The sequence below is a fragment of the Gavia stellata genome, chromosome Z (genome assembly GCF_030936135.1).
Source record: "Gavia stellata isolate bGavSte3 chromosome Z, bGavSte3.hap2, whole genome shotgun sequence".
NCBI classification, from domain to species: domain Eukaryota; kingdom Metazoa; phylum Chordata; class Aves; order Gaviiformes; family Gaviidae; genus Gavia; species Gavia stellata.
The window spans coordinates 7,589,896-7,734,074 of record NC_082637.1 but is presented as its reverse complement, the minus strand read 5'-3'; positions in this window follow the sequence as shown (position 1 = coordinate 7,734,074).

Genomic DNA, 144,179 nt, shown 5'->3' with positions numbered 1-144,179 from the left:
GTCAACGGGATACTTGAGTGGGTTTTTTAAATTTAAATGTTGCCCTTATGCAATGTCTCAAGCAGGGTTTGAGGTCTTTGTTTTCCCACATTTCATTTTTTAATACCATTGAAAAGTTCTCTTCTCTTCTCTTCTCTTCTCTTCTCTTCTCTTCTCTTCTCTTCTCTTCTCTTCTCTTCTCTTCTCTCCTACTATCCTCTTTTTTCTTCTACTTTATCTCTCTTTAAAAATTTCTGCCCTTGTTTAAAATACAGCAAACCACAAATGATAGCTAGAATTAGTCAAGTGTGCTTTAAGACCATGAGGCACTATCAGTAAATGCAATCTGTCCTCTATAGACCTAATATCCGTGGAGATGAAACAAAATGTTGTTTACTGAATCAACACTAACCACAGCATGGCCTGCATGGGGGAACGAGGCACACATTATTGCAGAGGCTAAAGAGCGTAAAACCACTGATCCTGCAGTTACAGGGTCATAAAATCCTACTTTCTATGTGAAAAGCATTTAATAGTGGACATTTTTAATACCTCCTCTCTGGGAGACACAAAATACAAGGGACCTTGAATAATTACTCAGTATAAAATATTGGGAGTAAACTTCTGTCAACAAACCAGATGGTCCTCCCCCTCCCTCCAACACCCCCTGAATCCTCCAGCCTTGAACATATAAAGTGTGTTCTGACAATTTGACAGTTGATAAGGAAAAGACATTTACCATTAACTCTAAATAGAAACAAGTAGCACAAAATGAGAATACGGCCCTTTGATGAACATAAGTGTGAGTTCCAGTCAGCTGATCTCGGTTGTGCTTTGTGAAACGGGACTGTTTTGGCTGTCCCTGTGTGTGCTATTTTTGATGGTAATAAATAGAGCTTAACTGAATAATATTTCAAATGGGTTGCAAGCTGCAGATTTATTTGAGGTTGTGCTTGCTTTTAGTCCTGAGCAAAGGGATAGGCTCTGTGCAATCTTCACATCTATTTGTTGAGTTTGTACAGCACTTTCTGTATTTGTGTGTGGTACAGAAGAGGGTTATCATCTGCCTTTATTGTAATGAAGTACTTGTGGTTGGAGATCGTGCATACATGGGTAGGATTCTTTTCTCAGCAGTTACAAACAGCGTAATTCATTTAGTTTAACAGAAGGCAGGTTGGATTTATGACGGTGGGTGTGAGAGGGGTGAAACCCACAGTGACCCTACTGGCTCAGCATTTTTAGTGTTTATAACATTGTTCCTCTGTGTTTATTAAAACAATTTTAAATGTAAAAAGAACATTCCCACACTTGCTAGACAAGGCTACACCAGTGCAAATGCAAGCAACAAGTGGATATCAGGTTTTCATATTCATCTCAGCCCATGAGAGATATGAGACAGTTATAATCATCTACAATATTAAGCTTATATTCCAGAGTTGGGTGGAAAATGCTTCCCCTAAGTAAGTAAAATCCTCTTTTAAGAATACATTCCTACTCACCTGCCCCAATTCTGCTATCAGATGAAACTGCCCTTCAAAAATATAGTGAATAATCATAAGAAATAAAAATCCACTCCTTTCTTTGCCCCTATCAGCTAGTGCCATGTTTCTTTTTCTTCATAGCATGGATTTATTCCATCTATGTAGATTCCAGCGTTAGGATCCTGCTGTGTCAGTGATAACGGTTACGTTTCTGAAGGCTGGCTGAGTCACTGTTCAGCTCAACCTATGGAGGTGCATGGTTTTAGAGCGGGGCATCACTAGCTCCATGTTTCTATGTTAATGCAAGATGATTCCCACCTTTGTTGGTTCCAGTGAGTTCAGTACGCACTAGACAATCATCTTTGAGTCAAAAGGCCTGTAGATGTTAAGAGGGTGTGTCCTAATTTTTTAGTAGATCTGTATTAATATGAAGCCCTACATTTTAGATGTCTATTTACGTTTCAGTCAGGAGTAATGGGAAACCTCTGTTTGGTCCTGTTTTATAAGAACGTTGCATGAAACTGAAAGGGCAGTTCTGACTTCCTAGGAGTTTTGAATCTTTTGGGTTCTGACTCAGATTTTAGATCCTGTATCTGTGGTTTGAGACTTTCTGCAGAACTTGAAAAAAGAGAAAGATATTATCTCTCTAATGGTATTCAAATGCTGAGTCAGAAAAAACAATGTGAACCCAAGATTAGTCTTTGATTTCTGAAGAATTACTCAAGTGTTGCAGGATGTAATGGAGACACAGATTTCATCCTTTGTATACAACAGCACAATAATGGAGCAGAAATAAGGCCAGGACCTCAACTCCACTAACTGTAATGTTGCTATACCAATGCACAAAAGCTGGGACTCTTCCCTGTTGACTGCAGTGTATGTGCAATGATTTTAAGATTAACCATTTTTAATAATCTGCATACATACAAAAGCACAGTATTAAAGGGATAGTATTTTGTAATTATGCTCTGCATAATATAGCAATCCTGCCTGAATAATGTCAGATTGCAAATAGATGTAATCCTGTATGAAGAGTTTCTTCAGTTGTGAATTATGTTACATTATATTGCAGAGGCTCTTGAAACAGAGGGCTCAGTCTTTGAATAAGGGGGTCTTTGTGTGTTATTAACAGGTGCAACTGATTGGCAATGTGCCTATTTTAACAGATATCTACTTACTACATGTTGTGAGAGAAGAACTGTGACACTGCTATGGAAAGATGATGCATACAAACACACCAGTGGCAGTATCACTTGACTTAAATGTAGTGTAGCTGTGGCTTGAATAATGGTCTGTTCTTTTCTACTCAGGAAAATCAAGAGCAGCACTATGAAGTCAGTGGAGTTACAGTTACAGAAGCAGCACAAAGATTATGTCCATTAGCGACAGCTCTGTTTTTCACTATTCAGAGGAGCAGTGAGGAAGTTTTTCAGAGCACAAAAGAAATGATAAAAGGATGACAAAAAAAGGAAGAAAATAGGAAAAAGATCTTTAATTTGAAATACAAAGGCATTTTGCCATTAACTGCAATTATACCAGCACCTCACCCATAGTTTCAAGACGTAGCTGGGATGAGATCATAACTTCACCTTCTGTTAACTATCTATAAGCTGTATATAAACACAAGAAATTCAGAAGTATTTAACTGTTTAAATCCCAAAGGTCTAGAAATCCAGAAAAAAAAAAAAAGAAAACAAAATAGAGCTCAAAGCGGATGGAAGGAAAGGCACAAGGGAAGGGAAATGATGATTTCAAACACACATGCACAAAAGAAAAATTTAAAAGCCATTGCCAGGAGAAATTAATTTAGCACACAAGAATACAGAGATGCTGAAGAGGAGCACTGTTACCCTGAGAGGTAGCAACTAAACACCCAGTTCTGTCTCCTGTTTAATCAAACAGAAGCCACTTGTCATTTTGATCGCATACCCCAAGGGTCACAGGGCGAGAATCTGCAGTGATATCTGCATATGAATTCTTACACCGATAGCAGGTGGTGGCCTTGTGATTCATTTACAGTCCATGAAGACATTCAGCCTAGAAGCTTGATTCTTAGCAACCTTGAATTGGCTGGGAGGCACTTTTGGCCAGAATATAACTTGGGGATAACAGGCGCCTAGAGCCTCTTGAGGACACTAACACTAAAATATCCATGATTAGATCACCCCTCTTTCTTCCTGAGATTTCTGTGACTCTAAAGGAGGAAGCAAAGGACTATGATTTCTCAGCTATGTCAACCTTACCCTACCAAGTGATCCCCTTCTCCTATGAAGTCCCTACCTTATCCGTCCACCTCATTCTCACGATGTTCTGCATCTCCTGACCAGAATAAAGCTGCACTAGGGTCCTGCCTGTTGCTGTATATAAGTTCTCTTATTTCTTCCTAATGAAAAGTTTGATATAAAACGAGACATCAGGCAAGCAAATAAGATGAATTGTAAAAATTGCAGCAGTGCCTAAGATGGCAGTGGTTTCCACATGCACGTTTCTGTGGTTGCAGACTGATAACAAAATGACTAAAATCCACCAAGTGCCTCTATAAATCTCTTTACCGAAACAGTGGTACAGGAGTCTCCCAGGAACTGTAACACTACAGATGCAGAAGCTTAATCTCTTCCCGTCCTAGCCTGCAGCTAGACCACCACTGTAGGTGGTGCTGTGGGAAGAGTCTGTTGGCAGTCGGGTCTCTACAGGGGGAATAAGTAACAGAAAATTACAGTGCTTCACTCCCCTGCCCCCACCACCTCTCAAAAGTAGTTTTTAGAGCTGCTGAATTGTTCAAAATAAAAAAAAAATCTTATTTCTACCTTCCAGCTTCTCCCAAGAAGGAAATCCATAATGGAATTCTTTAGGTCCCAGTACAGATTTCAAGTTTTCACTGTGAAAGCACTAAAAGAAAAACAAGGAGGATTAAAAAAAAAAGAAAAAAAAAGAAAAAAAAAAGAGAGGAAAAAAGAGAAAAAGCTTAAGGGAAAAAAGAAAAAAAAAACAAAAACCATGGACATATTTTAAAGAAAGAGACAAGCATTGTAGCTGAAAGATTGCAACTAGCTACAAAATGTAGAGAAAAGAAACGTACACAAGCAAGGGAAGATAGACTAATTATTCTAGATCTTCAAGGAGAGATAAAGATGCAATGATTGGATGTAATGGATTTAAGCTACAGCAGGGAAAACAGGGTTAATACAGGTTATGAAGGAATTAGATACATTAGAATACTTTCTTTTGAGAAAGAATTGGGTTCTATGCAGAACAGGAAATCACTGAAAATATCAGGTGGGGTTTTTTTTGTGGAAAGCTGTGAATAACTTTTTTTTATCTACTGTAACCTACTAGTTTTTTTTTTTTTTTTAATTAATATACATATTTCTTCCCACAGGAATAAATCTTATTTGAACTATAGTAACATATGGATAAATCCTAACCACATTTCCACATGGACACCAATTGGTTTCTGACTGGCTTCTGCAAGGGCTGTTTCTAGAGACAGAATTAGCTTCTGTCCCCCTCAGAAAGAGTTCTGGCATCAGAATAGTCTGGAAAAGAATGGACCAGAATCATCTTGAATGAAGAAATTCCTTGCTGTGAAATCCACTCCCTGATGAAAAGGATTACCTACCAGCATAAACTAGATTTCTCTGTAATGATGTTTTGATTCCATATAGTACTCTTTATCAGGTATCCTAAGAGCTGCCTAGAGAAATCAGAGTGCTCAAAACCAAGAACAAGTATATGTAAAACCAAGAACAAGTATATGTACAAGTAATTAATAGCATCTTCTTGTTTTCATTGTCTTTCTTTTGTCTCATTGTCTTTTATTTTACATTAAATATGTAACATATTTTATATTAAATAATTACATTCTTATTGTCTTTTATATTTTACATTAATTGATCTTATACAGAGTATAAACCCTTCATCACTGTGTACCCATTATCGTCCATTAATTGCTTTCCCATCTGATCTCTCGTATTTTGTTTCCTTCAGTGATGATTATTTGTGTCATGCCACACCCTTATGAGGAGCTCCACAAGAGTGAATGATTTGAACCTTGATTGAACCTCATTGATTTCAATCATATTCTGTCCAGAAATCATTCATATAAAAACATGAAAATTTACAGTGTCTGCATTCTGAGGTAGGCTCTTTATATCTGATAGTGATCCTTGGTGCTGTGAAATCAGTTTGTCAATCATTGACATAATAAATAAATTGCAATGGCAAGGGAACTGCAAAGAAATTTGAAAGTCACACCATTTTGCATCCTTCTCTCTTCACCAACACTGTCCAAAGAGTCAAGAATCAGATATGGAGTGTTTTTCTTACGTATTTTGCAGAGGTATTTTTGAAAAGCTTATGAAGAAACTCAGAGCCAGACAAGCTGGTTGACAATCTGAAGAATGCTTTCCTGTCTTCACTTGATGTGTGCTTGCTGTCTCCACAGGAGTACATTTGTTTATGGAGACTAAAATTCTTCTGAGGAAATTCTAAAAGAAGTGAAAAGAAGTAATAAAATCAAGTCTTTGACTATATCCTCTAATTGCAGATATGAGACTATTTACAAGGTACAAATTTGCCTTTGGTTGTGTTTGAGGTCTCTGGATATTATTGTCTATGAAACCATGAAAAGCCAGGCAGACATGGCCATGAGGAAAGCTCTCCATTGTGTGAAATATAATATACCATGCAGTACTAGATTGTGGAAATGTCCTACGGATCCTACTTCAAGTAGTAACAGAAGGAAAGTAATCCAAATTCATGGATTAATACATTCTAGCACAATTGCATTTGGGAAGGATTAGACAATAGGATTGGTACCAAAAGTACTGATGCAAACAACCAGATGTTGTTGTTCTCAGGCATTAAGCTTGGAGAATTTAGAAAGACCTGATATCTCTTAGCTCCTAGCCAGTAGTATGCATCTTAATAACAGAGGCTGCCACAGTCTCACGTAACCTGTTTTCTGATGCATAAGTAGAACACTGTGTCATATACAAAATGTCAGCCCTTATCTTGAATATCCTATACCCAAGGATATCTAAGCTTCCAGAATGAAAATCTGTAATTAAAATGCTGAACAATTTGGTTTATTTTGTTCATTCCCCAACTCTGTGTCACACACTAGTAGACCAAAATTTTTAATGCACTCAGGTTTCTCTTTCAGAAGATGATAAGAGAAAAAACAAACAAACAAAAAACAGAGTATCTGCTCATGACAAAGAATAGCAACTATTAGTAACAAAATTTAGTAACAACTCTTTTCTCACCTCCAGATGTGGGTAAGACACATTTTGGCTGCAATTATTTTCTTTACTTTATCATAATACAAACAAATAAAAGGCACACTCAAACTTGAGATAAATGGTGCAACTCCGTTGTCTTCAGTGAGGTTTATCATGATTTGGAAAATAGTCAGAATCACAGTAGGTTAGCAGATTGGATAACTCAGTATTCAAATAATCTCTGTTATTAAATTATACCCTTAGAGCCCTTAAAACAACCCCTAAAATAGCCCCAAAACCTATGATTGTATTTTAGAGTGGTTGATGCTGGGACAAACAGATCTAGGGACATTTTCTAAACAATTTGATGTCTATGTTAATTAATATATTTTATGAAGAGCATAGGCCAAATTCAGCAGAGTGTTTATGATCTCATCTGCCCAGTGTGGTGCTAGCACATACCCTGACCTTCTACAACTTGGGTTCTCTAATCAGATCCCAATGCTGCTGTAAATGCTAAAATGAAGCACATGACCACCACTGTGAAATTTGTTGCTGTCCTGGTTTTAAGGTAGATATTTTTCACAATGACGGGACATCAGGGAGGACATGGAGACAGTCTCGGTAGACCTTTTACAGCAAGTTCTCTGAACTGAGCATGTTTACTGTACATATCAGTCATAAAGACATGTTGTCCTAGAGTGTCTCAGACATCCTGGCCAGAGAGTGTTGAACAAAGAATGTGTATATAAAATCGGAAGAGGCATATATAAAAAAGAAAGAGACAGTAATAATGCAGAATTCATCACCAAGAGGGCAGTAAGATGTACAGTAATAGGAGCAGTGATGATCAAATGACTCTCCCCCCCATTTACAAGTTTGATGGGACCCCTACTAACTCTTGTTCCATAGACTTTCCCCTTTCACCTGTCCCTGGAAAAATAAAGAATTGATTTTGCAAGCTGAATTTCAAGGACGTACTTTTCAAAATTACTTTCATGGTCTTTTAACTGTTTATAACGATCACTTTATGCACATGGGGATAGATTTCCCTGCTTTGGTTTTTTGTTTGCTTGCTTTTGTTCTGGTATGGACAAGCTGACATATCTTTCCCTGGTTCTTCCTTTGCTTATTTGTATAAACCTTTTTTCTGTAGCACTTTTGGCTTGTTGTTGCTAAATAATGAGAACCAAAATGTGCAGATAGCTGGTCTGTTCTGAAAGGGCTCCCCTTAACTCTGTTTGTATCACTTCAAATGAAAGATATCTATGATTTTCTTGGATGGCTTCATAAGTTGATGGCACTTGGGATATTTTTCCCGTTACTCTCAAGATGGAAAGCACAATATGGTGATTTGCTGTGTCGTAGAGGAACATCATTGTGCTTTCTTGCTGCTATTGGGGAACTGTAGTAGTGACATAATTGGCTGACCTTTCGACTGAAGTAAAAAGTGACTCATGCAGATGATACAGTGACAGCATTACAGCATATATCACATACCTAGCGCATGCCGACCTAATTGATAGGAAGGCACAGATCTGGAATGCAAAGAATGGGCTTCCAAGAAAGTGAAGATCAGGTGCCAAGAGCTCCAAAGCTTCTCATTTATTATTTAAAAAACAAGGTCTGGGCATGCATTATCTAAGGCTAGTGCAATGTCATATGATTTTGAAGTATATGCCTAAGTAGTTCCCTGAAAATCTTTGAAGAAAATCTTTGAAGATCTAAATCTTCAAAAGAAATGAAACGAGGTTTGGGCATTACAGTGGTGGCTACATTCTGTGACACAAGAAGGACTGTGACAGTTGTTAAATTTAGATATGTCTTTTAGGCCAAAATCCTCTATGGGCAGAATTGTGCTCCAAGATACAAAATTAAACATAAATAATCAAGAAATAAGCTCAGATGCCTCACACAGGGTCAGATGAATGACCCTTCAGTGTTGCCTGTTTTGTCTTTGACACAAAAGTCAGACTAGGACAGGCTTAAAGAGTGCTTAAACAGCTAATCTGAAACAGTCTAGAGAAATCTAATATAAATGGTTCAGAACTTATAGAAAATCCCCCAAATATTTACATTGTGATTCATCATCTTTACTTTTAGATATCTACACTGGACATCTACCTCTGAGCCATTCATGTAGGCTACATTATAGTCTAGGGAGATTAATAGTAATTTATCTGATATATTCTGAACGTTGTCTTAAGGACAAGATAAATCATGACCTTGTTTCCCTCATCGGCTGGGGTGACAAGATAAAAAATACGTGGCTACCTCACTGATGTCTACATTTAGTCAGATGAATCCCAGTCTTAATGACCTAGTGGAGGCTAACACTCTCTCTAATAGCTATTTGGAAGTGTCCACGTTATCTGAATTGTCTTGATGAAATAAAAGTAGGCTAGTGCCTAGATTTCCAAACCCTTAACCAAGTGACAGCTGGCTCCCTCAGGAAGGATGCTAAAATTTGACTGAAGATGGAGAATGAAAACCATCATTTTTCAGTAGGAGGCCTCTCTAGGTCATTTGTAAGGCAAGCTAAATTTATTTTCTTGAACACAGATTGCAGAATAAGGTTCCAGTCTTCAAAGTTCATATTTTTTTTGTCAAAAATATACATTTTTATGGTGAGTAACCATTGCTGAGTGACAGGAGGAAATTCATATTGAAATATGTAAAACATGTTTTGTATTGATTGATTTTTCAAGACCACTGAGTAGATTGCACAATTAGATTGACGTTAACAGATTTATTCCATTTCCATGATTCTGTCCAAGCTTTTCAAGCTGTGTTACATAAAACACAAAAAAACCCCTCCAAACTAATTGAAATAACATTAGGCATAACACTAATGAAATGAAACATTAAGCATGGATTTAAGCAAATATTAATAAAATAAAAAATAAAACCCATTATGAAGTAACATTCTATCTAATCTTTCTACCCATCTAATCCATCTATCTAATTTATACATAACGCATGGAAGCAGATTTTCATTCAGTGTGTTCTCACCAAAATCTGATACTCTTTGGAAGACATGTATGCATATTAATTGTAATATGTGTTACAGACAGAAAAAGCTCACTCTTTCCAAAAAGTCATAAGCTTTTACATCTGTTTAGTTATCACCAAGGTTATCAAATAGCTGAAATGTTCTTTGCACAACAGTTACATTTTCAGATCACATGTTCTCTATAAATATGGGGAAACATGGGAAAACATATTGCTTTGGCCTATTATTCAAGAATCTTTATTCAAAAGTGCCCTGTCTGTCCTTGCTGTAAAGGGGCAGATTAGGGATCACAAGCTTAGCCAAATATTTAAACCTTCTAGTAATTTTTCATCTCATATGACAAGTTGCCAGAGGAAGAAGAGTGGAAGTAAGCAATCATTTTAACTTAAGATTTAAAGTTCTCAAATCATACACAGTGTCCACACACACAGCTTGTACAATTAATATTCCCTAAGAAAGTATTAGTAAAGGAGCAGTAGGTGTTCACTGCTGAGTGTTCTTAAAGCTTTTCTTTGCAAGGAAGAAATACAAATCCATGTGAGAAAAAAGAATGTTTTAAAAAAAAAAAGCAGAAAATAGATTTCTTTGAAAGGAAAGCAGGTGGGAAAATTGAAGATAAAATGAAAAGAAGAGGAAAAAGGAATTACAAAAAGAAAAGGAAGATGTGAAGTGGACAAGACAGAGAAGAAGAGGAGGTAAAGCCAATACACCAAACTACAGGAAGTAGGACCACCTCATTGCAGGTGTTCATACAACTATTTATTTGCAACTATGCTATAATGTTGTTGCATTTGGCAGCTACATTTCTCCAGATTTATTGTGTAAATGATAAGCTTCCACATCCTCATTTCAGCTTCTATTCCACAGGGCATGATTTTCATATATTTTAGATACTCAAGACATCTGACAGTGCCAACTGAAACTGCAGATGTTCATCCTCTCTGAAAGTTTTATCAACACAGATGCCCACGTGCAGGAAGACAGCCAGGACTTCTGCCTCACTTTCACATCCTTTGTGGAAAAAAAATTTGGAGAAGTTAGAGATTATTTTTCCATCCACTGTTACACTGTTTTTTACATGGAAAAGTTCCCTTCAAAAGGAAGTGAACTTAATTGTGTAGCAAGTGGAATTTAAAACCACAGAAAGTGATCCAGTTCCCCTCTGGTATCTCAACCCGCCCCCACCCCAAACCTCAAAACAAAAGAAAAAAGAAATAACTGTTTATTCTCCCTTCACTAAAGCCATTCCGATTTATGTCAGAGTGACTGTACAATAAGTAAGAAGGGAATTCCGCTCCAAAAATTTTTAGCAGCTTCCTTCATAAGAGAAGAGTCATTAATAGTATCCAGGTGAATATTTCTGTGTGTATATCAATATTTTTAAAAATTGTTCTTGTATGACTTCTAAATGTTTAAAACTCTTTTTTTTTATTGGAACATGTACAATGAAAAATGGGTTACCACAGGACATTATTGAATTTCATCTACATTCATTTATGGTTCTTATTAAATACTAGAACATAGCAAAACCAAATCACACCAAACCGATGACATGGGTTGTCCAATATAACCCTTTCATAGAAGGAACTAACAGCATAATTTTACTGCCTTTTACGGTATTCAAACTTGGGTAATTTCAATGGCATTGCTTTTCTCCCCTCTTGTAAATAATTTGAAGACAAAGTTCTCATGCAAGCCATGAGGCCCCAGGATATGTAAAGCAACAGCCAAACAGAAAAGTATTTTGATGCAAATTGAGTTTTCCGTGAAAATTAATGAATCTGAGACAGATATACCGCACGCAGCAAGTTTCCCCCAAACTGAAAATAGAACAGCAATAAAAATGCCAAGAAGTGATAAGGCAGCAATAACACATGAGAGATTTTATGTATCACTTGGAAAAAAACAGTTACTGTAAATGAGTGGGTGTTCTTCTCGTGCTGTATTTTCCCTCCTTCTTTCCTTTTTTGTTTGTTTGTTTCATTTTCCTTGATTGCTGAACAGAAACGTGTCTGCAAAATGATGGATTAATTAGAAGAAACATAGAGCTCTCGTTCCCACCACTACTCTCTCTTTTAAAAAGGAAATAACTTCATCTCTATAAGATCCCTTCCAAAGCCCTCATTATTACAGTGTGGTGGGCTTTGAAAGTCATTTACATAATAGCTAACAAAAATGTACTCGGCAATACACCGGGCCCACTAAACACGGGAGATAATTACACTGGGAGAATGATATTCCACTGCCAGCTCCATTTTCAAGATACATTTATTTGCCCTGTACACAGCCCTGAACAACCAAACACGCATTAACATATCGCGTAGGTGTGCGCTATTGCAATCTACATGATGGGGGAAGGGAAGAAATACAACACACTATTCTTAGCATATATGTACTACCTGAATGGTATTTTTCATTATCTCCTGCACTGGGAACATTGTATTATTCCACTGGGAAGTCATAGTGAAGAGGATATAATTATCAGCAAAGTAATGGGGATCCTCTTGCTAATGGCCAGCTATTCAAATATCTCAATATAATCGCCTTGCCCAATCTCTCCCCATTGCCTACTCTTCTGGAGAAACTCATCATTTTTTCCACTTACTCCAGCATAATGAATTCATTTTGCATTTTCTTTGTGAGAAATTAAGAGGAATAGCAATGTAATGTGTTGACATTTGAAATGCAGCATAGAAAAGTTTAGACTGGCAATTTAGTTTAATCGCCCACTAGCAGGGAGAGGCTGCTTATTAAATTAGTTCTTGGTGTACAGGACATGTATTTCTCAGTTGATCTCTCTTGTCTTTTTTTTTTCTTTCATCCATGACTCAGTTCACTAGAAAGAAAGCAGAAAAAAACCACCCTCACCTCAAGTATTTTAATCTATGTATTTCCCTTTGTGATCATTGATGTTGACGAAGAGGATGAGTGATGGGTGAAAATACTTACATATACACAAGAAAACACACCTTCTGCAAAACAGTAGTAGTTACTATAAAAAGCCCCTTTCAGATAAGTCCACATAGAATAGTACTGATCATTCATTGTTATAAAAGCTCTCATGGTACTTCTCCAAACAGCCTGAGTTCATCCCTTGTTTCCTGATGAAATTTGAACATAGGCATTAACACTCTACTCCTGCTTATATTTACTTTGAAGTTTTAACAGGATACAGAATTATTCCCTCCCAAGATCACTTACTTAAAAGCTGCTTTGAATGGTAGAAGAACAGCTTCACATACTACATTTTTGAAGTGGATACACTAGAGAGGCAGCTGGACAAATCTTGGTGGTATTATTTTTTTTTATTTGTTGGTTTTACACGGATGCAAAATATAAATGTAGGATATAAAACTGTGATCATCTGTGTTTGGGCTGTCAGCACAGCCTATAATTTGTAGAAAACACTGGTGATGGGCAGGTCATCCAGAAGGAGGACAGGACAGTGAAAAAGCAATTTCTTTTACCACCACCACATAAAAACTTTTGGGTAACACGTATTAATTGCCATAATTATTTCCTGATATTTTCACAGTCTGGAAGACTTTCAGATGCCTCACAACAGTAAGATTACACTGGTATTTCCCTCAAGTGGGCAAAAGTACGCTTAATGTGATCCATATTGAAAAATTTGACAAGTTAAACATAATTTATTTTTATTTTAACATGGCTTTAGCTCAGTGAAAACAATTTGCATAATTTAAAAAATGCATTTAGCCCTACTAATGAGATAACAAAGTCTACACCAAGAGGTATTATCTGTGGCTAAAAATGGCATAATTTCAAAACAAAAATACAAAATAATCCTCTCAGATAACATGGATTGATTCTGGAGTAAGGAATGGAATGGAGGAAAATAAAATGGAATAGATTGTGTTTTGAATCCTTTCATCAAGGGTCTTGATAGTAGAAAAATACTAAAGCAGAGAAGCCATTTTTTTCTTACCATTTACCTCAAGGAAATATCAGCAGAGGATTCTAGAGAAAATTAGAAGAACCTGGGTATGGCCAAGGATTTTCATTACTTCATGTGACACACTGTCTTAAGGACAGTCACTACTTCAGAAACTTTTAAGATGACAACCGTAATGGTTGCCTGCATATCTGAAGTGTATGTTCCTGAGCAGATGACTGACCAGGACTATTCTTTCTTTACTTGAAAGAAATAGGGCAAATTCTTCTCACATCCCCTTGTTTTACTCTGGCAGAATATTCCACTGGCTTTATCTGAATTACTCCTGATTTACATGGATGGAAGAAAAGATTCAACTTCCATGATTTTATGAATTTCTTCCTCTGGTAGTTTTGCTTCTTAAGTAACTAAAGTTGTGTGCTGTGACTTACTGGCTTAAAAATCCCCGCGATTTCCCGCAAACATTACTCAGAGCTCAACACACACTATACTGGAGTAGGATGCCAACAGCAGGTCCTTAACAAAGCTGTTGATTTCTCAGAGTAAAATAGAGTTTTCTGCTTGAAAAGTCCTGCAATATCGTCTTAGTGCCAACAAGCCTGCTTTCCCCTTCTCCCTCCTTACATATGCTCTGATATTTTCCTCCTCTTTCTTGCAGTTTCCAAGTCTCTGAAATATGGGTAATTTTTTTTCATTTTTTTTTTCCTTGCTGAGGAGCTTTATGAGTATGTAGGCTGCTCACTGCTACTCCAACCTCCTGTACTTAGCCTCTGCAAAGGAGACACACTAATTTTCACATCAGAGCCTACCAGTTTGTAAACTTGTCTTACGCCATTAATTTCAGGAACCTTCCAATGTCTTTCAATGGGAAATTAGCAGTCAAATGTGTTTAGTTTGCGGAAACAGCAGCCGTACCAATGACAAGAGCGACAACTCATACAACTGTAAGTCGTTAAGAATAGAATTTCTTCAATTATGAATGCATACATTGTCAATGGTGAGTGAAAGGAAGAGGCAAAAGGGAGAGGTGGAGGGGGAGAAAGTAAAAGAGACAGAAAGTGCCACAATAGGCTCCAAAACTTTCCACGTTAGTCAAAACCTGTCAGCATTCAGCCCATATTTCCGAATGACTATTGTTGAAAAAGTGTTAAAAAAGCAGACTGGTTCTATTGTTCATCTCCTGGGGAAAAAAAAAAAAAAAGACCTGAAATTTTAAAGGCTATTTTTGAAGGATCCTATTTAAAGTTTTGGCAGACTAGGGAACCTAATTACTATATGTCATTTTTCTAAATGTAAATGAGAAAGCAGTTAAAGAAAGAAAGAGAAAAAGAATCCACGGTCTTTTTGGGTTTGAAAAGCCCCCCTGCTGCTGACTGCATTGCTTTTTTATCCCTCCTTCCTCAGCGCGATCATGTCCCAAACTACAGAAGGCGCAATTTCCCCACTGAGAGCACACGGAGCCACTGTGAGCATGATGGGGTGCCCTGGTGAACTGAAAACGAGGAGGCAGCAGGTCCCACGAAGATGACACTTGTGTTGAGACTTCTGCTGATCACTGCTGCCTGTGCCTGGGAATTAAAAAGAGTAATGAGGGAGACACAAACCCAGATCCCATCAGCTGCTTGAGGCAGGTTCTGCTGTATTCTTTAAAAAACACTAAATACCTCAGGATTCTGAGTCAGGAGTATGGTGCCCAGGGATTACTGCAATACAAAATTTTGGTATTAGTGAGAGATGACTAGTAAAGGTGACCTAAAGTCACCTATGGATCTAATGGATTCATGGAGTGGGAAATTAAGTGACAGTGATAGCGGCCCCCAGAGCAGTGACGGAGGATGAGCACCCAACTCTCATGGACCCCTTTGAAAGTCTCCACACTGTTCGCTACTTCTTTTCTCAGGCTTTCCGTTTCACAGCCAAGAGGTATTTCACATTTTCCTCATCTCCTCTTCACACTTAAGGGCCCTCTGGTCCATCATCACCCTCCTCTTCATCTTCATCCTGCCTACAGCTTTTTAAGACTTAGTTGTGGCCTGTCCCAAACTGAAAAAAAACCCCTATATTCTCATGCTCATGCCCTTCAAAAGAGACCCAAGTGGAAAAAATTAACTGCAAACTGCTCATCTCTTAGATTTGCACAGTGGCTCTCAACGCTGGTGTTGTGCAGCATTTCCCTCTCAGTCTTAGCTGGATATTTCTTACCTCAGGATATGTAAGGAGGTACCCTAAGGCATCCCCCCCAGGTCAGGATGTAGAGTTGCAGATATAAGGATAATGAGGAGCCATGGGCTACGGTGTTTTTCAGCATGCTCTTGTCAACTGGCTCTCTACATCTCTATTTCAGCAGGCTGCTGAGTGCCACATCCCCTTTCTGTCAGGCTGGTTTGCTGGATCAGGCCTCAGCCCTGACACAGAAGGATTGGTGCTGATGGAAGGGGGAATCAATCAAAAGATATGAGGAGTCTTCTGGTTTTTTTGAGGGGGGCAGGGAGGGCAGGAGGTGTCTGCTATTTTTATTTGTGGTTTGCCGTCTGGATTATGACTGTGTCGTGCCTGCCAGTTATTACAAAATTAGCCTGCAGGAGAACCCACTGGGTGACTTGATTTTTTTTATTTTTTATTTTTAGTAGGTTTACCTAACGCCACGCCTTATAATATCTATTCTTTAAATCAGTCTGCGTCTCACACTAGCTATGTTTTAATTCAGAGACTGAATCCGCTGGCACCGCGTGGCTTTGGTGAGCCCTCTGTGGCACACATCAAGCCCTTCTCATCTTACCAAAGTGCCATTTGTCACAACTGGTCTCTCGTTCAAGAGCTGGGAATAGAAGAGGTGTTACCAGTTATGAGTGACATGTGCTGGCACACATGAAAATGAATCTTCCTTCTGCCTGTCTTGTATATACATTTAAACATGATTTGGTGCATTAATCTCTACACACCTCTTTTTCTTCTAAATAGGTTTGTCAACCTGCTACACCATATATATGTTTTCCAGCTTAAGTAAATAAATATAGTAGAGTTTTTACTGGCTTTTAAGTGACTTAGTCACAGAAGTTTTTGATGGCTATGTTTATAGCTATAAATTAAATAAATCCCTTGGACTATTCAGTCACAGAGGTGAAAAAGCACAAAATGACTCACATTCAAGATGTTAATCCACACAGCCCTAAGAAGAGGATGGCCACCTTCCAACTACTTGTTGGGTCTTTAACCCATGCTAATGATCAGTGATGAATAGGAATATTTGGGAGTGTACCAGTTGTTTCAGACAACAACAGTGTAGACAATCACATTCAGTGCACAGAAATGTAGTATTTAATTTACTGATATAGATACAGCCCAAGTGACCATTCACTAAGATGTTCTGACATCTACTTTTGGCTGGAGGTGAGAGGAAAGGTTAGGTGGATAAATAGATATATAATTGTCTTAATGCACTGTTTGCTCTTTTCTAGGACACTATTTGGTCATTTTCTTAGACTAATAAAGCTGGGGATAAATATAGTTTATTTATTTCTAATTGGTCTTAACAAAAAGCAACTACTTCTCATCATCTTTTCTGAAACAGCAAAGCCAGTTTATTCACTTGTTACTTTTAACGGGTTTATTACATCAGAACAACCATAAGTTTTTGTCCCACCGAGATCCTAAGGGAGTACAGCAAGACTGATCTTGTCCAACGCTGAATATTCAAAGTGCTAAATAAAATTACTTTAGGAAAAGCCCCTTCCCTAATTACTTCTATTCGTGGAGGAATTTTCCATTACAGGTCTGAAGCTGATGCAATTTTTATGCATTATAAGGCCACACTCTATCAATCTATTGCCCCTCAAATGAGTGCATTAATATTGATGGCAGCTAAACACATTGCAAACATGTTCTGCCCATTAATGCCCTGGAACAGAGTCATTATCCCATTTTATCCCCACTGCAATGGTGGGACTGATGGGTGTAAGGAAGGATCTGAAATAAAAACTGAGAACCAAGTATCTTCAGAGATCAGGGCTCATATCCATTAGCAGCAGTTCAAATCTGCTAAAGGTTCACAGTCCATTACTTGTCCATTACACCTTGAGACTCGTAGCCATAACGAATAGCCACCCAAAATAAGTTTGAGGACTGCATTTATGGGTATACACACTTCCTGACCTCGATGGACATATGCCATGGATGGACATATACCCATTATTCAAATATCCAGGGAAGAAACAAAAGGATATTTAAACGTGATTTCCCAATACTCCAGTTTTCCTGCTGAGCTCTGCAAATGCTTGCTTGGTGCCCACTAGCCTGAGAGGAAGTGGTTATATCCTGATCCTCTTCAGAACAGCTGCCTATGAAGTGTCACACTTGCTGGGCTTCCATTTGGAGGAGAAAGAACAGGAGGCAATTTCTGGAAACATGAGAGGAAAATCCGCCCCCCCTTTATTCCATCTCAGTGCCTCAGGTTAATAAAAGACTATAGTCCTGAATGCTATATGGAGATGAAGGACTCTAATACCGGTGATTGCGTGCAGTTTCCAAACACTGAAATATTTCATTTTGGAACTAAACACTGCCACAGGAAAGCATGCCTCTTCCCCCATCTTCCCCTTGCCTGAAAACTTCAGAAGTTATGTATATGTACATATGTCTATATTAAAATTATGTATGAGCACACGATGTATACATTAAATATATTTAATACACATATATTGTATATAACTATGGACATATACATATAACTATGCACTGGCAAAATCACAACTATATTAACAAAGTCTCTTGGTCTTGCATCCTACAATTTATCAAAGTTAGGTGCCCTCCATATGCCACAGGAGATTAAACATGTGGAAAATTCAAGAATAAAAATTTGTTGGCCTCAAGTTTTTTGAGCCACTGAACACCACCTAAATGCAAAAAGAAAAAAGAAAATATAAAAAAAAAGGTTCAAGGGTTTTTTGGTCACATTTTTGTTTGGAATCTCACTTAGAGCATTTTATTCTGGGGCTTCCTGGGGGGGCATTTTAAGTAGAAGAAACTAAAAATAAAACCGGCAGGTTAAGTACATGAAATAAAAAGCTGGGGGAAAAATGATAATAAAAAAAAGACAGAGCTTGAAGGTTTAGAGACTGTCTGCAACTACTTCTGGAAGAATGACTTACATTGGGGTCATAAGAATGCCTCTGACCACCTGGTCATGTCAGGAAAATAGCTACCTCTTTTTCTCTTGCCTTTTCTTATTTTTATTGCCTCAAGGTTGGACTGCAGCTATGCGCTGTACCTGGAGAGATGCCTTTGATCTGAGAAGGAGTAAGCACTGCTGTGGAGTGCAGTGGGCAATGGCAGGGGATGCACCCTACTGTAGAGTCCCAAAACAACAACCATAGGTAGCTTACATCTGATTTGCAGAACCCAGACCATTATGAAAGCCCAAATGAAAATAATTTTATTTCCAAAGTCAGCTCCTTATAGTCTTGGAGTCCTGCACATTTGCAGTCTCTGTCTCGGTCAAATAAAAGTTGCTGGTTTTACTCAATCAAATCCTGAATGCATTATGACCCGATTATTTGAGAGAACTTTCTTCTATGTGTGAACACTTGTGGTCAAGTGACCCCCTCATATATATAAACATCTTGGTTAATCAGGAATAGGACCACCAAAGTTTCTCAATAAGATCCTCAAGTCATTCCTGCGGGACCTGAATTTCACCTCCTTCACGGTGCACCACAATGCTCATCTGAACTCTCAGGGTGACAGTAAGAAGGGTAATGATGGAGGCTGTTACAACTGATAACTTGTTGCTGTGGGAGGTGGGGACTTGGTCTGTAAAATTTGTAAGTTAGGGGAAGTATTTTATGCTTAATTAAGGCAGGGGGGATTTTTATACTAGAAGATGCCTTGAGTTTAACATAGGCAATTACCAGATTGAAGTAGGAGAAATAAAAAGAATAAACTTTTCTCAGCTGCACTGTGAAGGCAAGAAGAGAATTTGACCCATTAGCATTGTTGCACTGTGCCCATTAACTATTATTTTAATGTTGTCTCTCTCGCTTATCAGTAGTGCTAATTATGAAGTATTCTTTGTGGAGTGCCATCAGTGCGCTCAGTGTTATAATCAAGCAATCAAGCCTGAACTGGGGAAGGATGTTCTCAAGTTGGAAAAATTAGCTGAAAAACAGAATGGGAATTTGGAGCCACCTATTCTCCTGTCCTAAAGCTTCAGGCGGAACTTCCACAAGAGACCAACAAGGAACCGTTGCAGGGGGCCTCATTAAGATTCCAAGTCAGTAAAGCAGTTAAGCATGTGATAGAGTCAAAAGGATTTAACAACTCAGTTGAAGTTAAATGCCGAGTCAGGGTCTAAATCAGGAAGAAAATACTTTATGGTCTATTTCTTTGGAATATTGTCTTTTCTAAAGTGAAGGAAGGGAAGAGTTCATGTTTTCTCTAAAGCCAGTTGTACTAAGCATATTATCCCAAGTCCTACCTTCCAGTAAATCTACCGATAACAATAACTGAGATGATTTGTTAAGCTACCAGAACTGTGTGTAAATGACTTGTTTTCCTTTTCCTGTCAAAATACAAATATTCCTTAAAAAAAAGATGATTTTCCCATTATTTAAAAATATGTTGCAGCCCATTGCACAAAGTGATATTTTTACACTATTCATTTTCTTTTTCTCAGCATAGTTTAAACTTCACTTTTTTGCCAACTCATACTTTACAGTTGCTCCTAGTTACATCTTCCCTCCCTGTGCCTCAGTTTCCCCACCATTTAAATGGAGGAGGATGATGTCAGTGTTCCTTGCAATACAGTTTGAAATACAGAGTTCAACATAGCTGCGTGTTATGGAATAAACAATATGCCTGAACTAAAATAAATAAATAAGAATAAAGATAAATAAATAAATAAAACAGAAAAGCAATTCAGGCTAAATTGATTAGGGGAAAGAAAGCCCCTTAATTTAAATCTTAGTAAACCAGGTGTAATTTATATTTTTTTACTTAGGCAATTTAATCACTTCTCAATAACAAAACTGATTATTTAGCCACAGACAGTTCTGCTCAGAGTAGTCACTTTTATTAATAAGATCCAGTCTGATCTGATTAGAAAACAAACTTCAGGAACATCTCCTATTAGCTTCCATTCATCTCAGCAGCAATTTAAAGTGCAGCTGATGCCTCATAAAAAAAAACCCAAATACCAACAACAAAACCCCACAGTGGAACATTTTGCAAGAACTCCCACTAATATATTAGCTATTTAGTTTTGCCTTTTTTTTCCCCTTACTCCCAGTTACTCGAAAGGTAAACATTTGTCGGTGACAAGGCTGTCAATATTGCATCTTTCGTTCAAAGCAAAAGTAAACAAAGAGATGAGCAGCTGCCTGGGAAGGATGAGGAATTTGCATTACGAAGGAGACATGTAAATCTTGTATCAAGCTTTAAATGAAAATGTTGTATAAGCTAGGTTTATCATGGAGGTACTGACCAATACAGTCTCAAAGCAAGTACCTTCTTTCTTTCCTCGCAAAAAGTACTGTTCCAAAATCAAGCAATCTACCAGGGAAACAAAAGCGAGGGTCTGTAGCACTTGGAGGACCAAAACCACAGTCCCAGTTCTTCTTGCTGCTGCCTTACTGCTGACAGCATTGCTTTCACCCCTGAGCATGAGCAGTTTGGAGTTACACCTTCAGTCTCTGGCCTGTAACCTTTATTTTCTCTCTTTTCTCCTGATTTCAAACTCAGGGGACTGCTGAGCATGGTAGAGTTGCGTTAGCAGGTGGGCATTTTGTATACTGACAGCAAGGAGTAAGGGGGAAGCAGATTTCATGCTCTCTACAACTACCTGAAAGGGGGTTGCAGAGAGGTGGGTGTTGGCCTCTTCTCCCAAGTGATGAGTGACAGGACAAGAGGAAATGGCCTCAAGTTGTGCCAGGGGAGGTTCAGGCTGGATATTAGGAAAAAGTTCTTTACTGAGAGAGTAGTGAAACATTGGAACAGGCTGCCCAGGGAGGTGATGGAGTCACCATCCCTGGAGGTGTTCAAGGAACTTGTGGACGTGGCATTGCAGGACATGGTTTAGTGGGCATGGTGGGGTTGGGTTGACGGTTGGACTTGATGATCTTACAGGTCTTTTCCAACCTTAGTGATTCTGTGATTCTGTGAAGTTAACAATGTAAAATAAAAGGGGGAAAGTGGGGAACAGGATAGAGAAATAAAGGCATCACAACTTGCTTAAGACTTCAGAAGAAAGGAAGATGCAGAATCCGCATCCTCTCACTGAAGGATTTTGTCTCTGCATCTGTGCTCTTAAGAAAACGTAACTCACTGAGCCACATCCTCACCCGTTAATTAAATGTCTAAGTTTTCTCTCGGATTCAGCAGTTTGCATGAAAAGCACAGAGGAGCACTGCCAGCAAAAGGCTGCTCCTCCTGCAAACGACACTGGCAGCACAGGATCCAGCAGTAAACCAGCCAGGAGTACAGCCTGCCGCTCCTCCCGCTCACGATGCTCAGCCCTCGCAGCTCTTTGGGGTGCAATGTTGCCTCTTGACCGACTGCTTGTAACTGCTTTCATCCTCACTCTGGTACCCAATTAGTACCTTGTTAGCCACACACCTGCAATGCCTTCACCCTGAGGTCACTAAACCTCGTGGGCCTGATTCTCCAGTCACTGCTCCAGCCCCAATCAGAAATCGCTCCATTAAATCAACAGCTTTAGAGGAGCCTAAATAAAAGGGGAACGAGGTGATCTGCAACATTAACCCTTTTCCTCTCTGTTTTTCCAGTACATGCACCCTTCGGCCATCTGTCACTGCTGTGAAAGCAATTAGCTAGCAGGAACATTTCTTCTAATCAGGGCTGGGCAACAGCAAAAGCAAGAAGAAATGCAACTCTCAGGCTATTGTAGTGTTTCTCCAAATCCTTCTGGAGCGGCTGCATCTCAGGAAGAGTAGTCAGAAAACTTGACTGATGTAGTAACCGCATCAGCAGTATGCTAAAAGTTGTGCATCTAAATAAGTCATTCATGATGACTGCTTTGTGTTTTGGCCTCATCAAAATTCAGGCCTACTACAGCATGGGGAGAAAAGCTCGGGGAAGTGAAATGAGAGCAGGGAGAGACAAATGTAAATAGAAAATGTGTTTCTGAATTGTGCTACAGGGACTAGTCTGAATATAAGCTACTGGTAAATGATGGTCTTTCACTCAAAGAAGGATATTGTCCAGTGGTGCTAATATAAAGAAATAAAGTTTCAAAGAATTATCACAGCATAATACTGACTCAAAAGCACTGTCTTGAAGACTTAAGCTAAAAGAAATCTCCTCAAGAGAGGTGTATATGTAGCTATGAAAAGATAACATTACCACCTACATTTCGGGACCAATATTACGCTAACTTTTCATCTCAGTAAATTCAGTGTTTGATGCAGTAAAGTCCCATACTTGGCTGAGAGGGACAGGGAGCAATATAATACATTTTAAAATTTCTGTGAATCTGGCACAGAGGGTGGCTTGAATTTGAGAAGAATAGATAGTACAAATAACGCATATGTTAGGCAGGACTGAACTAATGAGCAAAAACTAGAAAACACTGACTTTTTAACATGCAGGAGGTTGGTGTAACCCTTAGATAAACATTATTTTCATGCTTATGAGCAAAAGATGATACTGAAAAATATGGTGGAAAAGAGCATTTACGAACTATACTGGCCTTTAGGGAAAGAGAGAATACTCAAACCCTCACAAAGCAGGCCATTCTCATAGTGTTTATATCTTAGCATACAGACCCAAAAAGTTTACAGCATTTGGATGAGGAATGCTACTCCATAACTTTCCACATGAGCCTTCTGAGAGACCCTTCTGACAAACACAGGCTTTGGTGATCTGTCAAGAATGCTGTTGCTTAATGATCAAAGCTTTGGATTTAACACTTTTAGGCTCAAATCTTGGCCACGTCTGCTTTTCTAAGGTCACTTAGTGAATGCCACACCATACTTTGTACAGACCTTGAAAAAGTCCCTGAGGCTTCTTATGTCTACAGTTGTGTGGAGTCGTGAATTTCCTTATTTTCAGGCAGGGAAAAGAGAAACTAAGGTAGGATTATTTGACAGCAGTTCAGTTCGGGGTTGGCTGTTTTACTGTCAAGATTATGATTGAAACAGGATCAGTAGAACTGGTATTAGTACCTATACACGTCGCTGTAATCTCTATTAATTAGAAAGGAATCAATTGAGTGATGCGTTCTGCTTAACTCTGATGACCACGTGAGGAAGTAACAGCTGTCTATAAAAGCATCAACAGTGTAAATATTTTGAAAGCAGGAGGATTTCTGAGGCAGGCAAGACTCACAAAAACGTAGGACTAAAAGGAGAAAGAAACAAGGGTAGGCCAGGCTGAGAAGTTATTTCCGTAACTTTGTAGTTCGCTAGTTTGAATTGCTGGTAATAGCACACTCCTTAGACTGTTATAGTAATACGGCTGCTTTTATGGATAAAGTGGATGACTGCAGTCAGCAGATATCCTTGTGTCTGTTCTCCGCTTCACTACTATACTTGTTTAATGGTCATAAACAAGTCAACCTATACTGGATCCAGTCTTAAAGCTGGGAACCTGTACAATGTCATGCCATTTTCACTAGAGGATTGGTGAAACGGAAACGCAGTTTCTAACAGGTCTATTCAACCACTGCTTTTTTAAATTATTTTCCTTTCTTCTTTTTTTTTTTCTGTTTAGGTTTACTGCAAAATAGAAAGCTGAGGCAGGAATTACGATAAGACAGCCTGTCCCACAGATTGCTGCTGCCAGTATTCTTGTGTCTGATGCTAGTTTTTCTCATTATATTCAGCGTATCTGAAACTAAACTCCACTACAGGTAACTAGCCTATGGCAGTGAGCAGCAGAAATAGCATTTTCAGTAAGCTAGAGAAAATTCATGTGAAAATGTAAGCTGCTGTTATTAAGTTGGTTGTTGATGCAGTAGAAGTACTGAAACTTGCTTGTTTAGACAGTTGGCTGTGGTCAAATTAAGCATGCCTGAAATCTGAATAGAACCACAACTTAAATAAAAGATGACAAACAATTATATCCCACGTTTACTTTTGTGCTAAGGAGAACTGTGACATTTCATTCTGAGTAGCTTCTTAGGCAATGTAAGGATGTGAAAAATTCTATTCCTCTTTTGCTTGAAGTTAAGGCTGTGTGAAGTTGAGGCTTTCTCTCAGAAGCTTCCTGTGATGTGGTAATGCAAGGAAAAGTCTTTGCTACTGTGACCAACTCACCCATCTGTTATGTTGTTGTTTGCTGGATGCGCAGAGATTTTCAAACACTGTAGTTAATACTTCCCCGAGGGGTAGACTAATGCCAAAGTTCTCCTGTACCACGTGTCCAGGCAAACTGCATGTCCTTAATTTTTTTAAAAAAAAAAAAAAGAGAAAGAGAGGGAGGGAAAAGAAAAAAAAAAGGCAGCATAAAACAAAAGCTCAATTTTATGTACTTTTATTTGATGGGGAAAAAAAATCTTATTATTTTCAGAAAAAGTGTACCCCAGCTTTCATCCAGGCACAGGCAGTCAGTGATTCCATGCCTCGTTAATTCAGAAATTCCCTCATTTTAACATATTTTCCTTTTGGGTGTTGGAGGTACTTTTCTAATCAGTTCCATAGCCATCATTACTAGCCAACACTAATTCAATATCTGAGAAAACTCCCGGTGTTTTAACTGCTGGCTTCTCAACTTAGTTTTGCCTTACAGATAGCTCTAAAATAGCTAATGGGCTTCTCTGTTTATATATTTATTGATCTGAATGATACTGTTGATCATTCCACATCACATCATCTCACTTTATGATATGCTACGGTATGATGAATATAACAAATTTGTCCCTTGTGGTTTTTGTTTGGTTGGTTTTGGGGTGAGGATGAGGATTTTTTTAGTATAAATTCTTAATAGAAAAATTAAAGCCTGGCTGTATCCCATCATATAAAAGTACAATTTTATATCAGAAAATGCAACGAAAGGTATGGCTCAGAAGTCATATGTGGTTTACTATATAGGCACCTGTTCAACTGACAATGAAAGCTGACATCACTATAATGGAAATGCCCAATGTATATTTATGGAACATTAATTCAGCCTATAATATCGCAGCTGTCAAAATCTACTGATGTAGATTCTATTTCATACGTTTTCCTTTTCTTCCTTGTAATTCACTTTGAGTTTTTTGTGTCAGAGCTTTAAAAGGAGATTAGTTAAATGTCCCATTTGAACTATTTTCTTTGTCTTCACATTCTTTGTCTTAATGAGTCAGGGTGAGCATCTCAGTCTTTTCAGAAGAACAGACTCAATGAAAATACGACCTGTTTAATGCAATAGGCTTCTTCTGTCTAGCAAGAGGAATAGGGCTGAGATAATACCATATAAACTGACAAAAGAAGATTCCCATAAGTGGAGGATGCTCACAGACTTTCCTGGTCCCCTAGGGAGAGATTTGAATAATGCAAGGTTAAGGGGCTTAGCATATTACCTCAGGACAGCTGTTCTAGTCCTGCAGAACAACATGCAAAAAACAGAGGCAGATCGGGATGGGAGGTGTTATCATACAAATAACGCTTGCCTCACTGCTATAACAATGAACACAAGGTGCAATGCTGGGACAGATGGATAGTGAGAAATCAGGAGGGAAAAGCAAAGATCATAAACAGGAATTGAGGAAAACCTAGACAAAAAGAAAGGTACAGGTCACTCATGACGCTGGACATCCTCATCTTGAGTTCCACTGTGGGACTGTTTATCCTCTTGACCAAAATTTTGATGAAGTAAGACCATTCAGGGATAGAGGGAGGTGGGAGGAAAACTTTGGTCACTTAAGGAATGAACCGGCTCTCGAGGGACCCAGTTGTGCCATGCTTCAGAAGTACAGACAAAAGTTTGAACGCGGTGAATAGAAGCAAAGTCTTATGGTGGGGGCAAGGAATGAAGACGTGAGAAAAGGAGCAATCGTGTTAGCCAGGTGGGCTGTCATTACTGCCATAAAGGTTATGGTAGTCATTATAAATTGTCAGCCTCACCCAGTAAGATGCAGATACTTCCAATAATGCAGGAGTGCTTGTTTATAATGTATTGACGTATGACTTTTTATTCAGGTAAATGACAAGTCCCTAAGTATGCTTTGCTGGGGAGAGGGGTTTCTATGGCTCAGTTGCCTTTTGGACCTTATTTTCTTTTCCATCCTTAATCCTGCCTTATAACAGCTTATCCCTACCCACCATCTCTCTCTTTCACTGGTTTTATGTAAGTCTTCCTGAGTCATTACATGTCATCTCTGCATCATTTACTATTTTCTTGTAAATTTGTCCTTCTATACTCCTCACTTTCCTAGATTGACTTTTCACAACTTCCTCTTCACCCTTCTATCTTTCAGGCGCTGTGTGATCTCATAAGGAAAAAACTTGTCATCTTTATGTTTGATCATGTGAAATCTTCATGAATGCATATCAGTATGACATGTTTTTATCATTGATCCATCACGTTACAACTGCACTTCTGTCTAATTTGCTGTCTTTTCCACTGTCTGACATGCAGATATAATTACATGTTAAGAAAACTATAATACTGGAGGATGTTATTTTTTGAATGAGTCTGTTATCTGTACTACTTATTTGTGATGAAAAGATAAAAACAAAGCCTAGAAAAGGTATGACTGTCAGTCAACATAAGCTGGCAAAACTACTTTCACTTAAAGAAGTTGAAATTTGGACGCAATAATATATTAATATCATGGGAACGTCAACATTTCTGTAGGGATCTTATTTCAGAAAATAAGGTCAGTCTTCTAAAGTTAGTGACACTCATTTTTATCAGATAAGCCTGGTGGCCCTCATCTGAGTCTACAGAGATTGACTGACTTATTCCACCTTAAAAAACAAAAAGTGGGAGAGTATGTTACTTATCAAAAAATCTCATGGGATAAAAACATTCAGAAGCCATCAGTTTATGTGATGTGAAAAGTAATTAAATGCAACAACAGCATGACATCAGCAGTGGATAATTTTCAGACTTTAAATGTCATTCTCTCCTTTTAAACTCACAGTTGTTTGAGGTTTTTGTCTCCATTTCACAAGATAGAGTACAAAACATTGTGACATGCTTAATATTTCTTCCGCCAAGCCGTCCATTCTGATTTCATTCTCACCCTTTACAGAGTTGTTGATTTCAGACTGCATTTGGCTGCCAAAAATGCGATTGCACACGCAGCACCAAGAACAAAGTGAAAATGAATTATGCATTGGGAAGGAAGTTACATTTGAGTCAAAAAACTTAAGACTTCAGCACCTCCAAATTACAATATAATTTAGGAGGGAATACATTTAAAGAGATAGCAATGGACTGAGGCGAGAGAGGGTCAGCCATGTCGAGGCTTAATATAATTTACAGTAGCTTTCAATTATTTATTTTTAAGAAGCCACTGAGCACACTGGATCTTTTCAGTGGTAATGTCAAAATATGGATATTGGGAAAAAGACATGAATAATAGTGACAGGTTGTTATGCATGATAATGGTATACGGGGACATTTAAAATATGGATCGCTCACCAGAGCAAAAAGCGCGTGTCATTTACTCTGAGAACACACGGCTGTATGCTTTGTGGCTCTTCTTCTGCACTATAAAAGTTGGCCGAACTTGATTTTTTTTGTCTTTCTTCTTTTCCTTTTTGATTTAAAACTTTTCACTTTAAAACTATGGCCAGTGAGTTCAGATTTATTTCCCACAAAGAAAAAACAGCTAGGGCTGTTTGCAGTGACACAGAGAGAATAAAAGGAAGCCTTTTAAAACTGTCAGTTCATGCAACCAGCAATGTTTTGCTTTTTATTTATCCATTTGATAATATTATATTTAAGGAAAGTGTGTGGCTTTTGAAGCCCTGGAATGAAGTTTGGAAGATCTGTTTTCGGTTCCTTGACAGACTTCTTTCATAGGAATGGGCAAATGACTCAGCACTGACTTCACAAAGTGCTTTTTGATCCTCAGAATCCCTATTTAGCTTTTGCTTTAATACTGTAAGCATCAAAATCATTAATACTTTGGCTTCTACTTGTAGATATATGCAGAATAAGGAGCTCCTATAGCTATTTATTTAGGATCCCAGCCTGTGCCTAGACCCCAGAAGGATTCTGAAACCAGGAGATTGACCGAGGTGCCTACAGCTGCCAATCCAGACAGAAACAGACCTCCTATAGCTCCTGTATCATATGTGCCAGCCTCAGGCAGATCTTAGATGCCTTAAGGTAGCCATTCAGACAATTTTATTTAGTCATCTGAAATCTGGCTAAATGTGTCTCCTCTATCTCTATACAGGCCATTCTCCTCAGCATTTTCGGATGGTACTTGTTGGATCAGTCATGCATGGAAGGTTCCTGGGGACAACAGTCATGTTTCACAGACTGGATGATTGCTCATATTGGCATTGAGGTTTCTCTAAAAGCTAGTCTCTAGAGTAACAATAAGCTTTATTTATTCAAGGCTGCACCTCGCATACTGTGTTCAGTTTTGGGCCCTTCACTACAAGAAGGACATTGAGGTGCTGGAGTGTGCCCAGAGAAGGGCGACGAAGCTGGTGAGGGGTCTGGAACACAAGTCTTATGAGGAGCAGCTGAGGGAGCTGGGGTTGTTCAGTCTGGAGAAGAGGAGGCTGAGGGGAGACCTCATCGCTCTCTACAACTACCTGAAAGGGGGTTGCGGAGAGGTGGGTGTTGGTCTCTTCTCCCAAGTGACTAGTGATAGAACAGGAGGAAACGGCCTCAAGTTGCACCAGGGGAGGTTTAGACTGGATATTAGGAAAAATTTCTTTACTGAGAGGGTGGTGAGACACTGGAATAAGCTGCCCAAGGAGGTGGTGGAGTCATCATCCCTGGAGGTGTTCAAGGAACGTTTGGACGAGGCATTGTGGGACATGGTTTAGTGGGCATGGTTGGACTTGGTGACCTTACAGGTCTTTTCCAACCTTAGTGACCCAGTGATTCTGTGATTCTGTGATTTCCTTTGGCTACCACTGGCATTTTGCCTATTTCCTACCCATATGGTTGTCTCACAGTTTGGGAGCAACCTATTTGGACTTGGCAAGTGACGACCTTGTCTCTCCAGTCATCCCATAAGGCAACAATTCACTTCTGACTGAGATTTTGCATAAAAACTTGTCTGTTGTGTGACCTGTGAGCCTCAGCAGGTAGCACAGGAATGCTCTGCCTGTCCATTCCTCATTCATCCAAGACTGCAGCACAGTCATCCAAGATGTTGGAACCCCAGATTTGAATGGACCTGAATGGGTTGACAGTAATCTTATGAAATTCAGCAACGTGAAGTCCTACACTTGTGAAAGAAGATCACCTTTCAGCAGTACAGGCTGGGAACAGACTGGCCAAGGAGCAAATCTGTGGAAAAGACTTGATTAGATAAAGCCCTGAGAAACTATGTCTGACTTCAGAGCTGACCTTGGTTTGGGCAGGAGTTTGGAACCTCCTTATATCCTTTCCAACCCAAATTATACTATAATCCTGTGGCCTATGATATGGAAAAAGTCTATAAATCCAGGATCCTCTAAATTGTCTGTCCAACACTTTTTTGGCAGTTCTAGGTTGTCAGTCTTTTCCACTGGGTCTGATCAGAAGTAGATAAACACCATATTTTAAAATAACACAAGTGATACTTAATATTAATGAAGTATTTCATACAGCAGGAAGTGGTACCTAGCACTTCTTCTTTCTTAGTTCACTGATTTCTATGCCTCTCTTTTGCTGTCCTTCTCTCTTCCTTTTTTCTCCTCTTTCTTACCAAGATAGAAATGCACTGAATAATACCTGATCGCACAGTGGAGATTCTCTCCCTCCTGAGGTATGAGAGTTCTGGTATCATAAATTAAACACTTTGGATATTTAAAGAAAGGTTTTTCAAAGGAAGTGCTACAACTGCTGAACATTTAAGGTAGTGCATACACTTGTGCTTCCTTTCCATGTTGTCTCTTTACACGAAAAAAAAAGCAACATGACATGACCTGCTGTGGATCCCAATTTCAGATAAAATTCATAGTTTGCCGTCTAAGGTAGAGAAAGGGAATCTTCAGCTGAGGGATAGGCATTTGCATTACAACGGATAAGTGAATCTTTTAGACTGCTTATGGTTTTCAGTAAGCCACTCAGATTTTAGCTTTAGATGGGATCTTCAATCCCATTCTTATTATATATCTCTCCCCAAATATTGTATAAAGACCCTGCTTGCCTTGAAGCTATGGCATCTGGTGGTAGCTGTAAGAGTTCAATTAATGTCACCACTAGCATTATTGCCAGTACTAAGGGTAGGCTTCATCTGATTAAGTGCAGACCTTACCCCTGAGCTAGTGATCCTTTGGCTCTCTTAAGAAGCAAAGGAGATAAATAGTTAGTTATAGGGTACAGTACACCTTATTCTTAGCTAGAGACCTAAAATATGTCAGCTAAAGAGACTGTTTTTCTTAAAGTGTGTGTGTGGGATGTTTTGTTTTTGTTTTTCCACAGAGTATAAAGGCAACCTTAAAACTAGCTGAGAAATAAACGTAAAATGTATAAACACCTAGAATTAGCTGAGGTGAATCCTTCTTTATGTCTCTTTGTGGATTTACCTCTTTCTCAGAGGTGGACTGTGCTTATTTTAAAGAGAGAGGTGTAAGGGGGCATTGTGGGATTTTTTTTTTTTCATTTTGTCATTTGAGACTTTAGGAAAGCACTGATGTGAGCTTTGTACTTTGGGAATAAGTTTTGGTTTGGGGGTTTTTGCATGTTTTTCTTTTTTATTTATTTTCTGCTTTGGGTTCTTTGGAGAGAAAGAGGCTATTGCTGACAGGTTTTACTTTCCTGTCAGCTTCCATGCTGGTAGCTACAAGGAAAGGCTGGATTTGTAGAGATGTTTGGTGATTTAATTTTGCAACAGTATGTGCAAACTCTTCTCATACGCAAGGATAGCATAATTTTATTTTTTGTTTTATCAAGTTAACATAACTGGTTCATATTAACATCAACAGTTCCGAGCAGACCAAGTGACTAAGTGTGTATGAGTATGAGATGAAATCACCACTTTTCTTTTAGTCATAGTAAGGAATATCTAAACTAAAGAGGAAATAATTTACTAAGCATTGCATCTTCCAAAATTCCTTATTGATTTTCTGGTATGATCTTGTCTGATATTAAAACAACAACAAGAGAAAATGGGAATTATCTGATCTTTGGTTTATCCATAGATTTCACTTTGTAGGAAAGAAAAAATGTCACAAACTTAAGCCAAATCCCAGAGCTAAGTAGCTTCTTAACTGCTCATTCTACATTGACTTTGTTGTCTTTTTTGTCTTTCCAGATTTATGAAGTGAAGATCACTGTATCTGATCATTGGTCATGAAATACAGTACATGGTGGAGGGCAGGAGTGGGTTCTTTTGTTTTGGGTTTCCACACAGAGTCAACTTTGTGAAGAAAAGCGAAACAGCATCATTCAGGTGTTATTCAAGAACATCATCTAAGGAAGGTAGGAACAAACAAGTTATTTGTATCCTGAGGCAAGCTTTGCATACTGGGGAAGGGATTGCAATGCTGCCTTTCTGGCTGTCCCCACAAGCATAGAGAAAAGTGAGAAAGTGGGCAAAGTGGGCAACTAACAGCCACTTCACCTAGTCCCAGCCCTCCTTGTTTCTTCTTTGCCCCATTTCATGACAAAAAACAAAAAAAACCCCTCAAACCAGAAGCAAACAGTTCCTCATCTTCTACCAAGAGCTACGCAGGGACAAATACTGGCCTCGAAGTTGGGAATTGCAACTGATCAATAGAAGGATGAAGGGTAAATAAACCCCTTTTCTTCCTTCAATACGTTACTCTGTTGTTCCCTCTGTGGGAAAGGAGTTAGCTGATGCCAAGCTGTTTACCTTCTTCCAAGGCAGATGAACTATAGCCACTCTCATTCATCACTCAGCCTAAGAGTACTGCACTTGTTAAAAGATGAGCCTAGAAAGCTGGGGCTGGATCACAGCAGTAAGAATTGTCCAGTCGAGTTTCTTACAAGGCAGGACTTTTAAATGCTACTGCTTAATAATGCTGGATTTACTTAGGTTTGCAACAACAGTCCATCATGAACGGCACCTGCTCAGCAACCCAGGAAAGCATGACTTTGTCCTTTACCAATATCTGACCTTATGTGGCATCACTCTTACTGTGGGTCCTTTGAGCCAAATACCTCACAGACAAAGAGCTTTCCTGATGATCTTCAATCTGCATTTGGAGGTGCAGTCTATGCCTTACAAAACTTCCACCTTTTCCTCAAGAATCTTGCAAAACTCTTAAGGTTTAATGGTCTCTCACACTCTCTTTCCTCAGGTGACTCTACCCTTCAGGAAGATTTATGCATACCTGTCAAAAGCTGCTAGATTTCTATCTCTCTTTCTTTCTCCCTCTCTCTTTTCTTCCTACCCCTTAAGTTTCAGAGCTGGTTGTCACTCTTTAACAGTTTATTTTCCATAAATACACAGCGAGCACCTCACCCTTTCCTCAACACTGGAGCACATTCTGCTTTCATATGCAAATCCTCTCAGTCAACAATGTAGCAGGAATATGTTTAAACAAGAATAGAGATAGCTAATCAATGTACTTTCCTAAAATTACTTATTCCTGGGTTGTTGATTCTGCCTTTGCTTGGTCCTTGCTTAGGTACAACTCTTATGAATGTCTAGGGAAGTTTAGTTTGTGAAACAACTGAGGAAAATGTGAGTAAGAGTATTAGCATATGATTCTATATTAGTCTGTTAGTCTATCAGAGATATCACTGGAGTGGTCTCTTGAGGTATAAATACACTGCAGTCTTCTTACTGACATCCTTCTATTACGATTGCATATTTTCTCCAAATCAGGTGCATGTTATGACTTGGTCTGTAAATCTGGGCAGCCCCACAGCATTATACAGATATTCCAGGAGTACACAAATTGATGAGCATCTCAGATCTGTTTTCCCTTACCCTCATTTAAATTTGTTAAATTAAAATGTTTCCATTTAAATATATTACCTTTTGCCCTACTCATATTTGTTTAGAGGGGATTCTGATGTCTCTAGGTTAGCCAATTATTTCACAGATCTGCAGATATGTGTTCGGAAACACAAACATTCTTTTCCAATCACTTATTAAATGTTGAGATATAAAAGCCTCATTTCCAGCTGTATAGTCTGCAACAGCTTTTAGACAGTCCTATTGTGGCAAAAAGCTTTCTTATGGTTTTGATCACCCTTTGACGATAGAAAATGCATTTATTGAATGTTTAGTATCCTCATCCTGTCCTGTGAATCCAAAATTCCTTGTGAATGATTTCTCGTGGCACAAATAATTTCACCTACCTTTAGCCCTTCAGAAATTAGTTGTCCAGTTTACATTAGCCATCCATGATCCTTCTATAGTCAATGGAGAAAGAGATGGGCAACTTCAGAGAGTAATTCCTTTCATCCCAAGATAATTGTATAGACTGAGTGATCAGCTTCTATGTGGCTAAAGCTGAGTGGAATAAATATCAACTTTGATCACTGGGTCTGAGGTATGTGGTCATGTCTTTTATATAGACATAAAGCTCAGTATTCATTCAATATGACTTTAATTTGGAGTATAATTCTTCACATTATAGTGATACAAAAATCATCATCTATTGGTTATTGGAAGCTTGCTGAAGCTCTTGGATAGATTGCTCATTCAAATGAAGTTTGAATTGTGTAGGTGCCACTGTATTCTTCTTCAGTAAATCATTATGTTTCTCCAGAATAAGATCTATGCCTTACACAATTCTAGGTAACATAAGCATCAAATAGGGATTGAATGAGTCATATTAAGGGAAGCTCTTTCATTATGGCATATTTTTAACAAGGTACCTTTGGTGGTTTAGAATGTCACATGCTGTTGGCAGATCTACAATTGCCTTTTCAAGATCCTCTTTGATGTCTTGCATAATGTTAACCAATACATGACTTTCTCAAGTGCAATCCACTTTCCTCTGGAATAAGCTGGTCTTCAAAAAAATGATGCCAAGTACTTTAGGATGAGGTATTTATATTATTTATAAAGCTGGCATAGTAAAGAAATAGGCCTGGAGGTTTTCAGCTTTGAAATAGTCTCCTTTGACTTTAGGAGTGATGCAATCTTTATTTGTTGCAATATTGAGATTTTTCTAAACAACTTAAATGAATTAAATAGTTGAATTAAACAGGTCTGTACTGTAGATTCAAAATATTTCACCTGCTTGGTGAAGATGTGGTTAGAACCATCAGCTATTCCATTCCTGAGAGAATGAATATTCTTCTCATATTGTTACTCAAGTAATGATTTTTGTTGCTTGTTGTAACTTACCTCTTTTAAGGAATAGGCATGACTTTTATTTTTATTACACATCTGACCTCAGAACAAACTATCATACATAACTTAACTTTAACCTAAATCATTTTGGTACCCACAGCAATTTTATCTGTAGTGGCATGCAGTTCAGCAGAATCTGATGAAGACTGAGGATTCATTGTTATCTGCACTGGAGTTCTACTAGTTTGGATATATCTACTATATAAACCCAACTGCAGCTGCAGTTGAAATATACTCTTATGCTGCCCTGTAACAATATTCTTGTCATTCCTTAGAGTGAACAGTATGCTGTGGTCACGTAACATCTTGCTGATTTTTTCTCAGACAAACATTCATCCAATTATATACATTATTCTCTTAGACCTTTAGAAACTTATGGTAAAAATGATGAAGTCTAAGACTACCAAGGCTACTAGGCATAAAGATCTACTGGAGAATATGGACAAACACTCCAGTACGTATTGAGCACAGAGATCAGAAAAGCATGTTTCTAACATTTATGTCAAGTATGTCAAAGGGCTAGATTCTGTCTCCCTCCCTAGAAATGTTGGACAGTAAGAACAGAGATGAGAAATACCTATAGCTTTATTGCTTTTCCACTTACTGACAGTCCAGGATTCTTCCCTCTAAGATGTTTTATAGCCTGCTTTAAATATTCAAACTGAGGGCAAAAAGATTATCCAACAGTGTTAATGTCAAATTTACTTTGCATGAAGTGCACTAGAAAGGAAAATTCACCTTAACAAGGATCAACATTACACACTAAAGGACTTCCACTAAACTACATTGATTAATTTCAAAGATATTGAGAAAATATGCACATGTTCCAGACTATATTTTTTAAGGTACTGTAGGTATTCCTCAAATGACACTATATCAGAAGCATCATGATTCCTTGCCTGTACAAGCCCTGGCCAGATCTTCAGCTTCTGTTGGGTAGAGGCTTCCTGGGGATAACGGGATATGTACAGGATTAAATCATGATCCTGAAATTCTCTTTACTCATTGGCAAACATGATTAGGGAATAAAATTTTTGCATTCAAAGGCTCAAAAGTATGCTGGAGTGACAAGGGAATTTTGCATGGATAGTCAAAACAAAAGCTTTTCCAAAGTAAGTAAGCAATTTCCCCATCTACCATTGATCACGGCAGTGCCCTTGTGTGTCCTTAAGGATTCAGACAAGGTTTCTCATAACTGTGAACAGTCACAATTGAAGCAGTCCTCTTGTTATCAGTGGGCAAGTAGCTGTTCCCTGGTATGAATAAGCAGTGCACAGCTGGTTCTACATCTCCTCAGTATGCAATAAAATAGAAGTCAAAACCTGCGGATGTGAAGACCCTGTGCTCTGCTCACTCCAGCAATAAACAAGGAAATTTTACAGTTACATGCTGAATGGGTTTTTCATCACTGCATTTGTGCTAAGAGACTGAGTTGGACTCAGTTCAGGTAGCAGACCCATTTTAGTGCAACAATGCTTTGGGGCTTATATTAGAGGGCAAAATAAAACATAATGCTTCCCTATCTCCAACTTCAGAAGCAACTCTTGCTGTGTTTTTCAACCTCCTTTTGAGGTTTCTATTGGCAGAACATCAGTCACTTTATTTCTACAACGCCACTCTTCATAGCTCTAAAAGTGTTTCATAGAAGCCAGTAACATCCCAATTTTGAGCACCAGCTGACAAATTATGTGTTCAGAAAACATGCCTCAGTTCTTTGTTTCAAAACCTAGTTGATCTAGTTTAGTTTAAAGTAGGGTTTTTTTGGTTTGTTTGTTTTGTAGGTTGCATGGTTAATTTACAAATAATGTTCATGTAGCAGCAAATAGTATTACACACACAAATATGCTGCTTTGCTCTCTTGCTGTCCCTCATACAAACATATCATAAATAAAAATATTTTTAAAATGCATGCATATTCTGAATCCTACATTTAGGTATTAAAATCAAGAGCTGAATACACTGAATGTGAGATACAGCTTCTTATTGATTTTCCTTTGCATTGTTTTCCTTAGCAATCTACCTGCACAATGCTGTTATTTAAATAAGTGGTATAATTAATGTATAAATTGTCTTTTATCTCTAAAAAATAGTCTTGATGCCCTTTTTTTCCAGAGATGATCCTTATCTCAATTGAGAAAACTCCAGTGGAAGTCAGTGGTTTCATATTTGAATCAGGGCATTCATCTTAGTATAGCTTTCTAACTGATAGTATTGAGGCTGTCACAGTGGTACAGACATCTACCACACAATTAGAAGAGAAAGTACAAGTCTTCCAAACGTGATTCAGAGGAACTAAGTGCCAGTGACTGTACAGATAACTTTTGTATCTCCATGGGATTAACAAGACAGGAGGACGTTTAAAGGTGTAATATGGGAGAAACAGAAAGACATATAAATCCAAGCTGAACATAGAGGACCTCTCTCCACTTCAAGCCAACAGTCTTCTGAGAGCAGACTGTTTGAGAGAGGATGAAGTCTCCTTTCCAGTTTCACAGAATCACACAGAATCACTAAGGTTGGAAAAGACCTGTAAGATCATCAAGTCCAACCATCAACCCAACACCACCATGCCCACTAAACCATGTCCCACAATGCCTCGTCCAAACATTCCTTGAACACCTCCAGGGATGGTGACTCCACCACCTCCCTCGGCAGCTTATTCCAGTGTCTCACCACCCTCTCAGTAAAGAAATTTTTCCTAATATCCAGCCTGAACCTCCCCTGGCGCAACTTAAGGCCATTTCCTCTTGTCCTATCACTTGTCACTTGGGAGAAGAGGCCAACACCCACCTCTCTGCAACCCCCTTTCAGGTAGTTGTAGAGAGCGATGAGGTCTCCCCTCAGCCTCCTCTTCTCCAGACTGAACAACCCCAGCTCCCTCAGCCGCTCTTCGTAAGACTTGTGTTCCAGACCCCTCACCAGCTTCGTCACCCTTCTCTGGACACGCTCCAGCACCTCAATGTCCTTCTTGTAGTGAAGGGCCCAAAACTGAACACAGGATTCAAGGTGCGGCCTCACCAGTGCCGAGTACAGGGGCACGATCACCTCCTACTTCTGCTGGCCACACTGCTTCTGATACAGGCCAGGATGCCGTTGGCCTTCTTGGCCACCTGGCACACTGCTGGCTCATATTCAGCTGGCTGTCGATCAACACCCCCAGGTCCTTTTCCGCTGGGCAGTTTTCCAGCCACTCGTCCCCAAGCCTGTAGCGTTGCATTGGGGTTGTTGTGACCCAAGTGAAGGACCCGGCACTTGGCCTTGTTGAACCTCATACAATTGGCCTGGGCCCATCGGTCCATCCTGTCCAGATCCCTCTGCAGAGCCTTCCGACCCTCCAGCAGATCAACACTCCCACCCAACTTGGTATCATCTGCAAACTTGCTGAGGGAGCACTCTATCCCCTCATCCAGATCATCGATAAAGATATTAAACAAGACCGGCCCCAAAACTGAGCCCTGGGGGACTCCGCTTGTGACCGGCCGCCAACGGGATTTCACTCCATTCACCATGACTCTCTGGGCTTGGCCGTATAGCCAGTTTTTTACCCAGTGAAGAGTGCACCTGTCTAAGCCATGAGCCACCAGCCTCTCCAGAAGAATACCAGTTTATCCTGGTGTTCAGAATACTTCCTTGAGAAATGGGGAGAAACATCCTCTAAAGCCTCCATCAGACTGGGTTTGAGCTGAGCTTCCGCATCCCCAGTAAGCTTCATTATCCCTTGCCTGAACAGATACAGTTCTCTAGCCTTTGTGCTGCAGCTCAAATATTTAATCTACCAGAAAGGCATATATGTCTCATGTTGGACCAAAACACAGATGAGCAAGAGTGAGTTAATCTCATGGAGTTATCTTCCTGGAATTTAGAGTCTCTTTTTAGTTATGTTTACATGTTTGATCTAAGGAAGAGTATCCCTTAGTAGTGGGCAATTAAATCCAGATTCTGCTTGATTATTCTGCCTCTGGTTTACACGGTTTATGTTGCTTTGCTGCCCAGTGACCTAGATTTAGCACCAGTGATGGAATATATACTGGCCCCTGACTGTTCCATAATATGGTTGGTACAGCACACTTTTGGAAGTGAAAGCTGTGGTCTCCTTCATCCACATCTGAAGACAGAGCTGAAACCAGTTTTAGCATATCCTAGGATAGTATACAAACTATGGGCCAGTGGTGTAAAATTATAGCTTTGAAGCAATACCAAAGATTATTCCTTGGCAGGACAGCTGTATATGATAGACCATCAAGACTGGGGAGTCAAAGACAGCACAATGGGGTGGTAAGTATATCTGATGTGACTAGCTATAGCGTCATGCCTTGACCACTGGGCCAACAACAATTCCTTATGCCTTTGAAGTTGACAGTTATAACAAACTATCTGAAGTTCATTCTTCAGTGTACTATCTAGACCCTTTTTCTTCTGTCAATATATTACCAACTTGAATAGTTTCAAAAGACATTTTCTATTCCATTTAACAAACTAACTTAAAAGGAGAAAAGTGAAAGATTCATTGAAGGCAGAAAACGAGTGAGAGTAGCATGCAAAGAGTAGTTTGTTACAGCAGATATATCTCTATTTGCACTTCTGCTATTATTAACATGTGCACTTAGAAACATGAAACAAACCTTAAAGCCATATTTTTGCAGAGCCCTAAAGCTGATTAAATCAAATGCAGATGTGGAATTGGTGCAAAACAGATGCTGAAAAGCCGTGTCAATATCCTAAAGGAATCCATTCCCTGTCAGAAAGAAACTTAATTTCTACTATAAAGAATTTGATTATGTATTGTTATACCAAATGTGATTAATGTTTTGTGGTGATTAATCAACTGCAAAATATATAATTATGCCATCTGTATTTTTCCAGCTTCTTGTCACTTTAAGAATTCCACTGGGGAGTGGGAGGTGGGATAATGAGTACTGGTGGCATTTAGAGTGCTTAAAACTGTACTCTGAAAGCCTGGGGAATCTAGTAACAAAAAGAATTGGCATTTGTTCTAATAGCAAAACCTCTAAGCGTATTAAGTAAGAACCCAGAAGACCCATTGGCTTGATAGCTGCTTATGTGGAAGACCCAGTTATGGGGTTCAAACAGCCTGGGACCCATGAGGGCTTGCTCCAATTCAAAGGTAACCCATTAAGACCCCAGGGGAACACTCAGAATTTGGCTTTCGGACCACCTCCTGCTGGCTGATTTATGAAACAGCCCTGACACTCACGCAAGGATCATCAACTGTCTTGTGGTTGCAGGCGAAGTGAGGTATATTTGCAGTGGCAGTTGAGAGCAAAGAATAACACTAACTACTTACGTATTAAAACAACTTTCCTTCCCGCCCCCCCCCCCCCCCCCACCTTGGCAAAGCACTGGGTTAGGTTCAGACCTGAAGTATGAAGTAAGACACTTGGCCCACAAACTGAAGAGATGCCTTTTCAAAATGCCATGCAGAATTAAGGTAAAAAGTAAAAGAGGTAAAAATAAAGGTTCCTTAGGCAAGTTGGTCCCAGCCACACGACAGATGAGTGACCAGTATCAGTCTTTTATCTACTCTCAAACTGAAATACGTTATTTGGGAGATTCATCCTTCATCTGCTTGGTGTTTTCAGAGGGAAGGAAATATGAAGACTGAATCCAGACTCTTAATGATTCCCACAGGTTTGTAGGAAAAGCGTTCTGGTAATATTTTTACACTCTATTTTCTTTTCAGCAATTGCTTATTTTGTGTTCTGGTGGTGGGTTTTTTTTGTTGGTTAGTTGGTTGGTTGTTTTTTTCTTTTTTTTTTGAACGATATAAAGACTATGTAAAACTTGGTCTAACAATTCTTCCCCTTTTTCTTTGCCTCATTTGACATTGTTGTAAATTAACATGTTGGAACACCCCAAGTTCTTTACTGTGAGAGTGATTTTGATGACTGTGGAAATCAATTTTCAACTTGTTACATTCTCCCAGAGTTTCACTGTGGCCTTGGGTGAATATGGTACGTATGGTGAAATTCAGAGTCATCTAGCTGGCAGAGGCATTTCCAGGCTCAGTATATCAGGAGGTGCACATCCCAGGGGTAGGTACATAGGGTTTCTGTAGATTCAACAAGGAATTCAACATCTCCAAAGAAAGAGAAGAGAGACGCAGGCCCCATACGTACCTTGAATGTAGATCATGGTGTAGCTTTGAATAAAAGTTTCACGGGGTCAGATGGAAACTAAATGCAAAGAGCTTGAGATTGTAAACCAGTTAGTATGTTTAATTTGCGTTACTTGGGACATGTTTCTGGGAAGAAAAAGACAGGGTTTAATAAGCTTTGCATATAGACAAAAGTCTATTCAAAAGTCTAAAATGGTGCAACACATGTGCCCATACACAGGCACTTACTGATATTTTAAACACCCACCAATAGCTGTTAGCGGTCAGCTGTAACTCCGGAAGACCATGGACAACGCAGAGATGTTGTGTCATATTTGCCAGCTCCTTTGCCAGACTCTGTGGACAACTTGGATATCAGGGATATCATGAGCTGCGACACCGCATGCTTGTTTAGGTATTTGGTCCACCCTATGTCTTTTAGTATACGAATCTCAATATCTATCAACCTATAAAAAGAAATCTTTGGCTCCCTTCTTATGTTCTCTCTCTTGTTGCCTTTTTAATTTGTAACACATTTATACAAGGTCTATCCTTTCTGATCTGCTGCAGGATTGGTCTTGATAGGTTCAGGCCTCTTGCAGCTCCCCTGAAAAAAAACATAGTGATGTTACTAAAGTTAGTCTCTGGCATAACTCATGAATCAGAGGACAGGTAAAGGCTGATAAAGGAGAAGAAAGATTCTGCTTACATGAACACATGTTTTGGTAATGAGCAATAACAGGGTAAAAATAAACTACAATAAAAGGTGCATGACAGTTTGAGTTTGGGTGATATATACTTGGTTTTAAAGTTGCCTCAGTGTGTCAGTGTTTTATTCACGGCTGGCAGCTAGTGTGAATGCAGCAGAAGCTAGTGTAATGGTTTGAAATATCAGTGCAATTATGTTTTAGGGTCAAGTACCTTTTTAACATCCTTATTGGTTTAAAAAAAAGGAAAAAAAGAAAACCAAAGAAAAAGGGAAAGGAAATGGGGAGAAATACAAAAGCAAACAAAGTATACTTCTTAAAAAAGAACATAAAAAGATAATGAAAAGACAAAAATATTTCAAATCATACTACTCTGTCCAATGTGAGTCAACTGGGTAACTGCAGTATCCCATTTTGCATCCCTCCCTGTCATTTCCTCCCTTTTAAGCGTCCTTCAAACTGCAGAACATCCTGAGCAACAGCAGAAGTAGCTGGTGTCACCATGTCACCTCCATCACCTTTTGTTCTTTCCTTCTTAAGTACTTACAACTTACTTGTCACAACTACTGCTCTCATGCTGTTCTTGGTACAGTTTGGATGAAACGTATTCATTACAAGTGCGTGTGTGTGAGTGAAGTATTAATGAGTGCATATGTATGAACGACCAGCAGAAGTATTGTGAATTAACATAGGAACAGTAAATCTAAGTTAGCAAAGTAGTTACTGGAGGCTCCCTTTATCATCAAAGAAAATAGACACCACAAAAGGATGATTCAGACCACTGGTGATATTGCCTGGAATTTGCACCCTAACTTGCACCTTAATAGAAACAAGGAAAAATTGCATTGATTTCAGCGGTGATGAAATTTTTAATTTACTGCAGTGGAAGTGAGATGAAAACTTGGTTCCAGCATGCCATCCGTATACCAGCCATTCTTTCAACATGAAATGCTCAAATTCTAAAGAATGGACAAAGTGCTACAAAATGTACTGCAGGAAAACCACCTACACTCTTCTATAACTGGAAATGAAAGAAAAAAAGCCTGATGACCCAGCAGGTCATTCCCATTGCTGGTTTTTATTATTTCCTGCCAGTCCACGTCTTGATTAAATATTCAAAAAAATCATTACTTATATATAAACCTAATCATTTAAAGGTGCTTGAAATAGAGCAGACTACAAACACTTTGTCAAAGGAAGGCGACATTCAAAAGATACTGTATCTTTGAGTCCCAATTAGGCCAGATCATTAAGGAAATATATTGCAATTAAGTTTACATCCACTGGATGGAACTTGTTGCCAGATAACAGGAATCTCTCAAATGTTTTTTTCTTTTCATTCTATCATGATTATTATCACAGTATGAGTTCATTATTTAGATAAAATATAGTCAAACATTATTGAATTTTGAAAAAATAAATTAAAAAGTCAATTTACCTAATTAAACAATTATAAGTTCAAACTTACAATTGCAAATGAAAACTAATATGAAAACTATGTAGTGCAAAGGGATTCTTTTCTTTCAAATGGATACATGTATGTCTTAGCAGCGTCAACTCCTAGAGTACTGTGGGGAGGTGGATATACTTCTCTTAATCACATTACACTAAGGACATAAATGATTTCAAGTCACCTCATTCTGCCTCAAGTATCATCCAAATACTGTTCCGCCATGCATTTTCTCCGTCTTCTTCAGTGTGCCAAATTCAAATAACTCCTTCAATCCCCAATTGCAATGTGCCTAGTCTAGCTCCAGTTATGAGATACATACTAGCTCTCAAATGCTGTCTTGAAGCTTATACTTCCTACTCTGCCTTCGATTTCTTCTAGAACTGGCTCTTGCCCCATTCATAAGCTCCTAGCTCTCAGCATAAGAAGCTTCTGCTCTAATTGAACCTGTTTTCCAAATTGCACAATTGCCAGTAAGGTGTCCCAGCGCTGGATGTATTCCAAGTTCAAGAACACCTCTTCCATAAAAAATGTGCTGTAGTCTACTTTTCAGTCACTCTGTTTGGTTTCCGTCCTGAATCATATGTCCCATCTTCCTCTCCAGCCTGCTTGTACAGTTGTGAGTTATGGAAATCGCAAATTGTTTTAGGTCTCTGTTGCCTTTGAATTCCAATTTTTTTTCTTTCAGGGATGCCATCCTGAGCTTGAATATGACAGCATTAAACAAGCTTTTTATTTTGGCTGATGTTCTGCTTCCTGCATTTGCTAAACACTAGTTCCCACCATGTGATTTTTAGCAGAAAACTCAATAGACTGTGAATTAATTAGCTTGGGATTTACTGTAGGCCCGAATGAGACACTCACAAATATATTCTTAAATTGTTGGCTTTTGCTGGTTCTTTGTGTGATGTTTATTCACACCAACCTACCTTACCTGAATATCTTCATTGCAGGTCGTTGTGCTTGCACTAGTGTATTTATAAATCCTGCCAGGAACCTGTCCTGCCTGCCCCCCTCCCAATCCCCTGGTAGCTCCCCAGCCAAAAAAGAAAAAATGAAAACAAGTAAACATTTTGAAGGGCATAGCAACTGGAGTGACACATGACATACCTTGTGAATGGGTGAGAATTGCCCACTGATCACTTCATGAAAGGAATGAAGTTGCTTCTTCCGTCAGGCTCCGTGAGGTATGAAATCCAGCAAGCTTCATAAACAATCTCCTCCCACAAAAAAAGAGCAAGTTAACCAATTCTCCCTGACAGTGCAAATAAAGGTTTGTTCCAAAGAGATGGCACAATGAGAAAAATGGTGTAAGTGTTAATACATTTTCAGGAGCTAAATTTACCCCAAAGTGTAACTCACAGAACCTTGCTCTGATGATGATGGCTCACTTTACCACAGATCACAGATGTTCTCATCCAGCTTGGTGCCATAATGTGCTGGAGGTGGACAAACGCATAAGATAGGTTTTCGTCGGGAAAGGTGCTTTAGTCAGGGATTCCAGTACTGCACTCCAAGTTGTTTAAAAACAGAAGAGTAGACAATATACATCCCTGGATAAAGGAGAAGTTCATCAGTTCTTTAGACAAAGAACACCTCCTTGCTTTTTTAAAGCATTTGTTTAGGGCCAGTGAAAGGCAGCAGTTAAAGTATCAAAACCCTTGAAATCTAGTTCCTAGATTTCCATTGAGAACGGACAGCACCAATAGCAACAATTAAGCTTTCCTTCAGTTACACTCAGTAATAGTATATTCCTCAGTCTTTATACAGAATTTCTATGAAAGAAAGAATAATTAAATCTTGCTTTCTTTATTTCTGTTTTCTTTTATTCTCTTCCCTCCACCATCAGTGATCTAGAGCAGGGCATCTACAGTGCTTCTTGTGTGGCTGCTGTCAGGTCAGATGTATGAGTTTTTTATTTGCCGTGAGCAGAACTTTTTACAGACCTGCCAACCACTCCTCATATGCTCACGTCCCTCTTTCACTGCCGGTTTGGGCTGAATATGAACCAGTTGTGAGAGACAGAAATAGAAAGTAAGTATCCATTTGGGTACACACTACACACTTATTTGGATAGCGTATAAAAGTCTTTTTGTCTCTTCACAAAATAAGGTGTACAAGTTTCTTCTAGGAAAGAGATAAAGCAAATACTCATGTGAAATTATATCCATAGTCTATATAGAATATGCAATTAATTCTCAATCACATACATGTAGTTTGTCCTAGCTGTGAAGTAACTGTGCCCTTGAAGCAGAGACTCCGTCTGAGTTTGGGAACGATGTGAGACAAAGAAAACATGATGTCAGTCATGATTCACTCATTTTCATAACCTTGTGACCCATTTTTTGCCATGTTCTTCACTTTTCATTTAGTAGGAGGTTTTGATTGTAAGGGATATCCCAGCAATTATGTAGTCATCAGTAGAAATTTGGTTGTGATCTCACAGAATACCTGATTTTCCCCCGATGTTTGTCATCCAAGAAGCAAAACCAATAATAAAAAGTCTAAGTGGACAATTAGTATTGATATTAAATTACTAATAAAGAGAACATTTAGACAATAACAATTGGTAATAATGTATGAGCTTTCCATGGGCTGCAGTGTATTTACATAAACCACTCATCCAGTAACTCTAAGTCTGATGGACTTAAAGTTTCTTCTAATAATTTGTAAATACTATGTTACCACCTGCTTATTTTGATGTTTTGTTTGTTTATATGTATGGAGTGAATTAATTTAATATCTAGACTGTCAGGAAAGCCACTCAGGAAAGTGGAAAAAGAATTTCTGAGATATATATCTTGGTATACTCCCCACAACATACAGAGGTCTTTCACAGAGACATCCTATATCAGCCCTTCCCTAAGTTTGTCCAGGTATTTTTCTAGAATATAGTTAGGTTCCCGAGAAGCTGAAGATAATGTGGGGGAGATACAGAGTCAAACCAGTGTTAAAGAAACAATTGGAAATGCTTTGCGAGACTCAGACCTCAACACCAAGCTGTAAGAATGTAGGATCAGGGAGGCCATCTTAAGGGGTTTTTTAAAGGGCACGTGGATAATAGGGAAAACTGAAAGAAGTTTCCTCTGTGCTTAGAGTACATCAGATTCAAGTAACTTCTGGTCTGGTGGTCATACAGCCACTTTACCATCATACGAGGTATTGAATCTTTTTGAGAAACAGCTTATATTATCTGTTGTTGAACCTTGCATAAATCAGGCCACCCATCCTCTGAACTGGAATTGCTTTTGGTCCAGCTACCTTAGCTGCCGAGGACCTCCCTTTCAATCTGCCCTGTCTTTGAGACATAACGTTAATAATGCACATGTGTGTGCACAGTGTGAAATACTTCAATAATTTCCGTATTAGGCTTTTATCCTACTTTTAAGGTATACACTACTTATCTCAGGATGCTTTAGTTTATTCTATAAGTGCTAGTTCTTAAGGAAGAGCTTTGCATGGGCCTTGATTCATTAAGATAATTCAGTAAATTATAGAAGATGAGCAACATCTTATAGCCAAAATCTAATCTGAAAGTGAGAACTTGGCGATTCTTTTCTCAAACTGTGCCTTCCTGAACAAATTATTATAAGGTAATTTAGTATACAGGCTGATAATGTTACCTATGTTTTGCATTTGCTGCAGAGCATTAGTATGCACAAGGACAGCTGTGAAAGAGTAATCCTATAAAGACCCATTTCCACTACCCCATGGCAATATCTTCATGTAACTCATATCCTCTGAAAGGCACATGCACAATATAAGACTTGAAGAGTGTGAAAACAGAAAGTCTGAAGAAAGGATTAAAAGTACATCTATTCCTGTAATTATGACATTGAGTAACAAATCTGTAGAAATCCAAATCTGTTTGAATATAAATTCATGGGCCCAAGAAGGGGCAACTTTTGAATAAATTAGTCACGATGAATAGTTTACCCAACTTTATTACAATCTGGAAGTGAGGAGCTCAGTATGATATCTTTTCTACCTGATTTTTAATGTCCTGAAGCATTTGCCATGTTGTTTCCTTTGTAATCAGCAGCTTTTTTACAGGCAAGCAATCTCCCAATTTAAATAACACACAACAGAGCAATGTGCTGCAGCCATATCCTGTCAGTTCAGGCTCTATAGGCTCAATGCCCTATTAATACCTCAGGTGAACCTTAGAGTTGCTTCAGCAAGAACATGGAATTTTAGTCTGAATATGGTTTAAGATGACCCCCAAAGTTTAGTACATTTTCATAAACAAGGTTGTTCTGCAAGATTGTTCAATGTTCTCATTTTGAGAGGGTCTTCTCTAATAATGAACAGATTCTTCAGTTACTTCGTTGTATATATTCATACAGGCAGACAGACAAACAAAGTTAACTATGTCAGTAGAAACTACACTGAATTAACATCAGTCCAGCTGAGGTATGGATCTGAGAAAGGTCTCAAGCCTTTTAAAGTTAGCTGTATTTTTTTAATATTTTTGTCAAAATGTGAATACATTTCAATAATATCAGAAAAAGCTGCTTGCATAAAGTCTCACAGTGACTTGTATTAAAACTGGGAGCATTGCAAAAGTTATTTAACATGTTATCCAGTGACTGTAAAGCATAACTGTCACTTCACAAAATAATTAAATATCTTAGACAGATTTTCTGACCTACAAATCATAAACAATTTGGACAGGTTTGTATGCCAGTGTTCTGGATTTTTTAATAAGACCAAACTCTGTCACATCACTATTCATCAGTCATGCCTTAGGTTGAAAGGGGAAGGGAAAACAAAGCATAACAAAACAAAACAAAAGAAAAGAAACATGAGAAGAGGAGATCTCTTCTCAAGAGGAAAGGCCAGCTGTGAAAGAGGGAAAAAATGTTTTTCAAGTGCACTGTAGTTTTTCTCTTGGTAATGGATTCTCATTGCAAACCCTAAGCAAAGCTACCATAACATTGTCTGAATATAGTATAATTTTTTTTTGCTTAAGAAATATATGTATGCATATATATATATATATATCGGTTTGTTGCTTATTAGAAATGACTGACTTTTCTGAAAAGGCACTTGAAAGCCAAAAGAAGAGAAAGAGAAAAGTTGTAAAGTCAGAAAGTGTGCATTTCTTGAAAGAACAGAGGAGTGGCCCATGGTTACAGTCCCTCAGGGGTGTCCCTGCCCTTGCATGGGTTGCCTATGGGCTGCAGTCCCTGTCCCAGAGTGTCTCTGTGAAAGGAGAGAAAAAACCTTGCGTATCTAGCCTGTCAGTTAAAAGGTGAAGAGATTTCTACCCATTTGGTGTGAAATGTATTGCAGGCACATGGTTGTTGAAGAATTCAGCAGTGCAGGGTTTGTAAGGAAGATGGAGAGTAGGAATCGGGAAGAAGGCTTAGGTGGAGTGTGGGAACAACTAAACAAGACAGCAGAAAAAATGCTGTTAGATTTGAAATGCTGCTTAGGGCAGTTTGGCTCTGTAAATAAGTTAACTTCTCGTGAGGGTAAGGAAGGGGAAAAAAGCTGCTTGCAGGAGTAACGTGCCACTAACTTTGAGCCCACAGATGGATTCTCTTAATGCTTATTTGACATGAACAGTATCAAACCCAGAGCCAAGAGTATGCTGAAAAATGAGTGATTGCACAACTCAAAGGGAGAGTTTTCTGCTTTGCTCTTAACAGCTTGATCTGAACTGTAAACTTCAGGGCTTCCTTGTCTGTAGTCTCTTCTGGTCACTGCCTGCATGGCCTGGTCTAACTGACTGAGGCAAATTCTGTGTTTCCTTATCAGAAGAATCTAGGTCTTGCTCACTGACTCTAGCAGTGAATACAAGAAGACATTGTCTAATAACTTCAGTCTTTCCTCTTTTTTAGCAGTATTAATGCCTTTGGCTTTAAAGTTAAGTCAAAAACTGACCATTGACATCTGCAAATGATAGTAATTGTACAAGATGCTATTACTTGTATTCGTAAGATAAGAGTAGGAAATAACACAGTTTGCTACAGTCTTTGGCTCTGTAGGAATAAAAATTGCTCATTCATAATTTTATTTTTATGGTCTATGAGCTGTAAAGACCATGTAAGGTCAAAACTTCATACTATATTAGGTAAACATTTAAGAGGTAAATACTTTTCTCTGACTTTGCTGCAAGCAAAGAAATAGACCATGAAAACTCAAAAGAATGGGCTTGATGTTTTCATGTTATTCTTTTTACTGAGCTAAAGCTTCAATATTGGAGGTGTTCAGAGCCTCATATTTAATGTGCAAGCTTCAAAACATCAAAACAAAATTGCATTGACACAGCTATAAAAGAAAAGTATTATATAGTCTCAGGATTACATGTTCTGTCATTGTGGTACCAGAACTATTTTTGTTCTTGCTAATGTTTATGTCAGGGAGAACTGGGATTTACAATGGCTGAGGTCTATCCACAGCTCTGCCTCTGTCTTCCCATCTCACTGTACCAAATTATTTAGGCTAAAACTTCCATAAACTGTTCAAGTGTTTTACGATGGATATCCCAACCATAATAAAATTTTGTATGTTTGTCTGGCTGCAAAGAGGTGGTTTCAAACACCTAAGTCACCTTACAGTGAATAAGAGACTGGGCGCTTACAATCGTTGATTAAAGCAATGGAAGAAAGTGATGTGAGTTACCTGGGGGATCCCCAAGCACTTGCATGCTTATTGGAGTGTTGCTTAGAATTAGATAATAGGAAACACTTATCATTATATATGTGAACTTAAGCACTTCTGCACATGCAGGAGCCAGCACTAAACCGAGTAGCATTCTCTAATTCAAACAGTACAGGAGAGTAGAGTTCAAATTTTGTAGTGTAGATTGGTTGTTAAAAGACCTACTGAAGTTCCTATCTTATACCATTGACAATACTTCCCATGAAGCTCCATCTGTCTTGCTGAAAGTGGGCTACTGTTCAGACAGGAAAGTAGAAACTGGCATGGAAGAAGAATAGCAAGATGGAGCTTGGGGGTGGAGACCGATGGTTAAGATACTACACTGAGACTTTTATGTTAGATAGGCATTGGAAATGCCCTGCACTTCTAGCACACTTGAGTACATTTTTCTACTTATTTATATTTACACATCCAGAGAGAAATATCTGAGGAGCAGTTCTTAGAACATAGCTCCCTTTCCTAACTGTGTGATCAAGCATTAGGCAATGGAAAACACATTCCCCTCATCCTGGATTCATGACTTGTTTTCTCACCTGAAAAGCAGCTCAATCTCAGTCTAAAAGAAGGTATTGTATCATCCTCCTATGTCTCTGGTCTCTCTAACCCGTAGTTTGCTGGGTAGGATGCCTGCAAGGGAAACAGGAGATGAAGATCTGAATCTTTTGAAACAAAAAGGGACATGAAGCCAGAATTCGGACAAAAAAGCACGTCTTGCTTTTTTGGCAAGTAGACCTTGCTCTATGCTCTTATTGAAAGCTGGATCATTCCAATATCAATGATTGTACTTTGTTGTTAAAGAAGGCACCCATGGTTAGCATGCAGAAATCAACAGAGGTGTCTATGCCCACACACCTTTCAGAGTTACTACTAGTTTAGGTAGGTACTAAAGCCACATTTCCACGGTGAAATCCAGGGAATTTTCAGGATCGTAATGTGGCCTCCTGGTGGATTGCTGGTATTTAAGAGAAATATTGTTATCCTGAATCAGTGTTTCTGGGATTAGTCTTAGACAAGTTAATTGTACCCATTCCCACTTTTGCCCTCACAATAGCCTGTTCTCTTAACACCTGAATGCCCCTAACTGTAAAGCGAGGATGTATGTTCCCATCAGACTCACAGGACTGTTGGGCTGCTTAATAATTAACTGGAAAAAGCACATGAAAATTCTCATAGGTTTTTCATGCAAAATGTCTCCATTTCAGCTTCCACTGCCAGGATGCTTTAGATACTTCCATGGCCTTTTGATGCAAATATGATAAAGCAGCAACCAGAAAATGCTCTTCACAGGGTGCAGGAGAAAATGAACATTAAAAGACTGAAAGTTTTGCTTTTGATGTTTAAATGATTTGTGGTGGCAACCTCAACTGTGCTTTAATGACTATTTTACCCAATTAATTTCCTTAGATATCTTTGCTATGCTTTAAAAATACATGCTCAAATTTTGATTGGTTTTTCATTTTCTTTTCTGAAGTCCCTGTTGTGTTTTTTACACTGTGAACTACAGAAACATTGCTGCAGTAAATTCCTTTTGTTTTGCCTTGTACAAATCGTAAAAGAGTATATTATCTTCATTTGTCTTCCTTCTTCCCACTTAAATATGTACAAGATTTTTTCAGAGGATGAATAGGGAGAGTAAATATATATAATGATGTTTTGTGTTACTGATGAGAAATTGTCATGCCCTTACATTAGACAGGGTGAGAATAGAGTAAACTGATAAAACAACAGACAATGTAGGCAATATTTAAAGCACAAGATCTTGATTCACAGTTCCTTCTTTCTTGCAGTATACACAGTAATGGACTCTGAAGGGGTGAAGGACCTTCTTATCTCCAGAAACCTTTGATGTCACTTTCTGAACTGCTCCTTGGAAAAAATAAATCCTTTTTTAGAAGAAGATCGCACACAGTCCTTCCATGGATTATATGGACTTGATAAAAACAGGGAATAAATACTTCTGTAACCCAATATGGTCTTCAGATCATCTCTGAGACACCTTCACACTATCTTACTCTACCTGATATTTTTAATGGATTCCTCAGTCGCAGAGCTAAAAGTTTTTCTTGTCTCTGTAAAAGACCCCAAGAATCTAGACTATTCAGGGAAAAAGAAATCATCAAAAGCTAAAAGTTTTTCTGGTCTCTGTAAAAGACCCCAAGAATCTAGACTATTCAGGGAAAAAGAAATCATCAAAATCCCTGTGGGGACTACAAGGCTTGACTTACGAAGTCAGTAGATTAAAATGACCAAATCTGTATAAATCAACTAAACAGGGCCTAGAAGAAAGCAGGCTAATGTTCTGAAAACATCCAAAATAGTGTAAAATGTGTGGAGTGAAAGGGATTACCCACGGGTCACAAAAAGAATAACAAGTGATGGGATGAGATTAGGGAAAGGGACACTTCCGCTCGATAAATTTTATAAATCCTGTGCAACAGTCTTCCAGTTAAAGGAATGAAGGCAGCTATTCTGACTCATTTATAGGTGGGCTGAACAATACATTAATAAATAAGCTGTAAATCTCTTCATTTCCTAAGTTAGAAGGAAAACTGTCAGGTTCTCCTAGTGGAACAGGTACTTTACCTCTTCAATGCCTATGATTCTATCACACATGGTCCCTTTCAATTATCAAAGCATCACATGCTCATTTCAGCAACATGACTCCCATTAATGTCAAGGGGAGACTCAAGATTAAAAACCCCAGGCATCACTTTAAAAATGCAGGAATTAAAATGATGTATCATTTCTCCACTAGAGAAACCAATTCCCCAAATATGAGACCCCTTTGCATTTTCCTGCAGCAGGGCTACCCTTGCTTATCCCCAGCACCCAAAAATAAATATTGAGGCCAGATTTGCAATTAACCAAGAGCTTCTGAAGGTGAAAAAGAGAAAAGCAGAGACATGTTTTTAACCATTAAAGAAATTAAAGACTTTACTTTTCAAGGGAGAGCATGATTTAAGGGCTAATCAGCACTATGGTCCTACACATTATCTAAGAAATTGGAAATTACTGGCTACTAAACCCAGCTCTCAGAAACTCCAGGGGGAATCTCTGCAAGGCCTCTGATAAGTTTTGAGTCTAGGCTGAATGTTGTTCTCATCTTAATTAGAAATTCATCATGTGTGCATTCGTATATGTGTTTGCATTTGTATATATGTTTATTGCTGTATGTGCACATACTTACACACATACTTTGTCTCCATATGGATGCACACACATTACAGAATATATAACTCTTCACTCTAATTGCCTGCTTTTTTCCTTGTCATGTTTAGCAGATTATGCTCTCTACGCTCTATTTTCCTTTCGCTGTATTGGCAAAGACTTACAAATGCCCTATTTGCTTTCTTTTATCTCATTACATTATTCAGTGGTTTTCAGTACACATACATTCAGAAACATCAGCAAACAACTTACTTTCAAAGAGATTTAAGAAAAGCAGATGTATTTGTTAAAGAAAGAAGCATAAGACTGACTCAAAGCGTAAGCAAAATAGTTGCTTAGGGCAAAAGATTACCAAAGATGCTAAAATGGCTGCTGTCCCACTATTTTGCTAACACCAGAAGTCACCAGGATCTCCATACCTACAGCTGTCAACGAAGAAAGTTAAGCTGACAGCTACGGTAGAAGGAGCATTAAAAGAACAATGCAGTGCCAATGTTGGTCAGCAGCTTGCTCTTCCATGCCTGAGTTCTGAATAATCCCCTGGAAATGCCCGATGCTCTCCTGTGAATACAGCAGGAAAATATAAGGTACACCTGCCTTCAGGATTTGGTAAGCTAGTGATACGAACGTGCTTTGTGTCAGTACTTGGATTCTTGCTGTAGAAAGCTGAAAGTGCTACTAGACTGCTCTGAGCTGATTCCCTCCAGGGGAACCAAGAAACAAGGTGCTCACCAGAGCACTGTCTAGAGTTCACCTCTTGCAATGTGGTTGCTGAGGTCCCCAGAAGTTAATTGTCTATGGCTTGTGCAGCACATGAATGGGACTGGCACCTGGCATGAATTTCATCGCTGGTAAACTCACAGTATGGACACATGATCTATGAGCTATAATGGAATGAAAATTCTGATTAGATATGGGCAAAATCTTTCTGCCATGAGGGTGGTCAGACACTGGAAAAGGTTCCTAAAGGTCTTGTGGGAACTCCGTCCTTTAATGATACTCAAAGTTTGACCAAACAGGGTCCTGAGCAGCTTAAGCTGGCCCTTCTCTGAGTGAGAGATTGGGTAAGATGATTTCCAGCAATCTCTGTGGCCTAAACTATTCCATGATTCTTTGATTTGTCAGCAATGGCAGAAAATAAATGTTTATGGATCTTTAAGCAGATGGAGCTGAAAATAAACACAGAAATTGCCAGTTTAAATGTGCCCAGCACTGTTTTCTGGCACTGAGGCCAACTGGCACGAAAAAGGCTATGTCCATATTATTAAATGCTTTTCACCTTCAAAGGAAGGTGGATGTGTGAAAACTGGTCCCTGGCTTGTGCTAAGCTCAAAACATATCTGTAAATTGGGATGTCTCAAGTCAGATGGTTCAAAAGTGTGTTGGGGACCACTATTACAATTTAGTTTTACAGCCAATTGACTTCCAGTATCCAGAAATATTCCATGTTGCTGTTCTATTTATTAGAATTGGTGCAGCCATGATGCCAGAGATCTGTATATACCCAAAGTAAATTTACATTCCTGAGAATTATCACAGGTAGGGTATCTGGATTCCTAGTCTTTCTAGGATTGTTTTTGTTTGTTTGTTTCTCAAAAAAACCCCACCTTGAAACTGGAGTGTTCCTTTCTTTTTTTCCGCTATAAACTGTAACCCACAGTTATCTGGTAATACATGTACCTAATGCTCTTAAAGAGATATGTAAGATAATGTTTACATGTAGACTTGCTCTATTAGTGCAATTGCTATATATGGGGGCAGGATGACTCTAGCAAAAAAAAATTTTTGTCAGGGTTGAAAGAGAGTTTAAGACTAAAGGACTATGTGAAAGTATGTTATATTCAGAGAGGGTCACTTTTAAACAGTTGGGTTTTTTTTCTCTACACAATTAAGGGTATTTTCATAGTCCTTACTATTCTTTTCCCCATTATAAGTTTTGGGCTTTGGTTTTGGGGTTTTTTTAATGTTCTGCAGAAGAATCAATTTTTGTTTTGTTTTAAGTTTACCAAATCTCAAACAGAAATATGCTCATGTCTGGGTAATTTGTTCTTGGTTTTTATGTTCTGTCTTTATCTTTCAACGTAATATAGAATATCAGATTAAAAAGAGGAGAAATTGAGCAACTGGGAGGAAAGAAGTGGAAAATTATGAAAAATGTAAAATTTACTCAACTTCAACTTTATATGTTTCTCATCCTTCTGGAACAGTCTTATTTTATTAGCTTCTTATATAAAATAGAAAGCATTTATAAGCAGTGTCCTTAAGAATATGGACACAATCAGCTGCTTGATACAAATGAGGGTGTACAGAGTATTCCTCACTGAATATAAGTTACTATTTTAATTAAGGTTAGTGATGGCAAAAATCACTGCAGTGACCGTTCAGAGCAGTGAATGATTTGGTTTATCCACAAAATATAGTGTTTCTTTCTCATCATCGCCTATGAAATGTAGCCATAGCTATCAACGCTGCTTCAGCAATTTACTTCAGTGACAGGCAAGTTCAGACTCCTCGACACTTCTCCAGAGGAATTCACCTCTTTTGGCATGAATTGAAGTCCACTGAAGAGTTTTTAGATCTGCCAAAGAGGCTTCATTGCTACTGATCTGTGCTGGATTTCAACAAGTGACCTTGGTGTGACTGTCTCTGCAAGCCATCACTCTAGTGAGCCTTACATTCAATAAGGGCTTTTCATATTGAAATTAAGCCAGGTCACCTCGTGAATGAACATAACATGAAACAAAAAATAAGCATAAAGAAAAGATATGTGGGTTTGTGAGGTTTTTTTAAAGGGACACCCCCATTTTCAGTTCTATTATACTAGTATAAGCAGGGTGTTGCTCCAATAGAACCAACAGAATTTCTTTTGATCCACATCCCATGTAACTGAGGTCAGAGTTCTGCCTGCAGATTGCTACTTTAACAGAATTAATGGAAAATCCAAGTGCTGGCTGCTGCTTTTCTCACTGGTGACCCATAGATGCTAAAACCTATAGAATATTAAACATGGAATGGATTTGCTAAGTAGACTACACACAGCACAGCTGAAACAATTCACTGATCCAGAGGGCACACGTTCAAACAAAAAAAAAAAAAAAGGAAGAAGGAAATCCTATACATCCTAATGCCAAGGCCATTAATGTGGGGAAACAATAAGTTAACTCCCTGACATTCTTAATTTGGAGAAGAAAAAGGTTTTTTCCCAAAAGACAGAACTGAGAAGGATATATTCATTACACTGTCGAAGTAAAAATAATTCAGCAGAAAATATAGGTAGCATGGCTGATGAACAAACAACGATGTACATTCTTAATCTTCTTTTTTTTTATTCCTAACCAGTACATTTTTTCTTTTTACCCCTTCCTTAAGGACATAAAAAGAACATTACAAATTCTTACAACTTAAAAATCAGAAGCAGACAAATAAACAAAAATTTCACATTAACTATGTTATTGTATCATACTTTGACAATATTATACAGACTTTAGACAGACAACCTAGAATAAGTTCATAACCTCCCCTTCAGAATCAATCTAAATAGCCACTAAAATAAGAGAACGTTACAGTGCCATAACAACAACTTTATGAAAGGGATTACATAGTACGAACAGTCATAACTCCATCTCATTGGGAATGACAGTTTCAATCTTTCAGAAGTAGAAGTAGTAACGCTGAAGTAACACTTGGGTATTGCAACACACAGAAATAATGCTAAAAGAGAAATTTATCTTGAGGATAGGTGGTAAGTTATCCATGATCTGCAGCTTATAAAAATACTTCTCAAGTATACTGCATGCGTTGCCTTTACCTGTTCTGGAGCTGGTTTAAAAAAGCAGGCAAAAGCAGCTGATAGTCCACTCTATCCAATTTTTTGTATCCATCTATAATATGTGCTGGATATGCAATGGCTGAATTTACATGCTGGATTTCTTTATGGAATTTTACACTGCTGTTCACAAAGACTGTTGTTTAATCTTAAAGGAGCTGCAGGTGTATATGTACACATTGGTTGGTAAGAAATTCTTTCATACTCAACCCAAACATTTTCTTTAGTGTCTTTTTATGTAAAGTGCCCATCAGGTCTAAATCTAGTCACCTGTTTTTTCAACAACAACTGCGACAAGTTACTGTGGTGGATGGTAAGCCAAAGATACTTTCAGTAATAGTTATCAAGACTAATAACAATCCAGAATACACTTACTTTGCAGAACTGAACACATCTCTTGGCTACTCCAGGGCTTGGCAAAAACAACTTTCTAGATGAAAATGGTAAACAACTAGACTACAGAAGATTAGGGCAGGAAGCATTTTCCATACCAATGTAAAGTTTGAGTCCAGGTTTGTCCAGGTTTGAGTTCCCTGATGCATGCCAGACAAATGTTCTTAATAACACTTCATGTCTGCAAATAGTAATAACAATGAATGAATGAAAATTTGTTAAATGAACTCCATTGGGTGCAAAATAAAACAGTCTTCTGAAGCAGCAATGAGTTATGGCGAACAGTCCATCATTCCTCATCCAAATCAATGAATCCAAAGTTAAGGTCAAGAATTTGGTCCTAATTTTCATAACTCTCCATAGAATTGGTCTGAACTAGCACAGATACCCTCTTGACCTCTGTAAGCATAACACCATAAAATCAGAGGAGATGGAGCCATCCTGGTTAGCCAAGAGTTTGAGACCAGAAATCCTTGACAGTTGCCAAAGGGATCTGAAAAGAGCATGAAATTTCATCCTTTTGGGACACAAAAAGAAAGCTCTTTCTAAGTTCAGCATTTTAGCCTTCCTTGCTAAAACAAAAGTAAATTAAAAATATATAATCAAACAGAATAAAACCATGCTGATCAACATGAACATTTGGAGGGAGAGTAGAAAATAGCTTCTTCACAAGTAAGTATCTGAAACTCCCAGCTGCGAGAGTGTTAGTACAGGTTCCATAGTTTGTTCTACCAACACAAATAATGCACCTCAGTTTTCTGTCTGGGCACCCATCTCCCTGCCTAGCTAGATATTTGTGAGAGATTACCACAGCTTGCCTGTTTAGGTATTGGGAAACAGAGACAAAAGAACAGGTATGTAACTAAGTTTTTTCCTTCTCCACCATATCCACAGTCACTTCAAGGCTTGCTCTATTGGATGAAGATATGGCAGAAGAAAAAGAAACTACACGTCTCTAAACAAGCAATCTCTAAGCATGGAAGTAAAATGAAGAAGCAGAGAAAAATCAAAGGTTGTCGTATGAATCAGGTAATGAGAATCATTTGAGGTTATTATTTCTTCTGCTTCTCTAAAAACTCCCACCAAATATTAGAGTGATTATTTATCATTTTCCTTATGCTGATGGTACAGGATATGACTAAAATCAAAGTCTTTTTGCACTGAGTACTTTTGAGCATATAGGTCAGATTCATCTCTCTCAGTTTTGGAAGCCCGAAGTCATCTGACCTATTTTAACAAGCCATTTTAGGATGAAATGAACAGCCCTGAGGAATAAGCAAAAGTGCTTATATCTCTCCTTTACTTATAAAAGGAGTTTAGAATGACTAGTTCATACTGAAATGTCTAACTTAGATGTCTTAACCTAAGTGAGATGAATTCTTCCCATTCTTTTCAACTAAGTTTATCACTCTGAAAAATAGGCATCTCATCTAAGCTAGTTGCCTAGATTCCTTCCATAGTCAATGGAGAAAAATAAGTACCTCCTGAGGGAAATTCTTTTCACATTACTTGGACATACTTCTTCTGAGATGATGAGCCCTCCTCCAGAAATATTTCTAGCCACAGAAGAGGCCAAGCTGACTGGCTTAGGGCCTTCTAACTTTTAGATGAAGTGGCATAGATCAGAATCTTACTGAAAGCACAATGTCTTTTCCAAAGACATTACAATTATATATATAAAATAACAAAGTCAGGGACGTTTACTGTTGACTTCAATAGAGGATGGGTTTTACTCTAATGGGTGGTTATAAGCCAGATAGCAAAACATAAAGTAAGAGTGAAAGAACAATAAGAGTAAGTGAGAGAGAAAATATAACTTTTCCAAACAATGTGAGAAATAAACACATTTACAACTATTTTATGCACAGTTAAATTGAGATACAGCTAAGTTTAGTTCCAAAAACTAAGCCAAAGTGAGAGATCTGGTAACGGGTCCCAGAAATTCTGAAATGACTGCACATTGGCTGCTAGGTTGAGAGAACTCCATCTTGTGAGAGTTACAGCCCACAGGAATGAGTACTGGAAAATGCCTGAATTTGAAAATATTCAGGTGAAAAAAAAAGATCATGCATGAAAAGATTCCTGTCTGACAGAAATCACCAAATGGATGCTCTTAGTTCAGCTATTCAAATATACAATAATTCTAGCCTCCACTCTGATTCAGCTTTTATTTAATTCACTGTTAAAATCTGATATTAAATTGATAAAAGATGTGTTAGTCCTTTTTTTTAAAATTCAGGTAGATAAGCATTGGATTATTTTCCTTTTTAATCTTCAGTTTTTCCTTTATTTCCCCTCCATTGAATCATTCTAGCGAGCTGCTTACTGAAATCCAAACAAAATAGCTGCTGCTCCATTCTCATGATGAGATACTGCATGTTCTTTTGGATTTAAAAATTTAACAAGGTGGGTAGGCATCATACTGTCTTTGCTTCTGCTAGAGCATGAAAGAGAGGTGTGCTGCAGTTTCCCCCACACATACGTATTAGCTACCCCTTTCTTCTCTTTTTTATTTAAAATTCAAACGAGTGCAGGTTTGAGAAGAAGATATGATTTGAAGCCAGAAGACTCACCCCTCAGGAATTTTCGATACTGTAATATGAATGAAAAGCTAGTCTGATGAATGACAGTCATACACAGGAATCATGCATCCAGCATCTATACGCATGCATGTGAATACACACACATAACGCCAGTCACTGCCAAAGGGGAGGCATGATTCTGTTGCAGTTCATCTTCTCAGAGTAAAAACTCTTGACACAGCTTTACTTTTTGTGTCTTCCACATTATCTCTACAAATCTGCTGAAATGAATGACACTGTAACACTGTGGAGTATCTGACATTCCTACCATTAAATTTTTGTAATCACTTGATAAATCTCCTATAAAATATAGCTGTATCCCTAAAAATTATGTTGGCTTAAAAAATCTCTAATCTTTTCTCCCTTCATCTTTCTTTCTTTATTACTTGAATATATATTTAAGGATGCGGATTTTTTTTTTTCACATGGTTTGGAGGATTTAAGGAATGACTTGCTCATTATGATCTCAGAACACTTCTCTGTACTATGAGACTTCAGCCAATAAATAAAACTGATGGTTTTTTCTGTAATCACTTTACTCCAAGCGCTGGAGCTTAGAAATACAAACATGGGGAAAAAAAAAAAAAACAACACACCACCACCCTCCAAGTATTGCAAACTTGAAATAAAATGCAGACAGCTGGAAACAGATTCTCAGCAAAAACAGTGCAATGTTTGCCTAGAGGAGAAGGTAAGGTCAGCTCTGTACACTTCTTGGAACAGATCTCCCATCAGTGTAAACTGACACAGATTCACCAAAGTCAATTTACACCAAATGAAATCTTCTTCCTTCTTTATTTTGCTTTATCTATCTTTGCATTGCAGTGTTGCTGCCTACAGAGCCCAGTGGTGAAAAACAGCATGAGTCACCTTACAGAGGCTTTTATATATTTGCAGCTCAATGCCAAGTACCTTTGGAGGTCTGAAAGAACAGCCCACTATACAGGTCATTTGTACTTCTTTCTGTTTCAGCAATAAATTCCAACACGTAATTCTCCACTGTGCAAACAAATAATTATAAAAAAGGGAGAGAGCAATTTTCATTTCTCTGCTGTGTAGGTAATATTCCTAAGACCAGGCCATTAGAGTTGGTTGGAAGAAGAAAGGAAAGGTCTTTCAAGTCTTTCCAAAGCTGACCACTGTGCTGGGACATAATGCAGGCAGATAAAGCTTAACACTTCCTTGAAGGTCTTTCCAATGTAAGTAGCTGTGCATTTAAAGCAATTTGCAGCTAATATTTTTTCTTTCCTTTCTTCCACATCTCTGATAAAAACAGATTTGTTTTACTTAGCAATAAATGTTGTAGCCTGCTTCCCCTTCTCCTTCCCTTTCAGTTTCCCTTTCTGATTTCTCTTTCCAGTTCTGTTTTCCCTTTCCCCTTTTTTCTCCTTTCCCTTTTTTCTCCTTCCCCTGTTAAAATAAAAATATTGTTTTATGGGCAAAGGAGAAACATACCTTCTATATGATGATACAAACTTATTGTTAGTATAGTTGAAATTTTAACAGTCTAATCCAAGAATCATTCTTAGTCAACATCATATTATTACAGAAAATAAACAATAATAATAATAGGATTAAAACTGTAATACACACACTTCTTAGTTTCTACCCCTTGCCCTGCTGTTATGCTCACCCTTCCCTTACTCCTCTGTGTCCCAAGGTTGAAGGTTTCTTTCTGGTGGTGGTAGTGGTGGTGGCAGGGGATTACAGTGAGTTGTCAGCATCTGGAGTCCTTAGCTGGGAAGAATATCATGCTGATGTTGATGGTTTCTTCCTCCTCTCTCTAGAATCCACTTGGGGTCATTTTTACATGATTCCAAACACTCTTTTGCACCTTGCTCTTTCTTCATTGGTCTGCATCTCCACGTGACACCCGAATGTGTTGTGCATGTTCCACTTTATGAATGTTAGATACTATTTCTTTGTTCTCTTTGCTACCCCTAAAACTAGTTTCATCCAGCTCCAGGTTTGTATTTCTTTAACTGACCATGGATGAGTTCTTTATAGTTGTGGGGTTTCCAGTCCCAGCCTGTGAGCCAACTATTATCATCCAGCACCTGCACTCTGCACTGCATCCCATGTTCCCACTTCTCAAGGTTTCTGCTACGGTACCAGGTCTGGACTTCTCTACACTATGTCATTGTGTTAGAGTCACAAGTATCTCCTTCCATGCACAATAACTGCTTACTATTGCCATCTATATATAGCTGTGGTTGTACCATACAAAGATAAACAAAAGTAAAACAAACCAGTCATAGTCATCTTGTAATTAGAAAAATTGCAGTTACAGCTAAACTAGGTGAAACAAAGGCAGGTCAAGAAAAGTTCAACCAGTACAAGCCTGGCAAGCCACAGACTTGAAGCCTTGTAAACTCATAGCAAAGCCTGTGGCCTTCCATTAGCAATGGCAACAGGTTATTACAGGGTTAAAGAGTAACATCCCTTCTTCTAAATCCTTATTCTTCTTATTCCTCCTTCATTTTCCCCTTTTTTCCTCTTCAGCTTTCAATTTGTTTTCCTTTCCTCTTGTTTCCTTTGTCCCTTTCTTCTTTGTTTCCCCTTTTCCAATTTATTTTGGTTTTCCTCTTTCCTTCTAAACTTGGCTCTTAAAAATAATTATTGTACTGCAACATTTATATTCCAGCAAGCTCTACCCATGTCTCCTACGCTGCTCTCTAACCTCTGCATCGTGCTCTAGCTTCTCAAAAGCAGCCTGCTAAAAAGGCTATGGTTTTGAAATATAGGATACACATTCTCAAGGAATCAACACATGTTACATTAGCATTTCCTTTCTTTTTTATCTCAAAGAAGAAATAAAGGTGAGTAGATTTGTTAAATAGTTGTCTACTTTTTGAAAGGCCTGCAGTGAAAAATGCCATTCCTCTAAGAAAAATTGAAGGCCAGATATTGGGATACAGGCTAGTTTCTCAAATACCTCATCTCTAGTCAACAGAGAATGGATTATATGGGTGATTAAGAACATGGGCAGGACAGTTGATTAGTCTTCTTTCATGTCTTTTTTTAGCAACATTACTTTGAGTAGCCTAAAAATTGTTGTATGTAGAGCAGACTTAGTCCCTGCCATGACCAGAGAATATGAAGGGAGTTACTTAAGGCCCTCTGAATACTGAACAGAGCCTAGGCAGATTAGAAGATGAAATCATAAACCTGTTAAAATTTGTGTAAGTAGAAATGAGTGATACTGAATAAAATGAAGTTACATTTCATAAAATATTGCAAAAGAGAAAAGATCAAATTCGGTTGTACACACAGCACTACATATACAGACAGATCTTCATGGTAGAATTGTCAGAAAATTTTGATAATAAGCTCTAAACTTATGATTTTTACCTACAGGTAAATCCACTAGGTGTTTTCATATTAACAGAATGGAAGCACATTTGACGCAAAAATAGTGGGATTTTGCAACAAATGAGGGAAGATAAGATTTTGAAAAGGAACTGAAAAGTAGGGAGTAATACCAGACTGTATCTTGTAAACTTGCAGGTTACTTGTTAGCTTTAATCTATATGAGCTATTTCAATTTTATCTTTAAGATCAAACATCTAAATTTTTTCTTATTTTACTCCCAGGTACACTAGCATTAGAGTGAGATTGCCTTCAGGGTGATCATACTATGGAATATGGTCAGGTGAAACTTATTTGTAGTGGGAAAAGTCCTGGTTTTGTGCATCACTCTGTCTTTCTTGCAATTTCTACATTCTCAGTCTATATTTTAGAGTTCCTCTATTCAGCTCAAGTACAATGAAAAACAAATTTCACCTTTCTTAAAAACTGACGTGAGGAATGTTACCAAATACTCCTCTTTAAACAAAACTAGATTTAGTTCCACTTCTGAAAAATTTTAGTGAAGTCTTCCATTGATCTTTCCAGCAAATTTTTCATTTCTGTTAAATATACATGTAAATTCATCAATATAATAAGCCATAGGGCCAGTAGTCAATCTTTGCCGTCCTGGTGTCACCAGATTAAGAAGTCTATTGGTCGGTGTCAAGAGCAAGCCTTTTTATGGAACACAACATAGATCCAAATGTCAGAAAAGGCACGTTGTAACATCATTCTTCAACTGTATATGCTACATGTCATTTTTACTGACTATACAAGCATGTTACCTTCTGTTGGGACCCCATAACAAAAATCAAGCATTGATGGTCATGTTAATACACCCTCAAAACTGGACTTCTGCACACCTGTGTAGACCCAATGTCTCTCAATAAGCTTATATTCAATGGAGCTATCTGCTAGTCTATGACTCAGAGAGTTCTTCACTACTTGTAGTTTTAAAGAAACTGTTCATAAATATTTCAGAGCAGGAAAATCACTGTACGTGTCCCTGGCTTTATTATTATTATCATCTCACCTTTTTTCCCCTGATATCAACTGCCTTTTCTGTCAAATTCTATTTAGATTTCCAAATTACCATTTCTATGCCCAATTTAACAAAAATAAAAAAAGTTTCCATCATCAAAAAAGTGTCATTTTCTTTCAATTATATTAGAAAGTTTGTTAAAAGGTATTGCATCTCACTGCAAAAATTCAGTAATTTACATCATCGGACTATCACTGATATAGCAGTATCACTATCACTGCCACATCCTCCTACACTGTTTCAGCTCAGTATTCTTCTTCTCACCTCATCTGCAGCATTTTTGTATGCTCATAAACATTTACTACATTTCCTCTTAGGGATTACAGGCTGAAGTGATCCCTGTTTACTTTATTTCTTATATATGCTAGATATGAATGTGTTCCCTTCCTTTTTTGTTTTTAATCACAGAATCATTAAGGTTGGAAAAGACCTGTAAGGTCAAGTCCAACCATCAACCTAATATCACCATGCCCACTAAACCATGTCCCGCAGTGCCACGTCCACACATTCCTTGAACAGCTCCAGTGATGGTGACTCCACCACCTCCCTGGGCAGCTTATTCCAGTGTCTCACCACCCTCTCAGTAAAGAAATTTTTCCTAATATCCAGCCTGAACCTCCCCTGGCGCAACCTGAGGACATTTCTTCTTGTCCTATCACTTGTCACCTGGGAGGAGAGACCAACACCCACCTCGCTGCAACCCCTTTTCAGGTAGTTGTAGAGAGCGATGAGGTCTCCCCTCAGCCTCCTCTTCTCCAGACTGAACAACCCCAGCTCCCTCAGCTGCTCCTCATCAGACTTGTGCTCCAGACCCCTCACCAGCTTCGTCGCCCTTCTCTGGACACACTCCAGCACCTCAATGTCCTTCTTGTAGTGAGAGGCCCAAAACTGAACACAGGATTCGAGGTGCAGCCTCACCAGTGCCGAGTACAGGGGCCTGATCACCTCCCTACTCCTGCTGGCCGTGCTTCTGATACAGGCCAGGATGCTGTTGGTCTTCTTGGCCACCTGGGCACACTGCTGGCTCATCTTCAGCATCAGCAACCAGCACCCCCAGCTCCTTTTCCACTGGGCATCTTTCCAGCCACTCATCCTCAAGCCCATATTTTTGCATGGGGTTGTTGTGACCCAAGTGCAGGACCTGGCACTTGGTCTTATTAAACCTCATACAATTGGCCTGGGCCCATCGATCCAGCCTGTCCAGATCTAGGGATGAGAGAAAGCAAGACAGTGAGAGTTATGAATATGTATGAAATAGGAAAGAAAGGGGCAGGGAGGGGGGGGACGCAAACACAAAAAACTCCCCAACTTGCAAATTCTACACTGCAGTAAATTCTAACTGACTGACATCCATTTACTTTTTATCAGACTGAAAAACTCCAAATGTTGCCTTTGGAGATTATGGGCCATGCTAATTCCTCAGACATCTTTACTGACTTCATTCGAGTCACACCATTAACAGATTTGTCCCTGAGTTCCTCAAAGCTTTATAGAAACATATTTGAAAGGTGACATTTTTTGTGGTTACAGATCTTCAGTCATCACCCAGGATTTATCATACCCCACTATCATGTCATTTGCTGCCATCAAGAAGGGAATGGGTGGAGAAAGAGATTTCATTATGGTTCATTTATCTCTACAGGCAGGATGCTTCTGAGAACAGAAGAGAAAGTGTGCTCCATCTCAGCAGTGGCCTGATAAAATCCTTGTCATCTGCAGTTTTCCTTTCAGAATTTCTTCTTTTTTGGGAGCATTTCATCTAAATCGTCACTCTTTGGGCAGTCCTGTGTGAATCATAATCTGCTCTGATACCACTATCAGTGGAAATGGTGCTGTCAACATTTATATCAATGCTGAGGTTGTAATTTCTTGACAGTAATGTTCCTCACTTGATATAACACTCTCTGTTCAGCCTGGCAGAAGCTCCTGCTTGGTGCTGTCTCAGTGAAAGTCCTACACTATCCATGCCTGTGGGAGGTTGAGAAGTCATAGCATTGTCCAGGCCACATTTATTGAATCTGGTAACAGGTCTTATGCTTATTTAGAAGAACAGCAATACACCCAATAGTACTTTCAAATACGAGGATAAAATTCACTGATATTAGAGGTGGTTTGGGAGGAGAGGGGAGAAATGGGTTTGGTCAGTCATCAAATTTTCATTCCAAATTTATAGTCAAATACGCACTAGAAGTTCAGTCTGTAGAGATCATCCCTGTGTGTCTCATAACTAGCATATAATTTCCCTATATTTTAAAGTGAATTAAAGTACTTCCATAACAAAAAAACCCCAACTGTCCCCAAAATTACAACTTGTCATGAGCAGAGATCAGAAAGATCAAGAACACCACCAATGGACTGTTTTCTAACCTTCAGCATTGTTCTTCCCTTTAAGTACAAGAACAAGAAATTCATATGTATATTTGCCAATTCCATGTAAAGTTTCAATATAAATGAACTATGAAATTCCAGATATAAAACACAAAGTGGAACAAATGCAGAAAAGGGCTACTTAGAAGGACAAGGGAATGGAGATGCTTTCTTAGCAGTCTAGAAAGCCTGGTTTGTTGAGCATTTCAAAATGAAAGGAATATGAGAGAGGATTTGATTGCTGTCTAAAATAACATCAGGTAAGTTTTAATGGGAACATGAGAGAAGGAAAGAACCTATTTAAGCTAATGGGCAACATTTGCACAAGAGAAAATGGGTATAAAGTGCTGAAAATAAATTTAAACTAGAAAGTGGAAGAATATTCTCACTCATTAGAGTAACTATGTTCTGTACAAACCTACCAACCAAAGACCTGGGAGCAAAAAAACCTGGTCTATTTTAATAAGGAAAGTGAAGGAGTTCATACTACGTGCCCTTTGCCATAGCAGAGCACGTTAAGACCTCACATGTCTCCTCCCATTTGTATCATTATTTGAAAAGGAGGAGAAAATTCACCAGTCTGTTTATTTATCTGGGTTTTGAAAATTGTATTTGCTGTAGTAAGTAAATTGAATATACAGTTAAGTCACACAACATTTCTTCAAAAGGTTTAGTACTCCTATGGGTGGCATGGACTTCTGGCCTACTATAAGAACAAATCAAACACAGATGTAAAGGCAAAAGACATGTGCTTGCAAAGGCAGAATATATCCTGTAGCAGTTCAAATCCAGTAATACTCATTGATTGGTTCCAGCTTTGAAGTTTGTGGGTTTTTTTGGAAATTAGGCAAGCTCAGAGTAAAGGGAAGAAACATTATATCTTTTACAGCATGCTGAGTAATAAAATTATGTAATTCCCTGTTTATTAAAGTAGACTGAATCTTTGTTGTAAAGACTATTTGAAGAAATTTATAAAAATTATGAAACAGTCTACATAATAGCTAAAAGACAAACTTCTTGACTTCATCTGAACTTATCCTTTTTTCAACCAAATAGCATCCCTCTAGTAGCTGTACACAAATTCTAAAAAGACAGCTGGTAAACTCTGTAAGTATTCAGTAGACTGCCTTCGTATCCCAGAATCTTTGTATTACTTTAATAGTCTCCATTTTTCAGGATCAAACTGGAGTCCTTACTTGATGACTAGAACAATCAACTTGGTAGACATATATTGAATATAGGAAGTGTCACTAGTCCTCAACTTTAGGAAGCGTTGCTTTTGTGCACATATCAGTAAATCTCGAAACACTTCTTAACCAGAATTCTAAAACTGTGGCAAAATTTGCCAGGTGGTTTTATGGATTACGTATGGCTCCTTTGCATACAAATATCTCAAGTGTTGCATTCTTTTGTCTTGGAAAAAACAGGTGCCATGTTGTAAACATTAATGAGAAATTAATGTATTTCATGGTCTTAATTGGTTTCAGATAATTACAGATTCTCATTTACTTCCCCACCCCCCATTTAAAACGCTGCTGCAAGTTTCACCTGGATAAAATATTGGCCCATTTGGTCTTGGGTCATCAGTTGATGTCAGGTCACCAATTTATTCTATAGTGGTCCTGCAGGATTATCTGTTTCGATAATCTTATAGGCAGCACACTCAAATCTATTTCAAACTTTGGCTTCCCTTATACATATCTCTCTGTCTCTTTGAAAAGATGTCCTTAAATACTCTGAGAATCCTGCATACAGGTTACTGTGTCTGTGTTCCTCATACAGGATATAGTATGATGTGCTATAGGCTTCGGTTCTCTGGCTTGGCTTGCCTTGTCCTGTATTTCAGGAGAATCAGTACCCTGGTTGATCAATGACTGCAAGCTATAACTTAGATATTATTTCTACCAGCTATCTGCATTTTAATATTGCCTCAGAATGATGTTAGTATTTGCACATTTTGGCCACATTGTTCCAGTCTAATATGCCTACTTATCTACATTACTGGGATTACATAGCAGGTAGCTACATAGTCTAAGAAGAATCAAACTCAACTTGTTGCAAATATGTCTGACAGTTTTTTTCTTTGTAAATTCTGAAAGGCTTTGGATATGATAATGTTACAGCTCCAGGTACCTTCCTCTTCTATGGTGTTTTTGTGACTCCATGTTCTGTTTTTATTTTTTTTTATTATTTTTTTTTTTAAATATGTATAAAATGTTTTTCTTAAGAAAGAAGGGATTTGTAATTATGATTCCTATATTTATGTGATTTTCCTCCATATCCCTCCCAAAAGCTTTTGATATGCTTGCCACTTTCAAGCAAAATTGATGAGGAAAGCAAAGCCTAAAAATTAATTCCTGGTATTTCACAGAAAATAAATGTCTGGATAGAAAACACAAAAGCCTTATAGAAGTGCACTGAATATAACCTCACATCTTTGTAGACAGTAGAGAACCCGTAGAGAAGAAAGCTGTATAAATCCCACAGTTCTGGGAAAGTTGTCTCTCTGGTAAATTGCCTCTTAATAAAGGCGATTGGCCACGCGGGATGCATTGCAGTACCAGATGGCACTGCAGTCTCTGTCCTCTCTCCTGCTTCGCGACCTCAGGAACAAGACACAGGCATCACCCGATCCCAGGTGAGGCTGTTGCTGCCCAGCCACGTCTGGCATGTGATGGTTGTGGACTACAAGGAAGGTTCTGATGCTGTGCTGAAAATGAGTGAAATACACGCCTCTCTAGGAGGGAAAGAGAGTGAGACAGGAGGCAATTAGATGAGCCTCACTTCTCTGCAGGTGAGACTTGACATATCTGGTTTATGGTGTATATATCTGCCTTTTCTTATCTGCAGGCCTTTCACCAAGATTAGATCTATTTCTTTCCACACACCATTTTTGAAATGGCTAAATTATATTGAAGAAATAACGTAGTTTGTAACGTGGTAATCTTAAATACTTCTTGAGTTACTTGTGGAGACCTGAATTCTAAGCTCTGTATGGTAAATATTTGTTTTGGTTTATATTTGTTAGTTCAAGTGAAAAATAATAGCAGCAATAAGTTAGTGCTATGGCTTTATTTGGTTGGGGAAAATAATATTCATCAAACTCCATCAGCAAATGTTGCAGGGTTTTTACCAGTGTTGAGTGTACTTAATTTCCAAAATTTCCTCCCTCCAGACAAGGTCATATGGCCAGCTCTGTACCTAGCTTCAAATCTCATTTCCATGTTTGTGCATAACTTCATTGAGATGAAATAGTGGAGGTAAAGATCCTGAGGGAAATGTGGAAAGGAACTAGCAGAATAAGGAATGACTCCTGCCTTCAGGAGAGCAGACTTCAGCTTGTTCAGGGAACTGGTTGTGAGATCTCATGGGATGCTGCCCTGAAGGGCAGAAGGGTGTGGGATAGCTCATCAAGAACAAACTTTGAGCAAAAGAAAGATCTATTCCAATGTGAAGGATGTTGAGCAGCTCTGGCAAGAGGATGACTTGGTTGACTGAGTTCAAACAAAAAAGTTAGTGGGTAGAAGGTGAAAAGCACTATGGGCCACCAGGAGTATAGAAGTTTTCCCTGAGCACATGGTGACAAAATTAGGGAATTAAAAGTTCACCTGGAGTTGAAATTGGTAAAGGATATGAAAATCAACAAGAAAGACTTCTATTTACACATTAGCAGCAAAAGAAGACTAAAGAAAATTTGTGTCCACTGCTGAATGAGATCAGTGTCCTAGTGGCAAAGGACATGGAAGAAGGTCAGTGCCTCCCTTTGCTTAGTCTTTAGTGGTACAGTCTGCACTCCAGCTTTCCAGATCCCACGCCTAGCAGCAGAGTTTAAAGGATTGTGATACTATACACTGTACAGAAAGATCAAGTTGGGAATCACTTAGGCAAATTTGACACACGCAGATCCATGGAAGCAGATGGGACACACCTGGACATCCTGAGAAAGCTGGAAAAAGTAATTTTACGGTATTTTCAAAAGGTTATATTGTTCAGGGCAGGTTTGTGAGGACTGAAAAAGGGTGAACATCAAAACCACTTTGAAGAAAGGCTGAAACCTAGCTTGATCTAGGAAACTGCAGCCCAGCCAGTCTTACCTCAGTCTTCACAAAGATTATGGAGCAAATAAACCTGGAAGCCCTGTCCAGGCACAGGAAGGACAAGAGGCAACTGGGAATAGCCAGCATCAAGGTCAAATCATGTCTGACTAAACTGATCACTTATATAAGATGCTGGCTTAGTAGAGGAGGGGAGAGAAGTGAAAGCGTAGCAGAGGGACACTAAAGTGATTGGAAGAATGCATGACATATGAGGAGAGGATGAGAGAACAAAGTTTTTTCAGTCAGAAAAAGAGCAGTCATCATGTTCCTGTCTTCAACTGCCTAGTGGAAGTTTATAGAAAAAATGAACCACAGTCTTCTTGGAGGTACACAGAGAAAGGATAAGAGTCAATGGATAAAAGTTGCAGCAAGGAAAAAATGTGCATAACAATTATTTTTTTTCACAGACATGGTAGTCAGAACAAGTTGCTCAGAAAGGCTGGATAATTGCCATCCTTGAAGATGTTGACAACAAAAAACCAAGGCCTTTAACAACCTGTTCTAAAACAAAAGCTGGACGTGTGCATAGTAAGAGGTTATACCGAAGGATTTCTAGATGTCCTTTACAACTCAGACTGCTCCAAGACATTGCAGTCACAGAATCATAGTCAACACTCCTCCTCATGTCACCAATGACACCATGAGCCTTCTTTGGATCAAGAGCACATTGCTGGTACAACTGGGTGTCCCCCAAGACCCCCACCCCTTTTCTGCAGAGCCACGAACAGTTAGCTGCAAAAACACTGTGCGGGCGCCTTGCAGGCTGCATGCATGGGGTCACTGCCTTCAGGGCTGGGGGAGTCCTTGCGGGATGCAGGGCAAGAGCCTTTGGAGGTGCCCAGATGTTATGAGAGGATGCTGTTCAGAGGCTTGTGGAAATCTGGGAGGCTCGTCGAGGGCCATCTCGGGAAAGGCCCAAAAGCAGGGGAATGGGATGGCTCCAGCTGCATGCAGGAGGAAGCAGAGGCCTCTATCAGACCTGCCAAAGGGTCTCAGAGGGCTCAATGGAATGCTGTCAGCATTATGAATAGGATCCCTTTCATGCTTAGATGGCTGACATCCCCCACAGTAAAACAGCCATAGTGACCAGGGCTCCAGTTCAACGGAAGCCAAGCTATAAGAAGGTGCTTGGAAAAGTATTACCTCTTGGAGAAAGCTTGATCAAATGTCTCATTCTTTTAACAAATGACTTCTTATTACCATTGGCACATCTTTAGAAACAGTTTTATTAACCCATTTAAAAAAATAAAAGAACCAACACAGAACAATGGATGGTGGAAGGGTCATATGGGTGTCGTCTTGTCCCACCCCCCTGCTCACAATGGGTCATGTAGAGCAGGTTGCTCAGGACCATGTCTTCTGAGTATGTGCAAAGACAGAGCCTCCACAAATTCTTCCTGGTGCATTGCAGCTCACTGTTCCCAAGGGCCCAGGGCTGTTTCTGCAGAGCTCCTTTGGCACGTACCTGGCCTTGGGAGTGAGAGGAGCTGGGCTACTGATGGACCACACTCAGCTGGGGTGTGGAGGCACCAGCAGGAGGACCCAGCAGGAACATCGTTCTCATGGCCCTTGAATGAGCAGGTCTTCAGCACCTGCAGCCCGGCTGCTGATCAAGGGGCTTGGACCAGCCTGTCCCGGAGCTGGGAAGGCTCCTGATGTTTATTCGTCTCTCCTTTTGGGGACCCCAACACACAGAGGTCGCACCATCACCACCAGGCTGATGCGGCGGTAGGGTTGACTGTTGGGGTTGGCTGAGTGCTACCCTGCAGCCTGCTGGGCATGGGCATTGGCGGGCCCTGGAGCTGTGTCCCCCCTCGCCTCTTGGTCCCTCCTTTCAGGCCCCTTTCTCCTTGCTGCGGGGCTGCAGGTAGTAATGCCACTGCAGGGATCTGCTCCACACCCTGTTTCTGGCCGCGTTCCTCTGCCAGCGGGCAGACAAGCTGAGGGCATGCTCCCAGTAGTCTTCATCCGCTCTCACGGTGTGCAGGACATGGTTGAATGGCTGCCTGCAGAGCAGGCACGTAGCTCTCCTGCTGGCCTACTGCCGGATGCAGACAAAGCAGAAGCGGTGGAAGCGCACGGGCACGCAGGCTGCATTGCGCATGGTGCCCAGACAGATGGAGCACGAGGCATCTGCTGCTGCCTCTGACTGCCCTGCCTGCTGCATCTGGCTGGGGAGAGCCATCACTGCATAGCCGCTCTGCTCTGGAGCCTCTTTGGTGCCCAATGTCAAGACCTGCCAAGAGAGACGTGCAAAGTGCATGAGCTTTAGTTGCATTAAGAACACAAGAGCAAAGCAAGCAGAAGAAAGTGGTGGCAGAGGGGAAATAAGAGCCTCCCGAAGGGCCTCCTTGACCGTTGGAAAGCAGCAGCAGCTTCAGCACAGTGGGCCAGCCAGCCTCAAGGACTGCCCACCACACCTGCCTCGGCTCCCCCAGGCACGCTGCCCCCCAACCCAAGACCTCCCAGAGCCCTGCGGTCTCTCCCAGACAACCACCACCAGTTGAGCTAGCACAGGGTACCTGCAGCAGATGCTCAGGGAAGGCGCAGGAACTGGTTGGGAGGCTTCAGCTGTGCCAAGGGCCCTGGCACCCTCCTCGTGCCCACAGCCCCGGGACAGCCACCGTGCACGAACACAGCACCCCCACCAGCCAAGACTCTCCTCAAAGGCACCCCTCCAAACTGAAGACCAGAGCCCTGTTGGAGTTTGCACACTGTGCATGTGAACTTGCAGGAGCCCTGGACCAAACGCTCCAGGACAGAACCTGTGTGGCTGGTGAAGAGCAGTGAGGTCAGGGCAGTCACAGCTGCTACCTGGTGATATCACAGGGGTCTCTGGGGCTGCCCCCAAACTGCTGTTCAGCCAGGGAGGCAGACACCCCAAAGGGGGAAAAGCCTGTTTTGTAGGGTGTTTGCCATCTTCTCATGGTCTTGTAGGGTCGGTTTAACCTCAGGCTGGACAGGTGCTGTGATAAGAGGCTGGTGGCCCTAAGCACAAAGGCCCCGCAATGGACAGTGCAGCAAAATGCAGGCGGGGGAACCCTGGTGACCTCCTTGGTGCAGAAAGATTGCTCTAACTTGGCTCCTGGAAAGGTCATCAGAGAAGGGCTCGGCCCTTGCAGCCCTGTAGGAAAGTCCCAGCCAGAGACCCCAGAATGACTGAGGTTAGAAGGGACCTCTGGAGGTCACCTTGTGCAAGCCCCGGCTCAAGGCGGGTCAGTGCTCCATCACTCTCACAGTAAAGAAGTATTTCCTGATCTCCAGGAGGAACCTGCTCTGTCCCAGTTTGTGCCCATTGCCTCTTGTACTGTCATGGGGCACCACTGCAAAGAGCCTGACTCTGTCTTCTATTGCATTCTATTCTCTAGTCTTCTTTGCCACAAGGGCACATTGCTGGCTCATGGTCTTTTTGGTTTCCAGTGGTTCCCTCAGAGACATTTCTGCAAGGCTGCTGTTCAGTCAGTCAGCCCCCAGCATTTACTGGTGGATGGTGTTATTCCTCCCTAGGTGCTGGACTCTGCAATTTCTTTTTCTGAAACTTCATGAGCTTCCTGACAGCCCATTTCTCCAGCCTGTTGAGGTCCCTCTGGATGGCAGCAGGTGCCTCTGGTGTATCAGCCACCCCTCCAAGCTTTGTACAGTTTCTGCCCCATCATCTAGATAAATAATGAAGATCTACCCCTGGCATACACTGCTAGTGACCGGCTTCTAACTAGACTTTGTGCCACTGATCGCCACCTTGTAGGCCTGGCCGTTCAGCCACTTTCCAATCCACCTCTTTGGCTGTTCATCTAGCCCATACTTCACCACTTTCTCTGTGCAGATCCTATGGAAGAAAGTGTTCAAAGCCTTACAGAATTCAAGGTAGACAATGTCCACTGCCCTTCCCTCATCTACCAAGCCAGTCATAGAAGGCTATCACATTGGTCAAGCATGCGTCCTCCTTGGTGAATCCATGCTGACTACTCCTGTTGTCTTTCTTGTCCTTCGTGTACCTAGAAAGGGTTTCCATGATTAACTAATCCATCACTTTCCCAAGGAGGACAGGCTGATCATCTATATTTCTGTGGGCCCTCCTTCTTGCCCTTTTTGAAAATAGGAGTGACCTTTGCTTTGCTCCAGTCCCCAGGCATCTCTCCTGTCATGATCATTCAACGATTATCGAGAGGCCTCACAATGACATAATCCAGGTCCCTCAGCACTTGTGGGTACACTGTATCAGGGCCCATGGATTTATGATTATTTAGTTTGCTTAAGTATTCTCTAACCTGATCCTCTTCTAACAAGGGTAAGTCTTTCTTGCTCCAGACTCCTGTCACCACAGTTCCTCCTGTGCTGTCTGTTGTTTCTATCACTGAATGATGCTGTTTGTGTGTTACTTACATTCATGTCTTTTCTATGGGTCTCACTAGACTAAACTCTACCCTCTGGAATTTTATGATTTTGTCATGAAACAAGACCACACTCGTAATTTTTTTTTTTTATTGCTCCACCATAATGCATTGAGTTTGCCTTCCTAAGATTCTAAGCGAACATTTACTTACTTATTGAGCATGTAATTCTCCCTCTAGCTTCCATGATAGGCAGTTGGGACTTTCTGTTTTGGAGGTACTTTCAGACCATCTCATATCTGAGAAATTTGCACATTTACTTTCAGTCACACATACACCAGTGTCTCTACAGTGAGAGGCAAGCAGAAGCTTGGAGACCTATTTCTTTTAATGAAGACCATATCAGATATTTTCATGTGGGGAGAGGAATTATATATGCTGGAATTTTGGCTGATCTCTCATGTCAACTCTTCCCCTTTAACAAAAAAGTACCATGGAATTTTAAGTCCCTAGATTGTCAAAAACCGCAGTAATATTCTTGCCAATGAATTTACTGTCATACACATTTGGAGAGAAAGTCCATTTTAAAAGAATATTCATGAAAAACATATTCTGAATACATAATTGGGAGAAATGTCACAGCAATTGTTAGTTACACTCACTAATTAGAGAAAATACAAAATACCATGTGATTTATGTGTTCCATCCAAACTGAACTAGGTTTTCTGATATTGTATATTCACAATGAATTTTGCTTGTGTTCAGTATACAGACCAAGCTTCAATTGCAGAAATCACTCACTGAATCATCAGGATGGAACAGATGCAAGAAAATTGTGATCCTCTTGATGAGAAACAGTAAAAAAAATAAAAAAGATAAAGGCACTGGATCAATTATTCACTGCAAATTACACACTTGGCTACCATGATCATTATAACCCCTTCACATCCCGCTACTCTACACTCCATTATTTCTGCTTACCCCTATGGAGCCTGCCCTCTTACCTTCCTGACACTCCCCCCTTTTCTAGCTGTCAAACAGTGTGTTTCATTCCCTGTTTAAAGGATTTCTCATTTCTCCTTTGTGTGCTGCCTGTATCCTGCCATCTCTATCTCTCCTTCTTGCAGCTCCATCAGAGTAGTGGCTTTCATGCCTAAAATGGTGGGGGAAATGCTGGTTTAAAGACCATCTGGATTCTATTCACAGGGAAACTATTGAAAACTGAACTGGTTTCTTAAAGCTCCTACTATCCTAAAGCCCCCCCATCTCCTTTTAAACTGAGGGGTTTTTTATATTTTTTCCAAAGTCTTCAGACTGGTTGTTGAAACCTCTGCTGACAAGCAGGAGCCCTGTATGGCTTCCATAATGAATAGCGCTAAATAATTTTTAACGAATCCTTCCTTTATCAGCAGAGCTCAGCACAAGAAAGGATTATGCACGGTGAATTTGATATAAAGGACATGAAGGTACTGGCTTATGGGCTAGTTGTTAATGTGTTGGGGCTCATTAACGATATTTCTTCAATTTACCATTCAGCTGTCTGGGGTGCCTTTGCCACTCTTATACTAAGGAACCTACATATCACCCCCTCTATCGCCGTGAGGTGGGGAAGTGTTACTCTTTTTTAAATTTTAAATTTTAAAACTAACCCATTTTAAATCTAACCCACAAATTCAAGTGATTTGGCCAAAATTGGGCAGGAAGGAAATCTAGTAGCAAAGAAAGGGGAAAAAACCCAAAGTGCCTTGCAATCTACACCAGTACTTTAAGCATTAGATCCCCTGTCTTCACAAAGCACAGAAGAGCTTACCCCACTGCAATACTCTAGCTTTCACAATATCTCAAGCTGCTTCATGCTCTTCAGGCATAAATTTACTTTTAAGGATTAGTGTCACTGGGGAGGAAGGTGGAGGCAAAGGCATATAAAAAGTTTGTGTTGAACCCAGATTAAATGTTAACTTTCTGATTGATAGTTCCCATAGTTTCCTGCCTATTCGCCAGTGAAATAAGCGAACATATATTCTATCTATACCTTAAATCCAAATTTGGGCCTTTTTCATCAAACGGTATTATACATACGGGCTTTCATATGGTCTGTGGTAGAGCCTGAACCAGCCATCATTTTGAGGCATGACTGTGGTACAAAATCCAGTTCCACCTCCAAGACCATGCAGGTTCCTTTGGTGTTCAGACCAGATAGACCTGGTTTAGGAGAGGATATTCAGCAGCCTCAGCCCAGGAGCAAGGTTCTATGTGATGATGTTCAGGATGGCTTGTGCTGGGAATGTGGCCAAAGGACTCCTGCTTTGAATGTTATTCCATTCTTCCTTGGCCAAGTGCTCATCTCAGGACACATTAAAGGTACTTAAGTCAGATACTGAAAGGATACATTTTATGGTACTGTGAGATTGCATAACCAACTTGAAGCTTAAAAAGATGCTCTTTATTTATTCGGTCTTCTCAGTCTGGGTGCTCAGACTGGCTTATCCCTGTAAAGAAAACAAGTCTGAAGTTAGAATATGGAAACACAGAAACTGATAGGATCCTGTGTGGAAAGAGTGGGAGAAGAAGTAAGTAATGCAGTAGAAGAACAGCTGGAACCTTACATGGGATTTTCCCTTACTTGAAGTTAAGCTCATTATATCTGGGATTTATTCTACTTTCATTGGCTTCAGAGAGAAAAAAAAGTTGGTATCTGTTCATTGTGTCTAACCTATGCTCTCATGTGAATGTAGGCAAATGTATCTTCAGTTTCATCTTCCTACCTGAAAGCAGTAGAAGTGCTAGGACTTCTGGCTTTACCTGCATTAAATAGGCACTGTGCATGTTATAAAGTTGCCTAATTTCAATAGAAAATGTAAAAGCAAAAAAAAAAAGCATCTACATACTTTGCAGAATTTGATTCAGCAAAGTCTATGAGAGCATGTCTACTTTAAGCATGAGAATAACTGTATTAAAAATAGTGGAGGACGGCTGACTAGAATGACGGCCTCATACCTCTAGTTTTGTTTTCGTCTTTCTTAAAGAATTCTATAGAAATCATTAACTTTGTATCAAATGTTTGGGAGAATTAAGAAGTTTTATAATATTTTTGAATTTCTAATTTTCCTGTATAAGAGAATTTTGTTATGGAACAGTCCTATTTGCAGACAGCTCAAATGTTTTGAGAAACACTTCTCCAAACTTTCTCCTAGTGATTAACCCACTTGATCATATAAACAAGGATGTATAAAACCTCCATTGACAGAAGCTAACTCATTTTACAGTGAAGCAAGCCCACTTTCAAAATTTGCTGTTAAATTGCAGGCTCTGGTATCTGAGCAATGTGATGAATCTGTGAAGTACTCCACCTAAGACATCTTTCAGAAAAAATTTTAGGATAAATCCAGTAGGTCTACCCAGGAAATGCCTTCTGAAGCTGTCATCCCATATGGCAAAAGGGCAAACATAAAATACGACATTTTGTAGGCATCTCTGGAGTGCAAGCTACAGCCCTGAAGTTCCAGCAATAGCAAAGACAGAAGACGAGCTTCGTTATTTGGCACCGTGAGCTTGCAGCCCAGAAGGCCAACTGTATCCTGGGCTGCATCAAAAGAAGCTTGAACAGCAGGTCAAGGGAGGTCATTCTCCCCCTCTACTCTGCTCTCCACCCCACCTGGAGTACTGCGTCCAGCTCTGTGGCCCCCAACATAAAGAAGGACATAGACCTGTTGGAGCGAGTCCAGAGGAGGGCCACAAAGATGGTCAGAGGATTGGAGCACCTCTCTTATGAAGACAGGCTGAGAGAGCTGGGGTTCTTCAGCCTGGAGAAGAGAAGGCTCCGGGGAGACCTTTGAGCAGCCTTCCAGTACCTGAAGGGGGGCGACAAGGAAGGTGGAGAGGGACTTTTTACAAGGGCATGAAGTGATAGTGCAAAGGGTAATAGCTTTAAACTGGAAAAGGGTAGATTGAGATTAGATATAAGGAAGAAATTCTTCACTATGAGGGTGGTGAGGCACTGGAACAGGTTGCCCCGAGAAGTTGTGGATGCCCCAACCCTGGAAGTGTTCGAGGCCAGGTTGGACAGGGCTTTGAGCAACCTGGTCTAGTGGAAGGTGTCCCTGCCCATGCCAGGGCGTTGGAACTAGGTGATCTTTGAGATCCCTTCCAACCCAAACCATTCTATTATTCTATGATTCTATGATTCACTCAAGTCCAAAGGCAAAAATACTTAGATGTTTCAAAGAGCAAGATAGCTAGACCCGTAGAGAGAAGCAAGAAAAATGTTGGATGAGTTTGTCATTGATCCCCAACTCCTGCTGCATTGCAAAAACCAAAGGAAAAATAAGACAGAAAAGGAATATTTGGCTTCACTGAAAATAGAGCCAGCACTGAAGCACTGGCACAGTGAGCCAAATATCACACCTACAAGGAAACATTCCTGGACAACTGTATGAGGTAAATCCCAACCCCTGGTAACAATTTTAGAAAAGAAGCTATTTTGCAGAGCCCAAGAAGACTAAATTTAAGACTTATAGTAAACATTTTTCACCTCCATGGATACCTTGTTTATTAAATAGGTAGCTAGATACTAACATATCATTTGCAAAATCCTCTCCTTAGAGCTCTGATTCCTGCTCGGGGAGACAGTCACACAAAGACACAGGTAAGTCAGTTCTTTATGGGACTACTCTACCCCTTTTACAGTCTGGAAAACAGAGCCACGCAAGGGGTTAAATGGCTGCACTGAAGGTCACACAAGGTGAAATCCAAAGGGCAGAAGGCTTTCTTCATCCTGTGTGTACCACTCAATCCCTCTGTTGACTGTTTAAAGGGATCTTCAGGGAGATGAAGTTAGCCACTGTGTCTAGGGATGAATACGTCAATGACAGCAGGAGGACTGAATGTTTTCATCTCCTCTCTAATCACCAGGTCACAGCTACCAGTTTGCACACACAGGAGTACCTGCATCACTTCCTTATCAATGTTCCAATCACGTGAGTCTTAAATCTGCTGGAATGACAGCTCAAGGCTGATGTATGAAATCGTAGTTAAAAAGCCAGCAGATGGGGAGAGAATGTCTGTTCTTTAAGTATATATACATTCCTTCTTCCATTTAATACATTTGTAAAAAATCCTGCATTCGCTCTGCTAACTTTTGCCAGCTGAGCAGCATGAGTGTTGCAGTGAATCAGGGTTTTACATAAAAAACAGGTCAGCCCAGTTCCCCATTAGCTCAAATTAGAGATTTCTTTTCTTAAAATACATATATAGAGAGTGGTGGAGGGGGAAAGTGTCTGGACACGTACTTTATATCAGTTGTCTGGTGATGGCGACAGGTGCATTTGTCAGGCCCCAGGGAGCAACTCCGTTAGATTCACTTTATTAATTGAGCAGATTACACGTTTTAGGAGATCCATCCCTCCTCCTCCCACCCTCCCCTCCCTTTTCTTTGACATTCTATGGTTACGGCAGGGAAGGGGAAAATAAACTTCCTTTTTGGCTTTATCAAGTTATAATTAAGCATGAGGGGAGTGGAAGGATCTAACAGTAATGCAGGGGGCGCATAACACTGACAAGGTCAATTATCTCCTGATAAGTCCCACAATGGCAAGTATTAATAATATGAAAAATATTAATTGAATGTGAGTTTCTTGAGTCTTAATTCCTATTCTAAAGTTTTCTTCCACATGATGCAGACAGGATGGCAGATGCAAGTGAGAGGTTGATTAAAGGGCCTCCAGCCCTGTAGGATTTCTTACTAGTGCATAGTCTGAGAGTCCTTACAGTATTTTATGCCTGTCAAGATATCTAGGACGAAGAGTGCACAAGCAGGAAAGGGAAGCTGGGGAAACCCCGTTTCCCTAGGATTTTGGACGCTTTCTGTGTTAAAGTGATTTCAGCATATCCCAGTTCCTGAAATGTCAGCGACAGAGCAGCAGAACAGTGTCAGGTTCAAATACCCCGGGATTTGGCAGAACTGTAGATGTATTATATGTTGGGAAGTCAGGTTGTGAGGAATGACCGAAGTCACTTAGTCAAAATTCCTGGCTGGCACAATCATTAGGGTCTTCCCAGGAAACTGCAGCTCATCCAGCAGTTAATGATACTGCTAGAGGATTTTTGATTTGTTGCAAGAAGAATTCTGGTAGTGGATACAATATACTCCTTCCATTTAAACTATGATTGAAATACAGTTTCAAATCTTCTAGCCCAAGATATTCTGAACTCATGGCTTCATTTGGAGGTTTTGACTCAGCTGATCCAAGTCTAATTCTTATCTGAGGTACATCATTATAAATCAAGAATAGCTCCAGTGCAACCAGACATCTCAGTGCAGCTCAACAGACCCATTCTGGCACGTCTCTGAAAACTCCACCTCAGGAATGGTCATAGACAGAAGCGACAGCTCTTACTTACAGCAATTTCATTTAGCTCATGTGCCCTTCCTGCTATTAATTATAACTTATATTCCAGGTTATACATTTGGGAAAATTTGTTTGTTTATTTCCTTAGGACATTGCCAAGATATTATTCTATTTAGTTTTACCTGAAGTTACTCTATTTAGCAACAAAATATAAATTAAAAGCCTTTTGTACTTTATTGTGTCTGTACCATGCTCCCACATTCACAGAGTATCAATATGGCTAATTAGTGCTTTCTTTAACCAATTTCATTCATTTTTTACAGGGCAGCCCAGTGGGTGTACTAAGTAAGTGATACAAAATTTGAGGTTTTCCTGGAAAAGCTCATGCTTTCCAAATGACCTAGCTCTGCGTTTTATTCTAGGTAGACTCACAGGGACCGAGCACGCCTAAGCAGTCAAAAGCCAATATATTTAGCTTTTGCTCCAGAGAGACTGAATAAATAATATAGATAGTTAGATTGCCCACTGCCACAAGCATGCATTTTTCATGGAAAATTTATGATCTAAGTACACAAGACGTTGTGGATATACACAAAAAGGCCAGTAATCCTGAGTCTCTGGAAGATGACAAAAAAACTATTTAGATTCATAAAATGTGCTCGCTAGCAGGGGCAAGATTCATAGGGTGTTGTGTGCACAATGCAGCACAAATATTGACTAGTAAAAAGACTGTTTACTGCTGAAGAGATGGGAGACTCATTAGTGGCATAACAGAACCATAAGCTGGCCTCCTCCAGAGGCACAGAAGTTAGTAGCAATGAAAATGACGTCTGAGAAGGACGCTGCCATCTGTAAGTTTACACATTGGATGGCTTAGGGGGGAAAGAAAGGCATGAAATTATTCTGAAACCCTGATGAAAAAGTTCCTAAGAAGGAGAAGCAAGCACTTGGGAAATAGATGGAAGATAATCAGAAAATGCTTTGGTTTTTTTGATAGAGCATGGCAGTTAGTGAGAAAAAACATTCTTTTATTTTTCGTTTATGTTTTTGCTTTTAAACGCCATCCATTTATTTCCCATGGGAATTATAAAATATAAATTTACATTTCAAAAATATAGTCCTATCATAAACACAGTGTCCTAATGATGATGTCTGGGCCATTTTCCCCCAAACCCTAACCCCTGTGAATTGAGAAGTGTGATACGGTGAGTGACAGCGGTCTAGGGACAGAATATTAAAATTTGAAGCCTGCAAGTCGTGTTCAATAAAAATACATCAAGGGGGATGAAACCTTTACAATTCACCAGCACATTTTACTCTACAATTTTCAAAAGGAAAGTAGCAGGGGTCTCAATCGAAGCACGTTGAAATGTTCCATCAAACACATCTCTTCTAAATGTAGCCTGACAGTGCCTGCTTCCATTTCCCATCTTCTCACTTAAATGGGTAGCACATGTGTAAATGATGTTTATTTTATTGTAAATAGAGTGTTGTCTCTGCCCTTTAATATTGTGGCTCTGTGCTTGCACCCTTGGTGTCTCCTTTAACTGCTAATGCAGTCTTCTCCTATACACATTTATTAAGGCTGGAATGGAGTCCTCTGGCCAGCTACCCCATCCCCCTGCATAATGGCAGGATTGATTTAATAGACTTTTTCCATCCCTAATAATTGGGTATCACATCCTGCCTTGAATATTATTTACCTGTTTACATAAGCTCTCCCAGCATTTTATTCCACTGCCTGAACTGTTCCTCTGAGGCTGGTTAAAGCTTTTCTTCATATTTAACCTCTAGGTTTTCTGCTGAAATGTAGTATATAATGTCCTCTTCTGTCCTTGTTGAGAAACAGAGGAAAAGTTGTTCTATTTTTTCACATATCCCTTAAGAAAGGTGTAGTTTGCTCTATGCTCCCCATCACCCAGCTGTGAAACAGAGACTGATGGATGAAGACAAGATGGGTCTGACTAATTGCACATGAAACAGCTTCACCAGTGACACCCACACCAAGACAGTCACCATGATCACACGTATTTTAAGAGTTGGGCTGACATTTGGGAGCAGAGAAACTCTGGATTTCTTCAGAGAGATCAGACCAGTGGTCCCTCTAGTGGTAATTTCTCTCTGAGATTACCAGCTGCTTCAGAAGCAGTGGACAATTGTATCCCTAGAGACACAGCTTCTCCTGGAGCCCGTTAAGTACCTCAGCCACAGCCTAACTGTGATGTCTAATTTCAAACTGTTAGTCAAACCCTCCGTCATTGTGTACTGATGGCTTACTTCCACCTTAGACATCTACCCTGAAGCAAAAGTCTATTTTTTGTGTGTGTGTGATGGTATTCTTTAGTTGTGTTTTGCTTCATGTCAGGAGACGTGCACTTTTCTCTGCCCACAGAGTGCCTGTCCCAGCAGCAGGAACGCAGCCTGCTACAACCGCCTTTCCTGAGTGAACGGTTCCCAACACGCTTACCCTTTGCGATGTTCTGCTTCAGATTTCTATGGCATTTCCTTGCATTTTCAGTGAACATAAGCATTCAGAAATGTACTGGGTGTCCGTGCTGAGGTGCTGCCAGCCACGGGGGGATTCAGGGGAGGCCTCTGTGAGGAGAGGCTGGGGCTGTCCCATACTGGACACAGCCGGTTCCAGCCGGTTCCAGCCAGCTCTGCAGTGGTCACACCACAGGGCGCAGCTGAGCCTGTCAGTGAGGCTGGTGGGGTCTCTGCGAAAAACAATGTAAGAAGGGCATGGACCTGTTGGAGCGAGTCCAGAGGAGGGCCATGAAGATGATCAAAGGGCTGGAGCACCTCTCCTATGAAGACAGGCTGAGAGCTGGGGTTGTTCAGCCTGGAGAAGAGAAGGCTCCGGGGAGACCTTTGAGCAGCCTTCCAGTTCCTGAAGGGGGCTGACAAGGAAGGTGCAGAGGGACTTTTTATAAGGGCGTGAAGTGATAGGACAAGGAGTAATGGCTTTAAACTGAAAGAGGATAGATTGAGATTAGGTATAAGGAAGAAGTTCTTCGCCATGTGGATGGTGAGGCACTGGAACAGGTTGCCCCGAGAAGTTGTGGATGCCCCAACCCTGGAAGTGTTCGAGGCCAGGTTGGATGGGGCTTTGAGCAACCTGGTCTAGTGGAAGGTGTCCCTGCCCATGCCAGGGGGTTGGAACTAGGTGATCTTTGAGATCCCTTCCCACCCAAACCATTCTATGATTCTATGTATCTCTGTTTAAGAAATGGCAAAAAAAACACTGGACAGAGAGGAGGAGGGAACAACAAGAGTGAGAAACAGCCATGTGAACACTGGCAAAGGAGGAGGGGGAGGAAGTGCACCAGGCCGGCAGCAGAGATCCCCCTGTAATGTGTGGAGAGGATCACTGGAGCAGATATCCACACTGCAACCTATGGAGCACCCCGCACCAGAGCAGGTGGATGCTCCTGAAGGAGCTGAGGCCTGTGGAGAGCCCACGTTGGAGCATGGGAAAAGTATGAGAGGGAAAGAGCAGCAGAAAGAAACTGCTAGGTACTGACTGTAACTCCTACATCCCTGGGCAACTTGGGGTAAGTAAAGGAGTCTGGAGACTCTGGGAAAGTGAGAGGAAAGATACTGCTTTAAGGTTTTGTCATGGTTTAACCCCAGCTGGCAACAAAGCACCACACAGCTGCTCGCTTACTCGCCCCCTGCCCCAGTGGGATGGGGGAGAGAACTGGAAAAGTAAAAGTGAGGAAGCTCATGGACTGAGATAGGAACAGTTTAATAAATGAAATGAAATGAAATGAAATGAAATAATAATAATAATAATAATAATAGTAGTAGTGGTGGTAGTAGTAGTAGTAATTGTAATTAAAAGGAAAATAACAAAAACAACAACAACAAAAAAAAAAAGAAAGACAAGCGATGCAAATGAAAACAATTGCTCACCAACCTCTGACTGATGCCCAGCCTCTCCCCGAGCAGCGGTCTCTTGGCCAGCTTTCCCCCTAGTTTATATACTGAGCATGACATCATATGGTATGGAATATCCCTTTGGTCAATTGCGGTCAGCTGTCCCGGCTGTGTCCCCTCCCAACTTCTTGTGCACCCCCAGCCTACTCACTGGTGGGATGGTGTGAGAAGCAGAAAAGGCCTTGACTCTGTGTAAGCACTGCTCAGCAATAACTAAAACATCCCTGCTTTATCAACACTGTTTTCAGCACAAATCCAAAACACAGCCCCATACTAGCTACTATGAAGAACATTAACTGTATCCCAGCCAAAACCAGCACAGGTTTGTCTTTTTTTGTTTCTCACTACCCTTACCAATTGTAATTGGCAATAAATAAATTTCCTTTTCCAGTCTGTTCTGACCATGACAGTAATTCATAAGTCATCTCCCTGTCTTTATTTCAGCCTACAAGCTTTCTTATTTCTGTTTTTCCTATTTTCTGCCCCTGTCCTTCTGATGGGTAGGGGGCAGTGAGTGAGTGGCTGGGTGGGAGTTTGCCTGTTAGCCAAGGTGAACCCATGACAAGGGAAAAACAAAAGCCATCTATCAGCCAGATAGGATTCTCAGCTGTAAGGTTTTATGCATGGGCTTGTTTTTTCTTTATAGGCTATAAAGAAATAACTTAGGTCACTACAAAGAAGTTAAGCTGGAACATAACCTGATCAGGTCTGTACACCCATTTTAACCTGCTAATTCATTCCTCATTGGTTTAGTATCTGGTTCTATGAATATTTCTGTTAATAACTTCACACACATGAATAAACCCATTAATCACAACTAAGGAGACTGGAAGGCTCTCAGATGTTTGCAGAAGAGAGTGTAGAAGTCAGCTTCATACAGGTTTTCTGGGTGATGATTTCCTCCATGACGTTAACCGAAAAGCATAAAAGTTCAGGAACATGAACATGATTTTTTTGGATGTGAAACAGCACCTAGGTGCCTTTACAGATATAAACCTAAATCATTTATACTGGCAAGTTCTGCCAGGTTAAAAAGTGTAGTAGGCTTGGATCTGTAAGGTAGCTCCTAATTTGGCACCTACGGAAAACTCAGATGCTTGAAATGAAAATGGCAGTTCTTGTAACCTATGTAGAGGTGCTGTCTAGGCAATGTGGCAACTTAATAGTCACTGCACCTATTTTTGTTAATAAACCAAACCTTTGCATTTTTGCATACCTTCGCCAAGGTGTAGGCAGCCATAAAGCAAGACACATGGCACAGGAAGGCAGAGCTAAGCTGTGGCTTGTAGATGGGGTGCTCGAACAGAGTTCCCTTTAGGACTCTTTTAGTTAGCACAGATGTCATCTAGTGCTGCAAACGCTTTCTCTCTCCAACTCCATTTGTGCTAAACAAAATAATCAGAAGATTGTAGATTATTCTGACATGTTTACACTGGACCTTTGGACTCACAGAACAGGTGAAAAACCTGCTCTAGACCTAGCAGCAAAAAGACAGCAGTGTGTAAGACTGACAATGTGCACCCATGTTTGCCTGCCATGCCGAATTATGTTCCCATGCCTGTTCTGGGATCTAAACCCTTCTGCGATCTACCCCAATATCCTATTGACAATGGCCTGGAAGAGTCAAGAAGCAGAACATTCACATATTAATACTTCCCCAACAATCCCCATCTTCAGTCAGCGCACAGCTTTGACACCTAGAGTGTTTACACCTTTGTCTATCCTTTAAAAAGGACTTTCCTTTCATTAATTTGTCTAATCATCTTTTGAATCTGCTTGATGCGGTTGGCATCCACAAGTTACTGTGGCAACAAGTTACACAATTAATTCTGTTTTATGTAAAAATGCTAAAAATGCTTTCCTTTGTTTGTTTTTAGAACTTCCCATCTGATAATTTGGTTTGACTACCTATAATTTTTGTGCCATGAGGAACAATAAATACTCATTCACTATTCTTCTTCACAATTTAGAGAACTCTCTCAATCCTTTCAGACCTTTTTTGTCTGAGCTAAAAATCTTTGGTCTATTTAATCTCTTCTTGTATGGAAACAGTTTTCTATGTTCAGTCTTGCCTCCATCTTTCTGACGGTTGTTTTATTATTTCTGAGAAGCAAAAGGAGGACATGACAGAATGCACTCCATGTTTGCTGTGGATGTTCCATATAGGAGAATAAGGATTTTGTTGTTGTTGTTGTTATTTATTTATTTCTCATCAGTTTCTGATGTGCTGTTACAGAAATACAAACATAAGTGCCTATTGTAGATGCAGTTATGCCAGCAGCATAAACTGCTTTGTGATACATGGGAATGGGAACAAGCCACACTAGGATCAAGGAAAAACATTATACAAGTCAAAGTGCATCCACTATGAGGGCTGCGAAGTATCAGTAATAGCAATAATAGCCATGATTCCTCTCTGTCTGAAATAAATTGTGCCAATAGTTCCGTGCTTAGAGTCCATGCTCATACCAGCCATAAACCAGAGTCACCCAGGAAAATTTTTCAGTGTATGCTTGATTTCAGTCTATGAATAGTTCTACAGATATTCCTTTCATTTTGCTGGGAGTAGTCATCTGCTTTTCATCTGTATACATGCTTTGCTGGGTCAGGGCCCAAAGTATTTGAACAAATATTTATCAGGTATTTCACAGAATTTTCCATCTCTACTGGGAGCCAGATTCATTACACCTCTGCATGTTTTATGCCAGGGGTGAAAATGAGCCTATTCTCTTCTACTTTGAAAAAGAACTGATTTATCTGATTGGAACCAGGAGCCTGAATTTTAAGCACATTAGTAACTCAGTTCTGTGTCTAGTCTGTGCACACAATAACCAGATTTGTATTCGAATAGTGCAAAGCTTTTCATCCTCATGGCTTAGTACACAGGTGTAATCCCCTACAGAATGGATTACTTTTACAAACTGGCTTCTCTAAATAAGGCTGTGGGTAGCATTTATGGCTGTCTACGTTGACTTTGCCTTTCTGGGCCAAGAATCGTACTTAGGCTTGGTGTGTTCCTAGACCCACACTCCTTTATCCATCTGTAACTTATCTGTTGGCTCCCCAAGATCAAGCTCGTTACAAATCCCATCTTTTCTTCACCACAGGATATTTTTGTTCTTGAAGGGGTATTCTGAACTCATGTGATTCTGCCACAGTCCCCGACAGGATAAGTGCAAGTGGCCAAGACAGGCTCAATATGCATTGCAAGTAGGTTCTGTTTTTCAGTGGGGGTTTGAACCCCAGGTTTCTCCATCATCATTTCCTAGATGCGGACTCAAAGCTACACCTCAGAGCAGGCTAGCATAACATGGACACAAAGTGATTTTTGGACACAACTTTGAGCTTCAATTAGCATTTCAAACGTAGTGGAGAAGGTAACTTGGATTAGTTAGCAATCCTTCCATGGAGGGCTCTGGATGCAGTCCAAAAGTGTCTTCAAACTCTTGGGCAGTTACAGAAGTGGGCAGATATATATGTACTTTTATAGACTCAAGCTCACTTTTGGGACCCTGTGGCTAGCGTGGAGTAAGGTGCTGGCTCCTCTCTACCTATCCAAAATATAATGGGAGTAATGGCCTTCTATCTTTCATGATTTATTAATGACTTAGGACTGCATATATATGTTAGCTCCAACTGTCAAGTACACAACTGAGATTTTAGCACCCATCTGCCCATCTCGTTTCACTTAGAAAGTCAATCATTCACCCACCTCCCCTTTAAATGTTTTTAATATCTCCTCACTAGCCTAGCTGGTTATTCCTTGTAATACCCAGAATTGCTCATATCTGAGGTAATACTATTATTTAATGTTTGTCAAGTTTTTGCTGGAGTTTTCTCATTGTCTAGTGTTAGTAACAAGATTTTACTTTTATTTACTGATTTTTTAAAATGCTTTATTGAAGATAGGTTTCATTTGAACACAATGGATAGTGTTGAATTCAATGAACCTATTACTTTCCAGCCATCATTAGCTTGTCCTTTTGCTCATTAAAACAGGCCTAAATGCTCTCTAGCCAGTTTCCATGGATGTATTCATACAAGTCCTCTTATTCTCCCTAGCTTCTTTGGCTAGCAGTAATTGGCAATGCTTTATTTATTTATTTATTTGCTATTATTCTTATTTCCCATCAAAACTTAACAGATTTTACACTTGTGTGGTTGCTGGGCTATCGAAGGAGAGCCACAAGACCTTGTTCCAGTAGAAAAGTTAACCATGTTGTTGATGAAAACTGGAAACAAAACCGTTGCTAGGATTCAGCTGAGTGAAATGGAGTGACAAGACTGGGGGGATCTGAAAACAGAGAGCTTAGGATATTGCCAGGGGATTTTAGCCAGCTTGATTGCTTTCTGAAGAACAAGCTAATGGTGGGACACCAGACTAGAAGTGAAATTTTTTTGCTTTAATATCTCAAATCCTGGTTTTCAAACTGAGAAGTCTCAAAAGATTATATTACAAACAGAATTACTCATTTGGGGCTGAGATATGATAGCCAAGGAGCTTTACTTCATCCTCTGTTGATAATAAAAATAATCTGATTTAGCTCCCAGTTATCTTTTCATTTGCTTAAACGTAAAGCGTCATATTCTTTCCCCTCAAAAGGCACAGATCTTCTATTCTTCTTGATTTCCTTTAAGGCTGTGAGGATGCCCTGTGCAGGGACCCACTCTTTTTTTGCTGGTTTTACACCCCCTGATGTAATGAAGATGAGGCTGGAGTCTGGTGGCAACACTTGTGAGACATAATGCCAGAGTTTGCAATTGCTAATTTCCAGTCTCAGGGGAAAACTAGGTAGATAGAGAGACACATAGATAGATAGATAGATAGATACATACATACATACATCATACATACGTACATACATAGCCAGCCCCTACGCAGATGCATACAGAATTTAATTTGGTAAACAGAACTAGAAGTAATAAAATTACATAGCAGTTGGCTTCTTCAGTAGATGACTTTCATGACAGAACAAGGTAATGGAGGCAGCTGGAGCAAGTCAGAAAGGAAGGTACCTTCCCTTTGAAAAATGATATTATCAACAGAATTTAATGGTTGTGACACAGAGTGGACTGACAGCCCAAGAAAAGAGAAATCTTCAGGTAACCCTGACAGTCCAACTACATTACAGATGCAGAACTGCCAGAGGGACCAATTACAGTAAGGTTGTCTCCTGACCCACCTGCTTACAAACCTGCTTCAATCTGTAGCATAGACAGGAACTTCACTAGGATTAGATTCAGGCACTACTACAAATTGGACATGGCCAAGTTTTAAGCTCAGTGACAGAGCATGGTTAAAGTTGTATTTACCATCTTGGCCTGTTACGGCAGGGGAAGACTTGACTGTTTTGGACTTGTGGCCCCTACAATGTTGATGGATCCACCAATGGTCCACAAATCCCATATTAAAGCTTGTATTTGTTTTGAAAAAAAGTCTGAAGACACAAAGGCTTTTCTGTGTATATGTAGATTTCCGAGGGTCAGCCAATCATACCATCGTTCAAATACAAATTTTCTCTGAGCTTCTGGAACTTTTGCCTCCACTTTTAAAACGCAACTCTTAGAAAGGAAAAAAACCCCATATGCTATATACTAGCATGTTTCAGTGCCCAAGTGTAGCATTCAAATTTGTACAAAAGGAAACATTCCCAACTTTGAATTGCATACATATTCAGGGATGTGTTTCAACTCACAGAAACGAAGTGCTAAAACGATATGCAGTATACTTATCCCTCCCTGGCTGTCTCTTTCACAGGGTACTTGGTACATGCTGGTGGCTGTTGAACAAGAGTCAAAGCCAGAGCTCAGCCTCTGGGGAAACCATGTTTCTTTATATGTAAAGTCACCAACTGATTATTTCGCAACTGTCCTTACTTATTCTTTGCAACCCCATGCCTACATCTGGGTGAGGCTTTTTGTGTTCGGTTCGTTGTTTTTTGTTTGTTTTAAAAAGGATGCTGTTTCTGTCTAAGTTTTTTAGTTCATGTTTGGAGATGAAGACTGACATTAAACTTTCCCATTGTGCATTATTTTCTATTGGAGTCACTTATGACATCTCACTTTAAAAGAGTTTTTGAATGGAGTTCACACATTTTCTGGAACAACTATTATTTTCACCTGGCAATGAAATGTAAATACCCCATAAATGATACTGAAAGTGTTCTTTTTTGGAGCTACTGATTCTAATGACAAAGATAAGAACTGTCTTCGATGCATCTGTACCCTGTAATTTTCATTAGCTGGATGAAAAGATGAAAGATCAGATTCTGATGTCAGTTACCACAGTGAAACTCCATTGTTTTCCTCTTATGTAACTGAACACAGAAGGAAAAACAAAATCCCAACATCTGATTGTCTATCTTAACTTTTCCTAAAGGTTGCTTAAAATTCCAACAAGAAGAACATAACCATCTGGGCTCCATTGCCTGTATCATATTTGTTCTCTGCGTGGAGAGAGATTCAAATTTTATGTAAGTCATCCCCATAGGGGGAAGTCCTGCTACCTGTTAGCACAGTGCCTGATTCTTCAAAAAATTAAACAAAATGCTGTGTCTTTAATGTTGCTCACTGAATTACAAATTGGGGAGCTGGCACATCTCTCATTTTATTCATCCTAATTACAATTGCCCTGTCACTGAGATGCCAGCCTGACTAAGAGCAAATCAGGTAGTGACTCCCCAGGGTCTTCTTTGTAACAGGAAGGCTGTCTCTAGTGGCTTCAAAATGACAATTTCCTCTCTTTTACTTCAAAGTGGAGTGTTTCCCCTGGACAGTTTCACATTTGATTATTTTCACTAGCCTCTCTGTCTTGAGTTGCTTGATTAGCATCTCAGTCACCTAAGAAATTAGACTAAAGTTTGTGCCTTGGAAAAAAAAAAGGCAGAGAGGAAAAAAGAAGCTAGTGAAAAATTATATTTCTGATAGGGAAGGAGTTGAGGGTGTGGGAGAAATGAAGCTCTGACAAAGTTTTGCTGCCTTAAACTGCATCTCTTCCGAAGGAAAGACTGGCTCCTTTTTTGGGAAGTTTACTCTAAATATTTCCCTGCAGAAATTTTAACAGGGCAGATAATTCCTACTCCTGTTTGAAAAACTGTTCATCTATTGTTTTGATAAGTAGTTTCAAAAATTATGTCATAAACTCTAGCTAAAAAAATAGAAACAGGGTCTTCAGCTCCACTGTTGGTGTGTGACTATGGATTTAGTTGCATAATAGTAGAACGTCAAGCTTTAAGTTGCTGGTTATAATCTTTCTATCTTGCCATTTATAACACAAGGAGTATATATACATACCAACCACGGAGAGAGTTTTGTACAAATAACATGGTGTTTTAGTATTTCATGTTAAAGGTCCATGTGTGAAAAGCCAGAGTTCAGCTGAGATACCTAGGGCACGTGAGCCTTGCTGAGGTTAAAACTTGTGGTTCTGCCTCATAGAACTGACTAATTTATCTGTCTTTCCAGTTTCTAATAAACCTGTTACCCTAGTTCCTAGACATCAGATACAAGAATTAACATAGCATAAAGGTTGTCCAAAGAGACAGCAAATGATCCTCTATTTTGTGAATCCCTGGCATGTCTGTGTTCCTCAGGGTTGTCTTTGTCGCTTCCCTTTCTCTTACATAATGCAGCCAGGAAAGAAATGAGTATTTTGAGGAGAAGATATGAGTTTGCACCTTATCTTAAAGTCCCTTCTACAACCATTATGGAGAGAGCTTCATCTAAATGCCACAATAATGAACAGAAAAATTTTCCCCAGTTCTAACAGTTACTGAATTAGGTTTGTATTCAATTACATGGTGTTATTGATATTTCTATACATTTCTTATCCCCACCCAAAATATTTACAAAAATAAATCTGGAAGAAGTTAATATCACACGCATGTCTCATCCTGAAGTGAAAGATGGAATAATTTACAGTGTCCAGTTGCACTTGATCAAATGATTACTGTCTTTCCACCTGCTTGCAATACATTCCTACCTTTCACTAATTCGTCTAAATTTCTGCCGTTCTAGTCAAGCTGGAATTTATTACTGCCCACTTACTCTGCTTTACTTGTGAAATGATTTGCATGGCTTCTGTCAATGCTATTTGCATATCTTTATTATGAATACTGCTTATTTGGGGACAGATTTGATTTATGAGTGTTTGGCATGGTATGCTCAGTTATTTAGTTTTCATTTCTGATTTACACAAAGGGAATGAGAGAGGCGGTAATTCTTTTTCTCTTGATGCAGAATATGTGCAGGACCAATAAAGAATAAGAAATTATTTTATTTTGTTTTATTTTGGTTCTAGGGTTAAGTTCTCAATTGTAAACAATTACATGTCTTGTCAGGCCTTTATAGCAAATCAAAATTAGTCTTTCCCATGTTCAGCTCAAGTCAAAACCCGTGTAGAAACTTGAAGGGAAAAATATAATTACTGAAACAAATGCCAGGAAGACAAGAGAACAGCACCAACCAGAAAAAAAACCCTTTTTTTCTGCTGTAGCATCTTCATCCTCACTGTAAAGAAAAGGTATGTGTTATTCAATAGAGACACCATGACATGCTGTTTGATGTGCTTTTTGCTTTCTCTCATGCAGCTTTATTCATATGTTAAAACTCATACCTCACCTTTGCTCACAGGAAAATGCGGCAATAATTCTTTGTGCTTACGTGTTTATAGAGTTCCATGTTAGTCACTCCTCTGCCTATTTTTTCCACATATTGTTGGGGTAGGTGCGTGAAAGATATCCATATTTTCCTTCTCCTCCTCAAAGTCAAATACGTAGTTTTGTTTCACTGAGCAGAAAACCATTCTGATGTGACTTGAATCAGAGCTGACTTCACAGTCCAACCTTTGGATTCAGGAACAGGTTTTGAGACCACAGACTTCTGGTAATAGAACTAGAAATGATGCAACACAGCCTGGTTACTACTTTATGACTGCTCCTTCCTACAGAGTTTTGCATTATGCACATGAAGGTTTATCAACTTAGATCTGCACTCACACCTACTTGTATCTACTTATAGTAAGAGTCTTGAATCGGCACTTTTAAAATAGTTTACAAATCAGGTAAACATGAGGGTGGAATTCATATAATTTAAATGTAGCCGTCTTGAATTTAGGTCTCTGATGCAAAACATGGGATTATAAGGGATTCATTTTGAGTCAAAGGAGGGAGAAGCATTTCTGGAAAGTAAGCAATTTCTTCTGTTATAGAGAAATATCTTAGGCTGATTGCAACTCTGGCTATTCTTAAACAAGCACAGAGAAGTATTCCCAGATGAAAGACATAATTAATAGTTCAGCCTCTACTAAATTAGATAGAATAGAGAGTATCCTGTGTATGCTACTGTAATCACTTTATGTAAGAATATAGTTACTTCAGTAAGTTTTATTTAGGTTGAATTGCAGTAGCACTAATACTGCAAAACTTTGTGGAAAATACTAGGCTTTTAATTGCTGTGCAGTCAAAGAATGATCAGTTACCTGAAAATCCTTCTTCATTTTCCTCCATGCAATCATTGTTGTACCTGCAACACCTTGTTGCAGCAAAAATAGTATTATTACCCTTTTACATATGAGTAAGGGGAATACAGATCTCTTGAATATTACTCAGTTAACTTGTACCTGAATAAGAATAAAATCCAGGCCTCTTAAATAACAGTATTATACTGAATTCAGTAAAGCATCCTTCTTTAGAAGTCCATGGTGTCTAGAGAACAGTGTCATCCTGCAAGCCAGCCTAATATGACCCAGGATGAAAGGCAATTTTGTAAAGACGAGTTTGTTTTAGGACTCTTTCAGCCTTAGCTTTTTCTCTTCTCCTGCCCCCGCTTTTATTCCCTGGTATGAAATAGATTTTGGCCTAAGAGAATGGCTCCTAGAGAGAATGAGAACCGCACTGCTAATGCAGTAGCACGGCTTACTAAGCTAACTTTCCTCCTACTAAAGAAAACCACTGCTAGGTTATGGATGAATCTTGTTTCTCTGAGGAGTGCAGGATATGGTCCTAAAGTCTATCTCCCTTCTGAAGACTAAGTAAGGAAACTGGCAATGATGTTATTTGACACAACTTGTGCTTTTGTGCCATTCATTTTAGAATGCCATTGTGAAAATTCTTCTTTCTCATTAGCTGGTTGCTATGTCATTAACTCACTATAGAGCCCCCATAATGTCCTATTATACTGTACTTTCAAGCTTTTGGCTGTTAATTAAGCATGGAACATTGTCGTTTGTTACAGGGCTGAAATTAAAGGAAGGAAAACTTAAATTATGAATAATACTGTTAAATAATAATAATAATAATAGGATTAATGGACACCCAACTATGTACATAATTAGCCTAATTCCAATGAGAGGGTGATGGTGAATGTTTTATCAGTGTCACCAAGACCCCGTAGTATAATTACAGACCTATTTGTTCAATGCTTAACGTGTGCTATTCATTATATTATGTGAAGAATTGAGCTTCTGTTTGGAAAAAAATACAGGGCAAACAGTTTAAAAACGGTTCAGATGGTTTCTTTTATGTTTTGTTTTTTGAGAAAGTTTTTTGCTTCTTTTCAGTGGCTTGTTCCTGTCATCATTTTTGATCAGTAATTAAAATGTCAGCATAAATTCTACTGATTTAATGAACAAAATTATCTACAGTAATGAAAGAAGAAGCTTCCAAAATGAAAAGAAAAAAAAAATCCACTCACTCCCAAAAGTATCCCCAAGTAAAGATTTCTAAAGCAGAGGTTATAATGTTATTTCTGGATTATTCAGGTATACTGTAAGCAAGTTTTCTAACCTTCCACCCACTTCTAGGTACAGCATAAGACCATTCAGTGAAGGTGGTTGTTATGCAAGCCCGCTATATGTTAAAATAGAAAATATGCCACTTGCACCTCTTGCTTCTATTTAAAGCTGTCTCCAACTCTGCTTACGTAATTCTCAAAGGTGAATATGTTACTTATGTTCCTATAATCTCAGTTATATGTATTTAATCTTTTCTGGGTTACCTCCCTACAACATTACAACTTTAATAGCATTGAGCATTGAGTATATTTGAATCAGAACCTGACTGCATGTCACCAGACATGACTGTTTAAGTCTAGGCATCTCAGTTTTTTTCCTTTTTGATAACTTGTGAAAAGTGATACTGAACAGTAGCCTTAGGAACACAGTAATTTTGGCTGGAAAGGACCTTTGAAGGTCATCTGCTTCAACTTCCAGCTTAAAACAGAGCTAATTTAGATCAGGTTCCTCACAACACAGCAATTTGCATAGAATTGGAACTGAGTCCTGAGCATGAAATAGGGAAAGGGTCCTAAAACATCAGGTATCTGTTTTAGCAGGAGCTGGGTGAGAAAGGTTGTTCCCATCTACAAAATACTTTATTATTTCAAAACATATTTTTCTCATGCAGCTCCCTCCATCCTTCACTGGAGTAGTACATGAAAGTAGTTTAGCTGACTTCTGTTGTGGAGGGTCCAAGTACAAGACCTTCTTGGAGTGAATACGTGTTGAAAAAGAGTGAATAGCTCTAAATATAAGACTGAGAAAGATACACCTGAAGATTAACAACATGCGTGTTGTTTTGACAGTCTGTGAGGATAGAGCAATAATTTGAATTTAGATGAATGACCTAGTGAGGTGTCTTATCTATCTTGGATTGTGTGGTTGCTTTTTTCTTTTGATTTCGACAAGAATGTAGATTTAAGACTCACAAAGTCTTTGATAGTGTAAGTTGCAGAAAAAAGAAAACAACAACAAACTTCATCTTCAAAGCTGTTGGTTTGGATAACTCTGCATTTTCTTGCCAAATCCAACTATTATTTCCACTATGCCCCCTCTTTCCTCCGAAATAAAACGTAACCATGTTGTTTCCAAATATTCCCAGCAAACTTTCCTATTTCTCCTCCACAATAGCATCCTGGATGAGGGTCAAATCTAGACAGATCACATAGTAGACAAACCACATCGTTTAAAGTCTGGTGTGGATAATCTTACTTATTCTGTTTCCCCTATGAACAGTTATCAGCTACTTGTCTGGATCTTATTCCATTTTTTGTTTTACTTGTTTGTAAGTAATTTTGAAAGTGCATGCCAGGGTGGCTAAAGACTGTCCTTAAGACAGTCTTGTCATTGGAAGGCAGTAAGTTGTAGAACATACATGATTACAGTGCTGTGATAGCTATTAGTCATATAAGCAACTGCTTTCTTTTGGTATTTTATCTTACGCATCTTGACAGGGAACTTAGGGGACACTGTTCAAAAATATTTCTTTTTTTTACCCTAGATCCTGGTAACCAGGAAACCATTTAAATATCTCTGCATGAGACAGAAATGTCAGAGACCTGTGAAATGGAGTACTGATCCTCTGACCCATGATTATGATTTTTCCATTATATTCAGTCCCTATTCCATTGCAGAATATGTCTAATTTGCTTTCCGTCATCCCCAGAGGACTGCGTAGCTCTGTCCAGAGATTTTCCCTCATTCTAGATAGCAATGCTTTATGTTACTTCCTTTCCTTGGTATCATTAGTATAATTTCTGGATTATTTCTCAAAATGTTGTTTCCAGCCTGTGTTTTTAATTCTTCCCAAAATCTAAGCACTTTTTGCAGATGTATTTCTCTGACTCTGGTTTATTTCCAGTCCTTTGCAATTTTGTATCATTTGGAAAGTCAGAATTTTCAAGGTCTTCATCCTCACCCTAATCCAACAGTTCACTGAACAAGGATAAAAGAGCTTGATTAGGAAAAGATCTAAGTTCTATGTTTTGCTTGTGTCTAGTAACAATTATTTATAGTTAGTGTTTATATTTTGGCATGATCATTATTATTAGCACTGCTGCATTTCCAAATACTCAAGAAATGATGCTGCAAAATGCAGTTTATTTGAATATTAAAATTCTGTACCCTTAATACTTGGAAAAGAGTGGTCAAGGGAATAGATAACCGTGACAAAAACATCCATTTAAATTCATGCAATAGATCTAAAACTAACAAAATTTATAGTGCTGTTCAGATCTGTCCTTTATTTATCATGATAATAACAGTAACTTATTTTTATAGGACAATGTTCCATGAAACAGGGTGAAATGAATAGGACAATAATCCTTGTCCTAATTTTTTAGTAACAGACCAAAGCAAACAGGTTTTTAAAGAATAAAATGTTCTTTTAAAATATGTGCCTCTATCCTCTCCTCCTCTCTACAACTTTTGCCTTCAAAATGTTTTTGAATCCTTTTCTCTTCTCAGCATCCAGTGGCAGTTGTCCCCTCTATGCCAGTTTTTCTGCTCTTATGACTTTCTTAAACTCCAGAGCAGGTTGCCTTTAAATTCAGTTCAGCCACATGCTTCCCCTGTCTGCAGGGGATCTGTCCCTGAACTAAAGAACAACCCCCTCATCTGGAAAGACTGGTTTGCTTTGGGAAGTTTTTTCATTTTGTTTTCTTTATAAGCATGTGTATGTGTGGGTGTGTTCTCAGATGATTTCCAACACGCAGATTGCGGTCAAGTCCCACATTGGAGCACAAGCCTTATGAGGAGAGGCTGAGGAATCTGGGGTTGTTCAGTCTGGAAAAGAGGAGGCTGAGGGGAGACCTTATCGCTCTCTACAACTACCTGAAAGGGGGTTGCAGAGAGGTGGGTGTTGGTCTCTTCTCTCAAGTGACTAGCAACAGGACAAGAGGAAATGGCCTCAAGTTGCACCAGGGGAGGTTCAGGCTGGATATTAGGAAAAATTTCTTTACTGAGAGAGTGGTGAGACACTGGAATAAGCTGCCCAGGGAAATGGTGGAGTCACCATTACTGGAGGTGTTCAAGGAATGTGTGGATGTGGCATTGTGGGACATGGTTTAGTGGGCACTGTGGTGTTGGTTGATGGTTGGATTTGATGATCTTACAGGTCTTTTCCAACCTTAATGATTCTCTGTGATTCTGTAAAGGTAGTGAGTAGTCTTTAGTTAGCATGAGGGAGGTCTAAAATCAAAATTACCTAGAAGAACTTCTGTTCTGTCTGTCTGTCTGGCTTGGAGAAATAAAATTGAATTTAGACTATAAAGTCTGCACAATTTACCTCCTAAAACAGAGTATCTCTTGCCAGGCTGGAAAGTCATTTAGCATCCTAAGAAAATTAAGTCATCATCCTGTGTTCAACACATGGGTAACTGGCAACTTGGTAATTTGGGTAACTGAGTTAAGATCTTACTTTGAAACTTGATGATTTTTGAGAAATAGTATGTTCCTTCAGCTTCAAATAGAGTCCAAAGAGACTGACAGCACTGCTGAAGTACATTAGGCATCATTATTCTTCAAACGAACAGGCTGTTTTAGAAGCTTCAAATTTGTTTGTAAGTAAGTCTAATAACAACATAGACATCCTAGCCATTATTATTTGTTTTTCCATTCTGAACAAAATATCAATATGAGTCAGAGAAGTGGGTTTTGTTTTTGTTTTTAATAGTCATTGAATGCACTGGTAAGTAGCAAAAATCACAGGTCTCTCACAGGCTTTAAGTAAGTTCAGTCATATACTCCAGTCATACATAATTGAAATAGGAGGGGAAGCAGGAATGGATAAACCTTCCAGAACTGCATGATGAGGCAGGGTGGGAGCGGTTGTCCATTACAACTGAAAAACCCATCTGTTTTCTAGAATATAAACTAGTCAGCTCAAGCAAGACAATACCCACCTTATAGAGGTTACTCAAAAGCAGTGGCAATGAGCCTGCAGATTCAAAGACCATAGGCACCAAATACTGAACTGAAGAGTGTGAGCCACTTGACTATTTGTAAAGGGAAAGAGGAAAGTGGAGGGCATGGAAGAACATTGGTAGCTCATAATACAAAATGAAGCCATACTGGAAAAAAACAGTCTGTCTTTGTGGCCGATGACTTTTTTGTTCATCATGAATTCCAGTGTCCTTTGGGATGTGTTAAAGAAAAATGACTAGCACTTCAGACACTTATCACTAAAGACCCCTGCACACACACGATCTACAGCGTGAAGAACATAGCTTCAAACCAGACATTTTTGACACTTGACTAACAACTCTGTTATCTAACAGCAGTAACAAGCAATTATCACCTTAAAGACATCAAGAAAAAATGTCAAAAATTCCTCATTTCTTATTGGAAAAACCAGCACAGAATATTTCATTTTAGTACAGAAATATTCATATCAAATCAGTTTGCATGATCAAACTGAAGTTAGAAACACTTATTTGTCGCCACCTTACCGGATGGGAGGTGTAGCTGACTACCTGCTACCCTCCTTTCCTTTCTAATCAGGCTTCTCTGATGGACTCCATCTCGCAGTTTCCCTATTGTCTGAGTTTACCACTGCAATGTATGATGAGTACTATATTCTAACCAGGAGCTCAGATGTGAATGGAGATAAAAAATTACATCGGTTGCAAAATTATAACTGGCATCATGAAGGACAGGACAAACTATCTAAATCGTAACTCCCAAACTACTTCAATATCTAATCAAAAAATATGGAGGATTTTAACTACATATGACAAATTAAAAAAATGTCTTCCTGGTTGAGTCTACTGTATTTTGCCATGTTTTGCTATTTACTTTCTTTTTTTTTCAATTATTAGCATTTTATATATATACAGACACACACATGTATAAGGCCTTTTAATCTTTTTTGTGTCAGTTTGGGGTGAAATAAAAAATTCAGTACTAAAAAACACCCTTTGAGAAGAAAACCCAGTTTTTCTACCTATTCAGTACTTTTAGACATGGGCTTTAAAATATTTTGGGGCAGCTGTCCAAAATTTCCTAAGCATTGGGAAGTTAGGAGTTCTAGGCCTAAGTCTGTAATCCTGTTTCAAGAGAGTGATCCAATCATCACTGAAACTTGAAATTTCTTTTTCCCAGGAAATTCACTTGTTTTGAAATGTCTCTTTTTCCTAAAACAGAATTAACCTTCCAAACATCTACATTATCCACAAAATTAAAGATCTGACAAAAAGTAATCAACATGACCTTATTAAAGCATTTAATTCTGATAAAACAAGATGCTTCATTTTGACTATAAGCTTTAATTTTAATGATACAAACCTTCATAGACATCATCTCAACCAGGTTTTTAGTGAAAATAGCAGTGAAACTGCTGTTAGTGTAGTGTTTCATTTGGAAAATCAGCATTTCTGACAGAAAATTGTTCCATCATAAAAAAGTTCTCTTTGCTTTAATGTAATTACTGCTCAGAAGTTGATTTCTTTTGAACAAAATGGGATTGATTATGTGAATAACATTTCGTTATATTAATCAGATTTTCTAGGCAGATCCATTACCTCCCTGTTTGTACTCAGCCTTTGACTTCCCTGTTCACTAGAGATTGAGCTGTTTATGACAAACTTTTTAATGTCTAAATCATCTTTAATGCTTAAATCATCTTTAATGCCTCAAGCATCTTTGCAGACCACCATCTGCAATGGCCAAATGAGAACATTCTGCTTTTTTCATATGGTCAAGGCAAACGAATCTGGGACTAAGTCCCTCCCAGTGCTAAGCAGGAATACTGGGTCAGCAGCAGACAAGGAAGTAAGTCAGAAGCAATTATCCCATGGGAAAGCTGTGACCTACAGGCTGTTATTTGGATCACTCTGCTTTTTAATATTAATTGACCATCAAATAATAAGACGTCACAATCACCTTGTTTTTAGTTACATTCTGAAGTGGCTTAAAAATACTTGAGATCTGTCAAGAGTTGGTAGGAATTTGCAAGCAACTTCATGTTGCTAGAATTTGGTCTGAACAGATTTTTCTTTTCCTTTTTTTTTTTTAGGGGGGAGTGAGGATATGGATGATGGAAAAAAGCAGTCTTTTCATTTATATGATAATACATGTCTTTCATAGACAGTGACAGGCCTACAATAGAATGTTATTAGGTAACCTCCTGTCTATAGAGATGCTTTGAATACAATTCTTTTCCAGCATTATTAAGTTACTGCCTTTGTTAAGCAACCAGTTTTGGTCAGTCCCACAAAACATGCCTCAAATAAGGTGCAACTGTACAATAGAACATTTCCTGTAAAGTTTAACCATGAAATAGTGCATTTTCATATTTAAAATAGGGCTGATCATTAATAGCCTTAATGCTTTACCCAGGCATAGGGGAAAAAAAGGATAAAAAGCAAACTTTTAAGGACATTTATAATAGTTCTTTTATTCTCCAAAATAAAATCACAAGTTAGGATTATTTTTACTTGGTTCTAGCTACCTGAATGTTAAACTTTTAAACTGTCATCCCGAAACCTTGTGTGTCAGTGGAAAGTGACACCTAAAGATGGTGATTCATCCCACCTATCTAGACAGCAATCTTAGGATGGGATGAATCACACCCAGAGCTTCCAGTATTTCACCACTGACTATGGAGTGAGACTGAGCGTCTAGTTTTGACGAGATACGTAAGGCAGTTATAGGTACGTGAGATAAATCCCACTTCTAGTGCGATGGAAAACAATAATGAATTCTCTGAGTTGCTTATTAATACTACTTACCTCTAATTTACCCTGGGTCTTCTGATGGAAGAAAAGGTAACTTCTCTGAGATCTTACAACAAGGCACTGAATTTTGGTGACTCCTGTTACAACCAGAAATGACCACTGCAAGACGTTTGCTCAGCATTTTGCTTCATATTGACACCTACACATGGAAGTTTTTTTGGTCACTACTTAATTAATGTTGCTGGAGAGGGATTGCTTCTTCTTATAAAACTGAACTGTTGATGTTAAAAAATTAGTCATTGGACCACACTGTCTTATTCCTAGGGACTGTGACAGGCAGCTGTTTCTTAATTGCATAAAGAGTCAAGAGAAATTCAAAATAATGGGGAAACAGTTAGCCCTGGAAATATTGTGCATACATAACTCCTTGTGTGGCTAAAACCAAGTATCAATGAAGTTAGCTAGAATATGCTTCATCATTAAAGTCTTGCTTCAGAAACGGCACAATGACAGCTAAAACTTTTTTCTTTTTTTTTTTATTTGAATGCTCAGAAGAGATAAGAAAGCCAGAAGAAGAACAGATGTGTTAGAAGTGTGAAATGGATTAACATCAAAGCCCCCTGGGAAAATCTGAAACATGAAATGAAGGATCCTGAATGACAAGAGCTATTCAGAATGCATTAAAAGCTCTGCAGTGCATTTTGGTGCTGTCTGTGTGAGCAACGCGAGGCCCTGTGTGCTAGGGAGAGATGCTGATAACGAAAGCTCTGTGAACTTCAGGGAAATTCAGTTCATCGCTGAGAACTCACCTTGTGATACAATTTGAATGAGATAGAAAAAGCACCCAAACTAGTGATTGCCAATATTTATTGTCCCCAGTGATATGAAATGAATAGATAATTTAAGCCTTGGACTAGGCTATAGGTAAACCAGTAATGATTTAGAAATCAAGGCCTATTTTAGTTATATATTCTTTGAGTGTTTAAAGCTCTCTATTAATATTCATCAGCTGACAGATTAGCATGGACAGCATATTTTGATATGCTTAAAATCAGAGAAGGTAAACAAGAAAAGACAATGTAAGAGATATCTTTTCAATTTCTTGATTTTTATACAGATTCTTTGGAAGCAGATTATTTATATCTTAGGCAAATTTATGTTCATAAATGGTTTCTGAGCTGGCAGACACTGGTATCCATATAGTTATTGTTGTAAAGAGGTCACCAATATTCGAAATATGAAGGAGACTATACAGGCTACTGCTGAATTTTTACTTCATCTAAACTCAATGAAAGTCAAAGGAAGTTGATCAAATAATACAAAAAATATATCAAGATTTAGTCCCCACTTTATTGCAGACTGGACTTACTGCAGTTTCAGAATATAAATCTCATACCAGACATTTTTGACAAGTACAAGCCCAGCTAAAATTGACAGAAAAGGGGAGTCTTTCAGTTGGCTACAATGGACTTCTGATGAGGACTCAGAAGAACTTGCAGTGAAAAGCTGCCCAAAGTCATTTCCAGCACTTCATACAATACGAATTTTATTCATTCCTGAATATCTCTCTTGTACAGGCATCATTATGACTTGAGTGAAAATCTCAGGCTTCTAAGTTCCATTCCAAGTGGTGTTTTCATCCCACTGCTGATACAGAACAAAGGGTGATTTAAACCAGACCACTTCCCTCAACAAGGTGCTGCTTTAGTCACCTGCAGGTGTCAGGCTAGGTTAAAAATAAAACAAAACCAACAAAAAAGCCCTACAAACAAAAGCAGAATTTCTCACAACCTGAAAAACAGGCCAGTCCTCAGAGATTAGCATCCTTTTGGTGCAAAGGTTTCTGCCTCTATTGATCTCTGTCAGTTTTGGGACAGGTGCATCAGGGTCTGATACGAGTGAATTTATGAAGCAGACAGTTCCATAATTTTTTAGCCTTGTCTGGCAGTTAAGTACATATATTGTCCAAAATATGTCATGAGCTTTAGAGAATTTCCAGCTTACTTGTGTATACTATCAACAAAACCCATTACTCATAAACTGAGGTTCATCCACTGCATCTGCCATACATGCAATTGACTGATTCTTTTGAGCTTCTTTTCTGCTTCTTTTTTTGAAATGGCAAGGGATTAACTTGAAATGACATAACTTTCTTTTACTTTATACTGGTAAAGCTTTTAAAAGTATAACCAAAGGACAATTCATTTGATGCTTTTAAAGTAAAATAACATTCTCCAGACTGAAAGTTTTATAGTTAGAAGAATCTATTCTAACAGAATCTATTATTTTGTAAATCAATATCCCCTGTTGATTAATTTCCTAATAAAAAGTGCATATGTCTTTACGCTCTGTTGTACAGAGTTCAGTTGTATTATTGGACTAAACAACATGATTCTTCCACCCTTATTTATGTTCACACAAATAATCCCATTATATGTTCAACATAACAACTGTTAAAATGAATATTCTCAGAATTTGTATTCCAGCACAGAAAGTTTTTGGCACAGACTGAAGTTAAAATTTTAAATAGCATGTGCAAGAGTTGGACACACAGGGAGAGGTTGATCTTACTTAATTTTAGAGTTATATAGCTGAACAAGTCATCTTTGCCTCCCTTTATAGTCAACAGAGAAAAATAAGCTGTATGAGAGAACCATTTGCCTGACATTTTAAGGATCTATTTAAGCATGAAATGAATCACAGCCTAGAATTTTTTATTTCTATCCAGTAACTATACAGGGAGGGGCTAATTTAGCTGTAGACCCCTAAAATTTTGATGACAGGTTTTTAAAAACTTGTCCTGGCATCCATCACTTTAAATGGAAGTAAACATTACCATCTCTACAGTATGAAACAGATAGGCTATCTGTGTTAGAAAAGAGATGTTATTTTGAACTAAAAGACTCCCCCAAACGATGATTTTTGAAGCACCGAGATAGAGTTCGCTCTACTGAAATTCAGGTGGAAGGCTGAGTTAAACAATGATAAGCAGTCCTCAAAATTATTCTCTATGTAAGTTTGCCATGTAGTTGACACATATTCTCTTCCAAATAGGAAGAGTTGCGCCTATGGGTATATCTAAGTGCCTCATCAGCTTGTTGAAGATGAAACTTTCTCTGTTGTCTTTATGAATCCATTCTCTGCAGCTGTACTTCAGTTTTGTGACAGCCAAAATAAACACACTAGAGACTTGAAATTTTTAGAGACCAGAACTTTGCGTCATAATTCATGTACTACAACTTCAGTTGCACTTACGTTCATGCCAGAGTACAAAAGAGTTCTTCAGCTTACATATTTTGAGACATCTTGTAGGCTAAAGAATAGTTCAGGTATCCATGACAGTTTGCAGTTACAGTCCAAGATTTTCAAATTAACTACTTAATCTCATAAGATCAGTTGGTAGCTGCTATTGTAAGAGTTTCAGATTCAGTCCTTTCTGAAAATCTGGATGGACAAAGATGTCTCAGCTTGGTTGTGCAAAGATGGAGGCATTAGCTATTTTTTGAAAATCTAAATCCAGCTTTTTCAATACAGCAGTGAAACAGAGAAAACATAACAGAACTAATGCAGTTTTTGCACATACTGGGTAAATTATAAAATAATTAGTCATGTTTCAGTTTAAATAACATGAAAAAACTCCTTTAATTAAGATTCTTAATTAATAGTTGAAAGATTAATCAATCAATAATTATAACTATCATTATAGGGTGTAATTGTGCTTAATTGGAGGGGCTGATTAATGATCAGAATAAAACTTTCAAATTCTCACACTTGAAAATGGTGGGAAGTGATGGATTCCAGCCCATAGAGTTAAAGAGGAATCCAAGGATCATAGAAGATATGTGTTCAGCTGCTTGGCCACAAATGGAAAGCATATGATTGAAGTGCATGAAAGATTTCCATTGTCAGACATGTACACTATTGTATTACTAATGTAAGTGTGGTTTTGATTAGTGAGCAAACTATCCCTCAGAAGATGATAACAATACCTTTTCTGGAAACGGCAAGCCTTGTTTTCTTCATCCAAAATGTAAATTTTGGTATGTATAAGTACAGTTCTGCACACCTCTGCTTGGATCGTGCCTAGTCTTGTAGGGCCCTAAGATTTTTCTTACAGTTCAACAAGAATTTGGAGTCATAGCTTTGAGTAGGTCGATAGCGGTCCCATACATAATAACCGTGTTAGGTGTGCTGTACCATGCATAATTGTGTAATGAATTCCAGCTGTCTTTTATGTCTATGGGACTTCAGAGTTGAAGCTGTTGTCAGCTCAAATGTTCGATGGCCTTTTTCTGGCAGAAGATAGTAGAAGTTTTCAGGAAAAATAAAGGGAATCAAGCAAGGTTTAAAATGCATTTTAAAAGCTGCAATGTTCTTCTTTTTTATTTCATACAGTCAGTAGCCTACAGGTTAATGCAGTTTCTGGGATGGCCATCTCTGAGATGTCCAGGGTGTAGTGAATCCAGTCTTTGACAGAGGTCACACCACTCCCAGGAAGGTCTACAACAGTACATGATCTGCTCATGGCCGTGAAGTGTGTGGGCAGTAGCACTGATGGTCTTTGGTTAATGCACTCTAGTGACTGAGGACTAGTCAGCCAGGGAAGAGACATGCGGTCTGGTTCCTGCTCTAGTGGCATTTTCTGATTTTTTTGTGAACAATGTTTAATGTCACTGCTTCTCCAAGTCTAGCACCACTGAGTTAATCTGCTTAGTCATTTGGGGATGAAGAAAAAAAGTGGAAACATGAAAATTTAAACTATTAAGTGAAGCTTTAACTATATCCTTTATTCCCCCTTTAGCTATAGAAAAAAAATCTAGAGAGAATACTGTACTTTAACACACTGAAACATCATGTTAAAGATAGTAATAAATGTTCTTTAGAACAGAAAACCAAAAAACATCCTTACAGAAGTTAGCTGAGAAGGGCCAGGATTGCTGTTGTTGCTAATTTGCTTCCTTTCAAGGAATATGAGGCAACTGTGTAAAACAGGGGAGTGAGAAAAGACAAAAAAGGGGCATACGCAGAAAAACACAGCAAACCTACAAAATTCAGCTTCTCTTTCTGATGCTGACTCTACTTTCCTTGTACTCATGTTAGGCTGTTTAAGATGTTGTTTTAGCTACCTTTTTGGTCACCAGATCATAGCAGTTTTGTGAAATAAAGTATCTTGTCTGGTTAACCCAGACTGTTATTAAACAGAAGACTAAAGCTCTCTCTCATAGGAGAGAGGAAAAGTAAGGGAGGAAAAGAGTAGGACAAAGAAATTAAGGAATGAAAGCAGAAAATCAACTTGTATATTACACCCATTTGGGACTCAGTTGAGACTGGTGATGGACCATTCTCTGAGCCTTTTTTCCGGACCCAGTCTGGAGAGATTTTCTCTCAAGGAAAACATAACGATGTCATAACAAATCTCTGAGTCCCAGAAGTGGGGGTTGCCGATTTGGTGTAGCTTAGAGACAGCATGTGTTGCAGCTGCTTGCTCTTTGTGTGTTGTGGGGTGAGATGAAACACTTCAGCCTTCAGGACCATCACTCTGGCACCTCTCAAAAGCGCAACATTTATCAAATGTCTTTTTAAAAGTTCTCAGCATAATTGCAGTACAAGGTAGGTTTCATTATAATGACTCTGAAATCATGATACACAGCTAGTCATCCTGCAACACATAGTCAAAGTCAACCTTCCTTTGGCAAAGATAATTGGATTAGACCCTTACAGCTTGATCTTGCGAAGCACTAAGAACCTGGGTGATAACTGAGCAAAAGATTTAATCGGTAGTTCAAATTTAATCATGGTCCTGTGGATTTCAGTGAAAGCATGCAAATGTACTGTAGCTCAGAGATTGGTATTCTTTATACAAGAAAACAATATAAATCTTGTTCTTCATTACAATGCACAGCTATGCAAGAACAAAAACTTCTTGGAAATAGAGGAAAATAAAAGTCTTACTCCCAATCTGACTCAAAGAGCCACGTCATTAGTAAATATTAATATATTGCTATTAGCATTGGAACTATTTTCTAGCACTGAGGCCAAGTGGCACAAAATGGCTTATCTCCATAATGTTAAATTATTTTAGCCTCCAAGAATGGGTGATAACAACTAATCTTCTAACTGGCACTGTCCCTAGTACTTAAATAGTCCTGAATAGACCCAGGAATTCTGGGAAAGAGTAATTTTTCCCTAAATGAACCATACTAGAAGCTCTTAGTATTTGTGCTCTGACACCTGGGAACATTCCTGAACACAGATTAATTTATTATCATAGTAACACCTTAGACTGTTCTTTGCACCGGAGAAGACAACAGTGAGATAACTGCTGAGAAGAGGAACTCAGAAATTAAAGAGGTATTTCAGGCTAGACTGGAATAATCTTCACCGGTATGAACTGTAGAATTGCTGAAAACTGTTGTTTTACCTGTTGTCCCTGTGTGAATCTCGGGGACAGGGTCCTCATGGTGTACAGCAAGACAAGAGATTCAGAGCTGCAAACAGGGTCAGAGTGAAATTCAGGAATTTTCTAAAGCTGGCAGAGTTTGTAAACTCACCTACATGGGAGAAAAGCTAGAAAAGCAAAAGGAGATGCAGCAGTGAGACATCTCCTTGCACTGTCCTTTCCAGGAACTTCTGGATGAAGCTGGTAGAATTCATGTCCAATGGTCTTGCTGAAGTGTTATTTCTATTAGTTCAAAGCACCTGTGTTCTGTTTCAGGTAAGTTTAGACCATGATGCTGGATCAGCTGTGCTAAATGAGACAGACTGTGTTTAAAGCAACACCTTATCTGTCTGCTGCCAACCCCATTTCTGAGGTGTATTTGTCAAGGCAATATTTGAATAAAAAATAGGCCTTTGGGCCATGAGAATTGTGTCCAACTGCTATATTCAAGGATGTAAGCAAACACCCTTCGTTTCAACTCCTAATGGCTTATCTGAACAACAACATACTTAACATCAATCCTGTACACCTTGCATCTAAAGTAGTAAAACTGGACACAAACCTACATCCAGATTCTAGATTTAATACAAAATCATGGAACAAAAAAAGGAAAACCAAGCATCACCCTGAATTAGTAATCCAGACTGCTGGTTTCTGTTAGGTTCTTGTGTAAAAGAGGTCTACTATCATTATTTTATGAGAAGCTCAATTCAGTAGACACACTGAGGAACCAGGCAAAGAAAAGCAAGGTATTGAATCCCTGTGGGAACTTTGGCTTGAAATAGATGCTGGGCAGCTCCACATTTAGGTTATATTATGGCAGAAATACATGTATCAGGGGAAATTTAGTCAAAAATTTAAGAATCCATGAAATATATAGATCATTCCAAGAGCAGATGGCCATGAGTAAGGGTAATGAGTATATGGGATGCAGGCTAAGTGGCAGCCAGTATCTAAATCCTTTTCTGCATCTGCCTTTTTCTCTCTTTGGTTTTCAGTTCTCCATCTGTAAAATGGGAATAACTACTTATATTCTTTCATCCTTTGTTTATTAAGAAAAAAAGTCACACGGGAAAGTGCTATGTTTTGCTGCATCTTATAAATGAAATGCTGATCCCTGCTGGGGCCCCTGGGCACTGCTGCTGTATAAATAAATTCATAGCTGTGGTTGTCACAGAGGAAGAATATTGACTGCAGGTGAGGAATAGGTAGCCAAAGCAGATTAACTCTTAAGCAGTGAGGATCCTGTTTTCCAGTCCTTTGTAATAAGGAAAAAGTACAGAGAAAAAGAGAAAATATATGACACATAAGATGAATCATTTCTAAAGGGAATGGTTTTGAAAATTTCTCCACAATGCATCAGCAGCCTGTCTGCAAGCATCAATTTTTTTTTGCCTCCTTTACACATTTTTTAGCAAATTTCATGCCAGTGAAAGATGCAGGATTGACAGTCTTAAATCTCCCTTTTATCCATAGAAAAGATAAACCATAGTCAGAAAATATGCAGGTTTCCTCAGATTTTCAGGCCAACAGGCCTCCATTTGACCTGAAGGGACACCTCTATGGGAGGGAAAAGCGGTTTAGTCACCATTCTCATTTTATCCTTGGCCTTGATGCTGAAATCATTATCCTGAGAGTTGAGTGGGATACTTTGGTTTAAGTATGATATGGGCACCTGTTCTCTCTGCTGATGCTATCCAACTTGTTTCACATGAGCCAATGTACAGTCTTCTGGAAACCTCTTTCAGTCACTTCCAACCAGAACTGCAAGTTCGTTACAGCCTGAAACAGTAAAGCCTGATTTAGGGGCTACACAGACCAGTGCCAGTCTCCCAAAGCCATCCAGCCATCCATGACATTGCTGCCTTGCCCCAACATGCCTCTGTGAGATGTTTTCTAAGGGGCACAGATGAAATTTGTTTTTTGCGAAGGCCACCAGTTCTCACTGCTGTCAGTGTAATATGGTCACTAAATTCCCAAAGACAATATTACTGCAAATCACCTCAAATGTGCTGCAGGCGGTAGAATGATCCCATAATCAAAGAGCTAGGTCTTTGAGGACAAGTTTAATTACTTTAATCTATACAGCCTGGAAAACATAATGGTTAATGGGGTAATCTACTGAAGTATGTGGAATTTTAAATAGTATAGACTATGCCACTGTATGACACTACTCTCAGCACAGCAGAGATGATAAAACCAAGAGCATAAATGGTGACTGAAGAAAGCCTTAGATGTTCATAAATCAATAATTGATAAAATGTACTCTTGTGTAACTAAGTAGAATTTTATGTTGCAGGTAGAATAAACTGATTACATGATACTACAGTGCTCAGTGGAATTATGGAATGAGCTTCATTCATTCACTCTAATTGCTGCATATTTGTATACAAATGGCTGAAATGGTTCTATCAGTTTTGTAGTCTATAAAACTGCAAGAAATTCCTGCCCTTTGAGTCCACAGATGAAAGCCATGATATTTTCCCAGCATGGGGCTCTGTGCTCCTGGAAAAGCTGAACATCAGCAGATACATAGAGGTTGATGTTCTCAATGCATCTGGCCATTAAAGATTTCAAAGCACTTTTCTCATGGGTAGAGGTGTTAACCCCTCTGTCCTGGCTAGATTCCAACCTGGGTAACAAGCCACCTGGACCAGATGCTGAGGGAACTTAAGGATGAAGTGGCTGGGCTGCTAACAGAAATGTACAATGTCTCATTAACATCATCCACTGGAGATGTTTTATCTGTCTTTTAAAAAGACATTAGGGATGATCCTGGGAATTACACACCAGTGAGTCTTACTTCAGCAAATGGACTGCAATGATAATTAAAAGTAGGATTATAAAAAATCCTAGATAAGCATGATATGTTACAGACAAAGAAATGTGTGTTGTGTAAAGGAAAATCAAGCTTCTTTAATTTACTAGAATTCTTTGAAAGTGTCAAATAAATATTGGATAAAGGAGAACTGGCTGACATAATCTATTAGGACTTTCAAGAAGCTTTTGAGAAATTCTCTCACAAAAGGCTGTTAAGGAAACTAAGCCGTCATGGAATACGAAGGAAAACACATTATAATGGGGTAAAGACTGGCTAAGAAACAGAATGCAAAGAAGGGAAATAAAAGCTTCATTTTAAGCAGGACTTGGCAGGAACACTTGATATGTGCTCAGTTTTTACAGTTTTGGTATGCTTTTGTTTTTCTTTTTTTTTTTTGTCATTATTGGTTGCTAACTGAGAAAATACTTTGTTGAAATTTTTTGTGGCACAAAATTGAAATTATCCACTAATGTTATATTTGAGAGATGGAAAAATGCTTACATTTCCACAAAGTAAAGCCAGATTTTAAAAAGGAAGTTAGTCAAGTGTTGGTTTCTAGAACCAAATCCTGTGATAATGCACCATAGGCACATGTGCAATAGCCACAGTGTTCTAAGTCCTTTTCCAGTTAGAGGCTACCTGTTTATAGCAGTAGACAGTGTTAGATGACTCAGATGGTCCTATCCAAGTTTCTGGTTTTCTAAAGTGAGAGACAGTCTAGGGTTGGGTGCTAGGCTGGGAGATGTAAGACCCTTGGCAGAGCTGTGGGATGCCTGTAAACTGTAACTCTTCACCAGCTTACATTTATAGGGTATGTTCCCCCTCCACACCCCACCTCTTCAGTTTTAACAACAGATAGAAAGACCAAATTTTTAAAGATGTGGATTAGTCTTGTAAGAGATTTCATTGATTTTTAAATTCAGATTGCATTACTTCTTCCAAGGCCCTTTCCAGTACTTTGCAGAGCAGGACTCTGTTATGTGAGGCTGCAGCTACCTTTGCTTTCTCTTGCTATGTGCCTACTCTGCATGTTCCCTATCTGTTCACTTGTAAGGCAGTTCTTGCAAAATGAAAGTCTACAGAGAACAGGAATAGAAGGGTGACATGGTCTCTGTCACTCCAAACAGAAAATGTTCCAGTGATCTTTTTTTTTCACACCTTGTAGAATTTCAATTTTCCCTTTAAAACATGGATTAAACAACGTTGCCAAAAACATATGCTTCTGTGTCAAACATTTCACTTATTCAGGAATCTAGAGGCAGCTGGAGAGTTCTCACTGCCAAAGTGACTTCAACAATTGTCTCTTTCACTTTTAATTGGAAACATGTTCGTTTCAGGCATAGGTGTGGATAACCATTATATGGCAGTGTTAATTTCCCTCGCCATTCAGTGTACATATGTCCTAAGTGACCATTCTTAAATAGCTTGAGGAAAATGATCTGAATCCATTGCCAAAGTGTCCTGTGCTCCTGTAAGTCTATGATTTGTCATGACACAGATTTCATCTGCTGATTAAAGATGGGAGTGGTCAGCACAAGATAAGGCATCACCAGTCTCTTGCTTCTTGTAAGACCTGCACTGAGCTACACAAGAGGGTTACGGATGAGTTACTGAAGCCGAGGGCCTTCTTAATACATTAGCTTCAACCATTACAAAAGCACAGTTCCAGTATTTGTTGCCCTGTGGGTATTTCCTCTGAGTTTTAGCTGTCGTGTAGATGGTCTTCCTCACACTATGGTGCTCCAGCCAATCTAGCTACAAACCTTTCTGTGCTTGTCACACTCTAGTTCACCATGTTTAAGGAACCTCCTCTCATTCTCCCACTTCCCGCTTATTTTTTTTGGGGGGGGGGGAGTTGGGGGATGTCATGCTTTCTAGTAGGACCTTACTTGAAGGCAAAAGCCAACCGGTCAAATGCCATAGTTTTTCACATCCTTTTCATTCCCAGCCTCAGTTTCTGTAGAGATGGTTGTGGCACTCCTTCCCCAAGCTCCCTTCCTTTACCCCCTTTTAAACAGCTGAGTTTGGTTTGAACCTCATGTTCGCTCATGTTGCAGGAAATAAATTGGAGGAAAGTCCTATAACGGTAATATCAAAACCAGTCTGTACCAGGTATTTCAAAGGAAAAGGGAACAGAAACAAGCAAACAAAATTCAACACATACTGATAGGCCAATTTTTCTCATGAGAGACACATCCGCCCTGCCTTTGAAACTAAGAAGGTGGATAAAACATGAAGATTGAAGGCTATCAGTTTGTCAAGGAGGCCCTACTCTAGGGGTGCCATAGGGTTGAGTGCTTGGTTCTCTGCATAAAATTACAGGTGCCTCATTACCCAGGACATCATTACCAGATGCCTGTGGCAGGGCTGGGGTAATATCTCTGAGAAACATGTCATTTATTGACCTACACAGGAGACTCAAAACTTGACCTTTTCTACTTCATGATAAGCTGTCACATCAGATGGTGATATTATCCCACTATCCCCTTTAATGCTGGATCACTATAGCACTCTGTGGAAATGCATAACCACTTTTTTTTTCTTCTTTTAAGTTCCATCCCATCCTTTCTTCTGTCTTCTGCAACAAGTTTTATTTCCCTGCATGTTTCTAGATGCGTTTCTAGTGCCTCCAAGTATGTGTATGCATGCATATGTATGTAGATTTGAGACTGAGGGGGTGGGCCCTGCATATGTTCTGTGCATAAAGAAACCCGGAGAGTTTACTATTATTTTTGTATGTAATACTCAAAGTGTGATGAGCACTTTACAGATATGTAAACAGATACATACAAAAAAGCTTCTAATCAAAACTAGTTTAAGACAATGCTCGGGAGAAAGAAAAGGCAGCAGAAAAAGTCTGGGAGAAAGGAGGGCAAAGAGTATGGAGATCAAATTGTATTGTGGAGATCAAATTGTATTGTGGAGTATAGTTCTCTGTATCCTTAATGGAGGGGTTTATTTGAGTTACAGAGTCTGAAATTGCTTCTGGACAGGTGCTCAGAAATACCCCTCTATGTCCTCAACAGATACAGATAATGCACATTTTGTTGTTGACAGTTAAATTTCTTTTTAGAACTAGGATAAGTTTACTAATGAATATTCTGCTGTTTTTCTTTGCACTTAGGAAATCTCAGCGCATGATAGCATACAAGATCCCCATGTCTTATCTGCCACCCCCCATACATACACACACGCCCTTGCACCAAGAGGGATCCGGCTCTTGCAGCGCTGGGTGAGGGAACGAGAGATGTTGCCATCTAGTGGGTATTTATCAGGCAGAAAAACAGGCTTCGTACCCACGGCCACGAAGAAATTTCTGCCTCAAATCAGCGAGTGTGGAGACAGACGTTTGAGGGAAATGGAAAAGGAAAAACTGCCTCTCAGGCCAGCTTTCTGGGGGAGCACATTCAGATCCTATGTCTGTGTGACAGGATGCTTTGGGAGGCAGGGATACTGTGTCTGCAAAAAACCCCTGAAGCCTTCCTTGCCCCTATGTTAGGGGCCAGGACCCCGACACGTTTCCCCTTCGGTATGCCCAGGCAGGAGCGCACACACATGGCTGCAAAAATGATGAAGGGTGAAATTCATCCTCCCCCTGCCTCAAAACTCCTGCTCCTTTCTCAGCAGCAGCAGGGCCTGGCAGACTCCTTTTCTATTGTTCCAACTCATCACTAAAGCCTTCGTCATGAGGGGACTTTTGCAGTTAGTATTAAAAAAAAGGGTTATTCATACACAGGCAGCTGGTGTGATCTTATCTGTCAGCCCCACGGAAATGAGGAATTAAATAGTAATAATAATAATCATAATAAAATTAGCCCTTTCTTTCTTTAGAAACCTCCATTTGCAGCCGTTACGCTGGAAGCGGCAGTGCGGCCGCGAGGTACCAGGCCCCGAGAGTGCTCAGCGGGGCGACACCCTCCTGGCTCCAATCTGCCTCATATTAACGAGCTGCTTGACTGGGATGTGATGCTGGCCGAGCAGCAGCTGCTTGGAGCGCGCCGTTACGGAGAATTAGCCGAAAGTTTATTCTTAGCTCTTCCTCTCAGCTCCGGCAACATGTTCAACAGCTTGTGCATTTTGTAATGCCTCCTTTCATCGCCATGGCAACCGTTAAAACTTAAGGTGTGTACGACTTGCACGCTCTTAATGCTGCAGGCTGCTGGCAAAATGAAACCCTCGGTCTGCGCTGCTTCTCGTTGCTGTTGATTCAAAGGGCCACAGTGTGCTGGGAAGGCAACTGGGAACATGTGTTTGCAAAGTACTTTAGGCACAAGAGTGTGATTCAGTGTTTAAGAGATTGTGAATCTGATTTTTCTACCTAGCTAGTCATTTGAGCTAGGGTAGAAGAACTATTGCTTCTGGCTGAGTTGCTTCTCCTCTTCACGTTGTCCTGATCTGGCTTTGGCAGAGACCATGTGTATTGCTGCCTCATGAAATGCAGCCTCAAATAGTTCGCAAGCAGTCGGGTAATGGGGAGAGCAATAAGAGCTGCACGATCACAGGTAGATCGATAGGATATAACTTGGTGCTGAGAAACTACCAGCTTCTACCAAATGGCATATTAAGGAGCCATTTCCCCTTTGAAGGAACTTGCTCTTATACCTGGGTTACTCACCACAAGCAGTCTGACTCCCCATTCAGCTGGTGGCTGTATGAGTCTCCCCCCAAAATAAAAATAATAATAATAAATAAAAAAAGCGGACTGCCTGGGGGCTGAACCCTCAAAATGTCACTCAGGTAAAGTGTCACTGAACCCCTATATAGCTTTATATCACCATTGTGGGTATATCCACAGTTTGGCTGAAGGGGCTGCATCTGCCTAGGGCTGTTGCCTGCAAAAGCAGACCCTGCTTTCCACTGAAATCTTTCATAGTGAAGCCATTTTTCCTTTCTACAAAACAACTTTGCTGTGAATCAAATCCTGCAGCCACTAATAACTGTCCCTGTGGAGAAATCCTACAGAATGGAAAAGGTTTGAAACCTATAGGGGTTTATAGAAATTAAATTGGATTCTATAGAAATTACTCTAAATAGCCACTTAATTTAATAAAGGATGCTACCCTTTCTGTAGAATTTTCCCATCGTATGATAAATCTGAAGGGAGAATAGTATCCTTGCAAATAGAATTGTTCAGATTGGTTTAAAAATCCTATAGAAAACTTATTCCTCTATCTTAATTTTGCTAAGACTTTCTGTTTGCACCAGTGGCTTGAAATTGTAAATCTCAAAGCATTTCACAAAGAAAGAGCACAACTGTCTGGAGATCACGCAGCCCACCTAGTGCCACTTTCTGTGTCTGGGAAAATAAATCCAGGTAGTCCTGCACTGTGTAGTCACCTTTTCAAACAAGATGCTTGTAGCATTTGAAGCTGTTCCTTTCTGTTTTGGGGAAAGAATGACAAAAAGTCCCAAACACCTCCCCTTTCCTCCTCTCCCTGCAAATACCTAATCTTCCCAGAAACAGGGGACTGTGAGTCATTTTAAGCTGTTTCTTCAACATGACTTCAGCTCAGTGGTGTGCCCTACAACGTACAGAGATTTGGAGCCGATTAGGTTACAATTGCAAAATTAATCCTTTTCTTTTTACGCATTCATCAGATTTTATTTTTGTTTAATATCCTTAAATGATCAAAATACATGGAAGCAGAGAGCATGGATAGAACAAGTGCATTGCTATCTATATACAGGTTCTTAATTTTTTTTGGTTGTGCACTAGAACCTCTTTAAAAATGTTTGTGCTTTGATGTGTGTGTTCCATTCAGACTGGCATCTCCAGCTGCTATATATTTGGTGGTTAGTAATCTTTTCCATTATATTTTGAAAGGAACAGATTTCTTCCTCTCTAAAATAAGCAACCAGCTACAAGGAAGCAATGGCTACACTGTGGTTTGCTGTTTTGTTGCATGCTTAAAATACTGGTGCTCTGAGAAAGCTGCAGGTAATGCTGAAACACAGCTGCTTGTACCGCTAGAAATTCTAAGCTGAACCCTCATCTAGTGAATATCAGCATAGCTGTATTGGCTTGAGTAGTATTACTTTGATTTACACTATATAGGAGTCTATTTTTTTTATTATTTTTGTGTATATTTTTTTTTTAGTTCTTATTTTCTGCTCCAGTGCATGAATGAGTTCAGGGCAAGACAAATCTTCTGATAGGGAATGGTGGGGTGGTAGTACAGTGTATACCCTGCTGCCCTGGGAGGGGGGGTAATCTGCTCTATGCATCATACCCAGAGGGATTATTTGGCACACTGGCCTGAAATTCAGTCCTAGGATTGCTTAAGACAATACTATAAAGCTAAAGGGCTGGTAACAGTGATCACAAATGTCAGCCTAGTCTGTTTGGGGGATGTCACAAAGACAGACATAGAAGAAAAACCGGACTGGCACAGAAAACCTCTAAAAGAACTGTACTTTGGTAAATTTCTTTAAGAATTCCCACTAATGCTTGTAATTAAAAATAGATGACAAGATAATACCAGCAAGTAAGACTGCCCTGAACTCTCAATCTAAATTGATCAGGGCAGCATTTTCTTACCCTCAGAAAGGGAATCTCAAACATTCTGTACCTGAATATGTGTGTATATATACACTTCAGTGGCAGGTTATTTTCTAGTTGTCTATATGGTTTGAGGAAATTTCCTCTGAATAATCTGAGTTTAGCAATTGGTCAGTTGCAAAACACAGTTTTAGCACACAATATTCCTGTCTACCAGCTTATCCGAGCACCGGAGGGAGATGAACCACAGTTCTGGCAAGTCTCAAGGTCTTTTTCAGTTTTCTCAGACTTGGGTGGAGAGAGGAAAAGAATGTATCAAATGTTGAGGACAGACAGTTGCTCCCAATGCATCGAACAGCTGACTGGGGCCCTATTGCTAGATTCGCTATATAGAAACAAGATTGTCGCAATCAGGACAGCAGTCAACAGGGATAAGAAAGGAAATAAATTCAACCTCCATTAGAAACAAAATTAGAGAACCCCTTTTTTTAACAACTATCCCATCGCCCTACAAGTCTTCATACTGTCCTAGAATGTTCCTGCTGCCTTCTATGCCCTGTAAGAGTCTCTACACGATAGTGCAAGATCACTGTATGTAGAAGTGGGTCCTGAGCTATGTGCTTGGTGACTGCTGAGCTGTAACACCTGATGATGACTGATCAGGCATCCTTCCAGGCAGAATATCCTTTCACGGACATGCTCTTTTGGGAATTGAACCCCTAAAACATTGACATTTTTCCTAAAAATGCTTAAGAACTTAAATATAAATTTTCATCGCTCACAGTTAGTTGAAACTGGCTAACAGCTCCAAAAGTTTGGCAGGGAGAGGGGAATTAGAGTCAGACAGAATGATCATGATCACAAAGGTTTTGTTTCTGTAGGAAGTCAGGAACCAGGATCACTTATATTGGGAAACATAAGAATCATAGATCTGGATCCTCACCTCTTATGAAGTCTAAAGGCAATAACAGCACAGGACAAAGGCTGTAGTACTCTCTGAAATGTTATGGGGTCCTAATATCTGCTCAGCTTTCATGCTACTTGGCAGAGTAGGGTATAAGTTGTTCAGGTTACAAAACAAGCACTATAGCCAGCACTGAAATCGATAAGACTATGTGTAAGAGCAAGTCCTCTGGAGGAGGAGTCCTCCACCTCACTGGAGAGGTGAATAACTACCGCAGTGGCTTCTTGCAGGCTGGCAGGCAACTTGGGAGGAAGAGCAGCCAGGAAGGAGAGACTGGGACCAGCTCCTGGCTCTCCTGCTCCCCGGTTGAGTGGTCACCTTCTCATTTGTCATAGGTTTTCTGTCCACATTAGGGGGACAGATTGTTCCCATCTAAGTCAAAGCAGCATCAGGACCATTCTCAACAGAGACCTTGCAGAGAATGGCAGGAAGTATGTGCTGGGAAGCCAGTTTTATTTCTAGGACTCTGTGCATTGGCTCAGATGCCCCTACTGCTTCTAATTTTTATGCAAAAGCTAATTTAATGCCTGCTTTGGTGGTCTAATGGCCATATATTTTTTTTGTGGTCAGCAAAGCGAAAGAGACTCCTTCAAAGGTCCAGAGTAAGTCTATAGGTGCAGTTTCACCATCAGTTTCAGCTAATCTAAGTCTGTGCAGGTGTCAAGAAGGCATGAACGTGCATTTTACCCTATTCCCAACTACACATTAACACCTCCACCCCACGCCAGTACTAGCATTTTTCCTAATCATTTTTTCTGGATCTTTTGCAGTAAGGTCTGGCTGACCACAAGGCCATCTAAGTGCTAGTACAGTGGCACAGAGGATAGCTGTCCCCTTTCATAACAGGGTAGTCTTAGACTGGCTTAAAGGCAACCACACCCTGATTTAAGTTAAACACCTAACGTAATTAGCATCCTGAAACTAAAGTGTGTGACAGCTGAATACTCACTTACGTGACTGTCCTCACCATTCTGCTGCTGTCCCACGATATTTTCTTCTCAAGCTGTTCCCTAGGTTGTGCTGGCCCCAAGCAATTTTACATGGCCACTCAGTAAACTGGATCAAAGAACTGAACGAGCTAAAAAATACCCTGTCCACAAAAAAATGGTAATTTTCCAGTTCACCTTTCTGGTTCATGCTGACCATACAAAGGTGTGCAGGAACCGTTTAAACTGGGGAAAAGCTTAACTGTGCCCTTCACTTTAGGAGTTGCTGCTGTGGCTGTGAAGTACTGCTTTACCATAGCAGTTCTCAGCCATACTGCTTCCACGTCCCCTGTGCTAGAAGAGACATGAGAAAAAGATCCCTACAGAAAGTTTAGCACCAGGAGAATTTTTTAATGAAGATTTTGCAACTGGTTTATGACCCTTTTATGCCACCCAAATGTTTCCAAGGATCTCAGAACTGAGCTTCAGAATCACAACCATTGCATGGCTTTAATTAACTGGTGCTTGTACAATACACTGAACATAAACAGTGTATCTCTAAATGCTAATTGTTGTTATTGAACCCCCATGCTTCCTAGTGCAGTAATAACCTGTACAAAGCTTAACTTACTAGTATACAAGATCCAATTGTGTATCTTCCTCAAGGGATATTTATCTTCACAGCGTGATTGCTAAGATAAATGCTAAAGTTTAAAATTCAGAAGTGCTTACTTCAGGGCATTATGACAAGACAACAAAAATATAAACTTGACAGAAGAAAAGCTTATGCATATAAATTATGTAGCCTTTTAATTGAAATATATTTCATAATAGATTTCATAGCCAGCAGATTATTTTTCAAGGCATTTCTTTTTTTCTTAACTAATAATAATTTGTAAAAGGCACTTTTTTGCTCCCTGTAGCTTTACAGAAATATAGACAAAAATTCTTGAACAGCAGAGCATTGCAATTTTAGCCATAATAGTCAACATAACAATTAGAACAGTTTGTTACGAGGACAGGGAATAGGACTGTCTTCAAGAAATGCGCTACAGCGAGCGCTGTTGACTCACTGGCGTTGCACACTGCTTTCTTTCATCTGAAGGGGAGCAATGCCACACAGCAGCTGTTGTAGGAATAGCAGCCACAGGAGACATTGTCTTCAGCAATGATAAGCCAGGCTGAGAGGCTTAGCTATGTTTTATTTTCAGTTTTCGGTTTGCAGGTTTTTGTGCGTTGTTTGTTTTCTTCCTTAGGAATGATGTAATTTTTTAAAATACTCAGCGACTCCCATAACCCAAAAGAAAAGTTTCATGCGTGTTTCACGTCGGCACAATTCTCTTGCAAGACAGCTACCCGGGTCCAGTGGAAATAGGGCTGATTTTGCCTGTGAGATTAAAAGCACTGTCAAGAACTGGCTTTAGCATAGATAGCCTTGACCCATGTATTTTCCATCTGCATTGCTGACTGTTGTCTTGTCTGTAACTAAGGCTTTCCATACTCATTCTTCAACTAAAAAGGGCTGAAAATGAGCTGTTCTGGTAGCCTCAGTCCCACATGTGCCCTGTCTGCTCTATTTTCACCCAAATAAGATAAAATAGGAGTGCTTAAGAGATCTCTCTAAATATCCATCTGAGTTCCTGGGTAAACTGTATGGCGAAAAAGTCAAACTGCACTTGGGAGTAGGCACGGGTCAGCATTTAACTGACAGACATCATTCAGAAAAAGAGGGCTATCGGTTCTTCTTCTAGAAATTAGGAGAAATTAGATCAGCAACAGCCCTTCGAGCCATTTAATTGAGGAGTTTTCTGCTTTTATATCTGGCAGCTCCCCCTCTTTCCAGAGGTGTTATTTAATCTAGCCACCAAGTCACATCTGCAGGTTTAATTAGCATGTGTGTGGCTGTGTTGTTTTTCCTTCCCTGTGTAGCACACTGAGCACCAACGCATATCAGGCCCTTTAGAGTAAGCCTGTTTACTTTAAGTACCGCTGGGCCAAATTCTGATTTTCAGTAATTTCCCTATAGTCTTGCAGACCTCAGCAGGACCCCTCAGATTTACACTCATCTCGCTGAGAACAGAATCTGGCTCAGGGTATTTGAAAGCCTTGTTATCAGTGAAGCAGGCTATTGAGTTGCTTGGTGCTCTCATTTTTACCTTGTTAGTGGCAAGGTTATCTTTCAGGCTAGTTTTTCCATTGCAAGTTGTAGATCCCAGCACAGTGGTATATGCTTTAAGCTGTTCTGTGCAGAAGCATAATAATAACAATAATAATAGTAATGAGTATTAACAATAATGAGGGCAATAATAACACCCAAACAACTGATTCACAATAAATCTTAATAGCAATAAATCTTACAAAGATGCTCAGGATCACTTATTATTTTGGAGATGGAGAAATTGAATGATAGGGAAGTTAGTTGCCTGAAGCTGCCCAGAGAACAATTATGAAAGATGGGACGACAAACTTTATCTCCTGTCCTGTGCTTTGTCCACAGGACAACAGCTCTGTCTCCTCAGTGTTGGGTGCAGTTCTGTTATTATCTGCATTTTCTTGATTAAAAAAAAATAAAAAACAAAAAGCAAAAAAAACAAACCAAACAAACAAACAAAAAAACCACAACAAGAGGCTGATCAGAAGGCCAAACATCTTTAGAAAGGACTTTTAATTGCCTCTGTGAAGAATAGTACCAAATGCCTCAGGTTCTGTAGGCAGGTGTACTTCCATACCAGCTGATGTCTGTTGAAGGTATGATTCTTCCTATTCTCAGCTCCAAAGTCCAGACCCTCCAGATTTCAGATTCTTATTTCAGCTGCAGGTAAACCTAGAGGTAAATTGAGTGGTGAATCCTTTACCATGGAGTGAAAACAGTCTTCATCAGCTGAAAATTTGATCCATTCACTGCCATAGGTTTGTTTTCAGATGTACTCCAACAAAATAAGTATTTGTGTCTTTGTTCCATAGTTGTCTCCTGTGGTTTACTGAGGTTTTTTCCTGAGCTATATGTCTGTCTGCTTCTCTGTTTTATGCTTCTGTCTGACATTATAACAAAGAACAGTAATAAAAAAAATATGTTGAAATGCTAATGATCATCCTTGTAAACAAATACTACAAATTAATTGCAAAAAGATAAAAAGCAAGTGTCTGGAATTTTTTAACAGCAAAAGATCTGAATCTGAAAAAGGAAAGAAAAAGGGGTTAAAACAGAGTGCTGATGATCTTTCAGAAACCACAGATTTAATTCCCAGCACTTCTGATTTCATTAAGAACTGCAGCCTTTTCCACTGGCAGCACAATTCTTGAGCTTGACAAAAACAGATGGGGAGGATGGTGGAAGTGGTAAACTCCAGAAGTAGCACTCTGTCTTCCAAATCAGGAGGTCACACCTTCAAGTCTTGACTGAAGAACTCAATCTTCCCCAGATCCCACAAACCCTGTTATACAGGTACTTGCTTATATGAGTCCCTGAGTGAAAGGTTAAAAAGCTCCCTCCTGGTGACTTGTTCCCAAGAAAAGATACAGTGCTCTGGGAAAAAAAGAAAATACAAAAAACCTCATCAGAATAATGGAGGGGAGATACAGCATTCCTCAAGTGCCATGTAATAACCTGTGCCTGCGAAAGGCTTGCAGCTGGCAGTGCGGGGTCACAGGGAGAATAAAGACTGTTTCACTCTTCTGCTGTGAGTAACATAGCTACTTATTTCCTTCAGGAATCAGTATTAACTCTTTCCACATCCAGCAGTCGCTACCATTTGCAGCCATAACATCATGATGCTTGGAAGAAGGAAATTGCAGTGCTGGATCTTTGCAATCTGGCGCATATAAATGGGATGCATTGTCCAAGGCACTTAATACAGACTTGGGTTCTCCCTGTGAGCAACAACCCTGGGGCCTAGGGAGATGGCAGCATTCAAGAAAGAAAACAGAATTCCCTAGTTCTCAAGTCCCCTGATCCCTAAAATGAAAAAAAAGCAATTAATGGACTTTCTTAACTTACTGCAGATGATTTTTGCTTCTATAGATAACAACAATTCTCTGTAAGAAAAAGTGATTGTGCAGGTCAGCTTGTTTTCCATTTCTGGCTAATTACAGTCTCTCCTGCTCCAAAATCACTTCTCCTCTGACTCTCTAGGACTAGGATTCTTCTAATCATTTCAGGAGAGGAGTGTGACTGTTTTATTTTGCATGGATTTGCCTGTGCGGAATTGCAGTATGCAACTGTTGCTGATGTTGCTTCAGTTTGCAAAATACTTACTGAATATTTTGAGTGCATTGGGTTAGGTCTTATATGAAAACAAGAGCAGAAAGAACATCTGTATGGAGGACTGTTCAATCAAAAAGGAAAGCAAAGTCAATAAAGATAATCAAATGGATACCCATCAAGTATCATGGATATTGGTTTCTTTACATTAATCAGTATTAGTTGATTTTCCCCAAGATGCACTTTCTTTAGAGTCATCAGGATGAGTGAATTATGCTAGAGAAACTACAGGCCTAAGATGAAAAGCATGAGATTGTTTCTGTTTTAAAGCAACTTCCTTCAGTATTTGTTCTGCCAGATCCTAGCATTGTAAGAGAGCTGCCAGAGTGTCTTTGTGGTATCGGAACAACAAAGCTGATGATAGTTTACGAGTTGGCTCTGTTATCTGTAGGTTTTGGCTGCTCTCTAATCAGAATAATACAAAGTTGCTGAAGATATTGTTTCCATCATACATCATCATCACATCCATAACTTATTCCAGCAGGTTTAAAAGATTGACCAAACTGACTCCGAATTAGGCAGCTCTGGCTGAAAAGCTTCATGAAGACCCAGTCAGGCTTTGCAGAAGACATTTAGGATTTTGCCCTCTTTTTTGGTGCAGAAATTAAACTGAGAAACTCAGTTTTGACTATCAGATGTGCATGTGACCTGCTTGTATCTGTACACATATGCTTGGAAAATTTTCAGAATCAGAAATGGGTGTTCTGAAAGTTGTTTTTTGTCAAAGCAATGTATTGAAAGAAAAGGAGAAATCCTTTCACCTTGTTTTGGAAAGGTTTGATTAATAATTTTCTATTTGCATATTATAGCCTATATACAGGGAGGTTTTACTATGGATAGGAATATATACTTTAATTTTTAAAGCATACACATCTCCTGTTGTATCATCATAATAATAGTGGGGATGAATGACACCTCCATTAAAGTTTCCTATGTAATTTATGAAGATAGGACCTGTAGTCTGTAGCTGGTGTTTTGATGGATGAAATTTGTATTGGTGGCTCAGATAATGAATCCACCATGTTGTGCTTTATGCTGTTATATTAGTTTGAAAAATCAGAAGGAAAGAATAAATCTCTGTGAAGAAGAGAAAGGAGGGAGATCCAGCTGGAAAACTGAGCTGCAAATCACATTAGGACTGTGGGGCTACACATATGTAGAGCTTAGGCTTTGTACGCGGTAATTCAACATACGCTCAAGGGAGATGCTTTTAACAGAAGTAGGGCCCTTCCAGGATCCTTGCGCAATTTCCTAGTATGGCGGTTTCATAGGCTGATGGGAGTGTAGCCCCACTAGATTACACATTGAACAAAGGTGCTGCAAGGAGAAAGGAAACTCATACCTTCCCCATACCACCAGGCTTTCTGTGCTGGAGGGAGAATTCATCCTTCAAAGGGCAAACAGCATATCTGCAGGCAAGAAGAACTGCAGAAGAAACAGCTTTCAAGCTCACTGGAGGTCCTTGAGAGATGTCTCAGCACCTCCCTTGGCCTCACCCTCTTTCTAGCATATGGCCTGCCTTTCTGCTCTATCAATTTATGTTGCTCTCCACCAAGAGAAGACTTGTGTTTGTATCTGAGGCCTTGTACAAGGTCCTGGTTCCTGAGGCTATGAAAACATGAATAGGCATAACCCACTAACAGATCAGAGTATAGCCTAGGGCTGGACATGGAGAGGGGGAAGACAATTCTCAGCTTTGGCTTAACATGTAACCTTGAGCTATCTATTTACAGCCAGATCCAAACCAGCATATTTGTACCCAATATACAACTAATGTGATCTAGGCATTTAGAAACATTCCTGTTCATGGAGCAAGGCACATGCTGAACTGTTCAGACACAATATTGCTCCAGTCAGCAGGCCACACAGCTATGTTAATAAAATGCTGAGCCTAAGCCAGTAAACCTTACTAAGAAGCAAGACAAACTACATGCAGCACTTAACAATCATGATGAAAGCGTTTTTATGAGGAATAAGAGCTCTTAGTTCTGCAGTGCAGGTGTAATCACCTTCGGAGTCTAGGTGGCCATATGAAACAAGTCCTTTTTTGCCACAGAATTTGCTAAGCTTCCTAAAGTTTTGCTAGCATAGCGCTGGTGCTGCCATGTAGTAATGCTGCTGTCCTAGCTGAGGTAGCTAGTGAAACACCAGAAGCTATCCAGGACTCAAAATTGGTAGCCTATACTTAAATACTGAAAGGCTTTGAGATGGATGGTACCATTTGTACGCATTGTCGATTACTGTACATATCCTTTATAGCACACTATAATGGCATGTAGTCTGCAATCCTCTCACATGTTGCCACAAATCCCATGTTATTCCTATCTGTTTGCCCTTCATCTGTCATCTCCTGTTTTTTAACTACAAGGCATCCAGGTTTGAACTGGGGATACAGGAACCAGCATATCATTCTTCTTTCCCTCCACCCCTTCTCCTCGTGGATGGTTGTTTTGCGTTTTAAACCTTGCCAGCTATATAGCACAGACTGTCAGTATTCACTCACAGTCTGAACCCAACATTCCCTGCTGAAGCAAAACTACCATGGGGATCATAGGGAGTATTTTCTGCGTCAGAGCTTGCTGTATTTTGCTTTAACAGCTTAATTTCCTTTCCTGAAATCACTCCTTGCATTATTAATCTGATGAGTTTTAAGACAGGCGTTATTCTTCTGCCTTTTGCGGTGTTTTTATTGCATTTATTTCTTATTTGAATTACAGCAATGATGCCACAATGAAGAATAAGGCCTCACTGCACTGTGAGCTGTATGCACAAACAGTGCCCCTGGAAGAAGTTGCATTGCTCTGGTTTTATAATACAACTAGACTTCTTGGTTTTATATCCTGCTAATAGGAATTTTCCCTCAGGTCAGTTTAGCACACACTGTAGAGTTATTTCTCCTCTCCTCTCTAATGTTGGATGAAGTCCACTTCTTAACATCAGCTAACAAATACTGTGCTATTGCAGGATCGTAGGAATCAGCAGGGCTTTTCAGCTCAACATCCCTCTTCCTATGGCACAGAAGAAGTTCAAAGGCTTTGCATTTTTGTGTCAAAGATATATTTTCTTCTAAGCACTGGTGGTGCTAACATGTCTTGTGCTGCATGTGGGAGAGAAGAAAAAGGAAAACATGCTTCTGTGAATCCTTATAAATGGAATGAATGGGATTTATTAATCAAGCTATATCATCCTGAAAATCCAGTGTTGAGTCTAAGCTGGTAGGCTAGTCTTCCTCCTCAGCCAGTAGCGATGGGTAGGTCCACTTCCTAATGGCAAATCACTGTAAAATGTTTCAATTCCTTTTGAAAGTGGCAGTGTCTCCATGAAGGGAGCCTAGATTACTAGTTTAAACATCAGATTTTTGGGTGTTTGTGCTTTAGTGAGGTGAATTCCATCCTAAAATATTGATAAATCCTTGGAGACGATACGAAAAGAGCAAAAGGATGGAATCAGCAGAAGCTCTAAAATCTTTTGAAGTGTTTTAAATTTTGTACAATTTTGAAAATTTCTGTTAATGATAAATCATGCTTATTTATTTATTATTATAGACATATGAATGCCAGATAAAGAACAGCAGTGTTGTATACTGAAAAAAATTCTAAGTAGAACAGTGAAAATCAAGTCTTGAAGTGTCATTAAGTGGTCCTATTAAAATGCTGGAGGCTCCATGACATTATTTAGTCATAACTCTCATTAAATTAATCTGCAGATACCTTGCTTCAAAAATTGTACAACTATATCCTCAATTTGTGCGAACCAGCGAAACTCGGAGGATATCTTATCTCTGCTAATTGATGCTACCTGAATGTCTAGCATGAAGATCTATAGGCCAGGTTTAAGCTGACCTCTGGAACAAGGGAGGTGGTAGAATTTGTAGAAAAGTTTGTTTCTCAAATAACAGTTTCAATTGGAGCCATGAACAAAGAAGCACCAAGAAAGCTCAGAGATCAAATTCAACTTTTTCAGACTTTGGTTTCACAGTGCAGTTCAGTCCTAAAACTGTTTCCTTTATGTTTAACCAGTCAGCTGTGGAAAATTGCAGAAAGAACATGGAGGCAGGAAAAGTGTAACGTGCTATTACAAGCAAAAGTCTTGTGTCATGTAACATAGCTAAACGTTCTTATCACGAACTATGGCAAGTAGTCCCTGACACCATAGAGAGTTGTTGATGCTCTACAGGGCCTCATTCATCACTAAAGTATGCAAACTCATTAAGTCTTTGTAACTGCCTTAGAGCCAAAAGAATTGTCTCAATTTTGGAAAACTATCTGAGATGATGCTATTTGGTTATGTTTTCTTTTAGAAAGCATACAGCAGAACATTTATTTTTTAATAAAACCTCGGTCTATTCTGTTTGTGTATCTAAGCTACAGCTGTAGAATTTTTCAGCCTTCAGTTACTAGTGAGGAGCAAAGAGGGTTAGAAGAAAACAGAGGGCATTCTCAGTAGGATCTTAGTGCTATTCACTTTCATGGTGTACTGCTGCTTTTTCTTTCTTCACAGGAAGAAAAAGTTAGGTTTTTTAGAATGTGCTCATCACCAAGTCTCTAAAGCTTAATCTCCACTGTTGGCTAATGTATTTGTGTCAGAGTAGGGTAGTAAAAGATCACATCACCTTGTTGACACTGCTATGCTGAAAGATGCTTGTGGCGAATGCGATGATGCCAACAAAGTGGTTTTGTTGCCTTAGCTTATGTCATTGAGGGAGATGGTGCAGGAAACAAACAAAAGGCTCCCCTTTTCCTTTTGGCATCTCACCAGGAGACTGCAGATATCACATGCTAGTGCTGCTGTAAAACCAGAGACTTGGCAAGTTTAGTGCTTTGTATGACAACCTATTCTGTGTCTGTAATTCTCCCAATACACCCAGATAAGCACTTCCATTTAGACTTAAAGCTCTTTAATTGGAGTCTCCTCCTCTGTATTGTTTTGTTTTGTTTTTTTTTTAACTCTTGGCACTTCAGTATCTTGGTCTTTTTTAAAGGCCCTTGTTGCACAATTATTGAAATTAACAACAGCTATTCACAGTAGTAACAATAGTTACATATTAATTGCAGTAACAAGGAAGCTTTGTGATTACAAATTGTCAATGGAGATTTTGTGTGTCCATGTGTGTGAGTGGGCATAAAACTGGTTTTGGGGTTTTGATGGGAGTAGATTTGGTCTTTTGTAAAAATCATGGAAAACTTTCAAGTTAGTCTTTATTTGCTTCTGTTCCCAGAGAACTGACTCCTAGAGCTCATGTCTTGCATCACCCAAGCTAACAAGCCCTCCTCTATCAAGAGACACTGGGGAGAGTTTGTAGAACCCAGGTAGATATTGAAGAAAACTGTAATCTCTTTTTATATTTGTGTCACTGAGATTATCTCGACTCACTGTCATACTCTAACTCTAACAAAATTATACATCCTGTATATAAAGGCCCCAGCCCACTCTGACTGGGCTCATGCAGCTTTACTATCATTGTCCATGGGAAGCATGTCTGAGTAACCTCTAAAGGCCATGGCATTTGATCACAGCCATGAAGTCAGATGAGGTGTATTTCTTCTGTATCATTTCTTTGCTCGTCCCCATCCTCCTTCCCATCAACACTTTCAACCTTAAAGGATGATGGCTGCTGTGGGGACTTCATTGGAGCAGGTGGAAAGAGGAAATGTGATGTTTTCCATGGTCCTATTCATTCCTTTTGCAGTCTCCTGCTGAGATTTCACATGAAGCAGTGGGGCGAAGGTGCTGCTTCCTCTGCAAGTAAATCTGCACACTAATGCCTGGTAACAGCCCTGGGAAAGTGTGAGAGGTCTGAATTTGAACAGAAAAGAAAAAAAGCAAACTTCTTTGTATCCTCTCAGTTGTTGAGTTTAATGCAGTTATTATGAGGGAACAGAGATGCTATGGCATTAAATATAATTTCAAAGCCTTTTCATCTTGCCTTGCTTACTTTTGCATGTAAGAACTACACACTAGGTCTTTCCTTTATGGTTTTCTCACTTTGTTTTGTGTGTGTGTGTATGAAAAAGAGAAGGAAGTTCTTTTTTCTTTTTAATCAAACATTCAGACTAATAACAGGCTACTACCACTACTCAACCCCATTGTCATGCAAATTTAGAGATAAATAAATTAGGCTCCTGATTATGTCACTACTATGAACAGAATCTCCCTACACATGCACTCCTGCCCCCGCATTCATTAGTAAATGTGCTGTTCTACTTTATAGCATTATATGGTGATGATACACAGCACACAGTTACTTTTTTTCCCTGTTTCAATGTCTTTTCATTTGGAAGCTGATGTTTTGTTTGCTGGCCTGGAAGCACAGTACTCTGTGGCATTATGTCTCAGTGTGTTGACAGCACTGTCACTTTGAGTTTCCATCACAGCTTTAAACTAATAAGGCTGGAGTAAAGATTTTGAGCTGTGACTAAACTTGGGCAAATGCCCCAAAGAATTTACTAAAAATTCTCACATATATTTTTGTATAATTTCACATTGACTGCTGCTGCTCCCTTCACAACAAAGTACTGCAAATAAGCCTTACTAGCACTTTTGTAATTTTGAACATAAACTCATTGCCTCAAACATCCAGGCCTTCTGCCACCTACTCTGTTTTGCTGATGGAGCTGTTATATTGCCTGCATTTTATTTGCTAGAAATACAAGCCTTGACACACCTAAGTCTTCTTCCCGAAAGTACTTTTTTGCTTTCCCTTATGCTTTGCTGAGGGAGGGGAAATATTTCTCAATCAACATCTGAATTACCCTCCTCCAGTAATGCTCCTGAAACTGCAGCGATGTCCTGCCAAATTTGATACTAACACACAGGCATTTGCCCAGTGTGTGCAAAAGGGGCTCAGTTTGTTTGGCTTCTATAAACTGAAGAGAAAAGATTTTTCAGCATAAAGCTGGCAGATTTTTGAATAAATAAGAAAAACAAAAACAACAACAACAAAAAAAAACCCAAAAGCTTTGCCTCCAAAGCCCAAATTTTACATCAGAAAAGTAATAGTTGCACTACTGTGACCCAGAGTGGATAATCAAGACAGGGAGAAATTTGCATCATTTCTCATGAGGGCTTTTAGGTCTTGCCACACTGGAATGAATAACAAGTTTTCCACTGCTGTCTTCCATTCCATATCATTTGACTTCCATGGGGAAAAAAAAAAATTATCTGTGATTCTTACAACGGAGAATAAAAAACAGCTGAAGAGCTTTTAATTACTTACTTGTGTTGTTATTTTCAACTACGGTACTGTATGCTTATCAAAGTGTATTTCTTTGCCACAGATGTAAGCTGTTAACTATTAATGGTCTATGAAATCTTAAGACATGAATCTTCATGTACAAAGTAATCACAATATATTTTTTAAAAAAAAACCCCAAAATTTAAAAGTGTTTTTCAAACTGCAAGTATTTTTGTCAATACTATGAAAAAGAACTTTTTTGCAATGATATAATGTACAATCAAACACTTAACAGGCTGACATTTCCATACATAGTGCTGCTTAAAAGCACAGTGTGCTACAATACTTTCTTATCTCACTTCTGTACGTGAGATAGATAATCCTTGTCTACCACAGGTTAAATATGTACAAAAACCTTGAAGTTACAATGAGGTGAAAGCATAAATAAAATAATTAATATTAATAAACTCGTGTATAGAATTTTTTTTTCTCCAGGGCAACTTGCTTGTGTGTCCTCATCCAGAAAAAAATGGATGATCTTGTACCTAATGTAGACTGTCTCTGTGGGACACTGCTGTGTGATGCTGTTCCTTTACTTCCCACCATGTGTATAAATATGAAAACAAACAAACCAACCAACCTTTTTTTTTTTAATGTAATTTATATTCCTATATTTTCAGTCTTCCAAGCCAGGTAGGCTGAGATTTCATATTAGCCAGACTTCTTTTTGCCTAAGATGGAAGAAATGAAGTTCTTCCAGTGAAATGGGGAAATAAGGTCAAACATTCCCAAGCTCCCTCTTTCTGAGGCCCCAATTGTCTACCATAACTACATTAAATTCTACAGAGAAATGTCAGCGGAGAATCTCATCCTTAAATTCCAAAGCTTTTAATTACTTACTTGTGTTGTTATTTTCAACTGCGGTACTGTATGCTTATCAAAGTGTATTTCTTTGCCACAGCTGGAACAATCAAAATTCCTTTTGTTACTTATAATAAATAAATGCTCAATTGTAAGAATGTCCTCAGGGAAAGTTCATTAAAAAAAAGAAATTAAAATGCCAAGAAATAAATGGTTACTGCGATGCACTTGTTTTGGTATACTATGCAAAATTTAATTTGGCTCTGTTATGTTTGAGACACACGCACACACATTCACCAATACACATACATATATGTAGTGTAAAAGAGAAAACTTGAAGACATGTTTTATTAGCAACAGTATTTCAATTTTTTATTATTATTTTATTACAAATCTTTATGTTATGACCCTGTTTGATGCAAGTGCATTGCTGTTTAGAGAAAAATAAATCTATTATTATTTACATTATTGGTGGCTAGAGGCTCCAGCTGTTTTCTAGTCACTTTTGTACTAAAGATTGTGCAAATATAACAACAGGCTGGCATTGCCAAGAAGAGTTTAGCCTGAACAGACAAAACATGGGTAGAAAAGCAGAAAGGCAAAATTACTAAGTCAAGGTTACATAGGTAGGTAGCAGAGCTCAGACTCTTCACTTGCATCCTGTAATTCTCAGTCTGCTCCCACACCCAGAGAGTTGCAAAGCTTTCTGATATGTCACAACATGGATTGAGGAATGAGCATGAACTGAAATATGGATTTCAGATTGGAATATCTCTCTCAGAAATGGTTACACTTCCCTGTTTTAAGAAGTCATTCTTGGTTTGGATGTGGTTCTGTAATCATTGGTACCTGGTTTACCAGAGAATTAAGAAAGAATTAAAAAAAAAAAAAAAGAAAGTAGGTCTTGATGTTCTCTTATACATGTTTCCTGGTGGGAATACTAAGTTAGAGAGAGCTCTGCATTCAGTCATGACTCTTTCATTAATGAGTATCTATCAGAGCCTAAATGCAACTTCCATTTCCAGAGATTCCTAAATCTCGTAATTGTTGGAATGGCACTGAGTGTCTCCAGAGTTTTGCTATCCTTCATCTCACATTTTCTTTTCATCTAAGCATCCACTTTCTCAAACACATACTGTCATTTCTTATGTTCTGTAACTTCGATGCAATTTCCAGTTCCTGGGGTGTTTGTGTATTTGTTCTCATTAGAAAAGTTTGTGCAGAGATGTGAATCCAACTCTCTGAAATGGGAAAATCTCATCCAAATTAAAAGGGAACCAAACTGCATATTTTTATTTTCTGGATGACCACAGTAAAACTGGCCTGTTATGCACATGGTGACATCTTTTGCTGGTGATGATTTAAAAGCATTGAGGACTAATTTTATTTTTTGAAAGAAAGCACTCTGAGGCCTATATTAGGATGAAAGTACCAAAATCAGGATAGCGAAGAGTAAGACTGAATATTCTGTCTTCAGCATTTCTTAAGGAGCTGCAAAGGGGCTACCTGTTCATCTCACTGTCTTTAGGTACCTTCTTGCTCTTTGTTTTCAACTCCATGCTGAAACAACTGACTCGTCTTCCACAGAGTACAGGAATAAAAAAAAAGGCTTTTAAAATAGAGCTAGATAACTTTAAGGAGGCTGAGTCATCTAATGATCTCACTTACAGGCCTGTTTCTGTGCACAGATTAAGCAGTTGCTGCAAAGTTCATATTTGCAAATTTTATGTAGAGTGTGAAGTTGAAGCTTCTGACCACCTCCGTTCCTCCACTGTGTCGTCATCCTGTATGGCTGGAGTCTACATGCACTGACTTTGCTCCTTTTGCTTGCAAGATGACTGTGACCAGATTTCATCTCTGCCTTGGAGCTCTGTTACCTTTTGAGAAGGTTTTTAATTGAAATTGTCCAAGCTGCATACTGTAGTTACAGGCAGCTTTCAAAACAGAGGAATTTTGTTTGCTGCATCACCAGAGTGAAGTTACAGGGCAAAAAGCTATCAGGAGGAACGTCTGATATTCTCACGAGCCTTGCCTCTTCACTATTGATGCCAGAGAAATTCCTGGGACCCTGTAGCTGATTATGCACTCTTTCCTGCCAGTTCTGGTGACGTGTGACACAGACAACTCTCCTATGTACTCCCAAGTTTATCACTTTACTTACTTAAATGCGCTGGCTGTGAAACTCACCTGACAGCATGTCTGTCTCAGCAGCCTGTCGACACTGTGATGTCCAAACTTTCAGCCACAAACTTCCAAAGAATGATCTGATATCATGCAAACAGTCACAACGCCAAAGATACTGAGGTCTCAAATTCCCATAAATGACAGAACAGATAACAATTTAAACATGATTTGGGGTACCTACCTTTAGAATAGATCTCTAAGAATTAAAGTTGTATTTATTAGGAAAAAGAAAGAAAGAATCATATCCAAGCCTTTCCATTTTATTATTGTTCCATCACATGTAATATTCAAGACTTTAAGCCTACAGTAAAAGTATTGGCAATCAAATAAAAAATTAATAATCATAAAATAAAAAAGGTAATGATAACATTTATTCTAATAAGCACATGGTTTAAGCCAGTAAAATAAAAGGGAATAATTACCACTCCTCAAGTCCATTACAAGGGGAAGTAAGAGGGGAGAAAGGAGTGATTGCAAAGGAAAAAAAAAGCCAATTGTATTACTAGAAAAACATAATGTCAGTGCTTTAGAAAACACATTTTCTAAAGTTTTAGCAGGCTTAGCCATCAATAAATTTCAAGAAAAATATACCCTTTATACATGTATTTTTCCGCAGCTTGTCTGCATTTCTGATACATTGTTTAAATGGGTTTCGCCTGCCTTAATAAGGCACATCATTTGAACAGAACCTCACTGTGTGATAACAGGCAACACATAGTGAAAAAATGCCTCAAGGTTTTTTCCTTGCTATATTTGGCTCTCTGGGCTAAGTCGATTTGAGTTGGGCTGATTATAATAAGCCAGAAAGTCACTACGAACTAATTATTTTCTGTTCATTTATGTGATTAATGGTGAAAACTTGGATAACTTTTACATATCTTGAGTCCCATATAATTAATCATCTTGAACTTTACAAAAAAATAAAAAATAAAACCCTCAAGGTGCCCCTGGATTTTCTTCCAAAGCATTGGAGTTTCACTGGCATTAGCTCATGCAACTGACAAAATCAGGGGATGTTTTGCAAAGAAGTGACATGTTTGTGTAAGTCCTCAGAGGGCATTGCTGAATTTCTTCAGCCACCAAAAGACTAGGAAATTAAAAAATGTGGTAGCAAGTAAGTTATTGGGTAAACTACTGACAGCGCTGGGGGAAAAAGAGGGGAAAAAAAAACAAATGAAGAAGGACCTGTCCTCCAGAGAGGCTATACCGCTTGGAGGAACTAGTATGGGGAAGACAGTTGTTTTGGATCAGTTCGTTGACAGCTAAATCAAGCTCATAATAAGCCCAAATCCTGAGGCAAATGCCAGCATCTGACAAAGCTAAAGCACCCCCTTGAAATTGTCAGGGTAAAGAGCTCTGCCTTTCTTTTATTTCATTCTTATTTTGCCCTGCACGTGTTGTATGGATTGCCTTGAAACTAAAATTTATGCTTAAAACATAAAAAAAGCTAAAAGTTCCACAATACATATTTCTTCAGGTGACTACCTTTGTTTCTCCTACATACTGAAGACTGACCTGACAACAGAAGGTGAATATTGCACTTTAGGAAAGAGAAGCAATCTCGTGAACAATGACATACAAATGCCAAATTGCAACCCTGTCCAGTGGCACAGATGTGTGTAGGAGGCTGGCTTAGTAGTAGGACATGTGAGTCCTACATCTGGTTTTGTGTTCTGCACCACAACAGCTGCAGGATTACCAAAACGATACGGATGGACTCCAAAGTTCACTTGATTCTTAGGGTGTGCTCACACTGAAATCAGAAATTACATAGGAAGACAATTCATGTTCAGGATCTCAGATCATGCAGACTTTCGGAGAATTTAACAGTTTCATGTTTGCTCTGTAGTCTAAGAAACGAAGATGGGAATTTTGGTTCAAATAAATTGTTGTAATACAACACTTGTGATGTTATTGAAAGCGCTTGGATGCACCTGAGGATTTTTCCTGACTCCTGTAGATTTACTGTCTGCAGTACTAGATGGTAAAACCTTCTAAATAGGGGTCCCTTTTGCTACCCTCACAGGAGGTCTGAAAGAATTCTTTTTTTCCATTCAAGAACTTAAAATTAACTAATGTAGTGATTAGATTAGGAATCCGTCTATACTTAGTCGTTAGAGGATTTGAATTTGCTATTGCCTAAACCAGGCTTACGCACAAGCTATAAGTAGAGGGTCCCCTGTCCAAACCCTAGGAGACTAACCAAACATGGATGCTGTAATTATCACTCCATCCCAGGTCAGGTTGAAGTCAGAGTCATTGCTGTGGAAGCTTAAGAAAACCTAGCCCTTGCTGTCTTATGGGTAAGGAATGGTCATCTTTTGGGAGATACCTTGAAGGCACTCCTCACTTCCAGTATGGTCCCTAAAGAGACCAGTCTATGTTCAAAAACCTCTTAGATGTTTGTTACAACTGCAGACTTTGCAATTACTTAATCCATCTTGGTGATCTATTTAAAAACCCTCTGTGATTTCAGATGTTTGAAATGAAGATGTCCAGAAGTGGTTGTGGCAAGCAGCCCTCTGCTGAATGACATAGCTGTATCTGCTACGACTAATGTCCATTTGACGTTGATTATTATGTGCTCTATTATTTAGATGATAAGGTACATACTGGTTCAGGCTGGACTGTAATCTCTTGCATAATTTCAGCAAAGAAAAGGAAAGAAAGGTTGGCATGCCGGCTCCTTGACAAATGGCCCCTTTTGTCAGAATCAGTATCTTCACTAAGGAAGGCAAGGAAAAGAAAACCTGGTGAGAGAGCTGGCAGATAAGCATGAATTGACAGTAATTACTCGAAGAGGGCCTAGCAGAAATTCTCTGAGAACATACTTCTTCAGGGAATACACTAGAGGATCATCACATTGTGCTGTAATTATTACACCCTTCCCAGTCATTCGCTTTGCCTCACAACTGAATTAGCCACTAGTGAAAAGTGACAACCTTTTGTTTAAAAAGCATGGGGACGGGAGACGGCCTAAGGGTTGGAGCCGAGGAATTTCTGGATAAAAAACATTATATCTTTGGCTAGAATATTGACTCCTCCCCACCTTTACACAGTACAAATTGAAGATACTGACTAAATGCAAACATCTAAATATAAGTCAGTTGCACTAGATTCCCTTTATAGTCCTTATAGATTCCCTTTATAGTGGGGAAAAAAAAAACAGGAACTCATAAAGATAAGCTTCACCTCACCCTAAAACAGCTCTCTGAGACAAATCAAACAAATCATGCCCTAGTTCTCTCCACTGACTACACAGGGTGTCTCAAGGACTAAATCAGATGTTGAAGACTAAAATTTGATAAAGTGAATCTCGCTGTTGACTTCTGTTGGCTTTGGATATGACCACAAGTGGCTAAGGCCAGCCATTAAAAAAAAAAAAAAGTAAATATGTACTTAAGATTGTCAGTATTAACAAAAATATTCAGAGGCGTACATACCACTAAGGTGCACTTGACTTCAAACAGAGATAAGTACATGAATGTGCTAAAAAGACATTAAAAACTGATTTTTATTTTTTTAAACCAGTTTTTAGGCTACAATTTTCATATTTCCTCAAATATAGGCTATCTGCCTGGGTGCGCATGCATGACTACGTCCCAGTCTCTTACCAGTAACTAGTATAAAGAGCCTCCAGCATACATTCAAGCAATTGAGTCTTGTAGGTGCTGGCAGCCTACAGAGCTCTTGTACAGCAGAGATTGTGCAAGACTGTAATTCTCTAACTGTTCTGATGAGTTTCTTCTCTAGGTTGAACTGTCATTCCTGACGGCCCCAGAGCAGCTGACATAAGCTGTAGTCTTCTCTGGAATGAACTGGGTTTAATCATGTTGCTTTTGCTGTAGTCCCATCCTCCAAAGAGAGACAGGTGGAATAGGGACAAGGACGAGATAAAACGTGTAGAGGAGTAAGCAGTTTCATAGATGGCAGCGGACAGCTTGCAGTAGTGAATTTGAGGTCACCATGAGAAATAAGAGCAGTGGGGGTGTCGGTGAATTTCTCTCTGCCAAATTCTTGTGTAAAAGCAAGCCAGAGACAAAGCTTGAGGACAAAATTTCAGCCTGAGACATCTTGAGGTCCATCTACAGAAACCTAGCTTGGATGCCCATGAAATCTTTCCTTTCAAAGTGCTCTTTATAGTGTTTACAGTTGTGCATCAGGCTGGCAGTCTCTGCCTATTCCAGCCAGATATTACATGACCAGTGTAAAGTAGATATAGTGACTGGGGTTCTTTCCTTGAATCATCTCCAAATTGCTGTTACAAGGGCAGAAGGGATTTGTAAACAGTGTATCCTCAGGCTGAATTTATGCCACTGAAAGGGCAGAGCAGAGATGCCCAGGTGGACCACCTGCAGTCTATGGATCACCCAGCTGGGATGTGATATTGGTATGGCCATTCCCTCTTCCCCTGCCCAGCCTTTCCCTCATGCCATTTTCAGCCCATCAGCAATCTTCTCTTGGCTTTGCTAGGTTTCTAACCATGCAGGTTTTGGTTGGGATGGAGTTAATTTTCTTCATAGTAGCTCATATGGTGCTATGTTTTGGGTTTGTGACCAGTGTTGCTAACACACCCATATTTCAGCTATTGCTGAGCAGTGCTTACACAGCATCAGGAGTTTCTGTTTCTCAAGCTGCCCTGCCAACGAGTAGGCTGGGGGTGCACAAAAATTTGGGCAGGGACACACCTGGGACAGCTGACCCCAGCTGACCAAAGAGATGTCCTATACCGTATGACATTGTACTCAGCAATAAAAGGTGGGGGAAGAAGAAGGAAGAGGGGCTGTTTGGAGTTAGGGCATTTGTCTTCCCAAGTGACCGTTAGGTGTGATGAAGCCCTGCTTTCCTGGAAACAGCTGCACATCTGCCTGCCAATGGGAAGTGGTGAATGAATTCCTTATTTTGCTTTGCTTGTGTGCACAGCTTTTGCTTTACTTGTTAAACTGTCTTTATATCAACCCACAAGTTGTCTCACTTTTGCCCTTCTGATTCTCTCCCCCATCCCACTGTGGGGGGAGTGATGGAGCAGCTGTGCAGGCCCTAAATGCCTACTGGGGTTAACCCACAACACGAGCCAATTTTCAATAACCCCGTTATTAACTACTCTTTTTAGTACACTGCTTCTGAAAAATGTTATTACTTTAACGTCCTGGTGGCAAGTGATCCAGACTCTTAGAATTATATTACTCCCAGAAAGGCATCTATTCTGGGATTTAGACTTTGTACAGCTGGGTCATCCCATATTTTGATCATCTCATTCTGAGATATGCATTGAAAGTTTCTGGTAGTGACACCCAGAAATGCCACTTCTAAGTTCTCGGTGTGTGCCTTGCCAGTCAAAAATATTTTAGATTCAGACGATCACAGGAGTAGTTTATTCAACCTGTCCTTGTCCAAACATACTGGTGTTTGGAGATAACAGTATCTAGCCCAGCTACTTTACTGATCACAGAATCACAGAATCCCTAAGGTTGGAAAAGACCTGTAAGATCATCAAATCCAACCATCAGCTAACACCACCATGCTCATTAAACCATGTCCCACAATGCCTCGTCCACAGGTTCCTTGAACACCTCCAGGGATGGTGACTCCACCACTTCCCTGGGCAGCTTATTCCAATGTCTCACCACTCTCTCAGTAAAGAATTTTTTCCAGCCTGAACTATTCTAATAGGAGTAAGCCTTTGGAATCACCTGGGCTTCACCTGTGGTAAATCTGAGATGCCCATGACACTTTGGCAAGCTTGAGGCAGGCCTAGAGAGAGCACCAAAATGGTTTGGGCACTGTGTTGAGTTCTGGGTGGAACTGAACAGTTATTCTGAAGACCCCTGCCTTATCAACTTGTGGACATTCAAGCTTCATGGTCCCCTGCTGTTCTGATTGTAGCAGTCCACTGGCACCAGATGAAGGTAGCACATATTTTATGCCTATTATTACTTAGATTGGGTCATTAAGAGGGAGGTTTATGCTACATGCATGCAAGGCTGGTCAGGACAGTAATGCAGATGTTCCTTCGTCATTTGAGAGGGTGCATGCATTACTCTGATGATGGTATTTTCTGCAGTACCTCAGACTAAGTTTGCTCCCTGCTATGTCTTTTCTGCCCAGCACAACACCTCCGATAGAGAGGGTAGGGAGTTGCTTCCCTTCTCTTTCTTTTCCCTGCCTCATGCCACACTTGTGCCTTCATAGGCTATAGCTGTGTAATTAGATTAGTATGGCATGAGCCAAAGATAGGAGTTTGCTCAGACTTGTTTGCTTTTAGATGGAAAAGAGAACTGAGCATGCAGAAATGCTCTAAACACTAGCTGATCCTGTAAAAAGGAAGTTTACTCCTACTTTTTGCCCTCTAAAGGAAAAGTTCCATATACACCCTCCAAGGAACTTTCAGTGATGTTAGTATAGAAACAAAGGCCTAACCCCCTGTGCTGGTTTTGGCTGGGATAGAGTTAATTTTCTTCATAGTAGCTAGTATGGGGCTGTGTTTTGGACTTGTGCTGGAAACAGTGTTGATAGCACAGGGATGTTTTAGTTACTGCTGAGCAGTGCTTACACAGAGTCAAGGCCTTTTCTGCTTCTCACACCGCCCCACCAGCGAGTAGGCTGGGGGTGCACAAGAAGTTGGGAGGCGACACAGCCAGGACAGCTGACCCCAACTGACCAAAGGGATATTCCATACCATACAATGTCAAGATCAGCATATAAAGCTGGGGGAAGAAGAAGGAAGGGGAGGACATTCGGACTGATGGTGTTTTGTCTTCCCAAGTAACCATTATGCGTGATGGAGCCCTGCCTTCCTGGAGATGGCTGAACTCCTGCCTGACGATGGGAAGCAGTGAACGAATTCCTTGTTTTGCTTTGCTTGCGCGCACGGCCTTTGCTTTACCTATTAAACTGTCTTTGTCTCAACCCATGAGTTTTCTCATGTTTAGTCTTCCAATTCTCTCCCCCATCTCACCGGGGGAGAGTGAGCAAGCAGCTGTGTGGTGCTTAGTTGCCAGCTGGGGTTAAACCAAGACACCCCCTTGCAACCAATATCAACGCTAAACCCCCATATGATAGGGAGGATAATCTGGCTTTTAAGTTTTACGTCAATTTGTAATGGACCCAATCTCCAGTACACGTTATTTGTTATACCTTCATGGAAGTCAGCAAGGCAATGCTGATTTATGCCAATTGACAATCTGAACTGGGAGAAATTCTGATGTATATTGTGCGTATTCTCTAGTTGTTATTGTCGCATTAAAAGGAAGGTAGTTTTGAAATTTGTCTGTCAGAGTCCTAGGACTTTCACTGATTCGTTTATCAGAGCCCCAGCAAAAGAACTTGCACTGAGCAGATGCACAAAAATCAAAATCAGTTATTTTATTGAGAGTGACAGAACAGGTTTGAGATTGCCGTTGATAAATTCACTGACTACAATAGTGCTACTAATTAAGGTTAACATTGCTAGCAAACTTGATAGTGATATAAGAACCCGGGGATAACTTTCACCCGGAGGGTGAGAGGCACAGATCGTACCCAGAGGGGCGTCCCTGCCTGGGGTGGGGGAAGAGAACGCAGCCCGTTGACTGGTCCGTCAGGTATTGAGCTTCTTCTCTCCCACTTTAACAACCATTTTATCCGTCTTTTATCCCCAAAATCTAAGAGGTTCCTCCCCATATGTGACATGTAGCATGATTTGGGTGGAGAGACGAGTGCTATAGTCATACATGTTTAGCATGATCTCTATAATCTTCATTAGCATATGCAGGGGTGTGAGTTTTAATATGCATTTCACCAGTAATGAGGCAAAGGTCAGTTATCGGACACGAAGCCTTTTGAAGAAACAAAGAACCATTCAGGTTTCTGTTATTTTGCTGTCTTTGCTGACCACAAGCAGGGCTGTCCTGCCTCCACAGGGCCCCCTCCTTATCTGCACCCTGTGTTAGCAGGTGAGTCTCCACTCCCCCGGGTCACACAAGAGATAGCAAGGTCAGTCTTAATAGTTCTTTGTGCACAGGAATCCCACCTCATTATCCAAATACCATAGTTATTTGTTATGGTTATGCATTTTATCGGGTTTATAAAATTTAAAAATACCAATAAAAACAGAATTTTAAAAAAGTTTGGGTGTCAACAAATTGTTCTTTGGCAGCACTGATTTTGCAATAAGTTTGGATTGTATATTAATGTTTAATTTGCCTTTTATTGTATTTTAAATGGCCTCTTTATTATATGTATATTTATTATTGTGAAATGCCTTAGGATGACTTTGTCAAGAAAGGTGGCATATAAACAAAATCATATTGATCTGATGATAAGCAGAACAATCAAAGAAGTGAGATATTTCCTAATAAATTTGCATATGGCAATACACTGTTAATGTCATTTTTTAGCTTCATATTTTTACTGGCTAAAAGTTATGGAGATGACAAGTTAGTACTCCCTGTTGGATCTTTGATTGACAACTTTACTTCCATCAGCCCTCTTCTGCAAACTGTGGTAGAAAGGTTTAATTGTGTTTGTAATTAATTGGATTTTAATCAGAGTGTATAAAGAAATTGCAGAAGTTTTTTTTTAAAAAAGCAGTGAAAAGCCCTCTTTTAACATATTGCTAGGGATGCAGAAATATTCATTGCTACAACAGTTTGAATAGTGAATTAAAATGCATTCATGATTCAATACAAAATTGGTTAGATTAGTTAGCATTTGAAGAACAGTTTCATATATTCCAGAGGAAGGGGAAAAAAAAAAAAGAAAACCCCAAACATGAAGCTTAGTTTATTTTAAACCAAACGTCTATTGCGTTGAATTGAGCTCTCAAGAAAGGTATCTTCCGAGCCCTTTAAATTGCCTGCATTGAAACTCGTAAACATTAATAATGTTCTATGGGAAATAATTTTTGACTCCTTTTGCTTAACGTTGCAGCATCTATTGAAATAATATTTTGCCATATCAGAAAGATAAATCCTAATAAGGAAGGCAATTAAAGCTAAGTGGAGAAACAAAAACTTCCATAATGTTATCTCTAAGTACCAACTGGTAATGAATTGAATGCAGAAATCTATGTGGGAGTTCACAGTCTTTTCAGTGTCTTCAGGATCGGGATGAGTGGGTTGGCCCTTGTTCCCAGATTCACTACTTCTCTGCCTCTTCCATCTCCCAAGTCTTCACTAAATCTGGGTCTGGAGAGTTTTATGCATGCAAAAAGGCTGACCTAAGAGTTTAACGCATCTGGGTAGG